The sequence below is a fragment of the Zalophus californianus genome, chromosome 17, assembly GCF_009762305.2.
Source record: "Zalophus californianus isolate mZalCal1 chromosome 17, mZalCal1.pri.v2, whole genome shotgun sequence".
NCBI classification, from domain to species: domain Eukaryota; kingdom Metazoa; phylum Chordata; class Mammalia; order Carnivora; family Otariidae; genus Zalophus; species Zalophus californianus.
In genome coordinates this window covers 56,313,278-56,430,895 of record NC_045611.1, presented here as the reverse complement: position 1 = coordinate 56,430,895, position 117,618 = coordinate 56,313,278, and the positions used below count along the sequence as shown (strand labels likewise).

The following is a 117,618-nucleotide window of genomic DNA, read 5'->3' as shown; positions in this document are numbered from 1 at the left end:
CTTTGTCTTTGGGGTCCATCAGTCCATTTCCAGCCTCCAGTCCCTTCCAGCAGGGTTCACCTTCCACCTCTTGGTGGCGCTGGTGGAAAGCACAAAAGATACCTGATTCATTCATTCTGTCCCAGATGTCTGCAGAGCTGTGAGCCACAGCCTTGAGCCCTCGAGATGGTTCAAACTTGAGCTGGACCCCATTCCTCTCTGAGCCTGTCCTGACCCCATACTGAATGCTCTGAGCGGTCCAGTGGAAGCTACCCCCCTCGAAGCTTGAAGCGAGGAACTGGCACGCTTGCTACCCTCCTGCATGGGGACTCACAGCTCTTGGACAGAAACACGCAAAAACAACATAACTCTTCTAATTCCAACACCGCTTTCCCACACCTTCAGGTGAACATGAACCCCAGCCCTGACACCTGAGCAGCACTCCTCAAAACCATCAAGGTCATTCAAACCATCAAGGTCATTCAGAACAAGGAGTCTGGAAACTGTTGCAGTCAAGAGGGGGCACGTTGTATCAGTGTCACGGATCCTGTAGAAGAAAGGACATTAAGTAAAAACTAAGGACATCTGAACACAGCACGGACTCTAGTTAGCAGCAATGTATTGAGTTTGGTTCATTAATTGTGACAAATGCACCGTAGGATATTGACAATAGGGACAAGTGGTAACAGGTCAGAGGATAGATGGGCGTCTGTGTATTCTCTTTGCAATGTTTTTGTAAACCTAACACCATTCTAAAATTAAAAGTTTCCTTGTTAAAGGGTGAGAGAAAGCAGCACGGGCGCAGGGCCTGGGACCAGGTAGAGGATGATTCGGCTTGATGCCGGGAACCTGCCACCCACGTCTCTCTCTGCCATGCAGGTCTTCCCAGCGGACGCTGGGATGCTGTGGAGCAGATACCACCCTCCCCACTGCGCTCTGCCCAAAGTGCCAACCTTACAATCCATGGGCATACGAAAATGATGGCTGTTTTATGTCACTAAGTTCGGGCTGGTTTGGTATAAACTGAGAGCTAACCGGAAGAGAGAATCAATGCTGGGAGCCGGCATGGCTCCTGCTGGCTGCCAGTTTTTGTGGCTAGGTGGCGGCCAGTGATTGTCTCCAGCCAAAGGAAGACGGAGAAGAAGCAAGGCACCCACTGTTCTCCCCGGAAGTCTAACGTCCAACACAACCTCACTCAGGACTGTAATGGTGATTTCCTTGCAGAAACCCAGTCCCATCCTGCCCATCTCCACACCAAAACCCTCATTTCCAGCCTCAGGCCATTTGCCCCACCCCAGGAGGCTCCCCAAGGCGGAGCAGGAAGCACCACACATGCGGGTCCCTTTGCCCTGTTCCAAAGACCCCCATTCCGGTTCTGCAGTTTGAGAAAGGGGGCAAAGCTGTGGCGGTCACACTCTCTCCCTGCTCTGTTTTCGGCCCCACAGCTGGTCTTTTGCTGACCCTTCAGGAAATGAGATATAGTTTATTGCGACATCACACTCCCCAAAGCCATCCCCCACTGAGCTTCTCTCGCTGTGAGTCCTCACTGACCCAACAAATATTCGGACCGTCAGATTCCAGCTCATAAAATAGCATTACCGTATGCTCCAACTGCTGCATCTGGACATGTGCCTGAAAGAATCGAAAGCAAGGGACTCAAAGGTGCATATTTGCATCAGATATTTGCACACCCTTGTTCACAGCAGCACTGAAGGTAGAAGGGATCCGTCAGCAGATGAACGGATAAACAAAATGTGCTGTATACATGTGTATTAATCAGCTTAGACTGCTATCATAGAATATCATAGCTGGGCGGCTGAAGCAACAGAAATGTGTTATCTCATAGTTCTAGAGGCTAGAAATCTAAGATCAAGGTGCCGGCAGAGCTGGTTTCTTCAAATATAGTCACATTGGAGGTGAGGGCTTCAACATATGAATTTGGGGCAGACAAGGGAATATTACACAGCCTTAAAAAAGGAAGGGACTTATACATTTCCCCTGCTACAACATGGATGAGCCTTGAGAAGATTATGCTCAGTGAAATAAGCCAGGACCCCAAAGTACAAATACTAGATGAAACCACTTACATGAAGTTTCCTAGAGCTGTCAGATTCATAGAGACAGAAAGTAGCTACCCCGGGGCCAAAGGGGGAGGGGAATGGGGGGTGACTGCTTCACAGAGAGTTTTGCTTTGGGAAGACAAAGTTCTGGAGGTCAACAACAAGACGAACGGACTTCATGCCACCGAGTCAGTCCACTTGAGGGCTTTCTTTGCTCTTGGCTGGCATTGTACCTGTGGCAGTTAGACCCTGGTCTGGGAGGCAGGAGACAGAAGCCTGGGGCAGGCTCCCTGTCTTGAGCACCCCTCCCATTTCTGGAATTGTTTTATTTATCCAGCTATTTAACAAACATTTATTGAGCACCCACGATGTACTGGGCTTTTTTTTTTTTTTTTCTTGAAGGGCTATTACTATTTTTAAAAAGTAGCCAAGATCCTCACCTTCATGGAGCTTGTATTCTGCTTGGAAAGAGGGACAGAACCAAGTAAATAAATATTTATAGATTGCGATGACTGTTAGGCTGGCTATAAGCAGGGTGATACAATATAACATAATGGGTATGTGGAGAACATAACATAATGGGTGTATGGAGGGGAGGTCTTCCCTTTAGGAAGGGAGTCAGGGAAGGCTTGGAAGGAAGTGTGTTTATGAGAATTAAAGACTGCAAAGTATCCAGCCCTGAGGAATGTAAAGGGAATGCCCCTCAGGCAGGAATTTCAACAGGTGCAACGGCCCTGAGGCAGGGGAGAGTTGGCATGTTCTTCTAAAATCTTAGCACGAGGCCAGTGCTGCCGGGGCAAAGCAGGCTGGTCAGAACAAAGCACAGGGAGAAAGGTACAGAGCCAGATCGCACAGAGCCAATGAGAAATCTGAATTTTTATCTAAGTGGGGAAGGAAGTAGAGCATGAAATATGCCTTCGTAACACTGAGAAGGAAGACGGGCAAAGTCCTAAGCTCTCCTTATCTTATCTTTGGCTTTTCACGTCTCACACTTGAGTGCCCCTTGTTTTTCCCTGAGGAGGCAGTGAATAATGTTTAGAGTAGATTCTGCACTGTCCCCTCGTCTGACTCCCCGCAGAGATTTCTAGGCTCCTGTGAATGGTGCTGCTGGGAACCTTCATGTACAGGTCTTTGTCTGAACATCTGTTTTCAGTTATATGAAACACCTGGAATTGGTCAATCCACAGAGACAGAAAGTAGATGAGCGGCTATAAGGCACTGGGAGGACGGGGGGGTGGGGGAAACGGAGAGTAGCTGTTTGGTGCAGACAGGGTTTCCTCTGGGGGCATAAAACGTCTTGGAACAACACTGAGAATGTACTAAATGCTGCTGGGTTGTTTGTTTAAAAATGGCTAATGGTTAATTTTACATTGTATGAATTTTCCCTCCATTAAATAAGTAAATAACCTTGTAAACATGGTGAAGGCTAAACAAATATGTCTGTGGGTCTCATCTGTCCCTCTGGCCATGACCTTGAATCTTCTTCAGGCTTAAAAAAAAATAAAAAGACAAACATTACACAGAAAAATATACATGGTTAGATTCCATTTACATGAAGTTCAAACATAAGCAAAATGAAACAACATTTTCTTTAAAGAGTAGAATTATAGTTTGCAAAACTACAAGGAAAAGGGAAGGACTTATTTAAAATCCAGGTTGTGGTTGGTAATCTCGGAGCTGGAGGTGGGGATGAGCTCAGCTAAGAACATGAAAGCAGCTTCCAAGATGCGAGTTCTTTTTCTCAGCCAGGGTTCTGAGAAAGCGAGTGTTTTTTATTCTGGTTCTTTAAATAGGATGTTGGGTTCTTACACACACTTTTGCATATCTGATGCATTCCACATTTAAAAATAAATGTTTGCTGAATTTCAAAAAGACACATGGACGTAGGGTAAAACGTTAGCAACAGGGGAACGTGAGTGAAGAGTATGTGGGTCTTTTTTGCGTTATTTTGATTCTTGCAACTTCTCTGTAACTTCGAAATTATGTTCGAAAAGTTTTAAAATGTATTTAGAAAGGACAGGATTGTAGATTTCAAGAAGCTTCTATTTTCCTTCACTGCAAAAAATATAAGATGAAGAGAAGCAAGTTAATGTTTCGGCAAATTATCCCACAGTACAATGTGGTTCCAGGCACTAGTTGTTGGTGGGTCTCTATTCCTTTCCCCCACCTCTGAGAAGTCCACACAGACCCTGGGTAGGAAAGAGGGTGCAGAGTGCAGGCCCCCTGCACTAACAGCCATTCCCAAGACCAAGGCGGACATCTCTCAGAGCCTCCCCGAGCCAGCTGGCCTCAAAGCCAAGTAGGAAAAAAAGAACCAAAAGTGTATTGCTGATCCCGCTCCCTGGCTTTTATCTGAGTTTATAATTACACGTTCATTAGCGTGATTATGTGATGAATATCTGTTTCCATCACCAGACTGTCAGCTCTTCGGGGGTCCCATTTTCGCCCTCTACTGTATGCCGGCCCAAAGTGCCACTCGATAATAAGAACAGCAGGGCTGATCTGAGTCATGCCTGGGTGCCAAGGCGCTGCAGCGAGTACGACGGCACCACTCTTGGCAATGGCTCTAGAAGGTAAGCCCTGCGAGGAGCCCCCTGAAGGGAAGAAGAAGTGGAAACCCAGCGGTCCAGCAGCGTGCTCGGGCTGTGGAAGGTGGAGCTAGGGTTTCCCTGGCCACTGCCCCACGCCTCCTCTACCTGTCGAAGGAGGACGGGAACCCCCCCATTCTCAGCACGATGCTGACTTCAGCACAGAAAGAAAGGAAGAGAGTGTCCTACCAGAGAGTGCCCCACTGGCTCTGAGGTGGGGGTGCGGTCTCAGTGAACCAACAGAAGGCCACCCCACATTTCCTGGACGAAAAGGAATCTCCCTAGTGAGGAGGCTGCTGGGAGCCCTGGGATGATAATTGCAATTATACCTACATAATTATTGATGTCCTATAACACGTCATGTTATAGAAATATTATGTGGCATGTTATATTATAAATATTATGATATATTTATACATTATGTATATTACGTTCCATATATGTAATATTATGAATGCTATATTTATATAACATGATAGGCTAGTAATACAACATTTATATAAAGACTACTATAATATATAATTATGTTACATTATATAGTTACATAATATATAATTATATTTATAATGTATAATCAAATATAGAAATGCTTAAGAGAATATGTTAACCTGTTAAATATAACATCCATAGTATTATTAATAACCAAGTGATTATAATATAATCATAGCTGTATATAATACTGGTATAATATATAATATTATACATGTAATTATATTTATAATTAAATATAGCAACACTTAAGAGAATCAAACTCTGGATATTAACACATTTGTATTCATAAGCCAGCACATAGTCCCAATTTAAAAAAGTTTTTTTAAGATTTTATTTTTAGGGGCGCCTGGGTGGTTCAGTCGGTCAAGCACCTGCCTGCAGCTCAGGTCATGATCCCCAGGTCCTGGGATGGAGCCCCACAGACTGCTTCTCCCTCTCCCTCTGCCCTCCCCCCCCACCCTGACTTGTGCGCACGCCCTCTCTCTCAAATAAATAAAATCTTAAAAAAATATATATTTTAATTTTAAGTAATCTCTGTGCCCAGCGTGGGGCTCTTGGACTCGTGACCCAGAGACCAAGAGTTGCATGCTCTACCCACTGAGCAGCCAGGCATCCGTACTTTAAGTATCTTTAAATGTTGAGAATTTGAGAAATAACAGATGGGCTTCGGCTATTCTGTGTAACTGAAGAATGTACTCGAGTTGTGATTTTGGGGTTGAAACACATACCTGGTCTTCACAAGGTGCAAGGCCGGCCCTTTGGCCCGAGGGACGGGAACCCTTGACCCGGGTCTTCCTTCCCCTTGGTTTCCGCAGCTGCTGTTCTAGTTCCTACCAGCATTTTGTTCATGTGATCACTGCATTCCCTGAGGAGACAGCTCTCCCGCACGCGCCTCCCCTCCCGCAGTCTCCTGGAGGACATGGAGGCTTTTCCATCACGCACCTCAGCAGTCCCCAGCCTCTCCCAGGCCCCCTGTCCCAGAGCCATGTGCTCATCTTTAGCAGCCATTCCCAGGTCCTGGACTCCGTGCTAGTCTGCTGGGGCCACCCTAACAGAGCATCACAGACTGCACTGTCCCCATTCTGGAGGCGGGAAGCCCGGGGTCAGCGTGTCTCAGGGCTGTTTCCTTCCAAGGACCGAGGACTGCGAGGGAGACTCTGCACTTGATTCTCTCTCCTGGGCTCATAGGTGACTGGCCGCCTTCTCCCTGTCTCTTCCCTTGGGCCTGTCTGCGTCCTAATCTCCCCACCATATGAGGACACCAGTCCCTGGAATAGGGCTTAATCACGTCCGTACAGACCCTCTCTGCAGATCAGGTCTCGTGCTGAGGTCCTGGGGGTTAGGACCCCAACACAGACATTTGGGAGGGATGCAGTTCAACCCACAATGTTTGTGTCCTAAATTGCTGCATTTTCCTGTCACTCTCTGTGGGTTTCTTGACATGTGACTCCAGGGCTGCCAAGCAGCATGCCACAGGTTTCTGGAGAGCATGAGGGGGTCACTTTTCTCTACCCCGGGACGCACAATCACACCCAAACAGACTCCAAATAAAAGCTGTTAAGTTTCCAAACTTTTAATCCCAAACTGACCATAGCAAGGTCAGACCCAAAGATTTCCCCGCCCCCTCCCCTGTTTCCCCAAGGTTCAAATTAGTTGGAAGAAGTCACTCCCACAAGTGAACACATCCAGATCTGGGAAATGAATCGGTCCAACTCGCTCCCAAGACCGCCTGACCTCATCCCTCCACCCCACTCCCTAGTTACCCCATCAGGTCCCCCCCAGCCTTCCCTGGGGACCCTCGTTTGCAAAAAGCCTCTCCCCATCTTACCCCCAAGCATCCCAATTCAGCCACAGAGAAGAACATATTCAAAGAGGGAAAAGATGAGGCAGGTTTGTGCACACCATGTGTGCCCCACAGTTTCTCCAGGATGGCGTGGGGGGGGCAGATTTGGGGGCATAAAATGGGGAAAAGGAAAGGTTTAGAAGGAGTTTGCAGAAGGCACAGTGGTGGCTCTAGGCGGCCCTGTGCCCCTGCTTGGGGCAGAGGGAGCCCCAGGGCCAGGGAGGCAGGGTGAGCAGGAGAAAGCAGCCTCCCCCCAGCAGCAGAACCAGGCTGGCCCCCACACCACAGCCCAGGGACCAGGAGTATTCATAGGTGAGGGCGGGGGCCGGGGGAGGCTCAGGGCTGACTCTCTGCAGGAGGGCTTGCACGGAATACCGGAACACCTCCAGGCTGACCAGGAGCAGCAGACCTGTAGGGAGAGGACAGGCACTGTGCTCAGGCCCTGGGGGACCCAGGCCCAGGTCTGAGCATTGCCCTAACACACCCCATCTCGTGCTCGCTCAAACAGCAACCTGGGGGACCCTCAGCACCGCCCCACCCCATTCACCCAACAGCTCTTTACCAAACACCTACTACACAGCACGCACAGTTTGGGAAGCTGGAGGTAAAGAAGGAACACAACACAAACTGATAAGGACAGAGGGACAGAATGGTGGCCGCCGGGGGCTGAGGGACCAGGGGAATGTGGGCTGCTGCCTCACGGCGACAGAGTTTCAGCTGGGGAAACACGCAAGTGAAAAAGGGGTGGAGACGGATGACGGGGCTGGCTGCACCACAGTGTAAGCATACTTAATGCCACAGAACTGAACACAAAAATGGTTGAAATGGTCAAGTTTGTGTTATGTGCATTTTATAGGAAGAGAAAAAGCAGGGGTGCCTGGGTGGCTCAGTCAGTTAAGTGTCCGGCTTGATTTAAGCTCAGGTCATGATTTCAGGGTTGTGGATCAAGCCCCACGTTGGGCTCCACACTAGACATGGAGCGTGCTTAAGATTCTCTCTTTCGCTCTGCCCCTCCCCACTTCAAAGAAAGAAAGAAAGAAAGAAAGAAAGAAAGAAAGCAAGAAAGGAAGGAAGGAAGAAAGCAAGCAAGCAAGCAAGCAAACCCTGGAATCAAGAATAGCAAAAATCAGGGCGCCTGGGTGGCTCAGTCGGTTAAGCGGCTGCCTTCGGCTCAGGTCGTGATCCCAGGGTCCTGGGATCGAGCCCCACGTCCGGCTCCCTGCTCGGCGGAGAGCCTGCTTCTCCCTCTCCCTCTGCCTGCCACTCTGCCTGCTTGTGCTGTCTCTCTATCTGTCGAATAAATAAATAAAATCTTTTAAAAAAAAAGAATAGCAAAAATCAAATGAAGACTCCATTAAAAAAATATATTAAAAAAAATAAAAGGGGTGCCTGGCTGGCTCAGTTGGTAGAGCATGCAACTCTTGATCTCGGGGGCAGGGGGGAGGGGGTGTGATTTCAAGCCCCACCTTTGGGTGTAGAGCTTTGTTTGTTTCAAAAAAGCAAAACAAAACAAAAACAAACAAACAACAACAAAAAACTCCATCAAGGCTTTTGGAATGAGTGACGATGGAATCTGAAACAGTCCAACTCATAGAAGCACATTGTAGAACATGGTTGCCAAGGGCTGGGGGGAGGGGATGTGGGGAGATGTGGGGCAAAGGGCACAGAATTCAACTATGCAAGGCAAATGAGTTGTGGGGATCTGATGTACACCTGGGTGACTATAGTTAGCAACACTATCACACGCTCGAAATCTGCTAGGAGACTAGATCCTCAGAGTTCGCACCACACACACAAAGGTAGCCGTGTGGGGTGATAGATAATGTGAACTCGGCTGACTGTGGTGATCAATTCACGGTGTGCATGTATACCAACTCATCAAGTTGTGCACCTTAAAGATCTACAATTTCCACTCATCAATCATACCCCAGTAAAGTCCATTAATCATACCCCAATAAAGATGAGGGATCATAAAATGAAAAGAAAGGCAGTCAAGTTGCGATGCAGTTTGATTAAAAACAGCAATGGCAAGAAAAGAAGAAAGAACAAGACAGACAAAGACCCTAACCTCATGGAGCTTATATTCTACTGGGACAAGACAGGTGGTAAGCAAATAAACCAAGGCTTGCCAAAGTCAGATGCCTGCAGGAGGCGACAAGAGAAAGCATAAATCAACGAGGCAGGTGAGTGTGGTGGGAAATATGACGGAGAGTAGCCAAAACTCAGCTTCGGCCAACGGCAACCCTTCAGAAATGGGGACTTAAGTTGCCAGACCTTCTGATTTTTCAAGAATAGCTGGAATTTTTTAAATGATGACTATTTTTATGGAAATTTGCCCAATACCTTTAAATAGCTGCTCAGAGAAATCTTTAGGCACTGTCCATCAAAGTACATTTATGGGTCATTGTTAGCTGTGGGCTGCCAGGTTGTAACTTCCAAAGTAAACACATGAGAAGACAAGATTATTTCAGAGACTGATGTGTGCTGGGAAAGGAGATAAAAACAGGGTGATGGGAAGAGGAGCGACATCCAAGGGTGGAGCAGGGACTTTAAGATGATGTCACCAGGAAAAGCCGTTTGAGTAAGACCTGGAGAATGAAAAGAAGCCAGCCACGCAAGAAACTAAGTGATGGCTAATTCCAGCAGAGGGAACGGCTGGTGCAAAGGCCCTATGGTAGAATGAATACAGTGTGTTTGGGGGAAAGAAAGAAGGTTGGTGTGGTTGGAGCAAAGAGAGTGGGGAGGGGAGAGTGGTAGGTGATGGAAGTAGAGAGGCGAGCAGGGGTCAGATCATGTAGGACCATCTGATGGTCATCCATGAGTCCAACCTCAGTCCCAGACCCTCCTTCCTCCCGGCACTCTGCTTCCCCGTACGGTTTTTAATCAGGGGCCTGAAGAACGCAGCCAGGAATCTGTGTCCTGTGGGTCACTGGCTCCCCTCTGAGGCCCCACGCAGCTCAGCTTAGGGCACTGGAGGAGACGCTCTCCAGTCCCCTTTCTTCCTTTGCTAATTCATGCATCTTTCATTCATTCAATAGATCTTAACTGAGTTCTCGTTGTAAAATATATAAACAAGACTAACAAAGGCCCTGTCCTCCTGGAGTCCCATCCCAGAGGGAGAATTGGACAATAATCAGGTAAATGTATTGCTGTAGGCTGAATCGTGGCCCCCAAAAGTTCATGTGTTAGCATCCTGACCCTGTAGTTTCTCAGAATGTGACTATATTTGAAGATAGGGTCTTTAAAGCAATAATTAAATGTAAATGAGGCCAATAGGGCCCTAATCCAACATGGAGGGCAATATGGCTGGTGTCCTTACAAGAAGAGGTGGTCAGGACACACAGAGTGACGACCTCGTGAGGACACAAGAAGAGGCAATCTACAAGCCAAAGAGAGAGGCCTCGGAGGAAACCAGCCCTGCCTACACCTGGACCTCAGACTTCCAGCCTCTAGAACTGTGAGAAAATACATTTCTGTTCTTTAAGCCCCCTCCCCACCCCCAATCTATGGTACTTTGTTATGGCAGCCCAAGCAAATGAATACATACATAAATATATAATTTCGGGTAGTGATCGATTCTATGGGGGGGGGGGAAAGGCAAGGTAGGGACACAGCAGGTGATGGGTCTACTCTAGACAAGGTGGTCAACGGTGGTCTCTCTGAGGAGGTAATATTTGATCAGAAATTTAAATGATATGAAGAAATGAGACATAGGATGATCTAGTGGAAGAACATTCCAGGCTGAGGGGACAGCAGTGCAGAATGCTCTGAGGAGGCAATGAACGTGGAGTATCTGAGGAACAGCGGAGAAGCCAACGTGGCCAGAATGGAGGGAGCAAGTGGTAAGAGATGAAGTCCCACGTAGCCAGGAGCCAGGCCACATAAGACCCTGGAGCCATGTTATTCTAGTGGTAGTAATTTATTGTTAATCTATTGGCTTTTGAACCAGGCAGGGAACGGTTTAAAAATATGACTAACCCCAAAGCAAAGAGGTAGGATTTGGCCATGGGCTGTAGTCTGAGGACCCCTAGCCTTGACACACTAGCTTTGTGCCAAGAATCCAACCAGATGCTCTCATGTCTCATCTCTTCCCATTAGACCTAATGAGGTACATATTATTAACATCCCCACTTTATAGAGGAGAACATTAAAGCCTAGGGAAGTGGAGCTTGGGTTTGAGCACAGCCAGATCTACTCCGTTGACTGTTCTGTTAGGGACGTCACTGTACCGCCTCAAAAATCAAGCCTGACATCCCTTGTATGACCTAGAAGGGCCCATGTGATCTGGCCCCTGCCTACTTCTTCGGCCTCCTTTCAGCTGCTCTTCCCACCCTAGTAGAGAGTAGGACTTCTTTCAGCTTTTAGATGCACCAAATTCTTTCAAGCCTGGAGACCTATATGAATCCCTACTTACATTACACTTCTTCTGAGAAGCCTTCCCTGAGCACTGCCACTTAAGTCAACATCAGATTTCCCTATGATACATTTCCCTCTTACTCTTTTCACTTATAGCATTTATCATAGCTGAAATTATTTTTTGAAGATTTATTTGTCAGAGAGAGAGCACAAGCAGGGGGAGCTGCAGGCAGAGGGAGAAGCAGGCTCCCCACTGAGCAAGGAACCTGATGTGGGACTGGATCCCAGGACCCTGGGATCATGACCTGAGCCAAAGACAGATGCTTAGCTGGCTGAGCCACCCAGGCATCCCCACAGCTGGAATTATTAACATGTATTAATTTATACTAGTACTATCTGTCTGGCCAATTTCTATCTCTCTCAATAAACTATAAATCCATGAGGGCAGGAATCTTGTCTGTCTCAGATCTCTAAAACATGAACAAACACCTGACGTATATATTTTATGGAGAGAAACAACGTAACCCAAATATGTCCCTTTATCTAAGGAGACCTTAAAAACACAACCTGCCCAGTCCCTGCTACCCAGTATAACCAAAGTACTTACAGCATCAAATCCACGCCCTCGCTTTCATTTGGCTGTACAATTTGCAGAAAAATTTCATGCCTGAGACTTCCATAAAACACTTTTCTATCCACACCTTCATGGCACCCCCAGGAATAACCCAGGTATGAGTTCAGTAATAACAGTAGCACCAAATTCCTACCATGCTATAAATTCCACAAGAAGAGGGATCATCTTAATCTTATTCATCTTTCTATACCCAGTGGTACCTAGCACAGCATCTAGCACTTACTAAATATAAAAAAAATACTTGTTGAATAATTGGATGGATGAACAGATGGAAAAATAGAGAGATGGAGAGAGAGGGAAAAAGGAAAGGAGAATGGAAAAGGGAGAAGAGAAGAGAGTGGGAGGGAATTAATGAATGGGTGGATGGATTAATGGGATGGATGTTTAACAAATGGTTACTTGGATGAGTGAGTTCAGGGATATAAGAATACCTGAGCTCAGAGATTTAAAAAAAAAAAAAAAAAATCTGCCCAAGATCACATGTCTTCAGAAGTTGGGATTCCAACCCAGATCTTTTGAATCCCTGTTGATTTACTGGTCCATCTTTTATATCAGTGTCCTCCTCACTCTCCACGCTCCAACCACACTGGCTTTCTTTCAAGACCTTAAATTCACTGAACTCTGTCTAGCTTGGTTACTCATGAACGCCCTCTCTAACTCTCTGCTTCAAATCAAGTGCTCTCATTGTGCACTCTGATAGAATTCTACTTTTCCTTTTCCTTTAGAGCACACCTAGAAGTTTGTAACTGTGGGATGATCTGTGATATTTCTGGGTCCTTAACCAGATGATAATCTCCATAAGGGAAAGCACCTTTCTGTCTTGTACACTCTGATACTACATCTACATACATGTACAAACGTGTTGTGTACAATGTGTCTGTGTGTGTACCAATGAATAAAATGAACACATGAATTAATGAAAGAAAGGAAAGAAGATGACTGAATTTTCCTCCTTATTTAGGAAGATATCTAAGGCAACAAAATAATAAGAATCGGTCCTTATTATTTTCCATTCATATGTCCATGCTCTTGAAGACTCACTGCGTCTCTCTTATCTTGCGCCAGGCTCTACCTCACTTGTTAGTTAAGGCTACCATGTACATTTGTGCAAGATCTGGCCTGCTTTATGCTCTGATCTTCATTCTGTTCCTCAAGCTTGTTAAGTCTTTTACAGCCTCTGCACATGCTATTTCACCATCACCATCATCACCACCATCACCACCAACACTGCCAACATCGCCAACATCACTGTCACCACCATCATTGTCCCCATCACCACCACCACAAACATCACCACCACTGTCACCACCACACTTCGGATGACTCCTATTCATCCTTCAATTACCCACTTAAAATATCACCTTCTCTGAGTTTCTCTGACCCACCCACACTGCAATGCATACCCCTAATATGCTTTATCATAACTCTCATCACAATTATGGTTGAATTATTATATGTGTAATTACTGGTTACTAATTCTTTTTTTATATTTTATTTATTTATTTGACAGAGTGAGAGAGCACAAGCAGGGAGAGCAGCAGAGGGAGAGGGAGAAACAGGCTCCCCGGGGAGCAGGGAGCCCAATGTGGGGCTCAATCCCAGGACCCTGGGATCATGCCCTGAGCTGAAGGCAGATGCTTAACCAACTGAGCCACCCAGGCGCCCCTGGTTACTGTGTAATTCTGTCAGAATCTAGGCTCTGTGAGGAGCAGATACTATCTGTCTTGTTGTTAGTCTTATATCTCAAGCCCTTAGCACAGCGCATGGAACATAGCAGGTGCTCAGTAAATACACAAAGGATAAATAAATGAAGCTTATATAATTAATGACCTTTCTATCTACCTTAGAAAACATTTGATCCAACGAAGACTACATTAACAAGATGCAGCATTTTTTTGGACCATCAACTCCAAGAATGCAACAGTCCTTAAAGACCCCAGTTCCAAATCTAAAAGAGTGTTTGGAGACCTTCCAATTCCAGCTAATAACAGGGTTTAGAACTCCCACATTTGAGCCTACTACAGCCCTTGTGCTTCCCAGAATGCAACAGTGATTAGAGATGGCCTCCAACTTCCCAGCATGCAACAGTGCTTAAAGACTCCAGGTTGAAACTGGAGATGCAGCTCCCCGCAATTCCCAACGAACAACAGGGCTCAGAATTCTATGTTTAAGACTTCTATAGCCCTTGAGCTTCCTTCCATCACCAGCATACAACCCAGCATGCAACAATCCTTGGAGACCATTGGTCCAAATTTAAAATAGCGTTTGGAGACCCCTTCAATCCCTAGGCAACAACAAAGCTTGGAATTCTCCCATTTTTGAGCCCACTATAGCCCGTGGGTTTCCCTCAACTCCCAGCATGCAACAGTGCTTGGACACCCTACTTCCCAGCATGCAACGGCACCTGGAGATCCAACCTCCCAGCGTGCAACGGCGCCTGGAGATCCAACCTCCCAGCGTGCAACAGCGCCTGGAGATCCAACCTCCCAGCATGCAACAGTGCTTAGAGATCCAACCTCCCAGCATGCAGTTCCCTCCATCTCCAGGCTCCCAACCCTCACCTGAGAGGCCAAAGCAGACGGCTCCAACTCGGAGTAGGAAGTCTGCACCTTTGCTGAGCACCATGATGATACAGAGGCACCCCAAGGCCATGACTGCCAGGCCCAGCACTGCTATCACTGCAGCTGCCAGATTTACCTCTGCAAGGAGAGGAAAGGGAAGAAGCAGAGGACATGGGAAGTAGGAAGTACGAAGAACTCCCCTGTAGGGACCCAGAACCAGGAAGATGGAAGATTCAGAACTAGACAAGAATTTTCAGGTAGATCATCCGGTCCAATATTTTGCTTACACCGTTAAAGGAACTAAGACTCACAGAGGGTCAGTGATTTGCCTGAGGCCACAGAGCAAAGAGGAGACACTGCCAGGATTAGAAGGGAATGGGAACTGCCCAGCATTACTTAGGATCCGGTCCGTGTTTGCTTACAGGTGAAGCAGCTGAGGCAGTGGGCGTGTGGGTGACAACAGAGAAGGCGGGACGTTACAGTGGAACGGTCCAAGTCTGAATTGTCCCCAGCCACTTCCTCCCTGGAAGATTGTAGTGAAGTGACCAAACCTCTCTGAACCTCGGTTTCCTTCTCTAGAAAATCAGGATTGAAATCCCTATTTGATTGGGCTGTAGTGAGGATTAGAAATCGCTTATGTAAAGTGCCCAGTGAGTGCAGCGCCCGGGCACACAGCAGGTGTGCCGAACATGCGCATTGTGATTATTTAGTCTCCCCGAGAGGCACAGAGACTTGCGGGAGCTCACTGAGCACAAAGACAAGAGAGAAAGGAGGGAGACCAGTTTATTGTGTACCCGGGCACCACATTGTCTGTTTTAGCTGCATCGTCTCATTAAATCCTTGCAAAGACCAGATATGAGTCATGACACGATCACAATCCCTTTCCTGGTGGGGAGGGATACTGAGTGAGGTACAGGGGTGATGGAGGGGCTGTGGTCATAGCGGAAAGGGTAAAGTCCTAAGAGTCCCATTGTTCAGTATGGTTGCCACTAGCTATGTGTGGTCTTTTAATTTTAAATGGATTTAACTTAAAACAAAATTTAGGAGTGCCTGGGTGGCTCAGTTGGTTAAGCACCTGCCTTCTGCTCAGGTCATGATCCCGGGGTCCTGAGATCGAGTTCTGCATCAGGCTCCCTGCTCAGTGGGGAACCTGCTTCTCCCTCTCCCCTTGCTCCTCCCCCTTGCTCATGCTCTCTCTCTCTGTCAAATAAATAAATAAAATCGTAAAAAAAACACACAAAAACAAAACAAAACCACTAGCCACATTCCACGTGCTCAGCAGCCACACGGGGCCAGTGGCTACCATATTGGTCAGTAGAGACAGAGAGCATCTCCATTTCACGGAAGGTTCTATAGGAGAGCATTGCTTTAGAGTCAGGATTATTTGGGTTTGAACTCTGCCTCTGCCACTTCCCAGGAAAAGTAAATGTAAACATTCCTGGGCTTCCATTTTCTCATCTGGAAGATGAAGATAAAGCCGCTGCTCCACAGGGTCGTGCAAAGGACTGGAGTTCAAATAAATGAAACACTCGGCGCTTCGGCGCTGTGCTTCGCACGTGGCAGATGCGCATCTTTAAGATGTTAAAGTACTGTTCTCAGAAAGGGGCTGTGACTTGCCCAAAGCCACACAGCATGTGGCAAAGGCAGAGCTGGGGCAGAAGCATCAGGCAGGAGGCTTGGGAGAACCGCCTGTCCCCAAAGATGGGACCTCCCCAGGGCAAAGCAGAGAAGAAGACAATGCTATCAAGAACTCCTCTGGCATGATCAGCATAACTCCCCCCACCCCGTCTCCACCACCCCACCACGGGGTACAGTTCTCACCTTTCTTTGTAGTTCTCTGGAAGATGCGCGCATTCTCCCCCGTGGTAAAGAATTTAAAATAGGTACAGTTTGCTTCTGTGGGAGCAGGAGAGAGAAAGAGGTGGTGACATGGAAGTTGCCAGGGTAAGCGCAGGACTGGACATTTAACATCGCTCACAGCTGCCTAAAAACAGGACATCTGCATCCCTGACATACTCAGGAGACGAATGATGTTTAGAGAAGCAAAAACCACCTGCCATCACCCAGCTATACAGGAGCTGGGATTCCAGTCTGGAGCTCTGAGATCCAACTCTGTGGCCTTTGTAAGGGTTATTGACCTCTCTGGGGCCTCTGAATCTTTCTCTATAAAATGAGATAATAGTCTTGTTCCTGGCTCCATCATATGGGTTTGCTGAGGGTCAAGTGGGATTAGAAACAATGATCGCTTTATTCAACCAAGATACAGGGAACAGAAGGCTAACAGACTCGGAAAAGATTCTCATCTCAGAGAGAATTCCTAGCTAGAACACACAAAGAACTCCTGCAGGCCCGCAAGAAAAGAGAGGGAAACCAATTGAAAAATGGGCAAAGGACGGGAATAGTCAATTCACAGAAGAAGTCTGAATGACTCACAAGTATATGAAGAGATGCTCCACCTCACCAGGGATCACAGAAATGCAACTTAAATCAGCAGGGGAACGCCACTTTAGATCAATTAGATTGGCAAATATTAAAAGGATAATATCAAGCACTGGAAAGATAAGAGGAAACAGCTGGGAGTATAAACTAGTCTTTTTTGGAAAGCACTCTGACATACTTTATGAAGTGAAGTACGTTTATACCCTATAACCCAACAATTTCATCTCTGGGTATATATCCAGACAAAAACTAGGAGCAGGAGCATATATGTGGATGTTCTCTGCAACAATGTTTGTAATAACAGGGAGTCAGAATCAACCCAAGTATCCATCTCTAGGGGATCAAGTAAATGTGAGGGATGCCCTCTTGTGCAAATCTCCACAGCACAGAGTAGCCGTGAACTAGAACAACAAAGCAATATGGGGAAATCTGAGCAAGTGTTAAGAAAAAAAATATCATAAACAGGAAAAAATCCACAGCATGATATCATTTATGTAAATTAAAACAGGTGTAAAAGAATGCTACATATTTCCAAGTTAACAAATACATTCGTGGATGCATATCAAACACATTAAAGAGCTGAGTTAGAAAGGAACCAGGAGAATATCATGTAAAATAAAGCACAAGAAGGATCTTGGGAAGGCTGGTGACAATTGTGATATAAGCCAAAGAAGAGTCAGATTCATCCAACTTTGTGTACTTGAGGTCCAAGGAAACCTAAACTTTAAAAAGGCGGGGGGGGGGGGGGGGGAGGGCGCTTTCCAAACTGCATTTCAAAGCCAGCATTTCCCACAGAATTCACCTGGCCCCATGATTTCATTCTACAGATGGGGAAAGTGAGGCATGGGAAGGGGGAAGAGAGGTAGACAGTAAGAGGGGTACAAGAAGTAGGAGAGGGGCCGGCTGGTCTGGAGAAGGAGAAAGGAACCTTCCAAATTGAAGGAGGATTTGCAGAGACAAGAACTAAACTGCTGAGTCAGGTGAGGGTGGGGGAAGGAGAGGGGCAGGAGGGGTCCCATCAGAAGCAGTGGGACGGGAGTCCTTACCCCACAGCAGCAGCAATCCTGCAGCAGCAAGAAGTAAAGGATGCTTCATGCAGCAGAGCAAAGGGTGAGGATGCTATTTGTAGCAGTCAGTGGGGGACACATGGTCTTCATCCATGAGGGAAATGTGAAGTCCCATCTAGAGAGTAAGAAGGTGTGGTACATCTTTCTGAGAGAGTGTGGGGTGTCTGGCCTCCCGTTTGGGCTACCAATGATTGAAGACATCCTGTCTCTGACTCCAGATGGCATATCCCATTTGGAAAAGAGTATGATGGGTCACACACACCCTCTCCCCGTGCAGCCTAGGGAAATATGGGATATCCTTTGATGGGTAGGGCAATGTGTGGGATGTTTCAGAGATAATGGAAGTTGTGAGCTTCTGAAGGGTCAGGACTGGGGGATGATGGAGACGGTCCTGTGAGGAGGTTGAAGTCCTTTCTGAACAATAGCGGGGCATCAAGGGATGTGAGGAATCCTGCCTTATGCAGTGAGGTTGGGGCAGGGGACATCCCCTCCAGGGCAACGAGGACCTTTGGGACATCTTTGTGGGCTAGTGAGATGCAATATAGCGTAGTTGTTAAGAACAGAGACCACCAGCGTCCAAATCCCATATGACTAGCCTGGGTGCATAGATTAAGCCACTTAACCTTCCTCACTCCTCATTTCTAGCTTCTGTAAAAGGGAGATGATAATAACTATTCGGAAGCTTGCCATGAGGATACAAGGATTAATGAATTCATGCATGTGAAGTACTTCAAACAGAGCATGGGTACCACATAAGCATCTGAGCATATTACACAAGCATATGATTACCAGGGCATCCCATTCTGCAAAAGTCTGGGAACTTCCCGCTTGAGACTCTAAGTAGCAAAAACAATGAGCCCATCTGCAGAAGTGAAGTGTTTAATCCAGACTCTGAGTGGGTGGGAAACTCACACACCAAGGAGTGCTGGGCATCCCACTTTGCTATCAAGGATTTGGGACATCCTATTTGGGATCCCATGGATGTAAGATATCATATCTAGGTAAGTGAGGAGGGAAATCCCATCTGGAGCCCAGAGGGGTAGATGATCTTCTTTGAGGGGCACTGAGGTTATGGGACATCGGTTATGGGAAAGTAGAGTGCTGCAGATCTCATGTGGATGATCAAGCCTGTGACATCCCAGATGGACTGTGAGGGTTGTCAGATGTGGAGCCAGAGCCCATTCCCGCTCCCAGGGGGTATAGGATGTCTCACTGGTATACATCAAGGGCATGGCATGTCCTGTCAGGGAGAGTGTGAGGTATGGGATAGCTCTCTGGCATCGCCAGGGATGAAAGGCCATTCTTCGGGACAGGGAGGGCTGTGGGGCACAGGAAATGAAGAAGCATGTTTCCCTGAGGCACGAGGTCTCTGCTGGGATGTTGGGGGGTGTTTGGCGAGAGCTCTGCTTGGCGGAATCAGTGGGGAACGGGCACAAATTCCATTTTGGGGCTGGCATCAAAATGGTCTGTCTCCCAGGGCCTGCAGGATGGGAGTGTGGCCTGTCTCCAGTGTGGGGAAAGCAAGCTGACCCCAGGCACTCAAACTCTCTCTCCAGGGGCACAGGTTGTCTCAGTAAGTGCGGGTGCTTCTGGGGAATGCAGGCTGTTTGAGGTTACCAGCTGTGTATGAAGAACAGGCTGGGTCTCAGGACACAGGCTGCATGCAGAGGCACAAGATCTCTCTAGGGAACATGGGTTCTCTCTGGGATACAGGCTGGTCTGGGAGTACAGGCTGGTCTAGGGCTACAGGCTGGTCTGAGGGTACAGGCTGGTCTGGGGGTACAGGCTGGTCTAGGGCTACAGGCTGGTCTAGGGGTACAGGCTGGTCTAGGGCTACAGGCTGGTCTGGGGGTACAGGCTGGTCTGGGAGTACAGGCTGGTCTAGGGCTACAGGCTGGTCTGGAGGTACAGGCTGGTCTGAGGGTACAGGCTGGTCTGGGGGTACAGGCTGGTCTAGGGCTACAGGCTGGTCTGGGGGTACAGGCTGGTCTAGGGCTACAGGCTGGTCTAGGGATACAGGCTGGTCTGGGGGTACAGGCTGGTCTGAGAGTACAGGCTGGTCTGGGGGTACAGGCTGGTCTGGAGGTACAGGCTGGTCTGAGGGTACAGGCTGGTCTGAGAGTACAGGCTGGTCTGGGGGTACAGGCTGGTCTGGAGGTACAGGCTGGTCTGGGGGTACAGGCTGGTCTGGGGGTACAGGCTGGTCTGGAGGTACAGGCTGGTCTGAGGGTACAGGCTGGTCTGGGGGTACAGGCTGGTCTGAGAGTACAGGCTGGTCTGGGGGTACAGGCTGGTCTGGGGGTACAGGCTGGTCTGAGAGTACAGGCTGGTCTGGGGGTACAGGCTGGTCTGGAGGTACAGGCTGGTCTGGGGGTACAGGCTGGTCTGAGAGTACAGGCTGGTCTGGGGGTACAGGCTGGTCTGGAGGTACAGGCTGGTCTGGGGGTACAGGCTGGTCTGAGAGTACAGGCTGGTCTGAGAGTACAGGCTGGTCTGAGGGTACAGGCTGGTCTGGGGGTACAGGCTGGTCTGAGAGTACAGGCTGGTCTGGGGGTACAGGCTGGTCTGGAGGTACAGGCTGGTCTGGGGGTACAGGCTGGTCTGGAGGTACAGGCTGGTCTGGGGGTACAGGCTGGTCTGAGAGTACAGGCTGGTCTAGGGCTACAGGCTGGTCTGGAGGTACAGGCTGGTCTGAGGATACAGGCTGGTCTGGGGGTACAGGCTGGTCTGAGAGTACAGGCTGGTCTAGGGCTACAGGCTGGTCTGGGGGTACAGGCTGGTCTGGAGGTACAGGCTGGTCTGGGGGTACAGGCTGGTCTGAGAGTACAGGCTGGTCTAGGGCTACAGGCTGGTCTGGAGGTACAGGCTGGTCTGAGGGTACAGGCTGGTCTGGGGGTACAGGCTGGTCTGAGAGTACAGGCTGGTCTAGGGCTACAGGCTGGTCTGGGGGTACAGGTTGGTCTGGAGGTACAGGCTGGTCTGGAGGTACAGGCTGGTCTGAGGGTACAGGCTGGTCTAGGGCTACAGGCTGGTCTGGGGGTGCAGGCTGGTTGGCGGTAGGCTGGTCTAGGGCTACAGGCTGGTCTGGAGGTACAGGCTGGTCTAGGGCTACAGGCTGGTCTGGGGGTACAGGCTGGTCTGGGGGTAGGCTGGTCTAGGGCTACAGGCTGGTCTGGAGGTACAGGCTGGTATAGGGATACAGGCTGGTCTGGGGGTGCAGGCTGGTTGGCGGTAGGCTGGTCTAGGGCTACAGGCTGGTCTGGGGGTACAGGCTGGTCTGAGAGTACAGGCTGGTCTGGGGGTACAGGCTGGTCTAGGGCTACAGGCTGGTCTGGGGGTACAGGCTGGTCTAGGGCTACAGGCTGGTCTGGGGGTACAGGCTGGTCTGGGGGTACAGGCTGGTCTAGGGCTACAGGCTGGTCTAGGGCTACAGGCTGGTCTGGGGGTACAGGCTGGTCTAGGGCTACAGGCTGGTCTGGGGGTACAGGCTGGTCTAGGGCTACAGGCTGGTCTGGAGGTACAGGCTGGTCTAGGGATACAGGCTGGTCTGGGGGTACAGGCTGGTCTGGGGGTACAGGCTGGTCTAGGGGTACAGGCTGGTCTAGGGCTACAGGCTGGTCTGGGGGTACAGGCTGGTCTGAGTACAGGCTGGTCTGGGGGTACAGGCTGGTCTGGAGGTACAGGCTGGTCTAGGGGTACAGGCTGGTCTAGGGCTACAGGCTGGTCTGGAGGTACAGGCTGGTCTAGGGATACAGGCTGGTCTGGGGGTACAGGCTGGTCTGGGGGTACAGGCTGGTCTGGAGGTACAGGCTGGTCTGAGAGTACAGGCTGGTCTGGGGGTGCAGGCTGGTTGGCGGTAGGCTGGTCTGAGGGTACAGGCTGGTCTGGGGTACAGGCTGGTCTGGAGGTACAGGCTGGTCTGGGGGTACAGGCTGGTTGGCGGCAGGCTGGTCTAAGGGTATGAACTGGTTTTAGGGTACAGCCTACTCTGGGGGTAGGCAGGTTGGGGCACAGGACATAACTGGGACAGGCTGCTTCGGGGGTGGGTGGGTACAAGAAGGTCAGTTACAGGCTAGGCTGAAGTACAGTCTTTCTCTCTTCTCCCTCTCCCCTCTCCCCTACTCGCCCCCTTCCCCCAGTTCACGTCTGGGGCAAAGGTTATTCCAAGGAGCACAGGTTGGTGCGGGTATGGGCCGGTCCTGAGGGCGCAAGTTTCCTTCTTGGGGCTCAGGCTCCCTCTGGGGTATGGGTTCCGCTGCCCCCGACTACTCTCGCTACCTTGGGGTACAATCCCCGGCCTGGGGGCGTGGCCTCTCACCTCCAGGCAGCTCTGCGGGGCCGCAGGTGTCTCTGCCCGCGGGCACGTCGGCCTGCCACAGTCGCTTGGTGCACATCTTCCAGAGCCCCAGGTGGGCAGCATCGCAGATAGCGCTGCCATTGGTCTTGTAGGTGTTGAGCTCTACCCAGAACTCGGTGCCCACGGCCAGCACAGCGAGCGTGGAGCCCACGGCGCTCAGCAGGAGCCCCAGCTTGATTTTCCCCTCCAGCTCCGGCGTCAGCTGGTGCTGCCCCTGAGCCCGCCGCCGGCCCGCAGCCTCCCGCCGCCGCCGGTCCTCCTCTTGCATGAAAAAGTTGGACCACATCATCATCCTAGAGGCCGCAGCCGACGGGGCTCAGAACAGGTGCAAAGGACGCAGAGCTGGGGAGGGATTCTGAGGGTGGGCGGGGGGAGGGGAGCTCCTGGGGTCCCGAAGGAGGTGAGGGGCTCAGTTTGCACTGGATTCTGAGAAAGGAAGATGGGAATCTTCCCTGGAACCTCCAGTGGGGGAGTCGAGGTCGCCTCTGGAGCTTAAAAGAGAAAAAAAATAGAGCCTCCGGCCCCGGAAACCCTCTAAATTCCGAGGAGAGCCTGGGGAGGCCGCAAAAACTCTGCAAGGAAGGTGGGACCCAGAAGAAAAGCAAGGGACCCCCAAGGCCCAGAGCTAGAAGCTGGGTCTCTAGGAGGGAGACCTCAGGGCTCCAGAGGAAGGAGAACTGAGCACTGGCTGAGGCTCTGAGGGGCTGCTCTGGGTCCCCACTGGGGGGAATCACCAGAGGGAAACTGGGTGTCCTGGGGGGACAGGATCTGAGCACCCCACTAAGGCTCAGAGCTTGGGGTACCCAGGGAGGGTTGCTGAGGTCCTCTGAGTGTCTGAGAGGAGATGCCTCCTGGTTCCTTTTGGGCTCAGAGCCTGGGGAGAGAGAAGTTGGGTCCCCTCTGGGGTTCAGAAGAGATCAGAACTCCTGGGTCTCAGAAAGGCTGTAGGACCCCCAGCCTTCACAGAGGGGACAGTGGAGTCCTGGCTTGGCTTCAGGAAAAGGGGGTGGGTGTCTCCCTGGCCATTCAGAGAGATCAGAGAAAGTCTCCCTGGGTCTGAGAGAGGGGACTAGTGGCTCAGAGACACAGTGGGGTCCAGAGAAGGGGGCTAGGGGACGCCTCCAGGCTCAGAAGGGGACCCTGGGGTCCCTATCGGGGTCAGAGGGAGGTTCTGTGGTCCCCAGTGAGGCTCAGGAAACGGGGACGAAATCCCCCAGGATTCAAAGGACAACTGGGACCCGGGAGGGACTCTGCGTCCCTTTGGGATCACTTGGCTCCCCTTCCCCCGGGCTCCCAGGGCCTGCCGGGCCGGGACCGCTCCAGGCTCAGCTCCAGGCCAGCTGCCTCCCGCAGGCCTCCCACCCTGGTCTCCCGGGCAGGGCCCCCTCTCGCTCTCCTGCCTCCGCGCCGCGCCGGCCCCAGCTCCGCGACGCCTGCGAGCCGTCGGGTCCTGCACGCCGCCGCCCGCTCGGCCCGGACGCGCCGCTCCGCTCACTCCGGCCTCGCCCCACCCGCCTACCCCCGCGCCCTCCCAGGCTATTTCAGGCTCGACCCGTAAATAACACCCGCACCTGTCGCCCAGCGCCTGTTGCCATAGGAACCCCGGGTATTTTAAGGGGACGCGGCGGGGGGGGCGGGTAGGGAAGCTGCCCCGGGAGGAGGGCCTGGGGGCGGGGTCCTGACCCGGCCGGAGCCTGAGGGGGCTTTCATTTCCTTAAGGGGCAAGCGCCTGAGCCGAGGGTCCCATCTCCATGGTGGCAGAACCGGGGGTTAGGGCACCTGGATTTTTGGTCCGGAGCAGGCCTGGCTGGGAGCCTGAATTGCTAGGTCTGAGGGAGGAGGGACTGGGGGCCCTGACTCCTTGGTCTGAGGGAGGAGGCGCGCTGGGGTTCAGGACTCCTGGGTCTGAGGGAGGAGGCTGGGGGCCTGGGCTCCTGAGTCTGAGGGAGGAGGGGGCTGGGGGCCTGGACCCCTGGGTCTGAGGGAGGAGGGGGCTGGGGGCCTGGACCCCTGGGTCTGAGGGAGGAGGGGGCTGGGGGCTGGACCCCTGGGTCTGAGGGAGGAGGGGGCTGGGAGCCTGAACCCCTGGGTCTGAGGGAGGAGGGGCTGGGGGCGTGGACTCCTGGGTCTGAGGGAGGAGGGGCTGGGGGCGTGGACTCCTGGGTCTGAGGGAGGAGGGGCTGGGGGCGTGGACTCCTGGGTCTGAGGGAGGAGGGGCTGGGGGCGTGGACTCCTGGGTCTGAGGGAGGAGGGGGTGGGGCCAGGACTCCTGGGTCTGAGGGAGGAGGAGCTGGGAGGCTGAACCCCTGGGTCTGAGGGAGGAGGGGGCTGGGGGCCTGAACCCCTGTGTCTGAGGGAGGAGGGGGCTGGGAGCCTGAACCCCCGGGACAGAGGACTGAGCCCAGACCCCTGGGTCTTGGCGGACGCAAGCGCTCGTCTGGTGCTGGCGTCTTCAGCTCCCCAGGGGCGGTGGGGCAGGCCTCAGGGAGAGGCTGGGTGTCAGGGGTACTGGAACCAGAGCCACAGTCCTCGTCATCGAGTTTATTAGACGGGCGCCCCCAGGGGACCTTCCATGCAGTTTCAGCTCCCCGGGAGGCAGGGACGGAACGGCCATGTGGAATGGCAGCAGGGCCTGATCTTCACCCCGTCACCCCCTCCCTCAGCCCTGTGCAGACGGGCCAGGTGGGACCCACCTTGCACCACCTCCTTGTCCGTGGTTGGCTGCTCTGGAGCGCCCTGGCCCTGTCTGTCCACCCTGCTGTGGACGCGCACAGCGCCCTGGGCAGCTTGGCTTGCCTTGGAGCGCGAGTTGCTCTGGAATGTGACTCTGTGTGTCCAGCTGTCCCACCAGCCTGCGGCAGGGCCGGGGTACAGGAGGAACTCATCTTTGTCCTCAACACTGCCCAGGCCAGGACTGGGCACACAGGAGGCCTCGGGAGATGGGCATCAGGTGACTTAAAAGGATGGACGGATGGATGAAGTGAGATGTGACACACAGACATGTCCTCCCAAGCAAGGGGAAGGTGCCCCCATCAGGGCGCGACTCCCTCTGCGTTCTAACTGGCCTCACTACCAGCAGCTGTGAGACTGTGCAGCCAGGCTCCCGGAAGGCCTGGGACTCCTTCTTAAATGAGTGACGCCTGTTCTCTCCTTCCCCAGCCCTGACAGGACCCATAGGGGAACCAGAGCATTCTGAGCAGACACAGCCCCCCTGCAGCACCCTGCCTGTCCCCTGACTCCATGTTCCCCTCCTGGCCCGGGTCGCCCAGCGTTCTGCATCTCACCTGTGCTAAGTTACTTCAGAGTGCGTGGTTCTGTCTTCCCTCCCCTTGCTCTCTTTTCCCAGAAAGAGTATGGTCTTTCTTTGGTATGAAAGCTCTCGTTATTTTCATGCTAAAAAGATGGCTTGCCCCTTTTCTTTCTCCTTCCACACCAGCAGGGCTCTGGTCTCTACCCTTGCACTGAAATGACCCCTGTCCTCTGGCTCTTGGGCTCTCTCTGCAGTTCTCAGCCCTGCTGGCCACTTCCTCCTGGCCTCTGCCTACCCTGGGGTCACCCCCTGTGGCTCCCTTTGCTACATCCTCTTCTCCTGTGACACAGATGCCCCTGAGGCTCTAGCCAAGGTCACTTCTCTGTCGGCATTCTCCCTCTGGGTCACCCCGTCCAGCCCCGTGACTTTCAATGTCTCCTATATGCTGACGTTTCCAAAAACTTATATTTCCAGCCACGGCTTCTCTCCGAAGCTCACATATCCAACGGGTTACTGGATACCCTGACTTGGGTTTCTGGCAGGCATCTCCAACTTGACATGTCTGAAGGAGGACGCTTGGTCCCTCCCACCCAAATCCCAATTCCTTGTTCTGGGAGCCCCTTCCAGGCAACACACTGCCGCTCGGTGCTGCACAAGCCCGATTAAGAGTTCCTCTGTGTCCCTCTGGCTTCTCGCCCTGCGTCCTGCTACCTCCGCTCCCCTCACCGCCGCTGTAGGCTCTGCCTCTGAACTCCCAGACCCAGTCCTCCATCTCTCTCCAACCTCACTGACTCCACTCTGGTCCAGGCCACTGTCAGTCTTGACCGGACAAGGACAGCAGCCCCTAGCTCTTCGCCTCCACTCTTCACTCCTAATCTAGTCTCAGCACAACCATGCAGTTCTGTTATTTTGTTGTTGTCGAAAATAAAAAATATGTCATGCCTGTGCTCAAAACCCTCCACAATGGTCTCACATGAAGTCTAGAAAAATGCAAATTTCTTCCCAGGGGTACAGGATGGGCACCCAGCCTACGCTCTGACCTTGCCCCGACGTTGCTCACCCCTGTTAATCTGCCTGCCATGGGGCCTCCTCCCAAACCTGTGACTCCCGGAGCTTCTGGGCTGCCTTGGGTGGCCTGAATGCTTGTTCTGTCCCTCTCCTCGTGACACGTCCCGTATCTGTTCAGATGTCGACACTGCAGTGAGGTCTCCTCAGGGCACCTGGTCTGAAATCACCATCGCTGTCATCACGTCCTGCTTAGGGTTAAAGCACTTCTCAGTAACTGCAATGTTTATCGTTAGTCTCTCCTGGGGATCCAGGACAGCAGGACCTTGACCGTCCGCCCACCACAGTCCTTGGGCCTAGCCTGGGTCCAGAACAGGTTGGCACTCGATACTTCTTGCATACTAATCCTGAACACAAAAGAAGTGGGTCATTCCTATCCTGTCTGCTGTGCTTGCTTTCGAGTCCCCACGCTTGCTTCTGGGCAGATCTCTGGATCTTTCTCTGTGGTCCCACCTCTCCGTCTCTGGGTAATTTTGTGTGTCTCTGAGACGTCCCTCCTCCGACCTGTGCACTCTGCCCCTCTCCCTGTCCCCTCTGGGTCACCCTCAGTGTCTTCATTCCCCCCTCCCCCATCTCTCCACTCCTCCCCACCCCCCCTCTTTCTTGCTCTATACGGAGCCTTTGGACTCTAGAATCCACTTCCCCCAAACAGTTCCACCCCCTCCTCCACCAAAGAATCCCCGCTCCTACCCAACTTGTCTCTTCTCACTCTGCCTCTCCCTGCCCTGTCTCTCCATTTAGCTTCCCTACATTCCGTGCTCCTCTGTTTTGTAATCCTTCCCCCACATTTTCTATCCACTCTCCCTGAAACTGCCTCCAGGGAATTCCTCCTTGGTCCCCTGCCCTCCAGGCTCTCCCTGTTTCTAGTCCACCCACAGGGCCCCTGAGGGGAACTCCCAACACCCAGTCTGATTCCATCCCTCCTTCTGCTGCCTCACATAACCAGGACAGAGGCTGCCAAAGCCCCTGGCACCACCAATAACCACTTCCTCGTCATCTGCGTCCGGGGCTGTCTTCCCACCAGACTGGGAGCCCCAGAGGGCAGGGCAGGGTCTGGAGCATCTCCAAATCCCAGCATGTCAGGCACAGGGCCTGGCACACAGGCAATATTTACTGAGCAAATGAAGGGACATGCACTAAGCAACGTCCCCTCTGCATGCTCAGTGGCCTTCAAATCCGTCCTCCTCCACCCCCATGGCCCTTGCTCAGCTCACCTGACACCCTCTTCTCCCCTATCCCACAGCATCAGCCTCCTGTTCGCCACTTCCCCCGAGTGGCTCCTTCCAACACTCACATCTGGTCCTGGACTTCTGCTGCTCAAAACTCTCCTGTCTCTCCTCACTACCCTCAGAATAAAGCCCAAACTCCTCCTCCTGGAACTCCAGCACCTTTTAACTCTGGCTATCTAGCTGCTTCTCTGACCTGACCTCCCACCCCAACCCTGTCCTCCAGCGTCCCAGAACTTTGAACCCTGTCCCAAAGACAGCACACTATGTGACTCCCCCGGCCTTTGCCTGAGTCACTCTCTTCATCACTTGACAGGTTCCTACACATCCTTTTTAAACTTAGGCTGGGCATTAGGTTCTCCAGGAAGTTTCCCTGAGTACAGCCCACTGCTGGAGCTTGGTCACCGTGTTCTCTGTTCAAGGTGCCCATCACGGTCCCTGTCACAACACCCATCGCCCTGCTTAGATTACAGTTTTTGGCGACTCCTCCTCCACAGCAGGGGTAGGGTCTGTTTCATTTCGGGGGATCCTGATCCCAACACACTGCCTGGTATGTTAGCAGAGGCACAGAAATGTCAATGAGTGAATGGCTGAATTAATGAATGAATGAAACACAAATGTCTAAGTCCCACAAAGCTTCTCTTGCACACCAGACACCCTGCCTGTGCTTTAGGATTTTGTGATTACTTGCTTCCTCCCAGGAATGTGAGTTTCAAGGGCCAGTGCCTGTGTTTGATGCTGAATTTCAGCCTGCCTCTGCCTCACTCTCCTCTTTGATTTCCTGCCTCCCTTTTGTACCCTATTCACATTATGCTCCTGCTTAAAGCCATTCCATGGCTTCCTGCTGCCCTCAGAATGAAATCCAAACTCCTGACCTAACCTTACAAGTCCCTGGGCAGTCTGGCTGTCTACATCTCCAGCTTTGTCATGTCCCATCTGCACCAGGCTCACTACAGCTTAGCCCTCCTGGAAGCTCTTCCTGCCCCAGGGCCTTTGCATATGCTGCTCCCTGGCTGAGACACTTCCCCCAGCTTCACCGGCTGGTGTCTTGTCATCCTTTCAATGTCAGCTAAAATATTCCTTCCTTTTAAACTGGGTTACACCTCCCTAACAGAACATTTCAAAGCATTTCAGATTTCTCCTGTGTTCTAACTGTAACTTACTGTTTGTATATACAGTTCTTTGATTAATGTTTGTCTCTTGCACAAGCAGCAAACTCAGTGAGGACATTGGGGAACCCTGTCTGTCTTCCTTCCTTCTGTAGGCTCAGCATCCAGCACAATGTCTGGTGCTTAAGTATACAAATAAATTTCGGATAATGAATGAACGAGTCACTCTCTGTGCCCGCTATGTTCCCTCCCCAGTACCTTCCTGGTACACAGCAGGCACTCAATAAACCCTTGTGGAATAATGAATGAGAAAGTGAATGAATGCCCACGTCCATTCCTTGTTACTTTGCCTTTCTGCAAGCCTTCTCTTTACCTTTCTGCCTCTTTACATAGGGCATATATATATAGTTTGTAGGTATAACTATATATTCGTGTGTTATGGGCCCCTCTCCAGGAGTTGGGCTGGGCTGGGAGTCCCTCCCTCCCCCCGCCCCGCCCCCACATGCACACAGCAAAACATTAAAAAGAAAACATCTCAAAACTGCAAAAAAACTCCACGGCCCTCCCCCCTCCCCCCAAAAAATAAAACACGACGCCCCCTCCCAACGGCCCCCTCCCTCGGGGGGGTCCCCGATCCGAGCGCGGGGCGCGGGGGAAGGCCAAGCAGTCTCCAGCGCGCTCGCGGGGAGGGAGGGGCGCCCCCGCCCCTCGGCAGCCTCGTTGCACGCGCGCCCGCGCACGCGCCCCGGACACGCCCCCTCGGCGCCCCCCGGCGCGCGCCCCTACACCGGCGTGGTTTTCCTGTTGAGCGTGTTGGTGTTGGAGGCGGCGGCCTCTTTGGCCAGGGTCCCGGGGGCAGGCGCGGCGGGCGCGGGCGGGGCGGGCGCGGGCGCGGCGGGCGGCCCGGTGACCGTGACCGTGACGCCACCGCCTGCCTCCTTGGGGAAGGCGTTGTGCAGCGTGAGGAAGCCGGGCGCCCCCCCGCGGTCCCGCTCGGCGCCCGCCCCGCCGCCGCCCGCGCCCGCTCCGCCGTACGCCCCGCCGCCGCCGCCGCCGCCGCCGCCGCCACCGCCGGCCCCCGCCAGCCCCGCGGCCACGCTGCCCTTAGACGGGTCGCGGCTGAGCGTGTACATGGAGATGTCCGTGGAGGCGAAGCCCGGGCCCCCGGCGCCGCCGGGAGACGCGTCCCGCGACGGCGACGGCTCGCTGGAGCGGGAGCTAGAGCGGGAGCGGCGGCGGTAGCGGAAGCGGTAACTGGGCAGACGGAGGATGGCCGAGGGGCCGCTCCCGCCACTGCCGCCCGCGCCCCCGCCGGCCTTGAGCAGGTCCGAGCGAGACTGGCAGTGCGCCTCGCGGCTGCGCTCGATGTAGATGTTGACGGCCAGCACGCCGATCACCTCGGCCAGGATGAACGACAGCCCGCCGAAGTAGAAGGACCAGCCATACGAGTAGTGGTTCTTCTTCTCCTCGTCCCGCTTCGGGCCCGGCTCGCCCGCGTTGGCCGAGATGTACACGATCACGCCGATGATGTTGCTCAGGCCTGGGCGGGGGACGGTCAGACGGGAGCCTGGAGGCCACCCCCGGCCCCGCCCCCGCCCCACCCCGCTGTCCCGCCGGGACAGTCAAGAGCCCAGTCCCAGATGCTCTAGCTCCTCCGGAGCGGGGGCCCAGGCCCCGCCCCGCGCTGGTCTAAGCTCCATCCCCGGATGGTCTAGGCCCCGCCCCAAACGATCTCTGTCCCATCCCCGGTGCTTTAAGCTCCTCCCGAGCTGACCTAGGCCACGCCCCACACTGGTCTAAGCTCCACCCCGGGTGGTCTAGGCCCCGCCCCAAAGCTCTAAACTCCTCCCGAGCTGGCCTAGGCCCCGCCCCACGCTGGTCTAAGCTCCACCCCCGGGTGGTCTAGGCACCGCCCCAAACGATCCTGTCCGGTTCCAGGTGGTCTAAACTTCCGAGCTGGCCCAGGCCCCGCCCCACGCCGGTCTAATCTCCACTCCTAAGTGGCATAAGCCCCGCCCCAAATGATCCCTGTCCCCTCTCAGGTGCTCTAAACTCCTCCCCAGCTGGCCCAGGCCCCGCACCGCCCTGGTCTAGGCTCCACCCCTGGGTGGTCTAGGCCCTGCCCCAAATGCTCCATGTCCCGGCCTGGATGGTCCCTGTCCCACCTCAAGCGGTCTAAATGCCTTCCGAGCTGGCCCAGGCCCCACCCCTTGCTGGTCTAAGCTCCACCCACGGGTGGAGGGCCCTAGGCCCCGCCCCCAAGTGCTCCGTGTCCCGCCCCGAGTGGTCCTTGTCCCGTCCCAGGTGGGGCCCTGCCCCCAAGAAAACCTAGTCTGGATCACGCCCCAGTGGTCCAGGCCCTGGCTGGCCCAGACCTAGTCACAGACGGTCTAAATTCCTTCCCAGTTGATCTAGGCCCCACCCCTAGAGGGTCGAAGCCCCACTCCCAGCTAGCTCCGGCCCCACCTCCACTAGTCTGGTCTAAACCTGGCCTCAGTTGGTCCAGACCCTGTTTGGTCTGGTCTAAACCCTGCCCGTGATGACGTAATCCCGGCCTGGGTTTCCGGGCCCTACCCTGACTAGTCTAACTCAATCCTTAACGTTATAAACCTGGGTTTTCTCCTGAGTCCTACACTCGTTTAAACTGTTAATATGGTAATTCCGCTCTGATTCTCTAGGCTCGGTCCCTTGTAGATCTAAACTCTTCCTTTCAGGATATCAATCCAGACTGGTTATCTAGTCTAGGCCCTCCCCTCGCTGGTCTAAAATTCGCTCTTACTGGATCAAGTCACCCTTCTACCCCAAGCCCCGCTTCCAACCCATCAAACCCTGCCCCCTGCGGGTCTAGACGCGGCTTCTCCACCTGTCACCCCCCCTTTCAGTCCTCTGGCTTAAAAGCAGATCTTGACCCATCCCCAAAGCACCCCCTGCTCTTTATGCTAAATCCTCCCCCTTCCCTGGATTCTGCCCCCTGGAATTTCCCAGCACTACTCATTTCACGTAGAAAAGCAGGGAAGCACCTGAGGGGGGGGGAGAGTGGGGAAACCTCACTCGAAGTTGGTCTAGATGGTTTCCCAGGACCAGCCTCTTCCTGGATCTACCGGGGTTCACGAGGCCCCGCCCCTTAAAACACGTTCCTCCCCTCCATCTGCCGCTCAGTTATCGGGAAGCCAGCCCCACCCCTCTAGTTTCAAGACCCCGATTGTCTCAAGGCCCCACCCCTCCCCCAAGCCCCGCCCCTTCCGCCTGCAGAACTGCGGGCTTTGGAACGTAAGCTCCCCGCATCCCTGATTACGCGCCAGACACCTGTCAGTGCTGGGCTTGTTCCCCCCAAAGACGGCGCGAAGGCGACACCTACCTTGCCCAGCGGGTGGCGATGGAGCTTAGAAAGAGCCTAGGAAGGCTCCAGGGCCCAGCAGGCGCGTGGGGCAGGGTGGCTTTGCAAACGCGCAGGCACATACACACACACGCCCACTCCCATACACACACATAACACACACAAGCGCCCGCGCAGGTGGCCGCCCAGCCGGCCGCCCCCTCCCTCTGCCTCTCACCTGCTGCCACGAACAGGATCCCTGCGCCCAGAATGATGTTCCTCTTGGACTTATAGACCCGGGAGGCCGCCACGCACACGCCCCCGAGCAGCAGTAGGATGGCGCTGAGGATGGGGAAGATGCTGGAGGCCCGGACGACTCCTGCGAGGGAGAGGAGAGGAGGGGAGAAGGGGTGGGAGCCTGGGCGTCAGGTGCGGCCCTTTGCGCCCCTCGCGCGCTGCGCTTCCTGCCCGCTTTCGTCTCCGCTCCTCTCGCTAGAAACCTCCAAGTCTCCCTCTCTGCCTGTGTTCTGGTCATTTCATTTTTTCTTTCATTCCCTCTCCTCTTTAAAATTTCTCTATTTTTCGGTCTGATCTCCTCTCCCGCCTTTTTTCTTCCTCCTTTTCGTTCTCCCTCGGCCTATTTTTCTTTCTCCTGGCACATTTTTTTTTCCTTTTTACTTCTCAAAATCACTCTCCCTCTCTGTTTTTCTCCGAACTTCTCTGTGGACCCTCCCTCTTTTTCCTTCTCCTTTGCATATTTCTTCCCTTTCTCTAGATCTGTCAAATCTCTTAATATCTTACCCACCCCCTTTCTGCCTGGTTTCATCTATCTCTCTGGGTTCCCCGCCCTTCCTCCCTCTGTGCCCCACCCCCTATCCTTCTGCCTGGCTCCGTCTATTGCTCTGGGCTTCGCTTGTGTGTGTGTGTGTGTCTGTCTGTCTGTCTATCCTTCTCCAGCTGCAGTCCTTTCCACCCACCCTCCAGACCCCAGCAAACGGATTTCGCGATTTCTGAGCCCCGCTGAGGCCGCAGCCAATCACAATTCAGGATTTGCCGCGTTCTCGGAGTAGCTACCAATCGCAGCACCGGCTTCCTCAGCCAGCTCGCGAGAGTGGCCCGTGCGCGCTGCAGGTCGCCTCAGTGGCCAATCCCAGCCCAGAAACCGACAACCAGTCACGGAGCAGTGTCGCCGCGAGCCCGGGCGGCAAGGCGGCCAATCACCTCCCGGGATCCCCCCCCCACCCCCTCAGCCCGCCCCAAGGTGAGAGGAGGGGGCGGGAGAGGGATCACTAAACCAATTGGGATCCAGAGGATCTCGACATCTGGATTTGGATTGGCCGGCAAGTTCGTCCCAGCGTGTCGATCTAAGTGCCGCTCCCCAGCGCCCCCCTCCGCGCTCCGGCCCCCGGCCCAGGCCCGGCAGTCCCTCCCACTCTGACTCAGACCCCCACGTACGGAGCAGATACTCCGCGCTGTCATGATCGTAGTCCGTGTCCTCCGGGAAATGGTTGATCTTCACGCAGACGCCTCTTTTCAACCCTGGAGGGGGATGGGGGGGTGATGGTGGGGGGGTGGAGCTTTAAGAGTTGGGAGAACCCCCGGTGAGAGAAGACCCCCCCCTCCTTCCCCAAACCCCTCCTCTCTCTGGGCCTATTGGGAGACAGGAAATCCTGGCTCCTGAGCCTATCAGCATTTGGGACAAACTCTAAACTTCGTCCTCGGTTTTCCCAGCAGTTAAAGAAAGAAAAAAGGAAAGGGGGGTGGGGGGGGACACCCATGCAACACTCACTAAAAGGCCTCAAAGACCTTTGCCCTGTAACCCGGGCTAGGACACTCAACCCCTCCGGCCTTCCGTTTTCCCCCCCGCTATGAGAAAGAAGGCACTGGCTTCGGCAACGTCAAGGCGCTCGGCAACTCTGCACTTGTCGCCGGGTCTGAAAATGCGTGGGAAAACGAAGGCGCGGACAGAAGGCGAGGACTACATTTCCCATGAGGCCCTATGAAGTCTTGAGTCCAACGGTGAGTGCGCAGCCCCACTGGACCATGGGAGTTGTAGTCTCTTCAGTTCTGCCTATAGGGCGAGGGCTTCCCAGTCTCTTACCTGGAATCCTCTGGAGGGAGATGGAGTGGCTGGAGCAAGTAGAGGCATGTGAGGAAGTATGCCTCTAGGCGTCATGCAGTCTCACCCCCTTCTTCCATCCCAGAATCCTCATCCTCACACCCTTTGTGGACCCATCTTCTCAACTTTGGGGACAGTTCCTATTCTACTACCTCTATCACCTAACTGGAGATTGATATGTAAATAAATATAAATACAGATACATTTAGTTTCCTCGATTCTCCAGGCTCCTTCCAACCTGCAGGCCTTTGCCCATGCTGTGGATTCCGTTCACATTCTTCACTGATGAAAAACTTAGCCTGCAAGGGGCAGCTCACAGGGTACCTGCTTGAGGAAGCTTGCCCTGTGTACGCGCGCGCGGGCACGCACACGCACACGCCTCCCACCAAAGTTGGGTCAGTTTCCCCCTCTAGGGTGGAATAGTTCCCTGCGGTACACCCCCCCCCCCTTTTTTTAGGCATGCATAGGGTTGCTTTATGAGCTTCTTCTTCCTCAGTAAGCTGGGAGCTCCTGCAGGGGGAAGACAGGGAGTCTGATTCCTCTGTGTGTCCCTAGCATCGCCTGGCACAAAGGAGGCCTCAACACATGGGTGTTGAATGAATGAATGAAATTATGAATGAATATAGGCATAGCAGAAGGGGAGATTGGAGGCAGAAGATGACAGGGAAAATAATGGGGATAAAGGAAAGGATTGGGAAGAAGGAATATAAGGCAGTGAGTAATTCCACTAACAGCTAACATTTGCTAAGTGCTTCCTAGGTGGATTAACTCATCTGGAGGTCCCAAGAGCCCCATGAAATAGATAATGTTATTGGTGTTGCGCAGTGGCCAAACGTTGGGAATTGGACTCACACTGCTCGATAATGAAACCCAACTCCATCATGTCCTGATTCTGTGACCTTGTTGGTGTTACTTAGGCCAATTTGCTTCAGTCCTTTCACCTATAAAAGGGGATAACAGGACCTACGTCGTGGGATTGTTGTGAGGATTGAATCCAGGTAAAGAGATTTAGCACTTTGCCTAGAACATAATTAAGTGCTCAGTTGATATCAGTCAATCTACCCATTGTCCAGATGAGGAAGCAGAGCCACAGAAAGGATTAATCAATTCACAGCTGATAGGTGGTGGAAGCAGAATTAAAGCACAGCAGTTTGCCCTACTGGCATATAAGGTTACGGGCTGTTCAGTTCACCACTAATCTTCCAAGCATCTAGAACAATGCCTAGCACTTAGTGCTTAATAAATATTTTTTTAAAGATTTTATTTATTTATTTATTTGAGAGAGAGAATGAGAGAGAGAAGAGGGTCAGAGGGAGAAGCAGACTCCCCGCCGAGCAGGGAGCCCGATGCGGGACTCGATCCCGGGACTCCAGGATCATGACCTGAGCCGAAGGCAGTCGCTCAACAACTGAGCCACTCAGGCGCCCCCTTAATAAATATTTTTATGAGAGTACGATTGAATGGGCCAAGGACATGAAAACGTGCTCGACATCACTAATCATTAGGGAAATACAAATCAAAACCACAATGAGATACCACCTCATACCCACCAGGATGGCTACTATTTTAAAAAAGCAAAACAGGGACACCTGGGTGGCTCAGTCAGTTAAGCGTCTGCCTTTGGCTCAGGTCATGATCCCAGGGTCCTGGGATCGAGTCCCGAGTCGGGTTCCCAGCTGAGCGGGGAGTCTGCTTCTCCCTCTCCCTCTGCCTGCCACTCTGCATACTTGTGCTCTGTCAGATAAATAAATAAAATCTTTAAAAAAAAAGCAAAACAGAAAATAACAAACACTGATGAGGATGTGGAGAAATTGGAACCCTTGTGCACTGTTGGTGGGGATGGAAAATGGTGCCAGCTGCTACCATTTTAAAAATTAATTAATTAAAAAATTTTTAATTAAAAACAGTGTTACTATATGCCCTGCAATTCCACTTCTGGGTATACACTCAAGAGAATTCAAAGCAGGGTCTCTAAGAAACATGTGTACACTCATTTTCATAGCAACATTATTCACAACATCCAAAAACAACCCAAGTGTCCACTGGTGAATGAACGGATAAGTAGAATGTGGTCTATACATACAATGGAGTATTATTCAGCCTTAAAAAGTAAGGGAATTCTGACTATGTGCTGCAACACGGATGAACTTTGAAGACATCATGCTTGAGTGAAGTAAGCCAGTCACAAAAATACAAATATTATATGATTCCACTTATATGGGGTGTCTAGAGGAGTCAAATTCATAGACAGAGGGTAGAGTGGTGCATGCCAGGGGCTGGCGGAAGGGCATGGGGAGTTTTTGTTTAATGGGGACAGTTTCATTTTGCAAGATGAGAAGAGTTCTGGAGAACGGCAGAATTGCGAGTGTACTTAACACTACCATATTGTACCCCTAAAAATGGTTAAGATGATAAATTTAATGTTATGTTTTGTTATATTTTACCACAATTTAAAAAAAAATGAATGAATGATTAATTATACACCTCTCAAGTGCAAACTTATCCATCAGCACATCCATCATGATGTGGTCGGTAAGACTGTGGGTTCAAGTTCTCTCCTTTCTTGAATGGGGTCACAGTACGTCTCTCAAAACAGTTATCATAATTAAATGAGGTTGAGCATGTAAAGCGCACGGCACACAGACCCTCTCAACAGATTAGCGATGACAGCAGTAATGATAACCAGTATGTACTGAGGGCTAACCACACACTGAGCACCTCTCCGAGCATGTGTCCGGTATTAATGCACTCAGTAATTATGACAAACCCTAGGGATACTGGACAATAATGACGTCCCTGCTTTATAGATGAGAAAACTGAGCATAGACTGAAAGAAGCTGCTTAGTCCCGTGTAGATGTTAATTTGGGGGGGGGGGGGCAGAGGAGATTAACCACAGCTGGGCTTCAGAGAGTGAGTATATTTAAGAGAGTGGAGCATATTCTCTGGACTCACGTGCCAGGATGGCCACTTCCCACCTGTGTGGCTTTTGGGACTTGAATGCTCTTGAGTCTCAGCTTCCTCATTTGGGAAATGAGGACAATGACATGACCTCATAGGGTTTGATAAGAGTTCAGTGAAACACAGAGTCAAGGGCAGAATACAGGGGCTATGCAACAGGCTTCTGCATATGATCTGACCTGACTGGGCTGAGCCAGGAGCTTTTTATGTGCAGGGATGGCAGTAATGTGTCCCTGGGTCTCCCCCGAGCTTGCCCAGCACAGACCGGGGTAGGCAGGAGTGAGGGGGTGGGGGTGCTGCAGTGAGGGTGAATGGGGAAGTGGGTTCCAGCCCGCTCTGCCCCTCACATGTTGGGTGACCGTGTGGCTGACTCACTTCCCTTGCTGGCCATCAGCTTCCTCCTCATACCACCGCCCCTGACACAATTGGGAGGATTTGGTGAGATAATAAGACATGCAAAGTGCTGAGCACAGGGGCTTTAGATAACCAGCTTGAATAAATGGAGCTGTGGGTCCAGGGTCTTGATTCCTGAGGAGGGGGCTACACCCACATGGATGCCACCAGCCCCAGGTGGCTCTTGGGCACTTGAAACGTGGCAATTGAGATGAGGTGTGAGCATAAAATACGCACCAAGTTTCAGTCTTAGTATGAAAAAAATGCATAATATTCCATCAATAATTTTTATATTACATATTAAAATGATAATATTTGGCTATGCTTGGTTAAATAAAAGATATTATTAGCCTTTATATTGATTTATTATAGTGTATAAATTCTATTTATTAAATTATATTCATTGAAACTTCTCCTTTTTCCTTATACGAATGTAGCTACTGGAAAAATTTAAATCCTATATGCAGCTTGTGTGATGTTTCTGTTGAGCAGTGCTGGGTAAGAGGCTGGGATTTCTGGGCTATCAAGGAAGATGGGGCTCAGGGCAGTCACCTGAACTCTGAATAATTAGAAGAACAGCAACAACAAAATATGAACGACATAATCTAGCCCTTACTCTGTGCCTGCTAGCCTTTGAAATGCCTTACAATTGCAGCTCATCGAACCCCTCCACAATCCCTGTGGGTCAGGGGCTATTGCAATTCCCACTCCTCGGAGGATGGAAACGAGGCACAGAGAGTTTCAATGTGTGGTCCGAGGTCACCCTGCTGTGCTCGGCAGACAGGAGGTAAACCAATCCCAGTCTTGTCCCAAAGTCTGTGTCTCAGCCACTCCATCTACTGCATCTGCCGGGGAGACTCACAGGGACATGGGGACGGAACCTGAAAATCCACAGGGATCCAGTGCCTTCAGGAGGCAATGGTCCAGGGGGCTCAGTTTCTACATTCCTGGGTCCCACATGGGCTGGAAGCTGGTGGATGCATTGCTTTGTTCTCCTAGGAAATAAAACAGACCTGGATTCAAATCCAGATTCGACTACCTATTAGTCATGTGACCTTGGGAGAGTCGCTTCACTTTCTCTGAGCCTTCGCTTCTATTTCTAGAAGGTGGAGATAACAGGGGTACCTATCGCACAGGGCTATTGTGAGCATCCTGTGGCACAAACACACCTTCATTTACACTCTCCTTGCAACATTTCCTTTGGCTTCTGGGATACCCACTTACCTCATTTTCCCTAAATCTCCGTGGCTCCTGCTTTCTGAGCTCCTTTTGCTGGCTTCTCTCATCTCTTTTTTCATAGTGGACTAGCTCAGGCTGCAGCCCTTCATCTAATTGTTTGGTATGTTTCTCTCTTCGCATTCTCTAGGTGACCTCATCCATCCATATGCAATGACCCCCCCCAATTTATATCTCCAGCCCAGACTATCCTCTGAACTCTGGCCTCATACATCATATCGCTCACAGCTTAGATCGGGGGGTCAGCAAACTACAACCCGTGGGCCAAACCCAGCCTGCCAAATCCAGCGAAGAATGGATTTTACATTTCCTAAGTGACTGAAAAAAAAAAAAAAATCAAAGGAGAGTGTTTTGTGGCACGTGAGAAAGATATGAAATTCAGATGTCGGTGTCCACATAGGAGTGTAACTGGAACACGGCCACGTTCATTCACTCACGTGTTGTCTTTGGTTGTTTTCAGGAGTGGCTGTGACAGGGACAGGTCCACAGAGCCTAAAATATTGACTGTATGGCATTTTGCCATGCCCCCCCCTTGTCCTAGGTGGTATCCCTAATAGGCATCCCAAATGTAACATGTCCAAAATGGAGCTCTTGATATCTCTGCTCACAATAAATTAGATCAGAGACAATAAAATAAATGAAATGAAACGCCCGCTGTACCATCCTCCAGGGGCCCCCTGCCTGCACCCCCACCCCCACCCCCTCCATGCTCAGGTGCTCAGGCCACAGCCCTGGGAGCAGTGACTCTCACCGGGGGCGAATTTATTCCCAGACCAGAGACAGTTGACAGTTTTGGTTGTCACGACGTGGGGACTGCTCCTGGCACGGAGGAGAGAAGGTGGACGCCAGGATGCTGTCGAGCCCCCCTGCAATGCGCAGGACGGCCCCCACAGCTCAGAACCATCCACGCCAAAGTGTCAACAGTGCTGAGGTTGAGAGATGCTGTTTTAGAGACACCCCGACCTCTCTCTCTGTCTCTCTCTCTCTCTCTCTCACCTCCCACAGCCACCCGGCCGGCAATGCCACAACCCCCACCGCCACTCTAGCTTTGGGACACGCTCTGAATTCAGATCACGTCTCCAACTCCACCCGCCCCCAGCCCAGACAAGCCTCGCCGGTCCTCCCTCCCTTCAGTCTCTCCCCAGCGGGCCAGAGCGCTCCTGCTCTGGTCTGCAATGTAAGCCAGCTCAGGAACTCTGGACGGGAAAGGCAAGTCATATTCCAGCACCTAGAACATGTGAAATCGGGGCCTGTTCTCTCTTGGATGGCATCTCCCACCACGTCCCCTCACTCACTCTGCCGGGGTCCAGGCACACAGGCTCCCACCTCAGGGCCTTCGCTGTGGCTCTTTCCCCCAGAGAGCCGTGTGGCTCCATCTCTCACTTCCTTCAGACCTCCACTCCGAGGTCACCTGCTCAGCGAAGCCCATCCTTGTCTCCTCACCTGCAACTTCACACGTGTGCCCTAACACATTCCCTCCTCTCCTCCGCGCTCCTCAGCACTTAGTGCCAGCGAACACCGTAAAGGTTTTGTTTACTTATCTTTCTTATTATTTGTCTCTCCCTCTTGAATAGAACACATACAAAAACAGGGATCTTCTGTTTTTCGCTGCCATCGCCCCGCGATCAAGAACAGTGCCTGGCGCATAGTATAAACCCAATAAATATTGGTCGGATGGATGGGTGGATGGAGGGAGGGATGGAGGGAGGGAGGGAGGGAGGGAGGGAGGGAGGGAGGGAGAGAGGGAGGGATGGAGGGAGGGAGGGAGGGAGGGAGGGAGGGAGGGAGGGAGGGAGGGATGGAGGGAGGGAGGGAGGGAGGGAGGGAGGGATGGAGGGAGGGATGGAGGGATGGAGGGAGGGAGGGAGGGATGGAGGGAGGGAGGGAGGGATGGAGGGAGGGAGGGAGGGAGGGAGGGAGGGAGGGAGGGAGGGATGGAGGGAGGGATGGAGGGATGGAGGGAGGGAGGGAGGGATGGAGGGAGGGAGGGAGGGATGGAGGGAGGGAGGGAGGGAGGGAGGGAGGGAGGGAGGGAGGGAGGAAGGGAGGGAGGGAGGGAGGGAGGGATGGAGGGAGGGAGGGAGGGAGGGAGGGAGGGATGGAGGGATGGAGGGAGGGAGGGAGGGATGGAGGGAGGGAGGGAGGGAGGGAGGGAGGGAGGGAGGGAGGGAGGGATGGAGGGAGGGAGGGAGGGATGGAGGGAGGGAGGGAGGGAGGGAGGGAGGGAGGGAGGGAGGGAGGAAGGGAGGGAGGGAGGGATGGAGGGATGGAGGGAGGGATGGAGGGAGGGAGGGAGGGAGGGAGGGATGGAGGGAGGGAGGGAGGGATGGAGGGAGGGAGGGAGGGAGGGAGGGAGGGAGGGATGGAGGGAGGGATGGAGGGATGGAGGGAGGGAGGGAGGGAGGGATGGAGGGAGGGAGGGAGGGATGGAGGGAGGGAGGGAGGGAGGGAGGGATGGAGGGAGGGAGGGAGGGAGGGAGGGAGGGAGGGAGGGAGGGAGGGAGGGATGGAGGGAGGGAGGGAGGGAGGGAGGGAGGGAGGGAGGGAGGGATGGAGGGAGGGATGGAGGGATGGAGGGAGGGAGGGAGGGATGGAGGGAGGGAGGGAGGGATGGAGGGAGGGAGGGAGGGAGGGAGGGAGGGAGGGAGGGAGGAAGGGAGGGAGGGAGGGAGGGAGGGATGGAGGGAGGGAGGGAGGGAGGGAGGGAGGGAGGGAGGGATGGAGGGATGGAGGGAGGGAGGGAGGGATGGAGGGAGGGAGGGATGGAGGGAGGGATGGAGGGAGGGAGGGAGGGAGGGAGGGATGGAGGGAGGGAGGGATGGAGGGAGGGAGGGAGGGAGGGAGGGAAGGAAGGATGGAGGGAGGGAGGGATGGAGGGAGGGATGGAGGGAGGGAGGGAAGGAGGGATGGAGGGAGGGATGGAGGGAGGGAGGGAGGGAGGGAGGGAGGGAGGGAGGGAGGGAGGGATGGATGGAGGGAGGGAGGGATGGAGGGGAGGGATGGAGGGAGGGAGGGAGGGAGGGAAGGAGGGATGGAGGGAGGGAGGGAGGGAGGGAGGGGGGAGGGATGGAGGGAGGGAGGGAGGGAGGGAGGGATGGAGGGATGGAGGGAGGGAGGGATGGAGGGATGGATGGAGGGAGGGATGGAGGGATGGAGGGAGGGAGGGATGGAGGGAGGGATGGAGGGAGGGAGGGAGGGAGGGATGGAGGGATGGAGGGAGGGAGGGAGGGAGGGAGGGAGGGATGGAGGGATGGAGGGAGGGAGGGATGGAGGGAGGGATGGAGGGAGGGAGGGAGGGAGGGATGGAGGGATGGAGGGAGGGAGGGAGGGAGGGAGGGAGGGGGGGAGGGATGGAGGGAGGGAGGGAGGGAGGGAGGGATGGAGGGATGGAGGGAGGGAGGGATGGAGGGAGGGAAGGAGGGAGGGAGGGAGGGAGGGAGGGAGGGAGGGAGGGAGGGATGGAGGGATGGAGGGAGGGAGGGATGGAGGGAGGGAAGGAGGGAGGGAGGGAGGGAGGGAGGGAGGGAGGGGGGGGAGGGATGGCATTCTTATTATATGCTGTACTCTGTCCTAGGGGTTCAGGATGCAAGACCCCACACGCGGCTGGTACCTGGTTCTTGGTCAGGCCAGTGAAAGGACATGGACTCGAATGTCCACAGGAGGAAGGAAGTACCATAGTGAGAGAGTGGACAGGTGTGAGGCGATAGGGAGCAGAGGCGACTGTGGGGACCCACAGGCCGCGTGCCTGATCTGAAGGAGCAGCTGCTGCTTGGACGGGCCGATCGTGGCCACTGCAGGAGGAGGCCCTGCGTTGTCAGATCTTCCACTAGTTCAAAAGAAGCCGGAAATCAGATTTTCAATGTGAAGTCTCCCTATTTTTAAATGTTGGCAACTGATTCGGATTTGGGTTTCAGTTTTAAACACTTGGCACACCAGACAAAGCATATCTGCACATCCCATCCTTCAGACCTGAGTTCTCTTGGCTCTGCCCCAATCACAGCTGGGCGACCTTGGGCAAGTGGCTTAACCTCTCTGAGCCCTGACAGGAGGGTGCACCTGCCTCACAGGATTAAATGAGACCATTGCACTCCTTGCTCACCATGAGTGCTCAGCAAAAGAGAGGAGGAAAGCATGGGAAAAGAGAGCGATAAGAAGTGGAGGGATCTTGGTCTTTTTGATGCTGGAGGCGAGGTTTGGGATTGTGTAGTTGCAGATGAGAGCTGTGAGGCTCAGGGAGGTGAAAAGAGAGCATTCACACGGGGACAGACGCACGGTGGGCCTGGGACCCAGGCGTCCTGCCTCCCGCCCCGGCGGCCCAGGGCTGTGCAAAGACACAGCAAAGCTGAGTGGGAGGGAGGAAGAGCTGGGGAGGGAGAGAGCGGCAGTGGGCTGGTGAGTGGAGGTGGAGGTGGAGGGCCCCAGCTAGGAGAAGGGCGGCAAGAGGGAGAGCAAGACCCAAGGACAGAGCAGAGACAGAGACTGGAAGAGGCGGTGGCCTTAGAGCCCAGAAGCGAGGTATTCAAGGAGGAGGAAGAGGTGAAGGAGATGTGAGTGGAGGGGAAATGAAGCAGAGGAGGCCTAGGGCCGGGATGGGAGGCTGACGGCGATCCTAACGGGGAGAGCCAAGCATGACTGGAGTCTACAGGAGGGAAGAGAGGAGAGGGTCATGAGCTCTGCCCAGAGGGGGGCCATGACCATGACGTCTGAGGGAGAAACAGCAGGAGAGGAGGAAGAAGGGGCAGGGGGAACGGTGGGGCCTGGGGTAGGGTGTCTGTGCAGAGAAGCTGAGCGGGGGCCTGGAGGAGCACAGACAGCCCCGGAGAGGAAGGGAGGGTCCAGGGGCAAAGGCGAGAGGGAAGAAGACTGAAGGCGGAGGGCGCCGTGGAGGGAGGAGGCAGAGGGGCCGATGGCAGCGGGCAGGAGGCGCCCAGGAGGCAGGACCAGGCGCCAGGGCCAGAGGGGAGGGGAGGGTGTGCGGGGCGGGGGGGGGGGGGATGCGGGAGGGGGCCGGCGTCCCAGGAGAGGTGACGGGGCGGGGGAGGGCGGGCAGCAGTGGGAAGCAGCCGGCGGAGAGGGGCCTGGAGTCTGGAGGGGAGGAGGGGCGCGAGGCAGGGGCCCCCCGCACCCTACCTTCCAGGCAGCAGATCCTCCAGAGCCCCGAGTGGGTGAGGCCGCCGGGGTCCTTCTTCTCAGAGGAGCCGCCGCCCCCGCGGTGGGGCTGCGCGTCGTCGCTGGCCGTGAGGTTGGTGGTGTTGCAGATGAAGGCGCGCGTGTACAGCCAGTAGTCCGTGCTGATGGCGATGGTCATGAGGCCGAAGGCAGCGAAGGCGCCCACCGTGGTCAGCAGCACCTGCACCCCCTTCTCGCACCAAAGGCCCCTCTCTTCGTTCCAGCGCTTCAGCGACTCCAGTTTGACCACGGGCAGCCGGGGGGCCGTGGGCCACCACCGGGGCAGCGGGGGCGGGGCCGTGCCGGCGGCTGGGGGGGGGCACAGCGCAGGCAGAATCGGGGGCCCGGGGCCGGCCGGGCTGGGCGGGGGCGGCGAGGAGGAGGCGCGGCCCCGGAGGGGGTCAGAGGGCGGCCATGGTCGCCGGCTGGTGGGGGGGCGGGGAGCAGAAAACGGATTAGTCCAGAAGGACAGAGCCGCCCCCACCCCACAAAGAACCCCCACTACTTCCTAGGTTGAAGAAACTCCTTCCACTCGGGTTCTCCCTGCCTCCCTTTCTCTGAAAAAGTCTCCCTCGGCCCAGGGCGGTCTTCCCACTAAATCCCACTGGGAAAAATCCCCCCCACGGTGCCTGACACAGTAGACACTCCTCCTGCGCCTTCCCGCTCCGCCCCCTGGTCCTCCAGTCTTCCCCACCGCGAAAGCCACCCCCCCACTCTGGCCCCAGGGCTTCCTCCTCCCAAGGAACCTACAAGATCCCCATCACCATTCTTATCTCTCTCAGTTCTGTGCCTCCCCCACCTCCCCTGCAAGTTTCACCTCCTCACCTACTATGTCCTGTACTCAAGAAACATAAATTTCTCAATCTCTCCTCAGCTAACAAAAATCTTCCCAAGGAATCCTGACTGTTTGCACAACTAAGAAGAACCACATGGTCACCACCACTACCACCCCCATCCCCCTACAGTCCCTTCTGGGTAGGAACCCCCTTCCCCACTCAGACCCCTATGTCTCTGGACCCCTATGGTTCTGAACCTCAAACGCACTGTGAAATCACCAAAGGACCTTAGAGATCAGGATACCTGGTCTTTAGGATACCCACCTGAGCCCCACCTGAGCCCCACCTGAGCCCCATCAGAGAAATCCTGATTTCAGTGATCTGGGCTGTAGCCCCAGAGCATCTAGGTTTTTGGAAGTTCCCTGGGGGATTCTAATGGGCAACCAACACGTCCGACCCTCTGGTTTAGAAGAATGCCCCCATCTCCCTCATGCTCACTCTACAGCACCCACTGTCTCCCTTGGACCAACCCCAATCCCCTACTACATCTTGGACTCAAGCAAAATCCCCCACCCTCTGCTTTGCTTAAAAAAGTCTTCCAAATCTGGCCCCCACTGTCTCTACAACTTAGGCAAACTCATCATAGCCATCACTTTCTCCTCCTCCATTAAGAAAAATTTCCTCCATGAGCTCCACGGAGGAGCTACTCACAGGAATCCCTTCCCCCAGACCCACATTTCCTCTCCATTCAGAAATCTCCCGATGTTTGATCCAAATTCCCACTGCAGTCCAGGGAGAACCCCCCACTCTGCCCAGCATCTCTCCCACCCCGTTCCTCTGCCCTTCCATCATCTCCCACTGCCTCCAAATCCCCTGACGGGAGCCCTGGTTCCCTGTTGTCTTCATCACACTGATGAACCCCCCAACTCCAGATCTCCCCAACTCACTTGGACCTCCCACTCTCTTCAACTTACAAGAACCCCCCCTCCCCCATAACCTGACTTCTCTTACACCACCAAGAACCCTCTTCCTCCACCAACATCTCCTCTACTCAGGAAAACTCCCTTCAGGAGCCCCCACCAACTTCCTTTCTTGGGAACCCCCCAGCTCCCCTTACTCTTTCACCTGTGCAGGAACATGCTCCGCAGCCCTTCTTACTTCTAAATGTAAATGGAGCCCCCCCCCATAGGCAGTGCCCCTCAGAAAAATTTCATCCGCGAGGCTACAAACTCTCTATTAGTTGGGAATAATTCCCCACTCAGCAACCCCCCGCCCCCGCCCCCGGTCTGCTCATTTCCCTCTTCCTCAGCATGCCCACCACCACACCCCCAGCCCTTCCTTCTCCACCCCAACCCTCCTTCCAGGCACAGGACCCCTACCTGCTTCCACCACTCACTGTTTCCTAGACTTCTTTCCCAAACCCCCTGTTAAGGTTCAGAGCCTGGAAGCCAACAGGATACCCACCCCACCCCCCCACCCCCCCACCCCCGTCCTGGTACCAGGGTGACCTTGGCCTTTTCCACCCCCATCAGCTGGCCCTGCCTGGGTCTGCTCCTAGGAGGGGCTGCTGAGAAAGGTTGTCTATGGGGGGTGTCTCCATGGCAACTGGGCCTAGTGCCCCACACATGTGTTCCCTCCCCCACCTCCACTAGCCTGCCCACACGCAGCCCCTACCCATCCCCATTCATCAGCCCACTGGACACTGATATCCCCCAGCCCCTGTCCTCAGTTCTGGCCCCTTCTTCTTTCCTCTCCAGACAAACGCCGAGTTTCCTCATCTCCTGGCTTCTTCTCCCCCATCTGTACCCCTCACCACCAGCACCACCACCTCCACTGTCCTAGCAAATCTCTGCTTCCACCCCGGGGTGAGCCCATGACCCCGAGGTGTACCCCTCCCCCTGCTGGGCCCCCACAACCAAAAATAAGCAGGGGATGGAAACGGGGTAAGTGAGGGAAATTCTCCATCAAAAAAAGATTTGAAGATCTTTTCATTTTGTCAATTTGAGGGGCAATCTGTTTGGTTTTAGGGACTCTTTCCTTTAGTCCATCTGTCAGCGGCAGCAAAAGAGGAGGGAGCAGGGGACCCCCAATCCTAAAGCTTCCGGATACGAGAGGGGTCACCAGCCCTTCTCCCTCTGAAGGGGCTGGCCTCTTCCTCCAGAATTAGGGGGGTCACAGAACCTTCCTTCTACACCCACCCACCTCCGATTAATAAAAAGATCTGTCTCACCTCTGTTAACGATAGGTCAACTCTCCGATGCACTGGGGAGGGGACGATGAGCCCCCCTGTCTGCACCCCCCCAGAAAAACCCTTGTGGCTCCCAGTTCTCACTGCTCCCCCTCCCCCAGCAGCGAGGGACCCAGGCGTCCGACCTGGTTGGGGGGTGGAGATGAGGAGGCGTATGGGGAATGAGGGTGTTGAGGTGGGAGGGGAGGCTGAGGGGCAGCTCTGAGCCCGGGCCCCAAGGGAGTGGGGGTCGGAGTGAAAAAAAAAAAAGGTGAGGAGACAATTTGGTTCTCGTGTCGCTGGGTAAAGTGCGGAGCTGGAGGACGAGAGAGAGAGGGAGGAGGGAGGGAGGGGGAGGGGAGCCGCTGAGGATGGGGGAGCCACGGAGAGGAGGTGGGGGAGGGAAAGGGTTGGGGGGCAGGGTCTGGGTGGCAGAAGGAAGCTGAGGAAAAAGAGAGAGAGGGACCCAGAGAGGGAGGGAGAGAGACAGAGAGAGACAGGGAGAAGCGGAAAAAGAGGAACCCAGAGACTGTGAAACAGAAATGGGGGAGGGAGAAATTTGGGGGAGGCAGCGGCTGGTAGCAGAAGGAAGTTGGAGAGACACACACACAGAGAAATATCCAGAGAGAGAAGGGGACGGAGACAGAGACACAAAGAGAGAAACCAAGAGACTGGGGGACAGATGGGGGATGGGGTAAGGGAGAGGTTGGGGGGTCAGAATGGGATAACAGAAGGAAAGAAGAGACAGGGACAGAGTCGTCCAGAGAGGGGGAGGAGAGACAGATGGGGAGAGACAGACAGAGACCGAGGGTTGGGAGAGGAGAGAAAGGGAGAAAGGGAGAGAGAAATGGGGGGTGGGGGGCAAGGTCTTAATGGAGAGAAGGATGCTTCAGAGAGAGAGAGAAAGATGGAGAGAGAGGGAACGGACAAGAGAGTAAATAATAAGAGAAATTTAGGGGAGAAGGCTCTGAGTGGCAGAAGGTGGCTGGACACGGAAAAGCAGGTGCAGAAGGAGAGAGAGAGACCCAAAGAGAGAGAGAGGTGGAGAGCGCTTGACTGGGAGAGACCCCGGGAACGAGACACAGAGAGACACTGAGGAGGCATCAGAAGGAAGCTGGAGGAAAACAGGAGAGGGGCCAGGCTCCGATGGATGAAGGAGGTCAGAGATCGAGGGCACCCGCGCCCCCTCCCCCACCACATCCCTCACCCCTGATCCCTACCCCCATCCCCATTTCAAAGCCACCACCCCACCCCCACTAGCCTCCATCTCTCCACAGCATCGCCTGCCGCCGCCGCCGCCTCTTCTTGTCGTCATAGCAACAGGATCCAGGCGCCCAGCCAAGGCTGGCTGCAGCGCCGGAAACGAGGGGAGGGCCTTTCCAAAAGGACCCCAGGAGCTGTCCCCTTCCCCCAAATCCAAGGGACAGCTCCACCTCCCCAGGCCTTCCAACCCACCCCACCCCACCCCCCCCGCAGCTGCCAAGGGCAAAGAGCCCCTGAGAATGAAATTCTCTTCTATTCAAGATACAAGGGTAGTAAGCCCTTAGTTTCACTGACATTTCATCTCCCCACCCCCCCACCCTACCCGTCACTTGCTCCAGGAGTTAGATCCAACCCCCCCCCCCGCCCCAAGATGGGAATGGGAGTGAGGGGGCAAACAGGAAGTGAGAAACTCGGGGGGAAATCGGTCTTGAACTCTGCCTGGGGCTGGGCGGGACAGCTCTGCAAGTTTGAAGAATGATTGCTGGAGTTCCAGAACTAGCCAGTGGGCAGGGGGTGGGACAACTCGAGGCAGAAAATCAGAGAGTCAGAAAGTTTGGTCTTGGATTCAAATCTCAGAGATGCCTGTAGCCAGTGTGTGACCTTGGACAAAACACTTCCTCCTTTCTAGACTCAGTTATAATGGAAACAAAAACTGCCTCCAATGTATGGAGAACGTGGATGAGAAAAGGTCTTTGCACACCGCTTTAGACAGGCAGTTATTTCAAGACTCTGTCCTCTGGCAAATGCTATCCAAAACCCAAAAGCTAGCCATGACCATAGACTTGGGCTAGGGAGTTTGCATGCTTCGATGTCTCGTGGAATTCTTACAGAATCCTTGCGACGTGGGCACTGACGTTCCCACATTACAGATGAGCAAACTGAGGCTCGGAGATGTATCGCAATGTACCTAATAAAGGCATAGTTGGAATAAAAGGCAGAGTTGGAGATGAAGCAGCCTCTTTGTGGGGCTTGACAGGGGCGGACAGCAATAGGGGAACTTCAAAGCCACTTATCATGCCATTTTGGGGTCAGCTCCTCCCTTCTGGGGACTGGCAGAGACAGAGAAAACCTGTATTCCCCACACATCCAATCCCCTCCCCCTGGAGGAGCCATATCCTTCTGTACCCAGCATCTCTCATTTCCACTTGGAGTTTCTAGAGGTCAGTTTACTTAATTCTCACCATGGCCATGGGGGAAAGGAGTTTAGAAAAGCATTCTGACACCCCTTGTTTGGAAGCAAAGAAACACCAGCCTCAAGGGAAGGGGCCTGAAATTCATTCATTTGAGAACTATTTATCCTGGCTCTGCTCTTTTGCCAGGGAGAGGGACGCAGCTGTGAACAGTAATGGTCACCGATATAAATTGAGTGCCGAATATTACAGACTCGAAGTCATTTACAGGCATTGCCTCGGTCTTCGGCTTCTGTTATTAGCCCCCATTTCAAAGATGTGGAGACTGAGACCGAGAGAGGTAAGCCCATTACCAAGGTAGGAAGTGGTTGCAATCAGAGCCGAGGCTTCAGTTCCCAGAGCCTGTGCTGTCTTCTAAACTGCCTCTGCTAAAAATAAACAACAAAAACAGAAACTTTCAAAGGGTGAAAACAACTATGAAGCTAATAAAACAAGCAAGGGTTTCTAAACCTTAGAACTAGTGATCCTCAAGGGGCAGTTCTCTGTGGCGGGGACCACCCTGCGCCAGATGCCAGTAGCAAGGGGTTATAATAAAAAAGAATTTGGTCTGTCCCACCTCAAATCCTGTTCCTTTTTGGAAAAGCCTCTTAACGTTTTTAGCTGTTTCTTCTTTTACTTGCCTTTCCATCTGTAAATAATAATTATCTTCTGGATGTGTCAGCCTTATACATTATAGATTCTTTTTCTCTGATAGATAAGGTTTTAACTCCTGTTGACCTCACTTTTCCCCTCCCTTCTTCCCCGTGTAAATAGTTTTAGTTCTTCTGTTGGTTCATTTTGTGGCAGGAAGCGATAGACTTTACATCGTGATTGCTTGTTTCAGAGGGCGTATATCTGGTTTCTTTTTAGCAGCTTTATTGAGATAGAATCCACATACCAATACAATTCACCCATGGAAAGTGTACCACTCAATGGCTTTTAGCTATAATCACAGAACAGGGCAACCATCGAGTTTAGATCCATTTCAGAGCATTCTTGTTAGCCTGCAGAGATACCACCCACCCTTTAGCCAGCCATCATCCCCCACCACCCCCCACACTCTGCCCTAGCCCCAGACAATCACTAATCTACTTTCTGTCTGTGTAGATTTGCCTATCCTGGACATTTCATATGAATGGAGTCATACAATATGTGTTTATTTGCGTCTAGCTTCTTTCTACTGAGCATAATGTTTTCCAGGTTCATCCATGTTGTGATATGTGTCATTATTTCACTTCTTATTACTGATGAATATCATTCCGTTGTATGGATATATTACATGTTACTTATCCATTGGATATTCGGGTCATTTCCCCATTTTGGCTATTGTACATAATACTGCCATGAACATCTGTGTTCAAGTTTTTGCGTTGGGCACATGTTTGGGTTTTTTAAAAAAAGATTTTATTTTATTTTTTTAAAGGATTTATTTTTATTTTTTATTTTTTACAATTTTATTTATTTATTTATTTATTTATTATTATTTATTTTTTATTATTTATTTATTAGAGAGAGCATGGGGGGGCGCAGAGGGAGAGGGAGAAGCAAATTCCTTCCCACTGAGCAGGGAGTCTGAGGAGGGGCTGGATCCCAGGACCCTGGGACCATAACCTGAGCCAAAGGCAGACACTTAACTGACTGAGCCACCCAGGCGGCCCCAAAGATTTTATTTTTTAAAAGTAATCTCTACACCCAACATGGGGCTCAAACTCGCAACCCTGAGATCAAGAGTTGCATGCTCCACCAACTGAACCAGCCAGGCAACACAGACATAAGTTTTCACATCTCTTGGGCATATACCTAGGAGTGGCATTTCTGGATCCTATGTTTATCCCTTTGAGAACTGAGATAGCATCTCTGAACTTTGTGTTGTAGGGTAGAAATGTTAGACCCACTGATCAACCCTTCAGTTCATGGAAGGACGCTTCAGGAGGGTGTCACAGAATGTTCCGGTTATGGCCCCTTTCAGATCTCATTCCTATATTCGCTCATGAATTCATGTCACATTATCCAAGGTCTCAGGGCGCTTGGGTGGCTCAGTCATTGAGCATCTGCCTTGGGCTCAGGTCATGATCCCAGAGTCCTGGGATCGTGCCTTACATCGGGCTCCCTCCTTGGCCGGAGGCCTGCTTCTCCCTCTCCCACTCCCCCTGCTTGTGTTCCCTCTCTCGCTGTCTCTCTCTGTGGGATAAATAAATAAAATCTTAAAAAAAAAAAAAAAAAACATTATCCAAGGTCTCCCATGGGTTTGACCCAGAGATCTAGAGGCTGTAGAATCAGAGATAAGTCTGCTAAGCCCCTAGGCTCAAGAAGGTCCTCTGCCCTTACTTCCCCTGATCCCATGTGGTCTGCAGAACTCTAAAATGACCCCCCATATTCTCCCCCCAGCATACACACCCTTTAGAATTGCCTCCCCTTGAGTATGGGCAAGCTTGTGAATAGGGTCAAGTGTCATTCCCATGATTAGATTACACGATATGGCAAGGTGAAGGGATTTTGCACATGTAATTAAGGTCTCTAATCAACTGACTTATAGTTAATCCTGGGTGGGCCTACCGTAATCAGGTAATCTCTTCATAAAGGGTCCAGAAGTGGCAGAGATTCAGAGCAAGCAATTCTCCTGCTGTCCTAGGTCAGAGAGGGCCACGTGGTGAAGACCCGAGGATGGCATCCACTAGCAAGAACACAGGAACAACCTCAGCTGTACGATCACACGGAAATGATCGCTCTCTCCTGAGGGAGCTTGGGAATGGACCTCTCCCTAATCGAACTTCCAGATGAGGATGCGGCCAGCCGGCATCTTGATTGCAGCCTTGGGAAGCCCCGAGTGGAGGACCCCGTGCGCTGTACTGGCGTCCTGAGCCACTGAAAGTGTGAGATAATAAATACATGCTGCTTTTAAACCGTTTGTGGTCCTTTGTTGCACGGCGGCCGATCACTAAGAGACCCTGTAAATCACACAGGGACAGCTCGCCAGTGGTACATTGATGCCACCTCTCCATGTCTCCCTCTCCCCCACTCCCACAACCAGGCAGTCGGTCCCCATGGGCGGGCCCCTCTCCCTCCTGGATCCCTCTCCTCTCTACCCCCTTCTCTCTGTCCTGCACTTGTCTGGACCGTCCCACCAGCTGATGGATGCCACCGGTCTCCCTCCAGCCCGATTTTCACAGCCCCTAGAGACTCTCTAACGCTCAGAGCGGACCCTTTCCCTCCTCTGCTCAAGATTCTCTTAGGGCTCCCTATTGCCCTCAGGAGAAAATACAAGCTCTTGATCGATGTCCTTTGCCAAGAGCACCAGTCTTGTCTTATGCCATCCCCACAGCGGCCTCCTGCAGACTGGAGTGGTTTTCCCCACTCTGCTCAGCTCCTTCACACTTCTGAGGTTCCTGAGTGTGGCTCCCTCACCTGGAACCCCTTCCACCTCGTCCATCTCTTGGAATCTTCTTCCATCTCCCACATGAAGACTCAACTGAAATGCTCCCTCCTCTGGGAAGCCTTCCCTGAACTCCCAAGGCTGCATCAGAGGATATAGCTGCAAGCTGCATCCCCCAAGCCCCGTCGTGCCCCCACTGGGGCAGGGTGACTACCCTGCACTGTGGTTGGCATGTCAACCTGTCCCCCGCAGCAGAGTGGGGGCTGGTTCACTTCGTTATCCCCATAGTGCCCAGTTTGGGTTAATAGGAAGCCTCGATCTGCAGGTGCCGAATGGACGGACGGAGAGATGGATGGCGGAAGGAGTGAGACTCGGAGAACAAGTGGGTACATGTTCTAGGGTCCTCGGGCAGCCAATTACAACCTCCCATCCCTGTCCAACCGCTCTCCCGCCTCATATCCTGCGTGTGCGTTCTCCCTCCCAGGTGCTTGAGTGTGTCTCGTCAACAACAGCTGGGGCCTTTGTGTTTTCTCAAGAGGAACAGAGTGGTGGTGGCGTGTTTTCCCGCTGCACCAGGAAGAGAAGATCAGCGTTTCTAAAATGTCCTCATTCAGGGTGAAGTGGAAATATTCCAGCGCTGAGGAATCAGGTGGCCTGAGTTCCAGTCCTTGCTTTTCCTTGCCTCCCTAAGGGACCCCAGAACCAAACACTTGTGCTCTGGGCACTTTGTCCTCCTGTCTGTAGAGGGGATGAGGAGGGGGTGTGGGTAGTGATCTTGCTGCAGACGGGATGTCCTGGGACGATGATTCAAAGTTACACATCCAAGGAATTGTGGCAGGGTTTTGGGGGTGTCTGTGAAGCTCTGGAAATTGCCTATGAAATTTTGTGAATATGGGTACTCTTTTCTGGAGGTCTATAGCTTTTATTCGGTTCTTGGAGGGACCCCTGATACCCTATGAGTTAAGATTCACTGCCTATTGACAGATTTAACCAAATCCCATTTGTGTCAGTAAAAACTTAAAAAAAAAAAAAAAGCAAGAGAGAGTACGTGAATTCAAAGATATTGTTTAAGGCAGGTTTCCTCAACCTGAGCACCAGTCACATCTTGGACCAGATCATTCTTTGTGGTGGGTGTCATCCTGTGCATCAGAGAGCATTCGGTAACCTCCCTGGCTTCCACTCACCAGAGGACAACAGCAGCCCCTCCCAAACTGTGACACCCAAAAATGTCCCCCCCGGGGCATAATCAAAAATGATAACAATCATTCCGTCTGGGAAATGAGGCTGGGGTTGGGATCAGTGAGAAGATGAAAGGCACTTTTTTCTTTTGGTCCTTCTCTGCTGCTTACATTTGAAATTCATGACTAGGCATTAAACTTATAATAAAAATGAGTTTATTGCTAAAATAAGTTACCTCCATTCAAGGGACACACACAGCTGTTGAATAAAATGAGGTGGATCTCTACATCTGACATGCTTCTGCCTCCATAACAAACAACAGCAATGATTAACACGTTTGGTCTCAGGACCCCTCTACACGCTTAAAAATTACAGGGGACCCCAAAAGCATTTGTTTCTGCGTGTTATGTCTATTGATATGTAACATATTCAAAATTCAAACAGAGGAGACTTAATCTGTACTAAACTCAGGAAAATAATAAACTCATTGAATGTTTACATAGACAACTTATTTTGGTGAAAAATAAATGTATTTTCCCAAACACACACAAAAATGTAGTGGTGTTGGCCAATATTTTTGAGAATCTATTCAATGTTTGTGCTACTAGAAGAAAGCAGGGTTCTCATATCTGCTTCTGCATTCAATCTCTTGTGGTACCACCCATCATGAAGCCACAAAAAGACTCTAGACCCTATACGCTCATGAGAGACTAAAAGTGAAAAAGGCAAACCATATCTTAGTATTCTTGTAAAGGTGGTTTTGACCTCATGGACCCTGTCAACAGGTTTCAGGGATGCCCCAGGGTCCCTGGGCCACACTTTGAGAGCCACGAACATGTGTATGTAGTATTATTCTGTAAATTAACTGACTGGGTAACACGGTGTAAGAATGATGATAGATGGGGGACGCCTGAGTGGCTCAGTCGGTTAAGCGGCTGCCTTCGGCCTGGGTCATGATCCCAGGGTCCTGCGATCGAGTCTCACATCGGGTTCCTTGCTCAGCAGGGAGCCTGCTTCTCCCTCTCTCCCTCTGCTTGTGCTCTCTCTGTCAAATAAATAAAATCTTAAAAAAAAAAAAAAAAAGAATGATGATAGAAGGGGCACCTGGCTGGCTCTGTTGGTAGAGCATGCAACTCTTAATCTCAGGGTCTTGAGTTCAAGCCGGAGACTTCTTAAATCAAAGAAAATGATGATAGGTAAATAGATGGAACTATGTGGCTTCAGCATACTCAGAGGTGTATAGCTTAGTGGTTAAGTGTGGTTGGTTCAGGAGATCCCCAGGATTCAAATCTTAGCTTGACCACTTACTAGCTGTGTGACCAGGAAAAGGTTAATTTATCTCTCTGCACCTCCAGGACCTCATTTATAAAAATGGGATGAATAGAAAAGCACCAGTTTCCCTGGGTTATTGAATGCAAAGTGGCTGGCACATAGGAACCCGTCGATAAATTATGCAATTAATTTATGCAAACTGTCGTTATTAAGCATCCTTGAAAAAAAACAATAAGGTAGTGTTATATAACGGATACTAGATATTCTCCATAATACATTGCCATGTGAAATTGGGAGGTGCAGAACTATGTGTATATGATGATAAATGCTGTGTCCAATATACATGTATGAGCTACATATTCACCTGTGTGGATTTAAACACACATGTATATACTTCAATATGCAACTAGATTCTTGAAATTGTACATGGTATGATAAAAATACCTCAGGGTGTGGGGGACTTCTGGATGTCAAAAGTTCAGAAGGACTGACTTTTCACAGCATTTTTTTTAAAGATAAACAAATTTTTAATCTTTAAGATCCCATTCCATTTTCAAAATGTAAAAAACAGAACAACAACCAAAAAAAACCCCACAAAAACTTGGTTGGTTCTTTTTTTAAAAATAACATAAGCTTTAGGACATTAGGTTGTTAAGTTCTGGACAAAATGAGCAAATGTCCAGCAAACGTCCAGCACTTGCACCAAAACTGCCCTTTCTGCAGGCAAGACAGACAGCACCAGTCAGCCCAATCAACGGGGACATTCCCACGGAGCAGATAGATACTCAAAATCCCTCTCCACACCATGCTCCAGGAAGCCAGTAGGAATCGATTCGTCTTGACAAAGGAGCTGAAACATCTTTGCCATCCCAGATCTCAAGCATGACCTCCAGAAATTCCTGAAACCATTGGAAATGACTCAGAATATTTCCCTCAGGGAGTCTGATCCTGCTGAATCTTATTCTTCCCTGCTAACCTGCCCCCATCACTCTCCCTGTTCCAGAGGGATTTGGAGTCCTTCTAGCTCACCCCCCCCTTTTTATAGAAAAAAGAAACTGAAGCCCCAGAGATTAAAAGACTTCTCAAGGTCACAGGATGAGTTTGCATCAAAGTCATGGGTGAAATAGAGTGGCTTGAGAGAGGAGGTTCTGGGACCAGGCAGGCCTGGGTGGAAATTCTCCTCTGCATCTTACCAGCTGGGTGATCTTATCTTCCCAAGTGCTAGTTTCTTCATCTACAAAATGGGGCTGTGTGCAATGCCTAGTTCCAGGAGGTTTGGGAGAATCCAATGAGCTAACACATGGAAAGTGCTCAGCGCAGTGTCTGACACCTAATGATAGCTTGGTGAATGTGGTCGTGATGGTGGGAGCTGTCCTGACCGCCTCCAAGAATCTAAGTCCCAACAGGGCGAAGAGCCAAAGGGCTAGCACTGCTTCCTTCTCAACACACTTCAAGAAGAAGCTTATTAAACATTCAGGCTGTTTTCAATCCCTCTGTGGAGTAGGTGAGATCACAGATCTTAGGGCCCACTTGGAAGCCTCTGATAGGGGGCTGCTGGGAACATCTCATCAGATCACCTTCGGCAGGAAAGTGTGCATCTCATAGTAGGTGTTCAATCAACGCAGAAGTGATGGCTCAATAGAGCAGCATTAGGAGAATCCACTGCTCCCCAGTGAGCAGGGAAGGAAGCTGAAATCTTGGCACCAGATGAACTTACTTTCAGCTCTACCTCTGCCACTTTGTACCTGGGTGACCCTGGGTGAGTCATTTCACTTCCATGGCCCTATCTGCAAAATGACTTCAGTAAATTCAACATGTAGGCTTGGGGAGAAAACCGAATGAAGCAATAAATATAGAAGGAAGGCAAGCAATAGTAACAGTACTCTAAGTGGTCATGGTAACACCAGGAGTTAGTTTTTATTGATCCTGACGGGTGTCACTTGCTGTCCTACATGCTTTACACGGACTGAATTATCAAGTGCTGCTGTTAATAATTAAGATGATTAAGCAACTTAACAAAGACCAATCTAACCTTGTTCTGCAGGACTCGAGGCCCCCACCCTGGGGGCAGAGACCAGGACCCAGACCCTCTATCCAATACCCTCCCCCTTGGCAGGCGGAGACGTGTTTGAAATAAAGTTTATTGAAGTTTCTGTCGGTATTTACATATGATACACGGCAAATATCAGAGCCAGGCCCCCCACCCCCCTCCCCCCAAGCCCCCCCTCCCCCCAGCCTCGTTAAAAATCACTGCGTAAAGACAGGTTAACTGCTGCGGTCCCCCCTCCCCCCTCCCACCTAAGATGCAAACTAAAAGCCCCCGTCCCTCCCCTGCCCCCCTCCCCCCACCCCGGGGGCCTTTCTGGTTCCGTGTACAACACTGTGCTACCTCGCCCCCGCTCCCCTAATAAGGGGGGAGGGCGAGTTTCTGGTGACCTTGCCCCCAGATCTGTCCAAGGGGGCGGACGGACCCTTGAAAGAGGCCAGAGTTGGGGGTCTGAGATGGGAAGGGGGACTTCGATGAGGGGGAGTGCCAGAAAATGGAAGACTTGGAGGTTTGGGGGGTTTCGACCCCCGCTACTGCCTCTCCCTCCCCCGACGGGGCCTCGAGGGGGAAGAGGCGGGCACAGGTGTGGAAATGGCACGGAGGAATTCCCTCCACCCTAGGGTCTCCATCGCTGTCGTGTGGCGTGCGGGGCTAGATGCACCTAGGGGCGTTGGGTGAGCGGGGAGAAAGGAGGGAGACAGAGCTGGAGGATGAGTTAGAAGAGGAAGAAAAAGAAGCCAAGGGCAGCTGAGAAAGCAAGGAGATCCTTCCGACGGCGCCCCCTAAAAGGCAGGTGACCTTCAGGAGGCCGAGAAGAGCCCAGCGGGTGAGGAAGAATGGGGCCTCCCAGGGGATGGGGGGGACACCAGGTAAAGCAAGCCCCGGCCTCCCGCTCCACACCCCACCCCGCAGCTGCGGGCGCAGCAGGAACACCGGCCGCTGCACCCGCGGACCCGGAAGGTCCGGAGATGAGATCGTGCGGGGGAAAGAGAGAAGTCGGGGCCGAGGGGAGAGGAGGATGGTTGGCATTCCAGGCGGCTGCCGAACCTACTCTCCAGCCCGGCGCCCCTGCGGCGAGGCAGCACGCTGTGGGTCTCCGGCTGGGTGCGCGCCTGCCCCGCGGGCCCCAGGCGCGGACTGCGCGCAGCAGGGAAACCGCGGCCCGGAAACTGGAGGGGAGAGGCGGGGCCAGAGGAAAGGGGCGGGCCCCGAGGGAAGGGGAGGGTCCGTCTGCGAGTGGATCGGACCGAGGAGGTCGAGAGGCCCAGAAGGGGGAGGAGCCCTTGGAAAGTAGGAGGGGCTAGGACGGCGGGGCGGGGCCACCGGGAAGAGGGCGGGGCTAAAGCGTGCGCAGCATCCTCCCGGAGGGATCGAGAAGTCCCGAGGGAGGGAGCGGAGCTGTGGGGCCCGGAGACCCCAGAGAAGGAGGAGGAGGAGGAGGAGCAAGAGAAGGAGGAAGAGGGAGCGCCGAGGGGCGGGCCTCAGCAGGGCGAGGTGGAGATGTGCAGGTGGTCCGGGTACTTGATGGCGGGAGGGTAGTTCTGCGTCATCTGGATGGAGACGTCGCTGGAGATGTCGGAGGGGCTGCGGCCGCGGCGCCACGCCTCGGGCTGCAGAAACTGGCCCGAGTAGTCGGAGCAGTCGCTGAGACGCGGGCGGTAGAAGGCCGGGTGCGGACGGTACATCTCCTCCTCTGCGTAGCGCTTGGTGAACAAGTACACGGACATCACGCCAGCCCCCTGTGGCAACGCATGGTCAGGGTCCCAGAGGCTGGCCCCGAGGGCCCAAGGACCCCAAGACTCCAGACCCCCCCAGCCCCTCCTCGCTCAGACCCTGGAGCCTTGGCCCCCAGCCCCTCCTCCCTCAGACCCAGAAGTCCAGGCCCGCAGCCCTCTCCTCTTTCAGACCTAGGAGTCAGGGACCCCAGCCCCCTCCTCCCTCACACCCAGGAGTCCAGACCCGCAGCCCCTCCTCCCTCAGACCCAGGAGTCCAGGTCCCCAGCCCCTCCTCCTCCCTCAGACCCAGGAGTCCAGTCCCCCTCCCCTCCCCCCCACCAGGACCCCAGAAGTTGGGAGCTGTTAGACCCCTCCTCCAGGACCCTGGGGTTAGGCCCTCAGCCACCACCTCCCTTTTAAATCCAGAGTCTACACCCCCAGTTTCCTCCTCGTCCTGGACCCAGGAATGAGGCCCCCCCAGACCCCTCTCCATTCACGTCTGGGCCCCACAGACATCACCTCTTTGAGTAGGAAGGAGGAAGCAGCGAAGGCAAAAGACCACCCGTAGCGATAGTGGAAATACTGCTCAGAGCTGCTGGGCCTGTTCATGACCTCGTCATTGATGCTGGAAATGTAGAGAACCAAGCCCACCACCAAGGAGAGGCCTGGGGAGCAGAGGGTGCCCTTGGTCCGTTAGCAGTGGACCCCTCTCTCCGGCCCCTCCCCCATCTCACTGCCATCCCCTCCCCCTTTCCTCCCTGCTCTGTCTTGAACTAAATTCCATTTTTTGAAGCCCCTTGTGTGCTGGGCCTTGGCTGGCTGCAGGGGTCCCAGAGATGAATGAACTTCCTCTTTCCCCCTCCCCTAATCTCCCTTCCAGGAGTTCACAGTGCAATTGGGGAAGGCAAATATGGACATTGGTGGATAGTCACATACACGGTGACATGCGCAGTAAGGGAGGTAGTAGCAAGAGTTCTGTGGGTCCAGAAGAGGCACCAACCCACCTAGGTGAGGGGCAGGGACCGGGGGAGGGGCAGGGGAAGTCAAGGAAAGCTTCCTGGAAGAAGGGCCTTTGTCCAAGTCCTAAAGGATGAGGCTGGGGGAGAGGAGTACACAGTTACAACACTCCAGGTAGAGGGAACAGCGTGGCCAAAGGAGAGGGAGCACCGAACCGATCCATCCATATAGCCAAAACATGGGCCACAGCCACAAAATATGATGCCAGAGAAAGGGGCAGAGACACGGCCATGATGGGCCTCAAATGCCAAGCTGAGGAGCTTGGCATCAATGCCAAGGGCATTAGGGAGCCCTGGAAGGTCTGGAGCAGAGGAAGGACAGGGTCAGATAGGAGTGTCATTAGAACCCTTGCGGGACGGTTGGTTCTGGGAAGAGACTGGAGGGAGAGACTATTTGCGACGTTCCAGGGGGAAGAGGGCGAGGCCTGAGTTGAGACTGTGTGAATCATAGCAACAAAGCAATAATAATATTAATAAAACAATAGCAACTGCTTATACAGGTCTTGCCCTGTGCCAGGCACTGTTCTCAGTGCTGTATATGTATTAACTTATTGAACCCTACCAATGGTCCTTCCACAGAGGTACCACCTTTATCACCACTGACGGTTGAGGGAATAGAGGCACATGGAGAAGGTGGGGGGGGAGGTGTCTGGTTTGAGACATCTTAAGAGTCAGATGTCATGTCCTCAAGCTGAACGTCTTTTAAAGAGCAGCCATGCCAAGTGTGGCTTACGGAGGTTATGGGGTCCCTGCCCTAAATCAATCCAAGTCATCCCTATCAGCATCTTCTCCCAGATAAACATTTGTGTGCCCATCACACCCAAAATAAATCTAAATTCCTTCCATTGCCTACAACAGGGTTCAGCCAACAGCAGCCCATGAGCTTCATCCAGCCCACCTCCTGTTTTTGTAGGGCTTACTAGCTAAGAATGGCTTTTACACGATCAAATTGTTGAAAAAAAATCGAAAGAATGATATTTTGTGGCATGTAAAAAAGTATATGAATTTCATTTGGCAGTTCCTCAAAGTGTTAAAGATAGAATTACCACATGACCCAGCGATTCCACTGCTAGGTATCTCTACCCAAGAGAATAGGAAACATATGTTCACACAAAAACTTTGCATGAATGTTTGTAGCAGCATTCTTCATAATAGCCGAAAAGTGGAAACAACCCAAGTGTCTATCAACTAAATGGATAAACAAAATGTGGTATAGCTGTATAAAGGAATATTATTCAGCCAAAAAAAGGAATGAAATACTGATTTATACTGCCACATGGATGAACTTGGAAAATAAGCAAAAGAAAGAAGGCAGATACATACTGTATGATTCCATTTATATGCCATGTCGAAAATAGGCAAATCCATAGAGAGAGAAAGTGGATTAGTGGTTGCCAAGGAGCGGGGTGGAGGGGAGATTCCCACTGGCTGCCGTTAAAGGGTATGAGGTTTCTTGCTGGGATGATGAAAATGGTGCAAAACCAGGTAATGGGGATGGTCGCACAACCTTGCAAGTATACTCAAACCACCGAATTATGTGAACTTCATGTTTTGTGAATTGTAATATCTCAGTTTAAAAAGTATACGGATTCCTCATGTCAGGGTCTATAAATAAAATGTTACTGGCACCCAGCCACAACCCTTTGCTTCCGTGTAGCCTCCGCCTGCAGTGGCAAGGTAAAACAGTCGTGGCAGAAACTGTACAGCCAGGAAAACTGAAAATGTTCATTATCAGGCCTTTTACAGAAAAACTTTCCTGACCCTGGACTGCAATGCCTATGCGGTCTGTGCCCCACCGGCCTCATCCCTGGACAGTTTCTCCTTGTTCCCTCTACTTAGATCACATGACTTCCTCATGCTTCCTTGAACACATCAAGCTGATTTCTGCCTCAGGCCTTTGCTCTTGCTCTTCCCCCCAACTGTATTGCTCTTCCTCCAGCTTTTTCCATGTCTTTCTTTCACTTTATTTACATCTCTCCTCCCTTGTCACTTCTTTAGAAAGGCCTTCTTTAGAAAGGCCTTCTTTGAGCTCTTTGTTTAAAAAGAAAAACGTGGGGGCACCTGGGTGGCTCAGTCGGTTAAACGGCTGACTCTTGATTTTGGCTCAGGTCATGATCTCAGGGTCCTGGGATCAAGCCCTACGTAGGGCTCCACGCTCAGCAGGGAGTCTGCTTGAGGATTCTCTCTCTCCCTCCACTTGCTCCCTCCACAACCCACCCCCCCACTCTCTCTCTCTCTCTCTCAAATAAATAAATACATCTTTTAAAAAAATGCTCCTTTACTCAGAATAAGAAAAATGTTGATGGCAACTGTGAAGAGATGTCATTTCTCATCCATCAGGTCATCAAAAGTTAAAAAGCTTCACAACATACTCTTTTGGTGAGGCCGGAGAAACAGAAGCTCTTACATGTTGCTGGTGGGAATGCAAAATGGCCCAGCCCCAGTGGAGGGGAATCTGGCCATAACTAGCAAAACCACACATGTATCTACCCTTTAACTCCACAATCTCACTCGTAAGAATTTACCCTGCAGCTATCTGTCCAACCATACAAAAGCACACAGAGGCATGCTAATTCACCTCATTAGCCATAACTGCAAAATCCTAGAAATGACCTACATGCATTTACACAGAAGATTAGTGGGATAAACTGTAAAACATCACGGAGTAGAGGACTGTGCCATTGTGAAGTGAGAACGAGGAAGGTCTCTGTGAACTGGAGTGGAGTTCAATGATAGTTCCAGACGCTTTCACTCAGTTAAAAAAAAAAAAAGTAATGCACAAAACAGTATACAGGATGCTAGCTTTTAAGCAAAAATAAATAAATAAAATACATATGTGCATCTGCTGATTTTTGCAAAAAGAGACACAGCAAGGAAAACCAACAAATGAGGTTGATCACCTACAGGAGGAAAGTGAGAACAGGAAGGAAGTGGCCATCCTCTGAGCATGTATTTTTGCGTGATTTGGACCCTTGGAAGAATGTTAATATTTTATATATTCGAAAGCTAAAATCAACAAGGATGGGGGAAAAAACCTAAAGTTGAATACAAACAAAAATAAATGAAGCTATGGGGCGCCTGGGTGGCTCAGTCGTTAAGCGTCTGCCTTCGGCTCAGGTCATGATCCCGGGGTCCTGGGATCAAGCCCTGCATCGAGCCCCTCATCGGGCTCCCTGCTTCACAGGAAGCCTGCTTCTCCCTCTCCCACTCCCCCTGCTTGTGTTCCCTCTCTCGCTGTCTCTCTCTCTGTCAAATAAATAAATAAAATCTTTTAAAAAAATAAATGAAGCTAACTTTATATCAAATGAGTGATACAACCACAGGAGGTGGTAAAAGTAGTATTCTAAGTAACTTTCAAATACAGTACTTTGATTACATATTTCATTCTAAAGACAAAAGATCTGCAAAGAAATCTTGAACCTTAGTACATTTCTGGGGAAATGGTTTAGAGGTAGCAGCTCTTAAGCAGTGTGGGGCTGAGCAAATTTGCAAATATACTGATGTTTAGGGAGCTGGATTCTGGTGCTGAGAAAAGGAAGACACAGATCAGAATGGGGTAAGATGAAGAAGACCCCAGGTGTTAGTAAAAACCTCCTGTTTTACAAGCATATAATTCCCCAATTTGTGTCCTGAAACATTCTAGAGACAGAGTAGCAAAGAGCCCACCTAGCACCGAACTTTTGGTCTCTAATATCATCCCCCACTAAATAAGAAGCTAGGGCTTCCAGAAGAAATAGCTCATTTGAAGCCTGGGGGAGAGGCAGTAAAAGTGCACTTGTGCCACAAAGGAAGGAAAAACTCAAAAAATGAGAGGGACACGGCAGAAGAGGATGCAGGGACTGGCTTGAAGGGGGTTCCTGATAGTCCAACTAGGGACAATTTGAACATCAAAATGAATAATAGAAGTAATGGCATATATTGGGGCACCTGGGTGGCTCAGTCAGGTAGGTGGCTGACTCTTGATTTCAGCTCAGGTCATGATCTTGGGGTCATGGGATTGAACCCCCCGGGGTGGGCTCCATGCTCAGTGGGGAGTCTGCTTCTCTCCTTCTCCCTCTGCCCGTCCCACCCAGTGGGGATGCTCACATGTGCATCACACTCTCTCTAAAATAAATCAACAGGGCACCTGGGTGGTTGTTAAACGTCTGCCTTCAGTTCAGGTCATGTTCCCAGGGCCCTGGGATCGAGTCCCGCATCAGGCTCCCAGCTCAGCAGGGAGTCTGCTTCTCCCTCTACCTCTCCCCCCTGCTTGTGATCTCTCTGTCTCTCACTCTCTTTCTCAAATAAATAAATAAAATCTTTTTTAGAAAAATTTAAATAAATAAATCTTTAAAACAACAACAAAAAAAAGAGGGGCACCTGGGTGGCTCAGTTGGTTAGGTGGCTGCCTTCAGATCAGGTCATGATCCCAGGGTCCTGGTATCAAGTCCCACATCAGGCTCCTTGCTCAGCAGGGAGCTGCTTCTCCCTCTCCCTCTGCTCCTTCCCCCCCACCGACAAATAAATAAATAAAATCTTTTTAAAAAATGGCATATAACTTGCTGAATTTTTAAAAATGTGAACCCATACTGATATATTTTTTAAAAAATAAACAAATAATAAAAGAAAAGAGAAAATTATTTTTTTCGGTGGTATACCTATAGATGGAACAGCAGATTTAGAAAACCCCATTTTGCAACCCTATGAGTAATATTAGGATTTGGGCCAGCATCATCAGTGGCCATTAAATCACTGCACAACAGAATCTCCCCCTGGAGTATCTATTAATTTATAAACAGGATTTTTAAAAACTTCCTTCATCATAAAGGAACCCAATATACCATCTGAAGCAAGTGACTAAAACTAACATTAACAATAACGGGGCAGACGGACACCATTACCTCCTGATGTGAGCCTGCCACTACTCCATTTACGTAGGGTTCCTGCTGAAAATGTGTAACCTGAATCCACTCCTAAGAAAACCGCGGGCATTCTACTAGATGCCTGGCTGCTCTCTTCAAAAAAAGTCAACATGAAAGATATTTCTTTTTTTAAAAAGTCACAGGCCCTATATAAAAGATAAAAGGCAAAAAGGAAACAGGACAAAGACATACAAAGCATGATCCTAGATTGGATACTGAATGGGGGTAAAATGACGATAAAAGACAGTCCTGGGACAATCGGTGAAATTTGAAGATGGACTGACTGTGCTTTAGCTATAATACTGTATAAATGTTAAACTTCCTGAATTTGATTATTGTACTGTGTTTAGAAAAGGGAATGCACTTGTTTTTAGGTGATACTTGCTGAAATATTTAGGGGTGAGGTGTTTGCAACTTATGTTCAAGTGGTTCATATATTTATATTTATAAACATCTCAGATACAATATATATACACACACAGAGAGAGAGAAAGCAAATGTGGCAAAACGTTAAAATTTGGTCCAGATGAAGGGTATGTGAGAGTTCACTGTTATTTTTGCAACTTTTCTGTAGGTTTATATTCTTTTCCCCAAATTTCAATAAAATAGGGGAGGGTTTTACCTCCCCAAGTTACCAAAGTATTATCCTACAAATTGCTTATTAATTGGAAAGAGGAAAATGTACCATTTCAATGAACAGCCCTGATGATCACCGCCTTTATCAAGGGTTCAAACTTTGTTCCCCGCCCGGCGCGAACAACCAACAACCGGAGAGTATTCGCCACCTGAAGGGCTGGGGTATAAAGAACAGGCACCAGCTCTGCATCTGCTTGCCAAACCTGTTTAACCCGAATCTAATAAAGCCTCTAGTCTAGACAGAACTTCCGGGTTACAGAGAACATGAGGAAATAGGAGCAAATCATCAAATGATGGCATGGGAAAACAGTCAAACCAACCTAGGATGTGGGGCATTCTACACGATACCCTGGCCTCCAGTCTTCAAAAGGACAGTGATATGGGCCAAGCTGGTAACACCCGAACCAGTGATCATCCTTATCATCTCAAGAAGAGAGCCAACCGGGCGATCTTATGTCTCTGGATGCAATGTGGTAGGATGTAAACAGCACCCCCTATCTATGAAGTATTTTTTGCCAGAAAAACAAACAACAAAAAAAACCCAAAAGCAAAAAAAAAAAAAAACCCCACAAAAACCCACAAGTCTGGGTCAGATAAACAACAGTTTTATAGGAAAACACCGGGATGAATGAGCACATTAAACCACAACAGGAGAGAGAACACAGTGGGAAAACTCAGGGGTGTAGGCATTCTACAAGACAAATGACCAGATTTCTTCAACAAATAAATGGCAAGGAAGAAATAGGAGAGAGACTATTATAGATTAAAAGAGGCTTCCGAGATCTATCAGCTAAATGCACAAGTGGAATTTGAATCCTGATTTGCAACAAACTAACTGTAAAAAAAGCATTTATTTATGAGACAGGCGGGGAAGTTGAACACTGACTAGATATTAAATGATATTAAGTAGCTATTCTTAATTGGGCACAATGGCTAGGTTAAATAACAAAGTACTTATTTCTCAGGGATATACTGGAATATTTGTGCATAAAATGATTTAATGGCTGAGTCTGCCTTAAAATAATGTACTGAAGTGCAGAAGGGAGATACGGCAGTGCGACTAAAAAAAGATTCGCCATATGTTGATAACTCCTGAAACTGAGGGAGGGATACATAGGATTTCATTTATTTATACTATTCCTTCTATATTTTTGTAATGAAATTCATTTTAGAAGTCAGTGTTGTAAAAAAAAAATAGTGGGGGAACTAGTCTGGAGTAAAAGAGACATGAACTAAATGCTGTGTGTGAACCAAGACTGAATCCCAGTTTTTTGGGGGGGAAGCTATAAAAGGCATTCTTGAAACAATGGGACAGTCTACAAATGGAATAAATTATGCTATGGAATTACTGTAAAATTTCTTGGTAGGAGAAGAATGTCCTTCCTCTTCAGAGATGCATACTACAGTGTTTGCAGATGAAATATCATGATGCCTGTGACTTATTTTGAAATGGTAAAGACCCAAAAAAGTATGTGCGGAGAGAGAGAGAGAAAGAGAGAGGGAAAGAGGATATGGCAAAAACATCAGCAAAATGCAGGATTTAGGTGGAGGAAGGTATTCCAGTGCTCATTGCACTATTCTATCAATTTTAAAGTTTTCATGAAAAAATTGGAGTGATTGAGATAAAATAATGCCCCCCCATCACTCTCCCCACCAGGATACTTGGAACGAACCTACCTCATTCCCTCTTGCACCCCTACCACCTAGCACAAGATCCAGAACGTAATAAACACCAGCTGAATGGGTAAGTGTACTTGGCAAGCAACTGGAGCTTCTAGAAAAGCTCATTAGTTGCTTCCCCTTTTTGAACCCATGATAAATCCCACCATTCCTCCATTTCATCTAAGAATCAACTTTCCCTTGCTCTGAACTTCTGTAGCACTTTCAACTTCTAGTATTCCATAATTTTGATATTCAAGAAGAGAGGGCCCACAAAGTGTCACATGGTGGACAAGCATCCGAGATAGGTCTAGAAAGATGAGCAGGTTTAAAGAAAAGAGATAGCAGAGGAATCACACAATCCACACTCACTCAGGTACCCTAGTCCAATGCAGGGGAATCCTCTTGATTTTACTCTCTTTCTTTCATCCAGCAAAGATGCTTGGTCATCAGGTCAAGTCCATTTTACTCCCTGCATCTCTCATAAATCAAAACCCCTTCTTGCAACCACAAGTCCTCTGACCCAGTTAAGGCTTATTTTCTATGCTTTTACTCTTACCCCTAAATCCTTATCCCCCTGCTTTAAATCCTGGTTCTTTCTAAAATCCACATAAACTCTATTCCTCTCTCATCAAAATTCTTCCTTTGGGGGCGCCTGGGTGGCTCAGTCAGTTCAGCATCTGCCTTCAACTCAGGTCATGATCCCAGGGTCCTGGGATTGAGCCCTACATCGGGCTCCCTGCTTGGCGGGGAGTCTGCTTCTCCCTCTCCCACTCTCCCTGCTTGTGTTCCCTCTCTTGATGTCTCTATCTCTGTCAAATAAATAAATAAAATCTTAAAAAAAAAAAAAAAAAAAAAGGATTTCTTCCTTGGCTCCCTACTGTCCAGAGGAGAAGGTTTTCATTCTTCAGTCTGACATTCCAGACTCTGTGATCTGATTCCTGCTAACCACCCAAACACACCTTAAGTTCCATGTTTCACATTATAGTTCTAAGTAACAAACATTCTCCGTTAGGTGAGTCAGGAGCAAGTGTTGATAAGGAAATAAATATTTCCAAAGAGAAAGAATCGTTTGCAGTTCTTTTTTGCTTTTGTGTGTGTGTGTGTGTGTTTAGTAATTGAAAATCACGTGAAAACAATTGCAAAAGGTAAGTTATTCTTGCCATTCTTTCTACTTCCTGGACATTTTATAATGACTCTGGTCCTCCAAAAATAATCTTCTTTCGCCAGTTTTCTCCTTTCCTCTTTTTCTCCCGCCTTTCCCCCTTCCTTTCTCTGTAATCCAACTCCCACTCCCTCTTCCCTCTCACCCCACCTGTGTTTCAGGATTGTGCAGTAGGCAAGAATCACCTACATCCTAGGCTGAATAGAAACAACCCAGCCTTAGAACAATAGGGCTTCAGGACCATGGAGAGCTGCACATGAGTCTACCTATCTTTATGCTTTCTAGGGCATTAACAGGTGCTGTGACTTCAACCTCCATACAAGGCACTATTCTTTCTTCACTTGAAAAATTCTCCCTCACCCTTTCAGCTTCATCTACTCAGATGTCACCTCCTCCTGGAAGCCCTCCCAGGTCATTCCCCCCCTCCCCACCACCCTACTGTGCCAAGTTAATGCATCCTCCCTTTTCCCAGAATGCCCTAAGTTGTCCTTATCATTCCTCTCTTATACAAATACTTCAATGTGTACTTTGTACCAGCAACTCATCTAGGCTCTGTGGACACAAATGAGAGCATGCTTGTAAAGGTCCGTGTATTTAGGAGTTTACATTCTAGTAGGAGACGGAAAACGCGTAAGATGAAAATAGCTATGAATCAAATATAAAGCATGCAAAGTGATGGTATAGTCGGGGCACGGCAACATTACATACTATTGTCAGAGAAAGAAAGTCTGAAGAGAGAAAGTTCGAGCTCTTTGAGTATCAGGAGGAAGAGACTTCCAAGCATGGAGGGTTGATGAATGTAAAGTCCTCATGTGGGGCTGAGATGAGCATTTTCAAGGAATAGAATAGGCCAGTGTGGCTGAGGTTGTAAGCAATGGAGAGAGTGTTAGTGGGTTAGGAAATGAGGTCAGAGATCTGAGCATTAGCTAAATCCTGGAAAACCTTATAAGCTAGCACGGAGAGTTTGGATGTACTCTACGTGCAATGGGAATCCATTGAGCATGGAAGGGATCGAAGCAGCTGTGTACTTTTGACTGATGGGTAATTGGGGCTGTTTCATATTTGACTGAATGTGAGCTCTCACCTAGGATTCAGCCACATCTTCAGTGCTCAGTGCAGGGCTTGGCAATATAGGGTGTCTGTAAATGCTTGATGAGCAAATGAATGAGCAGATGCATAGAACATGTTGAGGGTCAGGGGTTAGTATGGGCTTTACATGGGAAGCATGCTTCTTATGACCTGGAAAAAGAGAGTCAATGTCATTCCAGCTTCCTCCCTGCTTCTCTCACCAACCATATCCAGCCAGTCATCTGGTTCCATTGATTCTTCTGTCGATATCCTTCTCTGTCAAAGCCATGCACTTGCCTTTATCTTTCCAACCCCAGCCCCAGCTCAAGCCCCAGCTGCTCTTGCCCAGAGCACTGCATAAGCTTCTTCCTTGGTTTGCCCATTTCCTGTTTCTTTCCTGCTAGTCCATCCCTAAAGGATGCTTAACACCCAGGTGACCCTGTCCCTCCTCTGCCCCAACCCTCCCACTGCTTTCTCCAGAACTGAATGCCAATGCCACTACTCAACAGCCCTTAGGCAACTCCTGTCTCTCTCTCTAAGTCTTGGGAACATGAACTAGTTGGACTAGATTATCCTGTTCCCAGATCTAAGATACTGGTACTGTCATCCTTCCCTCTCCTTTTAAATCTCCTTCATTTTTATGATTTTTTTTAAGTAGGCCCCACGCTCAGCATGGAGCCCAACGTGGGGCTTGAACTCATGACCCTGAGATCATGACCTGAGCTGAGATCAAGAGTTGGATGCTCAACCGACTGAGCAACCCAGTGCCCCCATCTTTATGATTTTTTAAAACTTTTTATTTTTTATTTATCCTATTTTTTTAAGCAATCTCTATGCCCAATGTGGGGCTCAAACTCATGACCCCGAGATCAAGAGTTGCATGCTCTACTGATTGAGCCAACCAGGTGCCCCATTTTTTGGTGATTTTTCATTATGGTGGGGCAGTATAATGTCACGGTGAAGGCCTGGTGGGAATCCTGCTTCCACTATGGAGCAACTTAACCTCTAGCTGCTTCCGTTTCCTCAGCTAGAGAATGACAATAACAATGACATCTGCCCTAGTAGGTAAAGAAAAAGAAATACCTTAATTTACGTAAAGCACTTAGAACTTCCCCCAACCATGTCTCTTGATTATTTTGGTTGCTGCCATCACCACTACTATGGATGTACAGTACATATGTACGTGTCTACCAGGCACTGGGTCGGCCCTTCACATCTATGATGGACACCAGGGGTCAGCAACCTACCAAGTGTCCCAGCACCTGGTTTTGCATGGTTTTAAAGCTAAGCGTGGTTTTTACATCTGTAAAAGGTGAGGGGGTTGGGGTGGGGGACAAAATGAAAGAAGAAGAATATTTCATGGCTCATGAAAATTACATGGAATTCAAATTTCAGGGCCCATAGGTAGGATCACTGGCACACAGCCATGCCCATCGCCTCACCTCTGCTTCCTTTGGTATCACAATCCTATGGCTCAGAAAGCCTGAAACATTTACTATTTGGCCCTACACAGGTTTGCCAACCCTTGACCAGGATTTGTCCTCTCGACAACTCCTTTCCCCCTTCCTTTCTCTGTCATCCAACTCCCACTCCCTCTCCCCCTTCACTCCACCTCTGTTTCAGGATTGTGCAGTAGGCAAAAATCACCTACATTCCAGGCTGAATAGAAACAACCCTGCCTTAGAACAATAGGATTTTGGGACCATGGAGAGCCCATGCAGTTCAGGCGAAGAATTTGCACCCAGGTCTTTCTAGGTTCACAGCAGCATGAACTGTCAGGCACCTCACCCCACAAACCTTGAAAGCGCATGACAGACTCCTTGAAGTGGGGTGCACAGGCCATAGTCTATGACATGAACTCGAGGAAGGGCTTCAGGAAGTGGGGTTCAGTCCCCCCAAATTTCTCTACATCAGAGGCCTGACCTCCAGCCCTGACAGCAACATTGATCCTCAGCCTGACCATGGGAAGTCAGGTCCTGGGACATCGCAGGAGCATGAGTGTGGGTTTTGGGATGAGAACACCCTCTGGGCCAACTGCCCTCTACCACTGAGCTATGTTGCCCCTTCTGTGAACAGCAAAAATGGGATCTTCCTTCTAGTGTTTTGGGTGGATTGAATTAGAGTCTCCATGCTTCCTACCCTTGTCCCCCTTTCTCTCTCTCTAGGCCACTATTTTTCCATATGAAAAATGATAAGAGCGGGGCGCCTGAGTGGCTCAGTTGGTTAAGTGGCTGCCTTCAGCTCAGGTCATGATCCCAGGGTCCTGGGATCGAGTCCCATGTCGGGCTCCCTGTTCAGCGAGGAGCCTGCTTCTCCCTCTCCCTCTGTCTCCCAGCTTGTGCTCTCACTCTCTCCCTGTCAAATAAATAAATAAAATTAAAAAAAAATAAAAATGATAAGACCATTCTTCTCTGACACTCCAGGATGGTGACATTGTACGGGTCTTATTTTAGCTCCGTGTCCAGCTCCACACGCTGCGATTCAAGTTATCAGGGAGGTTGCACCCTGGTTTCTCTGGGGATAGTCAAAGATCCATCTTCAACTCTTTGCGGAGCCAACTCTAAAGAGGGATCCGGGTGCAGGCCCCAGGGGACAGAATGGAAATGAGCCATAAGCGGGGTTTGTTCATAAAATGTCAACTGAATGAAAAGGACCCGAACGGAGTTTAATGAAATGATGCTGAATTAATTCGAACGGAGTCAGAATGGACTGGGGTGAATTGGACCAGACGGATGAGTTAAATGTGTTAGGGCCGGGTTGACCTGGCCTGACCTGAGCCGAGAGGGACTGAATTGGACCAGACAGTGCTGACACTGGAGGTGGGTGACACCTGAGAAAGAACTCTGCTCTGGAGCTCAGGACACTTGGTCCCCCGGCTCCAACTCAGGCTGGTGTCTTGGGCAACTCCCTGCACAACTGTGGACCTCCGTGCCCCCATTTTATCAAGTGAGTGCTAATAATAACTCTGCGGCAGAGATGTTATGGGAAGGGTGTGCGATCACTCATGCACAAGAGCTTCGTATTTCAAAAGAAAAAAATAAAAAACAAAGACAAATACTGCAATGTGGCTAATGACATGCAAGGTGACATATTCAGAGTGAAGTGTACGGACACTTACAACTCCCACTGAACTGCATAAAGAGATAATAATAAGGTGGACTGATGGATGGGCAGGAATATAGACAGATGGACAGATACAGGACAAAGCCATCTAGTAATAGGGTAATGGTTGACTCTAAGTGGTGGGTACATGGATGCTCACTCCAAAATTCTTTCCACTTTTCTGTTTGAAAATGTTTCAAATAAAATGTTCCACAGGAAATAAAAAGCCCTGAAATATGTGAACTGCTAAAATATCAGGATGGGTGAAAAAATTCAGCCTCTGGAGGTGAACAGCAAGTGTCTGAGTCCCAGCTCTGTGTCTCCCTGGTTGTGCGGACCTGAGCAATGACTTCAGCTCCCTGAGCGTCTGTTTCTGTATCTGTACAATGGGACTATTAATAGCATTTCCCTCACAGGGTTGTGGGAAGTATCAGAACAGAGCCAAGCACCTAATCAGCACCTAATAAACACTCCCTATGATTGGGTCCTCCCGACAAGTTGTGAAATGGGTGCTTGCTATCTCCATTTCACAGAAAAGGAAAATGGGGCTCAGAGAGGTTGGGCAACCCCTCCAGGATCACACAGCAAGGAAGCGGCTTTCTTAGTGGAGGAGGGACCGCAGATTCCTGGAACGGAAAACAGTCCCCAGGCCCTGAGTCTTTCCGTTGGGCTCACCCGAGAGAATGAAGAAGATGCCAGAAACGAAAGCCAGAATGGTCCTCTGTGGGCGGATGTGGCCGATGTTGCTGATGACGAAGGCCGTGAACACTAGGAAGAGACTGACCATGGGGAACGGGGTGGCCGTGCGCACCGTCTCTGAGGGAAAGGTAAAGGGAGAGACAAGGGGTGAGGGGGACTCTGGGGGGGGTGACACCTCCCCATTCCCCTGGCCTCTCCTCCTGCACCGGCCCCGCCCCTTTATGTAGCTCCTCCCCTTCCGATACGTCCATTGCTAACCCCACCCCTTCACCCAGGCCACACCCCTTGAGTCGGACCCCACCCCGTTCCAGTGGACTCCACCCACTGCCCAGGCCACGCCCCATCAACCTGGCTCCTCCTCTTCACCCAACCACTGCCTGCTTTCAAGCCCCCACTCCACCTCCACCCCACCCCTTTCCTGGTGCTGCCCTTTCTCCCAGGACTCGCCGCCCTTTGTCTAGGCCCCCTGCTTCCCCCTCACTCAGAATATTCTCCGTGTTCTCCGTCACCAAGTTGATCTCCGGTTCAAGGAAATACTCCGAGGCCACACAGCGACCCTTCTCCCGGCCTGGGGATAAGATACGAAGGCAAAGCTGGATGAGGGGCTCCTGAGCTCTGGAGAGGCAGTGAGGGGCAGGTGACACAGTGGGAGACCCTGGGATGGGTATGTGAGGCTGAATCCAGGGGTTACTGTCTATATTATTCTTAGGGGGTCAAGAAGGGGATGCACAGGAGGTCTGGGAGTTCCTCTTCCGAGCTTCCCTCCATGGATGGAGGACAGGGCTGGAACCCTGGGTCCCAAAGGGGTGGGGGGGGGCGCGTGGGCGAGGACTCCTTAATCCCTGAACAGGATTGGGGGGGATTCCAAGGAGGAAGGTCTCTGTGGTCGTCGGGGGCGGGGAGCGCTGGATTCTTTTTTCTGCCCGTTCAACACTGGAACTGTGCAGGAGACAAGCTCTGATGCTAGACTCTTGCTTCTAAGAGTGGACTCTCCAGGGATTAGGGACTTGGCATGGGGGCTTTTAGATCCAGGAAATGAAGGGCTAGAAATCGGGTCTCCAGGAAGAAATTTGTCTCTCCAGGAGAGAAACAGGATCCGTTTCTGGATTTCTGGAACCCAAGGGATGGAACTGTGGATAAGGACCCTCAGGTCCCAGGCAAGGCAGAGACAGTTGAATGGAGGACATGTGGCGTCTGTACCTGCGAAGAAGCAGACTCGCCAGAGGCCGGCATGCAGTGCCATCTTGACCTCCGTGGTCTGGTTCTGCGGCAGCACCGTTCCCTCCTCCATGTACAGCCAGTAATCAGTGCTGACCGCGATGCCCACGAGTAGCAGGCCACATGCACCAAACACGCTGCTCAGCAGGGTCAGGGCGCGGCTGCTGCAGTGACTCATCCTCAGCGGCGGGGGGCGCCCTGCGGGGCCTGAGACACGGGAAGCTGCTGCCTTGGAGAGTCCTGAGGGGACTAACTAGAGTCCCCAACCCCATGCAGCCACCTGGGAAGCCACTCGGGACACCGATCCCAAGCCAGAGACACCATTTCTTAGACTGAAACTTCTCAAATCTGACCTCTGTGCCCTAACCCATGACCCCATTTCTGCATTTGAACCAGTGACATCAGCTGTTGACCCTCAACCCCAGGACTGGACTTCCCAAACCTGACACTTGTGTTCTGGCTCTGGATCCTGATGAGAGACCCACCACACCAGATCCCTGACCCCAGGATAAGATTTCCAACCATAACCTTCAGCCCAGATCCAGAGATTGAACCTTAGCTCCAACCATGTGCCTGGACTTGGGTCCCAAATATCATAACACTGACTAGAAACTCAACATCCATATTCTCGATGCCAGAACCAGGCCCTCCAACCCTAACCTTATGCCCTGACCAGAGACCTTAACCCTAGACACCAGCCCTCACCAGAATCCTTAACCTTGAGCCTGGACTCAGAAACTATTACATGGATCAGACATTTCAACACTAGAACCAGGGGCACCTGGGTGGCTCAGTCGTTAAGCGTCTGCCTTCGGCTCAGGTCATGATCCCAGGGTCCTGGGATCAAGCCCCTCATCGGGCTCCCTGATCAGCAGGAAGCCTGCTTATCTCTCTCCCACTCCCCCTGCTTGTGTTCCTTCTCTCGCTGTCTCTCTCTCTGTCAAAAAATAAAAATAAAATCTTTAAAAACAAAACAAAACATTAGAACCAGGCATATTCCCCCAATCCTGACTCCTGGCACCCTGACCCCTTTCTTTTGGACCTTGCTAAATAATTACCAGAAATCCCCCAATCCCCTAACTAAGGATCCTACTAACCAAGGACCCACTAATCAAGACCTGAGCAGAGGTCTAAACTTAAGTTTAAACCCCTGGACTCTTATCTTGACCTTTAATACCCAATTCTAACACCAGGACCAGGACCCATGACCTTCTAACTTTGATCCTGTGCCATGACCTCAATTTGGTACCCCAATCTGAGTTCACAGCTCATGACTCAGATCTCAGGTTCCACAACCCTAATTCCCCCCATCCCAGATCCGGGCAGCCCCCTGAACCTAGGATGCTGGGACTCCATCTCAGACTGCTGGATCCCAGAACACTGGGATCCCGAGATCTGGAGCCTGGATTTTGGCTAGAGACTCCAGAATGTCAAAACCATGATCTGGGACCCCCTTCCCCTCCAACTCAGAACCCTAACCTGAGTACCCTAGACCATCCTTGAACCTAGGGATCAGCGTTCTGAACACTAAAATTCCAAATCAGGAAGCCCAGGATCCCTATCCCTCTCATGGGCCATCACAAGATCCCCAAATTCCCTACCAGAGATTCTGGACTCCAACTTCCACACTAGGACTCCCAATTACAGACCCTCTTCAACATCTAGCCTGGAACTCTGACCCCTCTAACACCAGGCCCTCAAAACAAGAGATCACCAGTTCATAGCTGTGGCCTTCCAGATTCCAGTCAGAGATCTAGAGATTCTAACTAGGGAGTTCCTAATCTCTTATCTACCACCCTTGCCCCCCCCCCCCGCCCTTAACTTTTCCCTAAACTACACAATCCCATGATCTGGGGGACTCAACTTGGGATCCCCATCCTTCCTCAGCCAAAAACCTCTACATCCCTGAATATCAGCGAAATACCAGCGATCCCCATCATCTTTTTTAACTATGAAGGTTAAGACTCCTAAATACTCCCCAACAATGCAGCCAAGACTTGAGACCCGGCTTTCTCTAATAGGAATTCTTGGAGCCTTGAAACTCTGCCCCATGCCAGTAACGATCTTGGAGTCAGACAACTTTCATCAGCCGCCGCCCCCCCCCACACACACACATCTCAGCATCCAGAGCCCCCATCCCACCAGGCCCCACCCCCAGCCTCTTGGAGGAGTCAGGGATCCGAGTCTGGCAGAGCTCTGACCAGCTTTTCCTCCCATCCCCCGTCCCAAGCCTTGACCGCCAGCAGCCGGCTCCTGTTCCAGCCCGCTCAGCTCGGAAACAAGCATCAAAACCCGGTCACCCTGATTGCCTGAGCCCCAGGTAGCTGACCTCAGCTCCCCCCACACCCCCACCAAGGCTCCTAGGGCTCCCAGCTGGGACCTTGCCCATTGACACCTTTCTCACTTCCCCTTTGAAACCCCCTCCTTTGCTCCGATTCCGCCTCACTCCAAATGGCCCGCCCAGATCTCCTCATTCTCCTCCGGCCCTTCCTCCTTTGGGACCCTCTCCCAGGCCTGGAGCCACCTTCTTTTCCTTCTTTATCTATCGCAGTCTCTCCCGGATTCAGGCATTCGGATCCCAGGGGCCCCGTTCTCCAAGCCCCAAGTCCAAACTCCGTCTCCCTCCAGTCTCTTCGGGAACGTATTCCCCGTTTCTGGGGACCCCTCCTCAGACACATCCTGCTCCTCCCGGGCCCGGCCCCCCCCTTCCTCCAGGACCGCCTCCCTCAAGGACCTGGCCTGCACCCTCCTCAGGGCTCACGGTCTCTAAGACTCGGATATTAAGAGTATAGTTGCCCCACTCCAGGACCCTAGGACCCCGTCCTCCCGGATTCCCTAGGCCCAGTGTCCCCCCGCCCCTCGTTGCCTCCAGAACTCAGGCGTCCTGACCGCCAGAATCCCACACCCCGGGGCCACTCAGGCCCCTTTTAGGCCCAACCCCCGGCTCCCAGCCACCTCGAGGGGAGCCCCCACTCCTTCCAGGACCCTCCCCTCGCGCTCACCTCGCTCAGGGCTGGGCGCACGCTCCGGGCCGCGGGCCCCGCAGCCGCATGACCGGCCCCGCGGCTTCCCCCGGCCGCCGCCGCCGCCACCGGGGTCGCCGGTGCCCGCGCCCCCCGCCCCCGCCCCGGAGCCCGGCGTCCCGGCCCCCTCCCGGCCTCCCACCCCCCACCCCCCGCGCCCGCGGCCTCACTCGGCGGACGGCGCCGGGAGCTGGGACCGGCGGCCGCTCATTGGCTACTGCGGAGGAGGGGAGGGGCGGGGAGGGAGGGAGGGAGGGAGGGGGAGGCTGCAGGGAGGGAGGGAGATGGGCCTTGAGAATGGGGGAGGCAGGGAGGGAAGGAGAATAGAAACAGAGGCAGAGAGCCCGAGAGGGGCAGGGGCACACAGAGAGGCAGAGAGGCAGAGCCGAGGATCTAGAGCCCCACCGAGACCTCGAGGCTGAGAAATTCTGAGACTCGCAGGTCTGGAGACTGGGGGAAACACAGAGGTGGCCTAAAAGAGACACAGAGAGAGAAAAGGAGAGGCAGAGATCAGGTCTAAGACCCCCGCTGCCCTCGGGCTCAGAGATTCTGGGGCTCTGGAAGTGGACAGGTCAGAGAGACAGAGAGACAGGGAGACGCTCACAGGCCCTGGGCTGAGAGAGGCTGAGACCCAGACACCTTGAGCTAGGGAAAGAGACAGAGAGAGAGACAGAGGGAGAGAGAGACCCTGAGAAGGAGAGAGAGCAGGGGCAATCCTGGGGCTCCCCTGATAAGGACTGGGGCTCTGGCCAGGCCTGGGGCGGAGCCTGGGGTCTGGGCGGCTGGAGGAGGCGGGAGGGGGCGTCCCGGGCCGGGGTCCCCAAAGCAGCAGGCGGGCGCAGAGCGGAGCCGGGTCCTGCAGCCGCCGCGGAGCCGGGAGCCGGGCCAGCCCCCCCCCCACCCGCCGTGATGTCAGCGGGGCCACTCTTAAAGGGGCAGGCCGCCCGCCGAGGGTCGGAGCTGGGGCTGGGGGCCGCGGGCAGAGCATGGGGGTACCACCCCGGTGCTGAGCGAGCCAAGGGGAGCCCCAGCATCCAACTGGACCGAGTCCCGGAAACCCAAGGGCCTGCAGAGACGAAGAGACGCCGGGGCTCCCCGAGGGAGCCTGCGAAGCTTTGGGGCTCAGTCCTCTCCAAACACACAGACATAGGCACACCATTCAACTGGCCTGCCCGGGTCCGGGACTACATTTTCCATCAGCCCTGGCGGTGAGGGGCCGCACTTGGGGGGAAGGGTCCGCCGCGGTGTCTGCTGGGAACTGTAGTCTGTTGGGACTGTTTTTTTCCACCCCCCGCCCCCCTCCCCCGCAAGTGGGTCAAGGCAAAGAGGCCCGGAGGGCGCGTCGGCCTGTCTTCTGCCTCGCTGGCTAACTCTTAAGCTCACGGGCTCTGCTTGTTTGGTTTCTCTGTCGTGGGGTCTCCCAGGGATCACGTCTCCAGGTCTCTCCATAGGAGGTTTGCCTTTCATCTCCCCTCTCAGGACTGCCCCCACCCCTGCCCCAGTCTCTGGGTCTCAGTGTGGGTCTGTGAGCTTGTGTATGGCTCTGGGTGAGTCGGTGCATGCCTGGGTCTCTGCGCCGGGGTGGGGGGGGTTCTCTACCTGACACTCCCAGTGGTCTGCGTGTCCATCTCTACCTCCTTGTGCACGTGCCCACTTCGCTCCTCTCCGCGGCACTCGTGCCTCCCCCCACGCCCGGGCTCTGCTCTTTCCCTCTGGCGCTGTGGGTACCTTCTCCCCACTTTGTGGGTCTCTGTGCTTTCCCTCTCTCTCTGCCGCCCTGCCCCCAGCCTCTGTGTGTTTCCGTGTACAGTCACTGTCCCACCTCCACACCCCCTTCATTCTGCAAGCTTAGAAGAAAACATCCAAACACTTCAGCATCAGCATCCCAAATTTATTCTCCAGCAGCTGTGGCCGGGTGGGAGAGCCAAAGAGAAGAGTGGGCGCGGGGAGGAGGAGAGAATCCCGGAGAGTGGCAGGCACGGGGTACGGGGGGGGGGGGGGGAGAACAGGAGGGAGGAAGGGTTCCGAGCAGGACTGGAGCCATGCACCTGGCAGGCGAGCAGTGATGGGTTTAGGGTGGGGGCGTCTAGAACAAAAGCTGATTGAGAACAGCTGGGGTAAGAATCCTTCATACATCCCAGGAATCCCTAGAGTGTAGAAGAGGAGCGCTGGAGCATGGGGGCACAGCCTCCCACTTACTCCAGAATGGAGTGGAGATGGGGGGGTCGGAGGTGGGGGTTTGTTCTGGAATCCAAGTCTGGAACAGCCCACCCCATGAGACTATTTCCCAGAAAGGAAAAAAAAAAAAAAAAAGGAGAGGCACAGAGTCTACCAAAATGGAGTCTAGAACCCCATGGAATTGGGACAGTGGTAGTGGTTCTGGAACCTGGTAGAGCAGAGTCCAGAACAGAGGTGGGGGAGAATCCAGGGCTCAGCACAGCAGAATCTAGAACGCGGTAAGGCTCTAGAGACTGTATGGAGTTTAGAATGCCAGGAACGCTGGGGAGGGGCATCTAGCACCCACAGGGCAGAGGCTAGAATGCTGGGGAGCAAGAACTGAATCGGAGAGGGGGTGAAGAGGGGGCTAAGGCTGGCGCGGGGAGGGAGCAATGGGGACACCTAGTGGCGGCAGGAGAGATTACATGACTGGCACAGGCGGTGGGCTGATGGGGCTGCGGGCGTCCGGGTGCACGAAATCCGGGTTCACGTAGGTGAAGCCTTGGAAATCGGCCTGGTCGATGCTGGCCAACACTAGGCGGTCTGGCGGGGTCAGTGCTGGCGCCGCCCGCGTGAAGAATTTGTCGAAGTTCTCGCCGCTGCGTCCACACTGTGGGAAGCACGGGGGAAGGAAAGATGAAATTCTCTTGGCTCCTTGGGTGTCCTTCTGTGTCCCCTCTGTGCATCTCTTGTCTCCTTTGGAATGTCTGCACATCCTTCATGGCCTCTGCATCTCCCGTTAGGGCGTCTCCACAGAGGGAGCCCCACCCCACCTCCACATACAGGAACTGGAGCTCCTGGGTACCCCCACCCCGAGGGACCAAGGTTTGTTCCCGAAAGGTGGCTGACCGGACGGGGTCTGAACGGAGGGGCGATCTCCAGTCGCTCCAAGCGCTCCCAGTCCATCCAGCGGAAAAAGCCATGAGCACGGATGGCGGGCTCCCCGTCTGGCCCTGAGCCCAGGCGCTTCGCCGGATGCTTAGTTAGGAACTGTGGAAAACACAGAGACAGACAGACAGACAGAGTCCCGGACAGGGAGGCACAGAGAACGAGCAAGAGAGAAAGACAAAAACGGAGGAACAGAGACACAGCGTAGAGACCCAGAGAGAGGAGAATAGCAAGGAGGAACAGGGATGGGGGAGGCGGAGGGAAAGAGGAATGGGGGAGAGTAAGTGAGAACGGGGTAGACGGACTCCAGCCCCAGAGACCGGGGCCAGACAGAGAAAGAGAGAGAAATCAGGGCATCAGGGTGCGAGGGGCAAGAAACCCAGAAAGAGGAAGGGGACCAGCGAAGAATCCCCAAAAGGGATGGAGGAGAAGGAGGGGAGGAGAGGAAAAGGGAAGGAGGGAGGGAGGGACAGGGAGAGAGAAAGCAGTTGGAGACCCAGAGCAAAGAGAGGACAGAGATCCCGAGAGAGGGCGGGATGGACACCCAGGGGAAGGGCAGAGACCCAGAATATGTGTGTACGGGGGTTGGGGGTAAGAGGGGAACAGACACCCAGAGAGAGGGGGACAAAGATGCAAGAGGTGGACAGAGATCCCCAGGGACACAGAGAAAAGGTGGAGACACAGGAAGCCCCATCGAATGTAGATGGAGGCCGAGGTGGGAGACAGAAGCCAGAGAGTGACAGTCAGAGAGAATGGAGACAGGAGCCAGAAGCAGAAGGGCGCTAATGCTTGTTGAAAAGCTGCCACGGGCTAGACTCTCTCTCTTGCACCAACTCCATGACCCCAGTAGAGGAGGCAGGCTCCCGGAGTTTTGGTGGCTTGCCCAAGATCCCACAGGAAGAGAAGTGGCAGGAGTTAGGTTCACCTGACCCACCCGGTTCTGGAGAGGCAGACCCCGGCCTTCCAGCACTCCCTGCAGGGAGCTGGGGAGTGGGTGCAGCAGAGGGGAAGGAGACAGAGGCCATCCTTGGACTGGAGAGGACAGCAGGGCAGTCGATTAGTGTTCTAATGACATCTCTGTATTATACAAACTTTTCCAGCAGATGGAAGGGAAGTAACTTGAGGGGCGGGAGCCTTTTTCTAATGTGCACAGAGCCACTGCATGGGAAGCCCAGGATGGTGGTGGTAGGGCACAGGGGTTGTCCGGAGACTCTGGGGGTCAGGGGGCTCTCACCCCCTTGCAGATCGCCACGGCTTCCCGGGAAAGCGACTTGGGGTAAGTGACAGTTTGTTCCATGATGGCCTGAAACAGCTCTTCCTCATCCTCCCCATCAAAAGGGGGCTGAGGAAATAGAGGGATAGAGTCAGAGACTTGACCAACTGCCTCTCCCCCACCTTCCACACTCTCATCATCCACCGAGTACACAAACACCCCGCTCCAACATCCTAGGAAAAAACTGGACCAAGCCACCAAAGCTTTCTCTCTCTGCCTCTCAGACTCTCTGCTCTCCTATCTCAGAGGCACCAGCTCTCTGCACCTCCTTGCTGTTCTGTCTTTCTCTGCCATGCAAATCAGCGGGGCATTAATTAGACAATATGTCACTTAAATAGAAGAGAGACAAAAAAAAAAATGCAGGAAAAACTGTAAAAGCATTCTCTTGGTTAGATGAGTGGCTTCCGGTCTTCCGGGATTAGGAAAAGCAATACCAAGGCAAGGATTCTTTCCTTTCTTTCCTTTCTTCTTCTTTTTTTTCTTTTCTTTTTCCTTTTTCTTTCTTTTTTTTTTTTTTTTTTTGAGAGCATGCAGGAGTGGGGGGAGGGGGTGAGTGAGGAGCAGAGAGAGAAAGAATCCCAAGCAGACTCCACACCCAGCGAGAAGCCCAACACAGGGCTTGATCTCGGGACCCTGAGATCATGACTTGAGCTGAAATCAAGAGTCAGATGCTTAACTGACTGAGCCACTCAGGGGCCTCCCAAGGTAAAGATTCTTAATGTGGGGTCTAGGAAGTCTGTTTATACAACTGAGAGGGTCCATGAGCTTGAACAGGGGAAAAAGTACATCTTTATTTTTAAAAATCTCTAACTGAAATTTAGCATTCCCTTATAAATGTAGGCAAAAACCACAATAGTAGTACTTGGGACTTCATCACCACCAGAAATCACAGGTATTTTCTTAGCACATTAGATTTGCAGATATCTCAAAATGTTAGTCATCTCAACTTCAAGATTACTAGCAGACCTTCTTGTTTATTCCCCACCATTGTGAGACATTACCATTTAATTCATTAATAGGAAATCACATATATGTCCACATCCCAGTGTTCAATATTTACCTAATTGTATACCTTTAAATTAAATTTATTTAGTTGGCAGAACTAAGTTAAACTAAAATTTTTAAGTTTTGATAGCCATTTACATACGATTGATTTCCTTTGTAATCCTATTATTTTATTTCAGGCATTTAAACACATTGTTCTGAGAAGGGGTCCTTGGCACCAAAAAAAATTTTAAGAGCCTCTGGCCTGTGGGAAAATAATGCTTCAGGACCAAGGACAGCACTATCCAGGCAGGACATTCCCAACTGCTTAGCACCCCTCCTTAGATGGCAGACATCCCTTCCTAACCAGCTCCTTTGAGAGGGGCCATGTAACAGATGCTATCCCACACCGTGTTGCCTTTAGCCAGGCCAGCCTCTCCCAGCTTCCCTTACCTGTCCTGCCAGCATCTCATACAGCAGAACCCCAAAGGACCACCAATCCACAGACTTCCCATAGGGCTGGTAGGCAATGATCTGGTGAGGAAGGATGGAAGTCAAGGAATCCTGTTTTGTGCTTTAAGCAGCCTAAGACCCCTTCTGGCCTCACCCCCCCGGGGAACCCTACCCACTTGAAGTGCTTTCAACACAAACTCTTCCCACTCGGAACACTTCGGCCAGAGCTCCATCTTTTTGGACAATTCAGAAACAGAATTTACCTACTTAGAACATTCCTTTGGTCCCAAAAATAAAGACCATCTAAGGACGAAGTCAAAAGTTCCACTCAGCTAGAATATTTAGGTAACTGGACCTTCTCCTTAAGGAGAGGGTAAAATAAGGGCTAAATTTCAGAGACCAGAGAGTCTTACATCTGGGTGCATTTAAGATTCATCTAGGGGGCTGTTCCTAGCCCTAAGAATTCCAGCCTCAATAGGTCAGAGTCAACAATATGTGTGTTTCTCAAAATCTCCACAGGTGATTCTGACTCCCAGCCATGTTTTGAAACCATGGACATTGATTACACGATGCAAGGACATTAGCATTGAATCACCCTGGAAGATTAAGAAAGGCACCACTAACACCACCTCCCCCCTCAACTGAGACCCTCTCTCTACTTACGTACGGTCAGATCATTAGCTCCACCCCCTTAACAAAGCCAGAGTATACTCCCCCCACCTTGAAATATTCAGGAGAGAACCTCCACATGCCCAGTGTTCGGGCGGGGGGGGGGCAGCCCCACCCACTCAGAGTACACTCGAAGGTGTCTCTACCTTCTAGAATAGTCCTGCAACGGGTCCTGCTCTCTGAGAATTCTTAGGAGCCGAGCGGGTCGCGGGTCCCGCTCTTTTAGAACACTCACCCACCTGTCCGCACAATTTACCAGCTTAGAGACCCAGCTCCGCCCACTCGGAAGGCGGGGCGCACAGGCCTCTCTGCGCTGCTTGCTGTTGGACCGCCCCCGACCCATGTAAAGACCCCAGGGTCAGGACCCCCACATTCGGAATGTTAGACAACCAGCCACACACCCGCCCTGCGAAGTTGCATGGCACCAAGAGCAGCAGAGGGAGGGTTACCTCGGGGGCTATGTAGTCTGGGGTCCCGCAGAAGGTGCGGGTCGTGGTCCCAGGGAAGACGTTCTCCTTACACATGCCGAAGTCAGTGATTTTGATGTGTCCTTCGGCATCCAGCATCACGTTGTCTAGTTTCAGGTCCCTGGTGGGTGGGAGGCAGGATGGATAGGAGTTGAGGGACGGGTGGAGTTCCACGGGCTGGAGCAGCAAGGTTTTGGTTTCTGTTTGTTTGTTTTGTGTTACAGTAAGCTCTACGCCCAACATGGGACTTGAACTCATGACCCCAAGATCACCAGTCGCTCGCTCTACGCAGTGGGCCAGCCAGGTGCCCCTGCAGCCGCGAGTTTGATCGCTTTCCCTCTAGGGGCCTGATGGCCTCCAGTGAAAGGCCCAGACCACTCACCGGTAGATGATGCCCTGATTGTGAAGGAAGAAGAGGCCGATGGCGATTTCCGCTGCGTAGAACCTGGAGAAGGGGGCGGGGAGTCAGAGGTCACAGACTGGGGCCCTCCTCCCCCCACCCCTCCTCTCTTGGGCGAGACTCACGCTGCATGGGGCTCCTTAAACTTGCCCAACTGCTGAATGTGGTACATCAAGTCGCCCCCGGTGACATACTCCATCACAAAATACAGGCGATCCTGGCGGGGGGGCGGGCGGGGGAGGCCTTAGATGAGGGGACACGCTGACCAGAGGGTAGGACGTGTCCATTCCCACCCCCTCCAGACAAACTTGGAAGGCTCCGGATCCACCCAATCAGCAACCCAGAGCATCTGGTAGGTCCCGAGGACTCTAAGCCAGCCCCACAGAATCTCCACCCGCCCTATCCCCTGCTACTCCGAACTGGTCCTGCCCTCCGCGAATGGAAGACTGAGGCCTCTCCACACCCCCTGGAAATCCCAGGGGCACCGCCACCTCTTCCCGCACCTCCTCACGCAAACGCAACCCTGACCACCTGTTAGGAACCAGAGGCGTTTCGGGCCTCACTTGCAATGGACAATAATGTTTCTTTAAATCCAGGAAGCTGACTACGTTTATCCAGAGCTTTTTGAAGGAGTCATGCCCTCTCCAACCTCGGGCGGTTCTCACTCCTTGTCCCGTCCCACGAAGTGCGGGACACGCCCCCCGTGTCTGACGAGACCTTCTCTCAGAATCCGAGAGTGACCACGTAGTTACTTGGAGCCCAGCTGTTGGCAGGCCACTCAGAACCCATTCTCCTTCCCGCACTCCCTTTACTCAAACCTCCTTGGCTCAGAACACCCCCCACTCAAGACCCCGCTGGCTCAGGCCACGCCCAACAGGCTCCCACCCCTCTGGCCACGCCCAGTCAGCGTGCAGGAGGTTCTTTTGCCTCGCCAGAATCTTGGAATCCCGGAGCAGATGTCTGACCTGAGCCAGCCTATGCACCTCCCCTTCCTTACCGGGGTCTGGAAGGTGGAGTGCAGCTGGGTGAGAAAGTGGGGCCGTCCCCCCGGGCCTCGGCCCCCCAGGGCCAGCACTCGCTTCTCCACCAGGGTGCAGTCCACGTCATCATCCTGAACAATCACGTCTTTCTTCAGGATCTTGATGGCGTAGAGCTCATCAGAGCCCCTGCGCTCAGCCAGCATCACCTGGGGACAGAGCCCCAAAAGGCCCAGTCCATCTTGGGAACAATCGCAGAGATGCAGGTCCCTGCCCCGCCCTTTCAGGGACACAGAGAAAGGGAATCCCAGGTCCTTCCTCTCTCTCTCTCTCTCTCTCTCAGGGGACCAGGTGCCCTGGCTTTGCTGAGCACTCCCTCAGGGAAAGCATCCAGGTCTTTATGCCTGTCCTCTCAGGGGCACTCAGGGGTCCCATCGAGCCCTTTTTGGGGACTCAGTTGCCTAGTGTCCCTCCCTAAAGACCAGGACTCTGATCTCCCCGCCCCAGACATCCTCCCCTTTTCCCCCAGGACCCCAGGAATCCAACCTTCCCAAAACTGCCTTTTCCTAGAACCATGAGGAAGCTGAAGTCAGAGATGTGCAGACGTCCAGGACTCGTCCCAAAGAAACAGCGCTTGGAGTCGGTGGGACTCGGGGATGGGGAAGGGATGGGAGAGGAAGACGGACCCATCCGCACCCGCTGTGAGAAAGGGGAGAGATGCAGAGGTAGTCAGACCCCAGACGGGTACAAGGCGACGCCCCGGAGAGAGACAGCATCCAAGAATGAAAGGGATGGGGAGAGACAGAGAAAAAGAAAGTTGTCTCTGCCCCCCTCCCCACCCCGTTGGCTTACGAACTTGCACTGGTTTTCCACAGCCTGGAGGGTTGGTCATTGAACTAACACTCAGACATTTACTATATGTCATTAGATAACCTGTTATCGCCCCCCCATTTTATTTTTTATTTTTAGGTAATCTCTACACCCAACATGGGGCTCAAACTCACAACCCCAAGATCAAGAGTCTCATGCTCCACTGACTGAGCCCACCAGGTACCCCCAACCCCACCCCCGTTTTAGAGAAGAGGAAATTGGCACAGAGACATTAAATAACTTGCCCAATGTCACACAGCAGATTAAAAAGCAGAGCCAGAAATCAAAATTCATTGAAGCCAGAAACGGTGTCTCACCCTCCTTTTTGTGTCTTCAGCATCGTCCAGCACTGAGGGTGCTGAATGGATGAAGGTCTCTCAGGACCTGAGTGCTGAGCGCATTTCTTATTGCTCAACCTTCAGAGTACACCCGGAGTCGGAACACATACATGACCACTGCTTCCTGCTCCTCCCACCTGAGTCTGCACGGAGCCTCCTCTCCCCCTCCCCCTCTGCCTCTGGCTCTATTCGCCACACAGAGCTGGTGTCCTGTTCAGACCTAACTCAGGCCATCTTTGATGCTCCCACCCCCCCCACCCCATCTCACCCAGTTTAAAAGCTAAAATCCTGGGGCGCCCGGGTGGCTCAGTCGTTAAGCATCTGCCTTTGGCTCAGGTCATGATCCCAGGGAGCCTGCTTCTCTCTCTCCCACTCCCCCTGTTCATGTTCCTGCTCTTGCTATCTCTGTCAAATAAATATATAAAATCTTTAAAAAGCTAAAATCCTTCCAGTGAGTGACAAGTCCCACCCCTTCCCTCTGATTTAATGTCCTTTTCCCCACCCTCTCCCCCGCTTCAGCCCCACTGTCCTTGCTCTGCTACATACACTCCCAGCCTGCTCCCACCACAGGGCCTTTGCACCTGCTCTTCCCTCTGCCTGGAAGGTTTTCCATCCTTCAGCTTGGAAATCTGGTCTCTCTCTCCTGTGCCTGGAGAATCCCGCACTCCCTCCTGGACTCACCACCCCGCTCAGAAGCTTTCTCTGGCTCTCCCAGGCTGTGCAGCTGCTTCCGGCACTCCCCAGTGCCTGAGGCTACTACCTCCATTATCAAACATATCCCTTCTGGGTGGATGTCTCTATCTGTACCTTTCTCCTACTTTGAAATTGGAGCTCCCCAGGGAATGGACTGATTCTACTCCCAGAACAGGGTTTGACTTACGTGACACCTCAGGAAATAGGTGTTGAGTGAGTGAGAAAAGGAATGGAGGACAGAAGGCCACCGTGATAAACAGAAAAACTCAAGGATCCGTTCAGGTGTCACCTCCTCAGGGAAGTCCCTCCCGGGCCACTCCCTACCCCACCCCACACCCCACCCCAGGCTGGCTGAGCGCGCCTCCTCTAGGCTTCTCGGTGCCCTGGGCTACCCCTGAGGTAGTACAAGCAGGGCCAGGTTCCCCTCCGGGCTGCTAGGTTTACTCAGCAAGCACAAGACCGGCCGCCAAATCTGTGCTCAGCCCATGGGTGTGGAAATGAAAGCAGGTATCAGGGGAGGGAGACGTGGGGGGAGACATGCAGACCACAGGAATGAAACTGTCTCCATTCCAGGCCTGAGCTCTACTCACCTCATACAGTTCCAGGGGGTAGTTACAGGCCTGGGGGAGAAGAAAGCCAGAGTCAGAGCACCCAGGGAGGTAGGACGTTGCCCTAGAGCATAGGGTGGCGACTCCAAACCCCCAAGCCATGGTAATGGATAGGAACTCTTAATTCCCATCACACCCTGGGGCAGGAGTCCCCTAGAAAGGCAGGGGACGGAGCCCCGGGGTCTTCTGGGAATTGTAGTCCCAGGACGCGTGGGCAACCAGCCGCTCTGAACTGTGGGTGGCAGGGCTGGACTCCCCCCTGGGGGAAGCCGGGCCGAGTACCTCAAACTTCTGGAGGAGGCTGCAGTTGTCAGCATCAGCCACCGGCACATTGTAATATTCGCCCTCCTCCTGGTTCAGTAACTTGTACCTGACATACAGACGGAGACCAGAGCCGGGCAGGAGGCGGGGTCGGGGTGGGGGTAGGGGGTGGGGGGGATGCAGCCGAGGGAGAGGCAGAGGGATCAGAGCGGGGAAAGAGACACAGAAAGAAAGACACAGAGATGGAGAGAGAGAGTGAGATAAGGAGGGGCGGGGGGGGGGGACACGGGGTGGGGGGAGGGTCACGGGAGGAGGGAGAGGGAAGCGCAGGGAGGCAGGATGCTGGTGGCCCGGAGGAGAGAGACCACGCCCCTGCCCCGTCCTCACCAGCCGTCCACCGGCGCCTTGAGCAGCTCCGAGACACCGAAGGACATGGCACCCATGAAATCGTTGCGGGAAGTCCGGTCCCAGTCCCACACCTCCACGCTGAGCCGGCGCTCCACGTCCCCAGGCTTCAGGTTGCTGCGGGAAGGGTGGGGCGCAGTGAGGGTCCAGCTCCCCGCTCCCCGAACTCCCCCATCCTTGGTGCTGGAGGAGGACGCAAGCCCTTCTGGGGTGCGCTGGGGTCTGTTCCTACTCCCTAGAGTGTCCTGTCATCTCTGAGCCTCCCAAAGGGGGTCTTCCCCAGTATCGGGACCTTGAGTACATCTAGACCGCGCTCAGTCTCTCTCCCTTCCTCGCACATTCTTGGCCCCTTCCCATCCCTGCGTCCCCGTCCTTTCCCTCCAGATCTCTCTCCAATCTGAGTCTCTGTGCCCCCTCCTCCCTCTGGGTCTCTGTCCTTCTGTCTTTCTGTTAACTGGCTTCTCTTTCTCTTCCTGCCACCCACCCACCACCCCTCTGCTTACACCCCACCTCCCTGCATTCTGTCTATGTGTCTCTTTGGGTTTGTGTCTCTTCTTCTGAACACCCTCCATCTCTGTCTCACTCCAAAGTAGTGGGCTTTGATGGAGATTAAATGCACAGATCTATCTCCCTCCCTCCCTCCCTCTCTCCCTCTCTCTCTCTCTCTCTCTCTCTCTCTCTCTCTCTCTCTCTCTCTCTCGCTTCTGTAACTCCATCCCTCTCCCTCAGTCGCTCCATTCCCTCTCCCACCGCCTTTCTCTGCCCTTTTCTTGGGTTCCTTCTATCCTAACACCTCCCACCATCTGCTCTCTAGGGTCTTGTGGGCCACCAAGACCCTCAGATCATTCTCTGTCAGCCATCACAGCATCCCCTGCACCCGAGGCTCACAACACAAAGGTCTCGTTCCACACAGGGTTTAGTGTGGCTTTCACCGTCCGGGTCTTCTGTTTTGTCAAGTTCCGAGGGTCTGGGATAAGCTTCAGCTTCACATAGGGATCCGACAGACCATTGGGATCCATTGGGATGAGGTTACGGGCCTCGCCAACTGAAAGGAGAAGTGAAGGAGGGTAGACTGGGTTAGAGATCCAGAAAGAGGCCCCTAAGTCTCTCCCAGTCGACAATCAAAAATCCAAGCTCCCAGCCTTTCTGACGACCCAGGTGTCTTTGGTCTCTTACCTCGTCAGTACCCAGAAGACAGGGCCTAAAGCCCTTTTCCCAGCCAGGGACCCAGAAATCAGACCCAGAGCCCCCTCCTCCCTGAGGACCCCGGAGTGAGGACCCTGGCCACATCACCACTAGTAATCCCAGGCCTCCCTCCGAATCAGGTTTTCTCTCCTCCCTCCCTCTCAAGGACCTTGATTTAGAATGGCCATTAAAAGGTGCCGAAATGGGGGGCGCCTGGGTAGCTCAGTCGCTAAGCATCTGCCTTTGGCTCAGGTCAGGATCCCGGAGTCATGGGATTGAGCCCCGCATCGGTTCCCTGCTCAGGGGGAAGCTTGCTCCTCCCTCTCCTACTCCCCCTGCTTGTGTTCCCTCTCTCGCTGTATCTCTCTCTGTCAAATAAATAAATAAAATCTTAAAAAAAAAAAGAGGTGCTGAAAGGGGGCCCTTGGGTGGCCCGGCATCGGCCTCCCTGCTCAGCAGGGAGTCTGCTTCTCTCTCTCTGCCCTTCTCCCTGCTTGTGTGTTCTCTTTCTCGCTCTCTCTCAAATAAATAGATATATTTTTTTAAAGATTTTATTTATTTTTTTGAGAGAGAGTGAGAGGGAAAGGGAGAAGAAGACTCCTCGCTGAGCAGGGAGCCCAATGCGAGGCTCCATCCCAGGACCCTGGGATCATGACCTGAGCCGAAGGCAGACGCTTAGCCGCTTAGCCGACTGAGCCACACAGGCGCCCCAGTAGATAAAATCTTAAAAAAAAAAAAAAAAAAAAAAAAAAAGGCGCTGAAAGTTGCAAGAGTCAAGGCTGGGGACTGAGACACGGTGGAAGGGGCGTGGCTGGGCGGTGCTCAGCCGTTGCAGGTGGGGTCAGGAGGGTGGGCGTGACCCCCAGGGGGCGTGGCCTTCCCTGTAGGGGTGGGTGGGCAGCGCAGGTGAATACCTTCGGCCCTTCCCCCTGGGGTAAAAGGGCGGGACCAGACACAGGAGCCCAGCTTCACCTGTGACGTGTATCTCATCTGCAGTCGGAGCTCGGATTTCCAGCTGCAGGCGCCCACGGCGCTCCGTGTGGTCCACCCCGCACAGAGAGGGCACGCTGCGCACACAGCGTCGGTGCACGTTCATCTCGCAGCCTAGGGGGCACAGAACGGGAGGTAGCGTGTCCGGCCGCCCCCCCACTCCAGACGCCATCCTCCAGCACTACCCGGAACCCAGACACTGCACTTTGAAAGGGGCCCCGGAGCGCCAGGTTCTGGCAGGAGCCGCGAGGGTAGACTCACAGGAGCATTTCATGCCCTGGTGCACCAGCCCGTAGAGAAGGGAGCCACAGTGGTCGCAAAAGGTGGGGCTGCTATAGCTGTGCAGACGGAACTTGTGCTTGTTTCGGGGGTCCTGGAGGCAGAGAGGAGACATCAGAGGAGGCCAGGAGGGGGCGTGCCCTAGACCCCTGGGAGAGAAGCGCTTTGAACTCTGCCTCCTCTCCCTTGCTCTCCCAGTCTTCTACTGCTCCACCTCACTCATTCGCCCTACAATATTTATTGAGTGCCTACTGTGTGCCGGGCACTGTTCTTGGTGCCAGGACCAGCCGTGAACAAATAAAAACTCCTGTCCCCATGGAGTTTCCTTTCTAGTGGAGGGAGACAGAAAATAAACACAGTGAATAAGTAAAATAGAATGATAGATGGTAGCAGGTGCTTTGGAGAAAAATGAAGCAAGAAAGGGGATTGCCAGGGGTGGGGACTGAAATTTGCAGAAAGTGATCAGGGAAGGCTTCATTAACAAGGTGGCATTTGGGCAGAACCCGCAGGAGGTGGGGGCTCCTAAGGTTCCAAGCCCCTAGGCTCCCCCACCTCCCGAAAGCTGTTCTCTGAGGACTTGTGGGCCACAGTGAACTCCAGATGTTTCACTGTCAGCCTCTATCAATGTCTGCCCACTGATGATCTGCCTTCTCTGAGCCCCTTGTGAGATGGAGAATATGACCTCTCAGTTATAGGGACCTCTCAGTTAATGAAAGACCAAGTGTAGGGGCGCCTGGCTGGCTCAGTCGATGGAGTGTGGGACTCTTGATCTTGGGGGTGTGAGTTCAAGTCCCATATTAGGTGTAGAGATGAAACAAAGAATGGAAAGAAAGGAAAGAAAGAGAGAGAAAAAAAGAAAGAGAGAAAGGGAAGAGAGGGAGGGAGGAAGGAAGGAGGGAGGGAGGGAAGGAGCGAAGGAAGGAAGGAAGGAAGGAGGGAAGGAGGGAAGGAAAGATGAAGTGTAAACTGCGTAACAGGGCCTGGCATGCTAAATGTGCTCAGTACTGTTATTTGTGCTGCCGTGGTTACTATTCATGATTTTATTGCAGTCTCCACATAGCCCTGGGTTTAAATAAGAGCTGGGCCATTTACCAGCTGTGTCATTTGGGGGCAAGATAGTGCCCAATTTTGAGCCTCAGTGTCCTCTTCTGCCCAGTGGAAATCAACAGTCTGTATCTTGAAGCAATGCTCAATGTTCAGAGTCCAATTAAGCATGAATTTAGGACACCGGTAAAGCATTCCTTCCTCACCCCTGGCAATGTCTGAGTGTTAAATAATTTGGTATTTGCCTTTTTCTAGGAATGCATCGCGAGAGTTATCACTAGGGTGAAAATTCAGGATATTCTTGGGCTTTTATTTATTTTTGCAGTTTAGCGGGGATTCTATTTTGAATGACACTGGGCGGGGGGCGGGGGAGTAGGGTGTGATGATCTGTTTCAACGCTCTGGGCCTCTAACGATCTTCAGCTGACCCTAACTCAAAGGGTGCCTGCCGCTCTAAGTGATATACTATGTAAAAGTTCTCAGCAGGATGCCTGACTCACAGGCTCCATCGCTCCCCGGAGAGAAGCTGTTCTTATTCTCAAGGTGAAATCACCATTACAAAGGAGACAGAGCTGCAGCTCCAGTTAGATTAGCGTCCACATTTTGACTCTGCCCACTACCCAGCTAGTGGCTTCCCCCCACGCCGCGCTTTGCGGAGACTCAGACCCTTCCTTCCTATAAAATGGGGCCGCGAGGCCTCCCTGAAAGGGGTCTAATGGAAATCATGCTTGCCAAGCCCTCCCCACTTCTTTAGCTCCTGATCCATATGACTGACAACAAGATCAAAAGCATTAAGAAGGAAAAAGTCAGAATGAGGTAGAGGAAGACCCCTCCTCTGTTTTTTCATCAGTAACAGCAACAATTGTACAAGGATAATAAGCAATACGTTGTCTCTCGCCATGTACCAGGTACCATCCCAAGCATGGTACTTGACTTGGGATGTCCTCAAAACTTGACTCATTTAGTCCTCAAAACAATCCTTAAGGTAGGCGTGGTCATCATCCCCATTTTGCAGATGAGGAGCTCAAGAGGTGCAGAGAAGTAAATTAAAAACTTTTGGAAGGTCACAGAACCTCTGTGTGGTGGAACTGGGATTCAAGCCCAGGTGTTCGGCTCAGGAGCCTCTGCTCAGATGGGGACAGGAACAACACTCAATGTTGTGCAGACTCACTCCTGTACTGTCTGCAAGATACCTGCTGAGTGCATGCAATGAGCACTGGATAAATCAGAAGTATTGTTGGTGGTGCAGGTGGGCAGGTGAGGTGGCTAATCATGGACATATATGGGTGCTAGTAGACAGTGGTGCTCAATATATGTCCTATGAAATCACATCCTTTATGTAAATTTCAATTTCCTTCACCTAACCAGCTGGCAAAATGTCCCATGGACTTCTGGAGATCTCTCTGTCCCTTTCTCTCTCTGTCTCAGGTTCTCATTCTGTCCCTTTCTTCATCTGCTAATCATAAAGCTGGCTTCAACCCTATGTCAAAACCTGGGCTAGACCCTCAAGCCACCTGGCTTCATTGAGCTATCAAAACAAGCCGGGGGGGGGGGTTGCCTGGGTGGCTCAGTCCTTAAGCATCTGCCTTCGGCTCAGGTCATGATCCCGGGGTCCCTGCTCCACCGGAAGCCTGCTTCTCCCTCTCCCCCTCCCCCTGCTTAAGTTCCCTCTCTCGCTGTGTCTCTCTCTGTCAAATAAATAAATAAAATCTTAAAAAAAAAAAAAACCAAGCTGGGGGAGGTCGAGATTTATGCTGTCCCACCCAGTAGCCACTAACCACACGTGGCTATTTAAATTTAAATCAGTTCAAATTAAATGGAATTTAGATTTCCATTCCTCAGTCACGGTAGCCCCTCTCAAGTGCGCCTCTAGCTAGCTAGGTGTGGCTGGTGGCTGCCATAGTGGACAGCATACGTAGAGGGGAAATGGAGCCTCAGAGAGAAGAGCCCCAAGGCCAGAAAGAAAATGAAGGAGGGATCAGGAACGGGCCACAGGGTCGACTGTTCTTGTAAGTCGACTGACATCCCCCCTGATGTGAAGCGGAGGGAGGGAGAGAGAGGTTGTGCGTGTCTCTGTGTGTGCGCATGAGGGATCTGTATACGCACGTGCAGCTGTGTGAGTGTGCACGCGAGCGCATGTGCGTGTGCACTGAAGGGTCTCCCTGGACCTCTCTCTTGGCGTCTCAGAAATCATTCTCTATATCTACCATTTTCTATTCTAGCTTGTCTCTCTGGGTCTCTGCAGCCCTGTTTCTCTGAGTTTCTTGTCTCTGTCTGTCTCTCTCGGTCCCTGTGGCTCACCTTTTCCTCCCTCCTGGGTTGCCGTCTCTGTTCCATTCCTCTCTCTTTCTGTGTCTGGGTCTCTATCTTTTTCTGCATTTCTGAGATTCTCTGTCTTATCTCAGTGCCTGCATCAATAGTTGTTTCTCTCTCTGTCCCTCAACTCTGTTTTTTTTTTTTTAAATCTCTTGACCCCTGGATGACAGCCCACCCCCTCCAATGCTCTCTTTGGTCCCCCACCTGTGTCCCCAGCCTGTCTCAGCCCCCTCTCATTTCCCCTTTCCAGGCCAAGGGCAGGGAATCTGGGCCAGACTAGCTCCCCCTATCTCTCCAGCCCCCCTCCCCTCCCAGCCTTAAAAATAGCAGGAGAAATTGGGACGGACGCCGAGGGGGTGAGGGCGGGGGCGCGGCCCAAAGAGAAAGAATCAGGTGTCCGGGCACTCACATCCGTCTGGGGGCCCTTCCCAGCGCCTGGACACTCGAAGGTCACAAATTCGTGGCATCGTCGATGAACCACAAAGCTGCAGACTGAAGGTGAGAATCATAGAGACATAGAGACAGAGAGAGAGCCCAATGGATAGAAAATCAGAAAGAGAGAGACCCCTACAGAAAGAAAACCAGAGGGAGGGGGACCCCAAAATCAAGAGAGTTTAATAGACAATCAAAGGAGAGACCCCCAACATGGAGTGGGGGAGGGAAACCAGGAGACAGAAATTCGGGAGATAAACCCAAAGACAGACAGAAACAGAGACACAGAGCATCAGAGAGCAGAGAGACCCCCGTGCCTACACACAGCCAAAGGGAGACACAGAGACAGACAGAGAAAGACAGAGACACAGGGACACAGAGAGAACAGGATCCCATCGACAGACACAAGCCCACCGAGGCAAGAAAGAAAGGAAAGAGGCAGGCTGAGGAGGAGAGCAAACAGAGAAATGCCCTCCGACAGAAGAGAGAGAGCAGTGACTTGGGCAGAAGTGAGTCTGGGGGCTGCTGCAGGCCTCCCCCTCCCTGACTCACTCTGTTCTCAGCAGTAGCAGCTGGTGCTTTAGGACTCGCCCCCCTCTCCCGCCCCCCATAACTGCCAGCCCCGCCCGGCCCCCACCCGCCCATTGGTGACCCCACCCGGCCTGCCCCTGCCTAGGACTGTTGGTGTTGTCATGGCGACAGCAGCTTGGGGGGGGGGGCTCTGACTTCGCATCTCCAGCCCCTCCCTTTCAGCTCCCCTTTTCCAAATCTCTCTGTTCCCATGGCAACAGATTCTCCAAATATCTGTCCCCACCTGGAGCTGGCCGAGGGAGGGGCCCCCAGCACCACCTCCGCGGTGGCCCCGCCATCAGAGCTCCCTCCCCACCACAGGCTGTGTCTCTGCCACACCCCCCGCCCCGGGCTCCCCCGCGCCTCTCTGGGGACCGAAGAACACGTGTGTCAAGCCTCCTGGGCTGTGGGGCCCCAGCCTCCACCCTCCTGAGGGTCCCAGGAGTCTGGGTCCCCAGCTCTTACCTTGACATTGCAGGCCCTGTTTTCCAATCCCCCTGCAAGATCAAGGATCAGAGGTCAGTGCAGAAAAGGGTACCCGGTCTCCCACCTCTGCCAGCCTTTACTGCACCTTGCTCCCCCCATGAGCAGGACCCCAGCTGCCTCTTGTTCTAGAACCCAAACATTCTAGTCCTCAGCCCTTCTTCTCTCAGACCCAGGAGCCCAGGCCCCCAGCCCCTCCTCCCTCAGGCCCAGGAGTCCAGGCCCCAGCCCCCTCCTCCCTCAGACCCTGGAGCCCAGGCCCCCAGCCTCCTCCCTCAGACCCAGGAGTCCAGACCCCCAGCCTCCTCCTCCCTCAGACCCAGGAGTCCAGGCCCCCAAGCCTCTCCTCCCTCAGACCCAGGAGTCCAGACCCCCAGCCCCTCCTCCCTCAGACCCAGGAGTCCAGGCCCCCAGCCCCTCCTCCCTCAGACCTGGCAGTCCAGACCCCCAGCCCCTCCTCCCTCAGACCCAGGAGTCCAGACCCCCAGCCCCTCCTCCCTCAGACCCAGGAGTCCAGGCCCCCAGCCCCTCCTCCCTCAGACCTGGCAGTCCAGATCCCCAGGCCCTCCTCCTTCAGACCCAGGAGTCCAGACCCCCCTCAGCCCCCTCCTCCCTCAGACCCAGGAGTCCAGCCCCCCAGCCCCCTCCTCCCTCAGACCCAGGAGTCCAGCCCCCCAGCCCCTCCTCCCTCAGACCCAGGAGTCCAGGCCCCCAGCCCCCTCCTCCCTCAGACCCAGGAGTCCAGGCCCCCAGCGCCTCCTCTCAGACCCAGGAATCCGGGACCCAAGGCCCTGCTCCCTCAGACTCAGGGATCCGGGTCCCCAGCCCCTTCCTACCCTAGGACCAGGAGCCAGGGCTGCAGCCCTCTCCTTCCCCAACCCTCAGGGTCTGGGGTGACAGGAGTCTCCATCCCTCGTTCCCTCCCTCCTCAAGCCCGCAGCCCCTTCCCTCACCAGATGAAGTCGGTGCAGTGGCTGCAGAAGGTTGGCTGCTTGAAGAAGCGGGCGGTGAACTTGTGGCTCTTGACTTCGTGGACCACCTTCTGCCTCAGAGCCCCCTTTCTGCAAAACAGGGGCCGGGGTCCCCCCTCTGAATCGCCTCCGCCGGGGCCCAGGCCTGCCATGGCCCCAGGAACGTAGCAGGGACCAGGATCCTGCCTTTCTGGGGAAACAGGTGGAAGGGCGAGGAGCCGGAGACTCGGGAGAGCACTGAGCCACGGGGAGATTGCGAGGAGGGAAGGAGAGGGGCGAGGCACCTCCAGGCGCGGAGCGCAGGGCAAGGAGCGGCACCCCGGGGCGCGCCGGCTCCGCCAGGGGGAGCGGGCGGGCAGGGCGGAGAGCCGAGGGCAGGGGCGCTGAGGAGCCGGAGGCAAGGGCGGCGGCAGCGGCGGCGGGAGCTCCAGCTCAGGCACCTGCTGAAATGTGGGAGCCCCGGCTGGGGGGAGGCGTTGCCATGACGACCGAGGGGCGGGGTTTCAGTTTAAAGGCGTCCCCCCTCCCTGAGACTGGGGACAAATGCCCTCCCCCCCCCCACACACACACACACGTGCGCACACCCACTCCGGGGGCTGGCTGGAGGGAGGGGGCATCCTCTGAGCGGTGCCCTGCCCCCACCTCCTTCTGTCACCCGGACCCGGGCTTCCTCCCCACTAGGTGCCTCGGTGGGTCCCGTGAGCCCGCTGAGACTCCACTCGGATCCCTGGGTTTCTGACTGTGTCACTCTGCTTCATTACACAAACTTTGTATTCAGTGCTGGGGACCCGGTGGTGAACGGGGAGGCCCGCTGTCTCTCTCTGCCGCTCTTCAAGTCTTGATTTCTCTCTGGGCCTGGGTGAATGTGTATGTCTGTGTCTCCCTCTGGGATTGTCTCTTGCTCTCAGTCTCTGTCCCTGCCCAGTGTTCCTGGCTCTCTGTCTCTGTGTCTCTGTCCCTGTCCTTGCCTCTATTTCTCTGGGGTTTTTTTGCTGTGTCTCCGTCTATGCCTGTGGCCAAGCTGTGACCCTCTTTGGGTCTTGGTGTCCCTCTTTCTGTGGTGTCTGTCTCATCAGTGTTCCTTGGCCTCTTGCCGGAGGTCCCATACATTCCTGTTTCTGTCTCCCTGACTCTCTCCCTCTTCTTGCCTCTATTTGTCTCTGTGGCTCGCTCTCGGTCGCTCTCCATCGGGCTGTGACTCCGGGCCTCCGTGTCTCCGTCCCTCTGTGTCTTTCTCTTTGAGGGTCAGTTTCTGTCTCCCGCACCCCTCAGCCCTCCTTCTCCCCGTGCCTCCGTGTCTACGAACCTCCCTGTGCTCGCCTCTTCCTCCTCCTCTGTGCCCGGCCCTCTCTCTGACCCACTCCCTGGCTCTGCCAGCGTCTCCCTCGGTCGCTGGGGGTCTCTCTGAATGTTTGAGCTCATGTGTCTCTCACCCCCACCCGACCCCCATCTTTATCCCTTTCTCACCCTTCTGGCTAGGAACCTCTCTCTCCGTGCCTGGGGGTCTCCCCGTCCCTCCACGTCCCTCTCTGGCCCTGGAAAACCCTGTGCATCCCCGTGCCTCCGAACGTCGGCCCTGCGGGGCTCCGGCCTCCGCTCTGTCGCTCCGCCCGCGTCCCCACCCCTCTCCAGTAGCGCCCCGGCCCTCCCCCAACTCCCGAGCGCGTCCGGTTCCCGGCTCCCTGAGACCCTCTCTGTTGCCAAGGGCAACCACGGCCCGCCCCGCGCTGCGGAGTGCGGTGCATCCTGGGATTTGGAGTCTGAGCCTGAGGACTACCTGTTGTGGCGACGCGGCCGAGAACTTCCTCTCCCGGCGTGCCCCGCGAGGCGGAGGCGGGGCGCGGCGGCGCCTGGGGACCCGGCCCACCGCACCACCTTCGGAAATTTGGGGGGTCCGGGGTCGGCTTCTTGAAGCCGAAGGGGAGGTGAGGGAAATCCGACTCTTCTTCAAACCCCTCAGATGTGGGGTGCCCTTGCCTACCAGCCACCTCCAGGCGTCCGGCCTGCCCAAGGGCAAGGATATGGGGTCGGGGTGGCCCTGGAAACTGACCTAGGGAATCCCGCCTTGCTTTGCTTGGCTGCTTTTGCCGCGTCACCAACACATCACGCCCGAATACTGGAGCTGTTCTCCCTGGTCCCTTCCAGAGGGGTTCAAGCGGGGGTGGGGGGCGAGACGCCCTTGGAGGAGGCAGGCATTGGTGTGGGTCGGAATTCCGGGGTGGGCACTGCAGATATCAAAAGGAGGCTTCTCCTGGAAAAGGAATGTATCTATTCCCGTTAGCCCTTCCTTCTCTTCCGGGGGGGGGGCCTCCCTCCCTTCCTCCCTCCCTTCCTCCCTCCCTCGACATATCGCTTGCCATTGCTTTTGCTGGTGTTAAGTGCAGAAAATGGGTTGCATGATCCTGGGATTTTTGCGGGTTTATGTATTTGTGATTCTCCTCAGGCAACAGGACCTTCTCTGGGACATAGGTTCATGGTAGAAGTAATTCGTTTGCTCTTTATCAAGGTCTTCTATGGACAGGTTGTGTCAGGGAGCTTGGAACTGAGGGCAAGATGGAGCTGAGGGTGGGAATGTCGGCAGCGTCAGATCCTGAAGGCCCAGACGGAGGAGCTTTAGGATCACCTGCAGGCAGATATGGATCTGAGCAGGGGAGGGCAGTGTCAGGGGTTAGAAGCATCCCCCTGCGGCCAGGGTGGGCAAGAGGTGGGCTAGTCAAGGAGGAGGCTGGGGTACTAACTCAAGACAAACAAAATGATACCTGAGCTGGGTCAGGAGCCGGGTCAGGAGCCTGGACAGACAGTGTCTGGTGAGCGACTGACAGAGCCAATGGGAAGAACCAGAGCCTGGGTTCGCAGGCTCAGGAGCCTATTACTGAGATGGGGAACCCGAGGAGTTGATTTCGGGAAGAAATGTTGCACTCAGATGGGGACACTATATTTCTGAAATGCTCATTGGATTCCAAGGAGGGACAAATCTTACCCATTTCAATCCTAACTAGTTATCCTGGCTTGAGAGAGTAAATGTGGGAGATCCAAAGGCCAAAGTTGTCTTGGCCCCAGGCCCCCTCTTCCACCAGACCCAAGAATCTGGACCTTGCCCCCTCTCCTGGAGCCCTCCTCCTCAGCAGTAAAGCAAGCACGGTTTTTCTTTCACCTTTATATTGATGTAAAAAAAAAACAGAACATCATGGATGTGGGAGTGAGGAAACGGACAAGTCCCCCCTCTGTGGTTGACAGCAGGAGCGGGGACTGATGGGAATCAGAAGCTCCAGGGAATTAAAAAAAAATAAAATATATATTTATACATTTATATATATGACGTTACGCGTGTGAGTCCCAGAGAAGCAGGAAGCAGCTACAGAAAGCAACTAGCATGCAGAAACACACGTGTGTGTGTGTTTGTGTGTGTGTACCACACTCAAGCAATGCAATTCAATTCCTCTGACTATGGCAACAGCAATCCCCACCTACCCAACCCAACCACCCCCACGAAAAAGATGTTGAAAAGAAACTTCCCTTTTAGAAGAGGGCCACCCAGTACATTGTGCCCTCATGGCCAGGAAAAGGAAAAAACAAAAACAAAAACAACCAAACAAACCCAGGCTCACATTGTGTTTAAGGCCGGCGATGGCCAACCTCTTCTCCCAGCAAAGGCAGTCCATGCTGTTTTTAACACTGAGGCGGGAGGGCCACATCCCTGTCCCCTATAAATACTTCAGACAGTTGTCCTTAAGACCGTGCAGTTCTTTGCTAGCTCCTTTTTCAATAACCCAGACAGCCCTTGGGATGGAAAGCATTCACCCTTTACTTCCTTTAAGATGACCTCCAGGCAGTGGAATTTTAGTAAGCATGGCAAAAATTCTGGTTAGTAAGCCTGGCAGAAGTTCTGGAGCCAATATCAGGTGAGGCTGGGGGCCAGGCAGAGCCCAGGGACCCAGGGCCTGTGCTTTAAGCCTCATGCCCACTGGAGATCACTGGCCTCCAGAGATTAAAGGGGACATGTACTGTACACCCCCCTCCACTGGGAGAAAGGGAGCCCCATCCCTAGGCACCCACCCCCACCCCCACAAACACACATGTACACACCAACTAAGGCACAGCCAGGGCGGGCAGGCATGCTTTGGCAACGAGGCCCCTCGGGAGGCCCAGGGTACAAACAGCTGCAAAGAGCAGGGTGGGATGGGGAGCTCAGCACCTTTGGAGGTGGGGGGGCAGTGGAGTGGTGGCAGAGAAGAAAGAAGTCTCAGAGCTCCCAAGGAAATCGGAAGAAAGAAACTGGCACAGAGACGGCCAGGATACCGGCGGATGAGGAAACAAACAAGAGGACCAGAATGGAGCTGAGAAACAAATAGGTAGGAAAGAAGAGGTGAAAACAGAAGGAGGCAAGCAGGCAAAACAGGATGTGGGCAACCCAACAAACAGGAAGGAAAGGCGAGAGCTACAGGAGAGAGGCGGCAGGAGCTAAGGGAACAGAGACGAGCCGGATGAATCGGGAAGGAAATGAGAAAGGTAGGCGAGAGGGAGCCAGAAGAGGCAAGTAGGACTTGGGAAAGAAACCTCTGCGGGCAAGAGGGAGTTGAGAGCTCCCGTCGTCACTGTCGTCGGAGCCTCAGACCCTAACGAAAACCAGGCGGGCCGAGTACACCAGGTCGGCCAAGTAAGCCAGCAGGTTGATGGCCGTCAAGATGGCCACGGCCAGTCGGCGGTCCCAATTGCACACGTAGTAGGTGTGCCGGCTGCTGCAGCCCACATCCCATGACCGACGGGGCTGGCCCCCGTGCTTCTCGCTGAACTGGTAGAGCGGCCAGAGAACAATAGCAGTGGCGTACAGAAGGACAGAGAGCAGGGCCAGGCCTGACAGGAAACTGGGGAAGGAGATGGGCAGCATGTTGGTGCAGTCGCCCAGGTTCAGCAGGATGGCCACGGCCGCCAGGATGAAGCAGATGGAGTACACGGCCACACACCACTCCAGGGCCGGCTGGTGCTGGTACAGGGAGGGGTTGCTGATGAAGGCGAAGATGATGCAGGCCACAAAGGTCTCCAGCACCTTGAGCAGGCCGGGCACGGTGGCCATGTAGCCGGTGATCTCCCCGGGGCGGGCCCGGGTCCAGGCCACTTCGGTGGCATAAGCCACACAAGCGATGCAAGAGAAGGCGGTGGCGGCAATGGCGTGGTCCCGGGAGCGGCCATGCGACAGGAACTGGACGTAGGTGGTGGGGTAGATAATGGAGGCCGACAAGCAGAAAAGGGCGGCGTAGCACGCATAAGTGATGGGGAAGTTTCTCCAGGACAGGGGGAAGCGGGACTGGAGCCCGCATAACTCGACAATGAGGATGATGAGGGTCACAGAGAAGCAGAAGCACCAAGTGAACATGGACCAGTCACCCATGGCCCCGGTCCAAGCACCCACACTGGCCACCAGGGAGAAGGCCACACAGGTGGACAGCAGCTGCAGCAGGCGGAGGAGGCCCAGGGGCTGGGTCAGTGCCCGAGGGGACCCCACGATGGTTGGGGAGCCCAGGCCTGAGGATGACGACGTGGTGGTTGTGATGGTCGTGCGGGTCACCGTCACCGGCATGGCTGGGAAGAAGGGAAAGGAAGTGTCCTACAACGGTTCCGAACGTGGGAATCAGCCCTTCCTCCCCTGGGAACAAAGTAACCTGGACTCTAGCTGGGGGTGGAAACCCAGGGTGCAGGCTTTTCAGTTTTCCAAGTGGGACAGTTGCAGGCCTATGGGGATGAGTTGGTCACCGAGGTCCTAGGCCCCTCCTCCCTCTGGACTCGGTTTTCTACCTCTCGTGTCAGAACCCAAGAGTCTAGGCCATCTCTCTCCTTTCCTCTCTCTGCAACCCGACAACTGCAAAACCATCTATCTTTCTTCCCACCCTGGGCACTCAAAGCTGCCCTCATTCCCCTAGGGACTCAGCTATCCAGCCACTCAGGACTCTGCTCTAAAACCTCCTGGACCATGGTCAGAACGAGAGGCCCCGCTTCCTGAGCTCTACCTGCTCCCTCTGGCTACCCAGGGCTCTGCACCCCTGCTCCTGCACCCACCTGCATTTCCAGCCTCCAGACATTCAAGAGTCCCACCTCCAAGTGGGAACGTTCTCAGGGACCCACATGTGATCAGAGCTTCCAACCAACCTCCCAGCCTGTCTCTGGAACTGGGTCTGAACTCTCGGGAACACGCCCTCTCATGCCCACCCCCCACCTCAGAGATCAAGGGTCTGTGCCCTCCGTCTAATTCCCACCTGGGATTTCGTTCTGGACTACTGCCCCCAAGGACACTGAGCTTCCTCCTGCCTATGCCCCTCCCCCACATGGAGCCTAACCTCCAAATTCCCCAGCTTCCAAGAAACTCAGTGCTCCAGATTCTTGACTGTCCAGTGCCCCAGCCCCTTCCACTTAAATCTCCAGGCCTCTCACATTGGATTACATAGCTTCAGACCTCAGGACTCTGGGCGCTCAGCCTTGAGTTGACCAGACACCTGTAGTCCAGGAAATCAGCTTCTTTCTTCTGTCCCTCCAGAACCTGCAACTTCTACCTCCTTGTCCTAAAGATCCTCAGGGATAGAGGGCCCAGCCTCTTGGGGACCAGGTGTCCAAATCCTCCCTCAGGCCCTAGGACATCTAATCTCTCAACTGCCACCCCTAAAAGGTTCCGAAGGTCTCTCTTAGCCACAGGGAAAGAAACTTCCTCCTTCCAGGATCAGGCACAGGAGGGCCTAGAGGACAGCAGAACAGGCTCTAACCTTGCCCAGCTCTCCCTGCAAGAGGCCCTGAGGACCCAGGAGCCCAGTTCCTGGACACACTTCTTTCCCAGGTACACAGGTCCAAGTCCCCAGATGTTCCTCCCTCTGACACAAAAGTCTAGGTGGGAAGCTCCCTCCTCCCTCAGACCCAGGAGTCCGGGCCCCCAGCCCCTCTTCCCACAGACACGGAGTTCAGGCTCACTCACCAGCGGTCTTTTCCGAGAACCCCGACCGAGAAAGATCCGGCTCTGGGAGGTGGATTAAGTACGACACCTGGAAAAGGCTAGTCAGAACACAGGAGGGAGGGAGAGAGAGTCAGCGTCCAAACTCAGCCCCGGCTCCGCCCTGCCGGGACCCAGGCGACCAGCCCGCCCGCCGCGGGGGCTCGCCCAGAACTCGCGGCCAGGCTCTGCAGCCCGGGCGCCCTCCCAGCGGGGGCGGGGATTTGGCCGGGAGCCGGAGAGGTCCCGGAGGTGACCCCAGGGAAGCCCCACCCCTTCTTCCTCCCCAGTTCCCAAACGGCGGGGGCAGGAATGGAGGGAACCCGGTAAAAGTGCACGCCCCGCGGCCGGCGTGGGTGTGAGTGATCTTAACCCTGCCCAAGCCCAAGAAAGCCGCGGGGCCGGCGGGCGGGGGGGGCCTGGGCGGTGGCTGCGGGGGCGGAAGGCCAGGCCGGGCGCAGCGTCTCCGGGCCTTATAAGGGCTTCAAGTCATCCCAGCCATCTGGAATGTGGCGGGGACCGGGGGCGGGGGGGTGGGGCGGTGCTGGGACCTCCGCCCCGCGCCGGCCTCCGGGAGGGCCCGCCCCACTCGTGGATTTCGGGGTAGGAGGGTCCACCTAGGACGAAAGGTCTGAAGCCTGGATTTCTGGGTCCTTCTGGGTCCCTAGAGCAGGGATGGGAGCCTGGACCCCAAGAGAGTCTCTGGGAGACGAGTGGCTGGGAAACCCGACCCCTGGGTTTGCACAGCGGAACCCCCCCACCCTCCTGAAGCCGGAAACTGCGATGTTGGAATCCAGTCCAGAGATTAGTAGCCACACCTCCCACCACCCCTCGGAAGTCAGGTCCCTGGGTGAAGGCTGGGCCTCCCGGGCCACCTGGAGGTGCTACGCGGGACTCGGCCGCCTCCTCCCCCACACGCCCTTTGAAAACCCGTTAAGAGGAAGTCAGGACCGGCCTACACTCTGGCGTTCTAGAAAGCGGGTACAGCTGGGTCCCAAGCAGGGAAGGAGGAAAAGCGCGAGCCACAACTCCAGAAGTGCCCCAAGGAAGGAGGTGGGTAGCGCAGGGACCACCCGGAGGGGAGGGGTCCATCTCCTATCGCCCGGCTTCCAGCCACCACCTGAGGTCAGAACTCAGGAATGCACCGCCAAAGACAGCCGGAGAGAGAGGAAACACTAATTCGGCTTCTCCGCGCTGCTTAAGGGCTCCCCCGGCCACGCCCATCCCCTCTCGCCACCTCCACGCCAAACACCACACCCCATCACTCAGACTGAGAATCGCGTCCCTAAACCCCAGCCTCCATTCTCAGCAACCCAAGGACGCCGGCCTCAGCCTTGGCTTCTCTCCGCCCAGGACACCAGCCTCCCAGTCCTCGCTTTTTGGCCTTTGGGGCCCAAAGTTCGAATTCTGTCCCCAGAATGGAGGGGTGGGGAGCGGGGAAGGCCACTCTCTTTCCCAAACCCAAACTCCCAACTCTAAGCTCCTCCCCTCCTGAAGACCTTCTTCTACTAGGTATCAGCCCCCTTCAACCAGAGCACATAGGGGTCCCCATCCCTCTCAAACCCAGGAGCCCAGACACCCATGTCCCTCCTACCTCAGACCCAGAAGTCCAGGCCCCCAGCCCCCTTCTCCTCCAGACCCAGGAGCCCAGGGTCCCCGCACCTCCTCCCTCAGACCCAGGAATCCAGGCCCGCAACCCCTCCTCTCTCAGACCCAGGAATCCGGGCCCCCAGCCCCTCCTCCCTCAGACCCAGGAGTCCAGGCCCCCAGCCCCTCCTCCCTCAGACCCAGGAGTCCAGGCCCCCAGCCCCTCCTCCCTCAGACCCAGGAGTCCAGGCCCCAAGCCCCTCCTCCCTCAGACCCAGGACTCAGAGCCCCAGCCCCTCCTCCCTCAGACCCAGGAGTCCAGGCCCCCAGCCCCTCCTCCCTCAGACCCGGGAGTCCAGACCCCCAGCTCCTCCTCCCTCAGACGCAGGATTCAGGACCCCCGTTCCCCTCCTCTTTCAGATGGATGACCTGTATGAGTGCAGGTCTCAAGCCCTGTCCTCTCCAGAACCCGATCCTGCTCCATGCCCTAGTCTTTCTAGAGAGTCAGACATTCCGGACCCCAACCCTTTCCACCCTGTGCACCCGGGAATCCTAACCGCAGCTTCCGCGCCGGGGGGGGGGGGGTCCCCGCAGCCTCACCTCTCCCGCAGTGGCGGCTGCTGCCGAGCAGAGGCGGCAGCTGCAGACTGTAAGGGTTTGCTTACTGGGTGGGGTTAGCGGGCTGGGGCGGGGGCGGGGCCGGGGGCGGGGCCGGGGACCCGGCGGGAGCGCGGGTTTCGGGCTGAGAAAGGGACTCCCCGAGCTGGGGTATCCCAGCCCCACCCCTGAGGCGGGGCCAAGAAAAGACCACGCCCCTCCCCGGGTACAATGGACCGAGCCTCCCCGGCCAAGCCAGTGGTGGGGGTGGAGGGCTGAGGTCACTGTTGCCGTGGTGACAAAACAGGAAGACACAACAGCTGGCGGTGTGGGGGCTCTTGGGGGCTGCCCTCCCCGACTCGGCCCTAGCGCAGTCTCCAGGCGCGGCTCGGGAAGGCCGTTGCCATGGCAACCCCTCTGTTTAGCGTCTGTTTAGGGCGAGCCCCCAGCCCAGGTCCCCCACCCCAGTCTCACCTCACTCAACCCTCTCTCTCCATTCCGGCCCCCTCCCCTCCCCGTCTGCCTCGGCCCCGCTCTTCCAGGACGGATGAAATCTTGGACATCTGGGTGGCAGCCGGTTGGGAGACTAGGCCTCTCAGTTTAATGGGGTCTGTGGGCTAGGGTCTCTGTCTCCTGGGTCTCTGAAAGGCGAAATAGTTGACGCTGCTGATCTCTAGGCTTTAACGGGTTTCTGGGCTGAGGTCCCCGACTCCTGGGTCCCCAAATCCTCATTTATACTGGGACTCGCGGTGTTAGGGATTGGTGGGCGGGACCCCTGGGTCCCAGATGTCACAGTCGATGGGGGCAGGGGAAGGGCTGTTGATAGCAAAACGCCTGGATCTAGGGCGGTGGGAGTCGGAGGCATGGACTCCCAGGTTCCAAATGACGCCTAGGCTGGAGGCCCAGATTCTTGGCGCAAAAAGCAATCAAAGCTCAGACTCCTGGGTTTTCATCCGCTCAGATGTGGTTGCAAGCCGAGCCTCCTAGGTCTGGAACGGAGAGATATTTTTGGCCTGCATTCCTGGTTCCCGGATTGAGGGAGGGGCTCAGGAGCTCGATGAGGACGGGGCTGGGGGGCAGGGGGCTTCAGATTCCTGGTTTCTGCAATATGGGAGGGGCCCGAGTCGCTGGTCTGCCCGAGGCCCACAACAGGGAGGGGCTGCGGGGTCCTTTCTTAGGGCGACTCTGGGGCCCTGAAACTGAGGGACGGAGTCCAGAAGCAAGCTGAAGCTGAAGGTCGGGATGCCTGCCCGGGGTAGGGGCGGGGACCGGGACGCCTGGGTCCCTCCCTGCTGGCCCTGCTCACTCACCGCGCTCTGCAGTCGTCCCTGGCGCGGCCTCGCTCGCGGCTGCCTCTGGGCGGGGCCTGGTGGCGGCTGCGGATGCTCCACGACGCTGAGCTAACGGGGCGCTGCTGGGTGCCTTCCAGGAGGACAACTAAGGAGGCTTTGAGACCCAGCCCTAGGGTGGAAGGCGCGCGAGTCGCGGCGGGGTGGGGTGGTCGGAAGGGGTCCGGGAGCCTGTCTAGCAGGCTGCGTGCCTACGGAGGTGGGAGGGGCTGGGGGGCCTAGAAGCGGTGAGCTCGGCTGTATGGGGGGGTGGCATGGGGGGAGGAACGTGCCTGCCCACTTTTGTGCCCCCTCAAAGGGGATAGGCACAGACCCTCTCTGTCATTCTGTGCTCTGCATAGGGGAGGGGGTCTCCATGAGCCAGGCATCCCGGCCCTACCTAAGGAGTCAGGACACGGTGCGAGTTGGAGGTTCTCCAGCGTAGTCCCCGGCGTTCCACTCAGACACCTCCTTGGCCCCCAGTGCAGAGGCATCTCTCTCCCGCTTCCTGCCCCAGTCAGCCACCCTCTTTGACCCACTAGCGGCACTCCTGAGATACCCTAAATATTCCGGGGGTAGCCTCCACCCGCACAATTTACTATGTTGTGCTCTCTGGTGGAAGTGTTTTTCTTTAGGCATGAAAACCCCAAAACAGCAGAGTTCAGGGTAGCAGGAAGAGGAAGCAAACATTGAAAGAATGAGTCACCGGGTGTGATCTTGAGAAGTGATACCTTAGGGTTCCTGGGTATGTATAATCTGGCACCATGCATGTGCCCCTGGTTCGGAGTGTTTGCCCATCCCGTAGGACAGCCCCCAGCACCAAGGATGTTGTGTCCAACCTGGCACTGTAACGCACTCTCCAAACAGGCTATACCTCTGTTTTATGAAGCTCGCTGCTTTGGGGTGATGGGGTACATGGGCCTGCCCACCCACTGCCTAATAAATGGAATTCCTTGATCAGAAGCAATATTGTGTGGGTCAACATGATGGTGAATAGGGCCATTCAGTGGGTACACAGATGCTGCTGTTAGCGGGAGTGGGTAAGGAAAGGAAAGCAAATAACAACCCAGATTTAATTATTCCAGGGAGGAAAAAGTCACTGCTCAATTCATGATGGTGGGAGCCCAACATAATTCTCAGGTGACCAGGTGTTTGGCTGGTGTCCCTAGGAAACCTAGCACGCTGTGGGCTCAGCACTGCTCAAGAAAGCACTTTACTTAGTATTGCTGACTTATTACAAAGGATGGAACTCCAGAACAGCCAAATAGAAGAGACACATAGGGCAAAGTATGGAAGGAGAGATGCGGAGCGTCCATGTAGAAATACCACCTCCCAGCACCCTGATGCATTTACCAACCTGAAGGTCTCTGAGCCCTGTTGTTTAGGAATTTTATGGAAATTCCATTACATGGGATGGTTGATTAAATCACTGGCTATCCATGATCAAGCTCAATCTCCTCCAGGGAGGTCAGGGGGTAGGGCTGAAAATTCCAACCTCCCAATCACAGGATTGGTTTCTCTGGCAGTCAGCCCCCTCCTGAGGCACCTAGGGGCTCCCCGTGACTCATCTCATTAGCATAAACTCAGGTAGGATTGAAAGGGGCTTATATTGAATAAAAGAGTCTCCTCTCACCCCAACCACTCAGGAATTACACGGGTTTTACGGAGCTCTGTTCTATCAGTATCACGTGGATCTTTCCATACGTACTCCAGGTCCATCTGAAACTTGCATTCATTCATCAACAAATATTTTTGGGTGCCTCCAATGTGAGCACAAAGCAGGCTAAGGAATATCTCCTCTCATGGAGATTTTATCTCATTTGTTAGTGGCAAAGGGCTCGAGATGTAATAACTTCATCTGCATGGGATATTCCCACTGTCCTCAGACTACCTGATTCTCAGGTAACTTCCCTGAGGCGACAGGCTCCCTGATTTTCATGGTGTTTATCTCCCACGCTCTGGCATGTGTGTGTCTTAATAAGACATACAGTATATCTATCTGCTCCTTCCTGCTTTTCAGGTCTTATCTTTTCAGGTGTTAGCAGCATTATGTCATAGATGCAGTTCAAGTATCTTAAAGAATAGTCGGAGAGTTAGTGTAACCCCAGGGGAAGGTAAGACAATACTGCTGTTTATCTGGGTTAGTGTCCTAGGGCTGCAGTAACAATCATCACAATCCTGGTGATTCAGAACACAGAAATTTATTCTCTTGCAATCCTGGAGGGCAGAAATCTGAAATCGAATTATCAGCAGGGCCTCACTCACTCTGAAGGCGCTAAGGAAGAATGGGTTCCTTGCTTCTTCCAGTTTCTTGTAACTGTGGGTTCCTTGTCTTGTGGCCTCATCACTCCAGTGTCTACCCCCTGTTGTTATGCACCTTCTCTTCTGCTCTTCAGTCTGTCTCAAATATTCCCACCCCCCCTTATTACGATATTAGGACATTTACCATTGGATTTAGGGAATACCTGGATAACCCAGGATGATCTCCGCTCCGCAAGATCCCTAAGTTCATCATCACATCAGCAAAGACCCTTTTCCTAAATAAGACGGCATTTATAGGTTCCAGAGATTTGGATGTGGACATATCTCTGGGGCTACTATTTAGCTACTACACCATCCCTAATGAAAGCAAACTGCATCTAGTTCCTCTGTCTATTGTGATAGAGATAAATGGATTGGCCATTCTAGATGCCAAGGGCTGGGTTGATTTCATCCAGCAGGGAGATCGCACCTGGAATAGTAGCTGCAATTGGAGTTACCCTGCCGCTGTCCGGTATACCCAGCTGTGAACCTCATGGAAGGGGGGGGGGAGAACGAGGGGCATTACGGTCTTGTGTGTCCAGATCTCAGTTTTCTCCAGAGAGGTTGGGTTTCTTGAGATGATGGAAACCCATGACTCCGGCACCGCACAGGAGGGAGACTCCTAGATGCTGGCTCTCTCAGTCACCACCACCCTGCTCCAGCTCCTCCCTGCTCAAGTCCAACCCTTGCTTTAAGTCCTTTGGAAGTATTCCACAATCAGAAAATCAAATTCCCCTATCAAAGCAACTTCAGCCTCTCCTTCTTCTCCTCCTTTTTTTTTTTTAAAGTAGGCTCTACACTCAACATGGGACTTGAACTCACAAACTTGAGATCGAGAATCACAGGCTGTACCCGCTGAGGCAGTCAGGCACCCCAAAGCAACTTCTTTAAGTATTCTTCTCTTGCCTTCAGTGAAACAAATACACCCCTGGAGCACCTGGGTGGCTCAGTTAAGCTTCTGCCTTCAGCTCAGGTCATGATCCCGGGGTCCCGGGATGGAGTCCCACATAGGGCTCCCTGCTCAGTGGGGAGTCTGCTTCTCCCTCTCCTTCTGCCCTTCTTCCTGCCCCCTCCCCGTGCTCGCTCTCTCTCTCTCTCAAATAAATAAAATAAATAAAATCTTAAAAAAAGAGGGAGAAACAAATTACGCCCCCCGCCAGCCTGTTCTCTGGCCATACCACCTTTTTGTCATCTACTGACCTCCCGGTCACTTGCCCTCATTTTCCACATGATTTCCGGACATTCTCTAAAGAGCTTCCCAATTGATGTGCCATGAGCAGGTCATAGGTGGGCTGGCGGACATTGATTTCCTCGGCCCTCAGAGTGGCCTGGTTGCCTCTGTCTATAGCAGGCTTATCTGTTTACCTCAATGAGCTGTAAAAATATCATCGTGTTTCTATTTTCCACATGATGGGAAGGCCTTTGGGAGGCACCTAGAGGAGATGCAGCATTTATGGTGCTCTCCACTCCATCATCTGCTTAGTTTTCCACGCCCCTTTGACCTCAACCACTCCTCCTTCCACCTTGCTTTCTCAGCAGCCCCCACCACGACCTTTTCTTTTCTTTTTTTTTCACCATGACCTTTTCTTAACTTGATAGGAACCCACATCTGCCCACCCTCTCTTTCCTTTGGGTATGATTCCAGGGTCCATCATTTCAATAATACTCTTGCCATGTTAGGCATCTAACACTCCTTTGCCCTTCTGTCTTTGTTTTGTTTTGTTAAGATTTATTTATTTATTGGGCACCTGGGTGGCTCAGTTGGTTAAGCGACTGCCTTCGGCTCAGGCCATGATCCTGGAGTCCCGGGATCGAGTCCCGCATCGGGCTCCCTGCTCGGCGAGGAGCCTCCTTCTCCCTCTGACCCTCCCCCCCTCTCATGTACTCTCTCTCTCTCATTCTCGCTCTCTGAAGTAAATAAATCTTTAAAAAAAAAGATTGATTGATTGATTTTAGAAAGGCGGGGAGGGGCAGAGGGAGAGGGAGAAAATCTCAAGGAGACAGCCCGCTGAGTTCAGAGCCCCACATGGGGCTCAGTCTCACGACCCTGAGATCATGACCTGAGCTGAAATCAAGAGTTGGATGCTGAACCACTGAGCCACCCAGGCAGCCCTGTCCCTCTGTATCTGTAAGGCCCCAGTCTTGGAGAACTAGCCCATCAAGCAGGTTTCGTTTTGGTTTTCCGAGCTTATCCCTAAACAACTGAACGCGACTGAAGAAAGTCACCTTACAGTGCTGAATGTTCCCACCGTGAGTACTTGGTGGCCAAACCCTCCGTGAGCTCTCGACATTGCCCACAGTCCCATACTGCTCTCGCCTGGTCAACTCATCTCGTTTCCGTGGTGACAAGTGCACCGTTTTTACCGTCTTCAATCTCAGACGCCGTTCTGCCTCCAGCCCTCCCTCCTCCCATTCTCGGCCCGTGACCTGCCTCCTTTATTTGAGAGATGATGGAAAACATCATCTGGGAGGTCCCCCAGTCTCCCAAAACCACAGACCCGACTCTGTTTCCAGGACCACTTTCCCCTAACAAGTACAGAGTTGTTCTTTTTACCTCATGCCAAAATCCTTCTTAGCTTTGTGGTTTTTAAATACATCCGTCTCCTCATACCCTTGATATTGCTATTACTATTTCCTCTTTTTGGATAGTTAGTGTCTCCCACTCAAAGAATCTTTCACTGACTTTTCAAGAAATGATAGTTATATTCAGTTGTGGTAAAAGTGCACGTAACATAAAATTTACCTTTTAGATCATCTTTAAGTGTACAGTTCAGTGACATTAGGTGTAGCCACGCTGTGACCATGTGAAGACAAAGAAAAGATGGCAGTCTACCAGCCAAGGAGAGGAGCTTCAGAAAAAAGCCAACCGCACACTGATCTGGGGTTTCCAACTTGCACAACTGTGAGACAATGAATTTCTGTTTATTTCTGTAAATTCTGTAAATTTCTATATCACCCAGTCCATGGTACTTTCTTATGGACCCTCCCCCCACCCCCCCACCCCAGCAAACTAATATGGATAACTGATGATGCTGGTGTCTCCTTCCAACTGAAACACTGTCCTCTAGGACTACATGGCACATCATTCTCCTGGTTTTTCTTTTGCTTCTTTGGGCCCCTTCTCTGACTCCTTTGTAAGCTCATGCTCCTTTGAATACTAGAGTTCCTCAAAACTCTTCCTGAGCCCCTGCTCTTCTCATGACCCACTCTTGCTAGGGGAGCCCATACACACCAGACTTCAGGTGGCACCAACGGGTAAACAACCCATGTACTAGTGAAGATGCTAGTTCAGCAAAGGCAAAATATCAGTGGCTGAAACAAGGGCTGACCAATAAAAACAATAATGTGAGCCACGTGTGCAATTTTAAATTTTCTAGTAGCCACATTAAAATGAAATAGAAGGAAAGGGTTAATTTTAACAACATATTTAATCCAATACATCAAAAATTTCAACATATGACACTAGCCACATTTCCAATGTTCAATAGGCCCATGTGGCCAATGGCTGCCGTATTAAACAATGCAGATCTAGGCAAGATAATGATATATTTCTCTCTCTTCTAGCAGTCCAAGAGTTAGCAATCCAAGGTTGATATGATACCTCCACTGTCTCAAGGAACCATTCTCCCTTGTTGCTTCAACAAGGGCTTCTGTGTGGGATCCAGCATGTGATCCAGATCATACCACTATGTTGGCATTGCCTCCAGCAGGAAGAGAGGAATGGGGAGAGGTTGGCATTCTTCCTTCTTTTCGAGGGTGTAATCCTGAAATTGCACACATCCCATTGCCCAGAACTTAGCTGCATGACCACACAGAGCTGTAAGGGAGACTGGGGGAATCTAGTCTCTGCAACCCAGATCTCTGCACTCCAGATGTGTGTTTCCAGGTGCCCCCTGTGCCTCCACTTGGATGACACAAAAGTCCAAACTCAACATATCTACAATGAACAGAAGACCTTTCCTCCAAAACCTTGTCGTTCCCAGTGCAGCACACAGCACACACCACCAGGGAGTATCGCCAGCCCTCATCTAGTTGCAGAAGCCAGAATGCTAAGTCATCACTGATCATCTCAGCCCCTACATCCAGGACACCTCCAAGTCCTGTCATGTTTGCTTCCTGTATTTCCTCTCAGATTCACCAACTTCTGTACATCTCTGTACTAGTCACATATTGCTGGATAATAAATTTCTCCAGAACTCAATGTGTTTTTTTTAAGTTTTTTTTTTTTTTTTTGAAAGAGAGAGAGCGGGGGAGGAGCAGAGGGAGAGGACAGAGAGCGAATCTCAAACAGACTCCATGTCCAGCATGGAGCCCCACTCGGAGCTCCATCCCAGGACCCTGAGATCATGACCTAAGCCGAAACCAAGATTCAGGCGCTTCACCAACTAAGGCACCCAGGCACATCAAAACTCAGTGTTTTAAAGGAAGGAAATTCAGACACCTGCTACAACACAGATGAGCCTGGAGAACATTATACTATGTGAAATAAGCCGAACACAAAAGGACAAATACTGTGTGATTCCACTTATATGAGACGTCTCTAGTAGTCAGATGTATGGATACAGAAAGTGGAATAGTAATTACCAGGGGCTAGAGGCAGGGAGGGATGAGATTGAGTGTTTAAGGGATACAGAGTTTTAGTTTGGGATGGTAAAAAGTTCTGGAAATGTGTAGTGGTGAAGGTTGCACAACCATGAGAATGCAGGGGCACTTGGCTGGCTCAGCTGGAAGAGTGTGCGACTCTTGATCTCAGGGTCATGAGGTTGAGCCCCACGTGGGTGTAGAAATTACTTAAATAAACTTAAAAAAAAAAAGACTTACTTATGAAGCCAAATACTTGAGTGAGTGTTGTGTCAGCACACAGCTAGATGAATAACACAATGGAACAGACTGGAGCTTTCAGAATAGAACAGAAGAAAGTGGAAAAAAGGAAGCACTCTGAACCCCCCCCCTCCACTTTTTTTAAGGAATGTTTGACTATTGCAGTGTGATTTGTAAGAAATCTATATTTAGTCCCTCCGATGACCAAATATATATTTCTCCTATCATCCACAGTTCCTGGATCACAAATCCTGAAACGCTTGGGATTTCCTGTGATAAGAATGATAAATTATCTTTTGTTAATTAAAAGGAGATTTGGGGACCCCACCCAAGGGTGGGGGCTGGTGGCCAGGAGGACCAACCACATGATTAGAGGGTTGGAACTTTCACTCCCCCTGACCTCTGGGGAGGGGAGAGGCTGCAGGTGGAATCAGCCAGTGGCCAATGAATCAGTCAATCATGCCTATGTAGTGAAGCCTCCAAGAACCCCGAGAGGATTGGGTGGATTCAGAGAGAGCTTCTGGGTTGGGGAGCATGGGGGTTCCTGAGAGAGTGGTGACCCAGAGATCAGCACGGAAGCCCCACGCCCCTTCCCCACACCTGGCCCTATACATCTCTTCCATCTAGCTAAAGGATAAATATCCTTTATCATATCCTTTGAACCTAAGTGTTCCCTGAGGACTGGGAGCTGCTCTAGCAATTTAAAAGAACCTAAGGGGGGGCACCTGGGTGGCTCAGTTGGTTAAGCATCCGCTTTTGGCTCAGGTCATGATCCCGGGGTCCTGGGATCCAGCCCCACATCGGGCTCCTTGCTCAGCCTGCCGCTCTGCCTACTTGTGCTCTCTTTCTCTCTGTGCCAAATAAACAAATAAAATCTTATAAAAAATTAAAAGAACCTAAGGAGGAGGTTGTTGGAACCTCCAATCCATAGCCATTGGCCAGAAGCACAGACAATGGGTTGGGGTGTTGCAGCGGGCATCTGTTGTGGGGGTGGGGGCAGTCTCTGTAGAACTGAGCCTTTAACTTGGGGGATCTGGTGCTATCTCTGGGTAGATAATGTCAGAATTGATTTGAATTCTTGAACACTAGCTGGTGTCCAAGAATTTGTTGTGAGGTGGGGGGAACCCCTCCCATGTTGGAATGGGTCCGGGAACCCTAAAAGAGTTGGTGTCAATAGAAGTATGGTAAATAGAAGTATCCAAGTATTACTAGAATGGATTTTCGCAAGGTCCACACTTGCTGGACTGGACTGGACTACAGGAATCCTCAAGAGTGAATCAGTCCTTAATGTTCTCACGATGACCGGGAAACCCACCCTTTCAGAAGTACCTCTCCAGAGTTCTCAGTATCTCTAGTTCTTAGACCATCTAGCGCCAAAGCCTATGAATGAATTTCTGCTTTCTTCAAGAGCAGCACTGTCCAATAGAAATATAATGCGAGCCACAAATGTAAACATTTCTAGTAGCTACATTTTAAAAAAAGTAAAAAGAGACAGGTAAGTTAACTTTAATAACATATTATATATAACCCAAATTATTGATGAGACGTTTTATACCTTTTTTTTTTTTTTTAGTAATCTCTATACCCAATATGGGGCTCAAACTCACAACCCCGAGATCAAGAGTCCCACATTTTACCGACTGAGCCAGCTGGGTGCTCCTACATCATTTTTTTAAAAGATTTTTTATTTATTTATTTGAGAGAGAGAAAATGAGAGACAGAGAGCACGAGAGGGAAGAGGGTCAGAGGGAGAAGCAGACTCCCTGCTGAGCAGGGAGCCCGATGTGGGACTCGATCCCGGAACTCCAGGATCGTGACCTGAACCGAAGGCAGTCGCTTAACCAACTGAGCCACCCAGGCGCCCTCCTACATCATTTTTTTTTTTTTAAAGATTTCTCCCTAAGACCTAGCTGTTGGCCATAGTGATGATGCTGGCCTGTACTCTCTTCAAAATTCAGGGACTATTTTGCATTTTTTTAAAAGATTTTTTATTTATTTGAGAGAGAGAGAGCACCAGCCAGGGGGAGGAGCAAAGGGAGAGGGAGAAGCAAACTACCTGCTGAGCAAGGAGCCCAGTGCAGACTGATCCCAGGAACCAGGGATGATAACCTGAGCCGAAGGCAGATGCTTAACTGACTGAGCCACCCAGGCGCCCCGCTATTTTGCATTTAGAGCACATCTCAATCTGGACGCTAAGTTTTCAAGGGAAAACGCTTCATCTGTAGGTAGAATTCATAAAATAGCTGAAAAAGTAAATCCCTACGCTCAAGTTGTCCAAACATACTTAGGAGTTATCTAACCGAATCAAGTATCAGCTTTTATTTTATTTTTTATTTTTAAGCTTAAATTTTTAAATTTATTTATTTGACAGAGAGAGACACAGTGAGAGCAGGAACACAAGCAGGGGGAGTGGGAGAGGGAGAAGCAGGCTTCCCGCCGAGCAGGGATCCCGATGCGGGGCTCGATCCCAGGACCCTGGGATCCTGACCTGAGCTGAAGGCAGACGCTTATC

General features: G+C 52.9%; 5 protein-coding genes and 1 long non-coding RNA gene across 11 annotated transcripts; 1 reads left to right on the top strand and 5 right to left on the bottom strand.

The window, feature by feature from the left end:
• Nucleotides 1-6,707: 6,707 nt before the first annotated feature.
• Nucleotides 6,708-22,848, bottom strand: CACNG6 (calcium voltage-gated channel auxiliary subunit gamma 6). 2 transcript variants are annotated; one of them, XM_027618481.2, is made up of 4 exons: nucleotides 22,338-22,848; nucleotides 16,335-16,409; nucleotides 14,514-14,651; nucleotides 6,708-7,371 (listed from the first exon to the last, which is right to left on the bottom strand). In XM_027618481.2, the coding sequence occupies exons 1-4, from the start codon at nucleotides 22,666-22,668 to the stop codon at nucleotides 7,133-7,135; spliced, it is 783 nt and encodes a 260-aa protein (XP_027474282.1). In that variant the 5' UTR covers nucleotides 22,669-22,848; the 3' UTR covers nucleotides 6,708-7,132. The 2 variants fall into 2 exon arrangements, with proteins under 2 accessions (XP_027474282.1, XP_027474283.1); XM_027618482.2 differs by lacking the exon at nucleotides 14,514-14,651.
• A 6,745-nt stretch (nucleotides 22,849-29,593) lies between these two features.
• CACNG8 (calcium voltage-gated channel auxiliary subunit gamma 8) lies at nucleotides 29,594-44,584 on the bottom strand. The gene is made up of 4 exons (XM_035725311.1): nucleotides 44,180-44,584; nucleotides 33,798-33,881; nucleotides 32,581-32,721; nucleotides 29,594-30,566 (listed from the first exon to the last, which is right to left on the bottom strand). The coding sequence occupies exons 1-4, from the start codon at nucleotides 44,355-44,357 to the stop codon at nucleotides 29,809-29,811; spliced, it is 1,161 nt and encodes a 386-aa protein (XP_035581204.1). The 5' UTR covers nucleotides 44,358-44,584; the 3' UTR covers nucleotides 29,594-29,808.
• Nucleotides 44,585-47,940: 3,356 nt separating this feature from the next.
• LOC113935902 lies at nucleotides 47,941-52,544 on the top strand. The gene is made up of 3 exons (XR_003524150.2): nucleotides 47,941-48,380; nucleotides 49,804-49,954; nucleotides 52,286-52,544. It is a non-coding gene; the product is annotated as an uncharacterized LOC113935902 (long non-coding RNA).
• A 5,276-nt stretch (nucleotides 52,545-57,820) lies between these two features.
• CACNG7 (calcium voltage-gated channel auxiliary subunit gamma 7) lies at nucleotides 57,821-79,346 on the bottom strand. Of its 2 annotated transcripts, none has more exons than XM_027618470.2 (6): nucleotides 79,327-79,346; nucleotides 74,687-74,911; nucleotides 73,968-74,054; nucleotides 73,463-73,603; nucleotides 59,760-59,905; nucleotides 57,821-59,263 (listed from the first exon to the last, which is right to left on the bottom strand). In XM_027618470.2, the coding sequence occupies exons 2-6, from the start codon at nucleotides 74,880-74,882 to the stop codon at nucleotides 59,006-59,008; spliced, it is 828 nt and encodes a 275-aa protein (XP_027474271.1). In that variant the 5' UTR covers nucleotides 74,883-74,911; nucleotides 79,327-79,346; the 3' UTR covers nucleotides 57,821-59,005. The 2 variants fall into 2 exon arrangements, with proteins under 2 accessions (XP_027474271.1, XP_027474270.1); XM_027618469.2 differs by lacking the exon at nucleotides 79,327-79,346 and adding an exon at nucleotides 77,707-77,825.
• A 259-nt stretch (nucleotides 79,347-79,605) lies between these two features.
• Nucleotides 79,606-99,031, bottom strand: PRKCG (protein kinase C gamma). Of its 2 annotated transcripts, none has more exons than XM_027618299.2 (19): nucleotides 98,967-99,031; nucleotides 97,482-97,942; nucleotides 96,511-96,542; nucleotides 95,453-95,535; nucleotides 91,667-91,778; nucleotides 91,388-91,519; nucleotides 90,119-90,275; nucleotides 89,213-89,347; nucleotides 88,847-88,934; nucleotides 88,547-88,576; nucleotides 86,602-86,754; nucleotides 86,076-86,264; nucleotides 85,204-85,295; nucleotides 85,061-85,123; nucleotides 84,661-84,799; nucleotides 83,543-83,623; nucleotides 82,067-82,174; nucleotides 80,794-80,934; nucleotides 79,606-80,554 (listed from the first exon to the last, which is right to left on the bottom strand). In XM_027618299.2, the coding sequence occupies exons 2-19, from the start codon at nucleotides 97,649-97,651 to the stop codon at nucleotides 80,366-80,368; spliced, it is 2,094 nt and encodes a 697-aa protein (XP_027474100.1). In that variant the 5' UTR covers nucleotides 97,652-97,942; nucleotides 98,967-99,031; the 3' UTR covers nucleotides 79,606-80,365. The 2 variants fall into 2 exon arrangements, with proteins under 2 accessions (XP_027474100.1, XP_027474101.1); XM_027618300.2 differs by having other exon boundaries at nucleotides 97,482-97,589; nucleotides 98,967-99,005.
• A 1,616-nt stretch (nucleotides 99,032-100,647) lies between these two features.
• On the bottom strand, nucleotides 100,648-108,034 carry MYADM (myeloid associated differentiation marker). 3 transcript variants are annotated; one of them, XM_027618405.2, is made up of 3 exons: nucleotides 107,967-108,034; nucleotides 104,458-104,534; nucleotides 100,648-103,079 (listed from the first exon to the last, which is right to left on the bottom strand). In XM_027618405.2, the coding sequence occupies exon 3, from the start codon at nucleotides 103,075-103,077 to the stop codon at nucleotides 102,109-102,111; it is 969 nt and encodes a 322-aa protein (XP_027474206.1). In that variant the 5' UTR covers nucleotides 103,078-103,079; nucleotides 104,458-104,534; nucleotides 107,967-108,034; the 3' UTR covers nucleotides 100,648-102,108. The 3 variants fall into 3 exon arrangements, with proteins under 3 accessions (XP_027474206.1, XP_027474207.1, XP_027474208.1); XM_027618406.2 differs by lacking the exon at nucleotides 107,967-108,034 and adding an exon at nucleotides 106,660-106,738; XM_027618407.2 differs by lacking the exon at nucleotides 107,967-108,034 and adding an exon at nucleotides 106,067-106,085.
• Nucleotides 108,035-117,618: the final 9,584 nt, after the last annotated feature.

Coding starts and splice junctions, on each gene's coding strand:
- CACNG6 (XM_027618481.2), bottom strand. CDS start 22,668: ATGATGATGTGGTCCAACTTTTTCATGCAAGAGGAGGACCGGCGGCGG. Junction 14,652..16,334: donor CCAGAGAACTACAAAGAAAG/GTGAGAACTGTA, acceptor CTCTCCTTGCAG/AGGTAAATCTGGCAGCTGCA. Junction 7,372..14,513: donor CGTCTGCTTTGGCCTCTCAG/GTGAGGGTTGGG, acceptor CTCTCCCTACAG/GTCTGCTGCTCCTGGTCAGC.
- CACNG8 (XM_035725311.1), bottom strand. CDS start 44,357: ATGACCATCGCCATCAGCACGGACTACTGGCTGTACACGCGCGCCTTC. Junction 33,882..44,179: donor GAGGATCTGCTGCCTGGAAG/GTAGGGTGCGGG, acceptor ATCCCCCTCCAG/GGTTGAAAAGAGGCGTCTGC. Junction 30,567..32,580: donor GATCCTGTTCGTGGCAGCAG/GTGAGAGGCAGA, acceptor TCCCCCGCCCAG/GCCTGAGCAACATCATCGGC.
- CACNG7 (XM_027618470.2), bottom strand. CDS start 74,882: ATGAGTCACTGCAGCAGCCGCGCCCTGACCCTGCTGAGCAGCGTGTTT. Junction 59,906..73,462: donor CATCTTCTTCATTCTCTCGG/GTGAGCCCAACG, acceptor TCTGCTCCCCAG/GCCTCTCCTTGGTGGTGGGC. Junction 59,264..59,759: donor CCTCCTTCCTACTCAAAGAG/GTGATGTCTGTG, acceptor GCGTTGCCACAG/GGGGCTGGCGTGATGTCCGT.
- PRKCG (XM_027618299.2), bottom strand. CDS start 97,651: ATGGCAGGCCTGGGCCCCGGCGGAGGCGATTCAGAGGGGGGACCCCGG. Junction 88,577..88,846: donor GCCTCCTCCAGAAGTTTGAG/GTACTCGGCCCG, acceptor CTTCTCCCCCAG/GCCTGTAACTACCCCCTGGA. Junction 86,265..86,601: donor GAAAAGGCAGTTTTGGGAAG/GTTGGATTCCTG, acceptor CTCTGTCCCCAG/GTGATGCTGGCTGAGCGCAG.
- MYADM (XM_027618405.2), bottom strand. CDS start 103,077: ATGCCGGTGACGGTGACCCGCACGACCATCACAACCACCACGTCGTCA.